Source organism: Echiichthys vipera (assembly GCF_963691815.1).
Source record: "Echiichthys vipera genome assembly, chromosome: 7".
Lineage (NCBI taxonomy): Eukaryota > Metazoa > Chordata > Actinopteri > Perciformes > Trachinidae > Echiichthys > Echiichthys vipera.
Genome location: NC_139832.1, coordinates 7200363 through 7344541, shown reverse-complemented (window position 1 = coordinate 7344541; position 144179 = coordinate 7200363). Strand labels below are relative to the sequence as shown.

The window sequence follows — 144179 nt, the reverse complement described above, 5'->3', positions numbered from 1 at the left end:
CCATCACCAAGGTTGAGAGCTGACAAAGGAGCTTGAAATACAGTGAAATATGTTTTCTGACACAGTGTATGCCATTCAATGTATTCATGTCCTTTACAAATAATCTCTCAAGTGTATGAATTCATACTTTGCTTTTAGTAGGAAAGTATGAACAAAGTAAAGGGTTGTGGACGCTACATTGTTTAATGAGGGTTCAAGGGATTCCAGTGGTACATTATGTGAGCTCTTCTGCAATCATCATGTACAGAAAGATACAAAAACTAACCATAATGCGTTTTTTTATTTGCTTTGAGTGCTAGAATATATCACCAATTGGTCCAATGACAGTCAACACTTTTGATCATTAATTAATCATCTATATTATTTCACAAGCAATCACCAAAACATTCACCTTTTCAGCTTCTCAAATATGAGGATTGTGTCACTTTTGTCTGTTTCATATCATTGTAAATCAAATATCCTTAGGTTGGATAAAATAACTAATTTGAGGACTGCACCTGGAGCTTTGGTAGATAATAATCTAACTTGTGTCTCTGGTCAAATATTTAAGGGAATAAACAAATGTCTGCCATGCACTCTCTGGTTACTACTGTGTATGGAGACTATTTACTGATTCAGTGATTCAGTGTTCACATTAAAAGTTACAAGGTGGAGATAAGGCAGGGAGACTCCTGGCACAGCAGGCTCGCACAGCTAGTGCTTCCAGACTAATCTCTAAAATTCAACTACCGGTAGCCACACTTCTGACCCATTGATGATCAACAAGTCTTTTTCTGATTTTTACACCACATTATATACTTCTGAATGCAACCCAATTACTGCAGCGACCCCCAACCCCTTAGACTATTAACGTACCCTCAGATTGATATAAATATTGCTAGGGAGCTTAGTAGACCCATCGCTCTGTTGGAGGTGCATGAAGCGATCAAGTCTATGTAGAACAGGAAATCTCCTGATGCCGACCGTTTTTCAGTCGAGTTCTTTAAGGCATACTCGACACTATTAGCTCCCATCCTTGTGAGAATGTTCAATGACTGAAGACAGACTGCCAGTGACCTTGTATGAGGCATTTATTCCATTGCTCCTGAAGGCCCTACTTCATGTGGCAGCTACAGACTGGTCTCATTTTTAAACATAGATTGTAAGATCCTTGCTAAGGTCCTCACCCTGCCTCCAAAGTGTGATGTCATCGATAATTTCACAAGACCAGACAGGCTTCATATTAGGGAGACATCCATTCTTCAACACCGGAAGGCTGCTCAACATCATATTATCCCATGGATCGGACACTCCTGAGGTCGTAGTGGTGCCAGATGCGGAGAAAGCCTTCGACCGGGTAGAGTGGGTCTTACTTTTTTATACTTTGGAAAAATTTGGCTTTGATTCTAATTTTATTTCTTGGGTTAAGCTTCTGTATGTAACCCCCTGTGCATCTGTAAACAGTAACGGCGTCCGTTCAGCATGTTTCCCTCTCAGGTGTGGGACCTGGCAGGGCTGTCCACGCTCACTCTTGTTGTTCAACATAGTCATCGAGCCGTTAGCCATCTAGCTTAGAAACCAGAATAAGTTTGAAGGCATCACTTGTTTTGGCCTGGTCCACAAACTCTCCTTGTATGCCAATGACCTTCTCTTATTTATTTCAAACCCCACAACCTTCCTCCCCCCAGTTTTATCAATCCTGAATCAGTTTGGACACCTATCAGGGTATAAATTGAATATTCAGAAAAGTGAGTTATCCTTTGTCAACAACTTGGCGAGATCACTCCTACAATCCATATTCCCCTTTAAAACAGGGGTTCAAGTATATGGGGGTGTTTATCACCAGCTCCTATAGGGACCTTTTTCAAAAGAACTTCCAGCCGCTATTGGATAAATGCAAGTCAGACTTGTCTAGATCGGAAGGCCTCCCCATGTGCCTTGCAGGACGGATTAATATTATTAAGATGGTCATTTTACCAAAGTTTCTGTACCTTTTTCAACACCTCCCAATTTGTCTTAACAAATCGTTCTTCACTAACCTAGACCAACAACTTAACGCCTTTATCTGGCAAAATAAACCAGCCCATATCAAAAAACATATTCCTCAACTCCCTAAACCTGAAGGGGGACTAGCACTCCCTAATTTCTGCGACTACTTCTGGGCTTGCAACATTAATAGGCTTTTATATTGGCTCCCCAGTGAAATTGCAGACGCCTGCCCGCCATGGGCCCATACGGAGATAACATCTTCCTCCTGCTCTTTGCACTCTACGATTTGCTCACAGCTCCCCATAACTGCCCACAAGGTCTCATCCAATCTGGTTGTTGTTAATGCCATTAAAATTTGGATCCAGTTCAGGAAGCAGTATGGCTTGCAAAGGGCTTCGGTCCTTGCCCCAGTTTGAATAACCATGCGTTTCTCCCTTCCTGCACTGACCCTGCATTCCACATATGGTCAGATAAGGGCCTTAAAACTCTTAAGGACCTGTATGACGAAGGGTTTTTTGCATCCTTTGCATCTATGTCGGACAAAAACAGCCTGCCTAATAGGCACTTGGTACCTTCACATGAGACATTTTATCCAAAAGATGGACCTATTCCTGTCTCTCAACGTACAACACAAACGACTGATATCTGTCATTTATGATTAGATTGCTCTTCTGAGCCCAGCCCCCACTGCCTCAACTAAAAATGCATGGGAAAAGGATTTGGGGGTAGACATTACTGATGCCCAGTGGAGGAACATTCTGAAACTTGCTATTAGTTTTAAGTGTGTTTTTCTTGTTTTTCTCCTTATCTTACATTGTCTACTTATGTTACATGTTATTCGGTTACTTGTTTTTTTTTTTTTATTGTGACCGTGTCTGACATGGGTTGTTGGGAGGGATGTTGGGGTTTTTCTGTTTTTGTCTGTGGTTTTATTCTTTTCTTTTTTATTTACCTCAAAGCAGACATATTGTACATGTGCTATACCTGTTTCTGTGTTATGTCTGCAAAGGCCAATAAAAAAACTTGAAAAAAAAAAAAAAAGTCCCAAGGTGGAACTGCAAAGTGGGCATCTATTGGTATGCATTTTTAGATGGAAAGATTTAGAATTTGGGAACAATGCAATTTCACTGCAGGTATAACAGGAGGAAAATCAACTGAATCATCATATTGGCCAGATTATGGAAAACAGCTTTCTTTTTCCCATTTTCACAATCCAGAGGAAAGCAAGTCAAATGGCATTTATTGAGCCTATGAGGCTAGACCACGGATAATGGAAAATTGCTCATGAAAGTGAAGAAAATGCCTTGAATAGAAGCAAAAAAAAATCAAGGCTGGATCCGGCTCTAAGCCATTACAATATAGAGGCAGAAAGAAGAGAAAGAATATATGGCGAGAAAATGAGTGGGCACAATTAAAGATTATGTGGGTCCTGAAATGGTCGATTTTAAGGGGGGCTGGTAGGGGGGTTAAAGATGATGTGCCATCTTGAAATTAACAACTCCATCTGATAGTCTATATTTGGCTCGTCACACACAGTAGGTGGAATTTAATCCCACATCTTCCGCTCGTGCAGCTACTAGCAGCACATGCCCAGTACTCCAACCTGCGTCCCTGGCAAACAAGGAAGCAACATCCCCTGCTGCCAGCTTCACGGCTGACTGACCCCCTCTCGCAGCTTCGTTTTGTAGCTTAATAAATAATGAAGGTTTGGTTTCTCAGAGGGGTGTCTGCACACTGTGCACCTGGACACCCTGCGTGTTTGCTGGCAGGCATTAAAAAGAGCCCGCCAACAAAACTCAAAGAACCGCAACCACTTCCTGCCACCCACTACATCTTGTTTGTATGAGAGAGGTATTTTGACTAAACTGACACTTTTTCTCTAGGGAATTTCATCATATTGCTGCAATGCTCAATTTCTTCATAGCTTGAATTCACAGTTGCCAACATACATTAAGAGCTGCTGCTCTCTCAACAGCTTTATAAACATGGTGTACCTGAGGTCAAAACTGTTTGCTACCGTAGGTGTAAATATGCATTTTAAGTTTCAGCAAATTGGCAATAACATGGGGGACAGTGATGAAGCTCTTTTTAAAGGATCTTTGGCTCTGTAAGTCTGGCTTTAACACCGCTTCTGAGAGCAATGTGAGTATCGTGTTATTTCCATGTTACTCTCTCCTGACCTTAAGAGTATATTAATCTAATAAGAAAACACCTGATATACACCGAATCTTTAATATGCTTCTCAGTCATCCATATGGAGACAATAGTGGTTTATTAAAGAGAGCCAGTGGGCAGTTCAAATGTGACTGTAAACCTGAGTGAAATTAATAAAGAATCTGAACAACAATGAGTTTACTTTTGGCTGAGGCAGGCTGAGCAGGAAACATCCACAATCAGGTACTCTTATTATTAAACACCACAGTCTGTGATGTTCATTGTATTCCAGGTGTTATTTCCTGAGGAAATGGTGTCATTTACTTTTTTGTTGCATGTGCTTTCCCTTTAACCTCGTCCACCTCAATAAGCAATTTCCCACATTGCCCAGAATGATTTGAAAATGCCCAGGGAACAGGAAATAATGTATTGAATTCAGCTGTGGGACATGCATGTACTTTAGGCGGAGAGAGCAAGACTGATAGCAATAGCATTAAAAAAGCAAGAGAACATGAGCTTTTGCACTCTGGTGAAAGTGGTGTGCCTCACACAAAATGGAACATGTCTTTTGGCTGCATTGCATTCTGGTCTACTGAGGATTCTGTCAGGGTAGAAATGCCCCTCCTCTATATAGTAGTTCACAGTCCATAAAGAAAGCTTTTCTCTCTGAGGTACGACAACAAAACATGGCATCCAGAATAACGTTTAGGTCTTCTTTTACAGAAACTCTTTGTAGAATTCTGAAATTAAACATGTTGCCAAACATAGAATAAGTAAATAAAAAAAAGATTAAAGCCTTTAATCAACAATTCAGAACATTTTCTTATTAATTTTCTTGCCAAGAGCTTAATGAGAAGATTGATACCATCGTTTTGTTTGTCATGTGAAGCTGCAACTAGGGCGCAGCGAGCTTAGCTTAGCACAAACACTGGAACAAGGGGCTAGCCTGGCTGTGTCCAGCTGCAGCCACGACTGCAAGAAGTTACAGAGAAATACATTAAATCCTCATTGAAAAAAAAAAAGTAAAGTGAGCAGAGCCAGGTAGCTGTTTTCCCCTGTGCCCATTCTTTGTGCTAAACTGATGTTAAGCTAACTATCTACTTGCTATAGACTAACACAGACAGATATGAAAGTGATATCAATTTAGTCATTCAACTCTTGACAAGAAAGCAAATAAGTGTATTTCCCAAAATATTTTCTTTCAAAAAAACACCCTACAAATGAACCCAGATGTAGGCTGACATTACCTTATAGCATTTGGAGAAAAAATAGTAAATACAAAGTCATAAAGTGTTTAAGGGGGTGTTTTTTTCTTTATTAACACTTCCAGTGGTAGAAAGTCTGGTGTAAAAATGGCCACATAAGACTCTATTTACAGCGTCTGGCTCCAGGGAAAATGGTAATCATTTTATGGTCATAAAACCAATTTGTATTTGATCTTGAATTTGAATTAATGTCATGAGTAAAACCGTTGCTGATAACCAGGTGAAATGCAAACTGGAGCAAGACAGCACAAAGGACTCTGCTTAGTGAGGTTGCAGGTGCAGTCCAGTCTGGCTATTTCTTCATTTTCCTGCTGACCAGGCATCAGTACTTTTTAATAAGATTCATTCATCTTCCCTTCATGCTCTCTTTGCTTACTTCTTTATTGGATCAGACTGCTGACGGCTATTATTCCCCATGGAATCTATTTACTCACCATTTAGGTAATATTACACTCACTTTGTATCAGTGTGAAGCAGGAAGGTAGTATATTAACTAGCAACATGTTTTTAATAGCTGGATAAAAGATAATAATGTTACTGGTGGGGATAGATTGGCCAGTATGTTCCTGGAGGCTAGATGAGGAATTATGCCGTAAAACACAAATATTATGGTTTCCGTTGCGGTAATTATTAATGCACTGGATTTTCATGTCTGTACTCTCTGGTTTAATTCAGGTGAAGTCGACAGCTGACATGTTTTGTTAGGGCATTATCATCCAATGCATTAGGTCCACCATGCTGAGCATCTGTATCGATATTTAAATACAAATAAGGGAGACATTTATTTCTTTCTGCACGGTAAGCTTTTTTCATACAGTATTTATCTTTCATTTCTTCAAATATCTGAACTAATACCTCTTGGTTTTTAATAATACTTCAGAGGATGATGATGCTTTATAGTGTTTCCCACACTCCTACTTTGTTCTCCACATTCTTTCACATTTCAGCCAAAAGACTCGGTGAGACTCAATATCCTGATTTAACCAGACTTCCACTGTTTGATTGATCTGATCTTGAAAATGCTGTCGTATCTCACCATTGTAGGCAACAGAAAACTGTCTGGTTTATATCCTATTGGTGTCAGCTGTAGCTGTAGGCAATGTGATGCATCAAAATAGCTCTGGGACTCATTACCATTTCTCCCTTCCAAAGAGGGATTAAATATTATTTATAGGGCAGGGGGTAGACTTAAGTTCACTTCAATTGCTGCTGCCTCTGTTGTCAATCTAAATGATACGCTTGCAGGCGTGAGGCCTTTATTGGAGAGCTCAATGTATTGGAGAGTTTAAATTTCCCATTTTGTAGCAGGAAGTCTGCGTGATGACCTGAAACCTAAATTATACTGAATGAACTGGGAACAAAAAAAATCTGTTGACTGACAACATCCAATTAATGAAAAATCCACATATATATTCTGTTCTGCAAGTAGTTATCTGAATGTGACTATTGGTTGCTTTCCATTTTAGTAAAATTTAGATTCAAATACAGGATAATAAAAGGTTTTGCAAATGAAAACACTCTAGTTTTTCTTAAACTCTCATCTCCAACTGAGAGTCGTAGAGCAGAGTTTTTGTCTTTCTTCTTTTTTTCCCCCCGTAGCACTAACCCACCTTAACCATTCATCTGAGGATATGGTGCACTAAAACACACTCCACTGCCTCCACTGACCCTGTCCAGCATCATAGATCTACATTACGGACTAGGTCCTGCATAGGCTGTCTGTATGACTGATTCTGCCATATGCCTCCTCCTCCTCTCTTTACAAGGGCAGAACTCTGAGTTCTTGTAAAGTTTTTGGAGGGTGGTAGTGCAGTTATGTCTTGCAGATAAGCCATAACTCACAACTTTTCATTTCCTTATGAAGACCCTTTTATTTGTCTGTAAAACTTCATCAATTAGGAAAATACTTTTTTGAGATGGCATCTTTTTAGAGATACATTCCCTAACATAACAGTCATTAATAAAACGCTGTGGTGCATGCCTTTGCTGTTGTATCTTAACATTCAAAGTTCTTTTGTGTCATCTTAACAGTCAAATTTGTGTTGCAGGGACTGAGCGATATGACTGCGATGTCCTTCAGCAGCACTGATCTTTTTAGATGTTTATTGTGTAATCTTCTAATCAGTAGAGCTCTGGCACCCATATTCATTTTGTCTGTCTGTTTGAATGCCGCACTGGCAAGCAGCAGCACAGAATTTAAAAGGCTTTCCTTTCATTAGTGATTCTGCTCATCACTTAGCTACCCGTCTCAGGATTTGTGCATCCGTCACCTGCGTTCTCGTTAAGGTCCAAATCCTTTGTCAGAGGAGCACGGCTTTATGAGCAGGTATCCAGCTCGGTTTTCAGATGTTGATTTAATGGCGTCAGGGGATATTGATGGGCTGTACCCAGAGTCTGTCAGAATTCATTTAAGTCATGGATCTTTTGAAGTCTCCTCCTGCCGACGAGGTGTAGAGTTATTACCTCCTCGTCACGGGCTGCCCCCCTCCCCCATCTTTACTCTGCCCCTCTGTCTCTCTATCTGTCTGTCCTTATCAATGTGTCTGCTGTCAGAGAGGGTTGGAACGGAGGGGGAGGAAAAACATCTCAATACAAAGTAGCCTTCAAAATCTCTGCTCTACTAAAAGCAATTCCACCATGACGGCAGCAAGGCTGAGCTGTACTGTATCAAAGGTGTCAGCTGAGTGCTTGACACAAGCCGTTGGATTTCTGATGGGGTTATTTTCCCAAAGACTTACTTGACAGCGCCTGTTTTGGCCATAACGTTTATAGCTGAACTGGCCCCAATCTCAGCTATTTTGGTAGGCAGATACATGTGAGGGCTATTTTATATGCCTTCTCTCTGAGTTACTTTTTTGGCATATTTCTCTTGAAAGATGTCAATGAGGAAAGCTGGTAAACACGGTTTCTGGCTATTTTCACGTAGTGCCGTATCCAGGCATTCTCTGTGAATTTGAAATATTTAACTGTCAGAAACCAAAACTCAAAAACAAAATCTATTCCCTCAATACAAAACATTTGTTTTCAATGTTTTTTGGGAATGAAAGCAAAAAGGACGAGGCATTATTTTGGATATACTTTATAACTGTATATCAGATCATGCCTTATGTAAGTAAAATGACAGAACCTACTGTATGTCCTGTGTTGTTCAGCCTAAACTTAATGAATGACCATTAAACTGCCTTTTGTACTAGGTCATAGTTTTCCATCATATTGGAGGGACAGAGAGAATGAAGGAAAATTGAATATCAAGGGGAGTGTTCAGGATGACTTGGCTGTCCTCGCCATGAAGGGACATTGATTAACTTAGATTAAGACGTAGACGCCTGGCCTCCAGTTTGCCACTATCATTTTGCTAAGGGTAGACAATGTCTTGTGATTACTCGACACTTTGAAACATATTGTTGTTTAAGCATTACAGTACTCAGTGTCCATGAAATATGACTACAGTACATTTCTGGGTATGACTTTGGAAACCAGTATAAGTTTGTATGTATATTTGTATGTGTACATATAGAACAATTGAAAATTTTCCTTTGAGTAGATATTTTAATAATGGGGATATTTTGCTTATAATATATTTGAGGTTTTCCCAGTTAAAGTTGTTCTAACTGAAACAAGGGTAAGATGGTAATGTAGGGGATCAGGCTGCCCTCATCAACTAGATTGTACATATAATTCTGAAAAGTAATGCACTGTAATTTGTGTGTAATCCACCTATTTATAACTGTAGAAATAACATCCACAGCAAAGAAGGGAATCAGGTGCTGTAATATAAGAAAACAAAACTCTGCAAAGGGAGGCAGGTTGGGTCCCAAAACACAGGACTTTCATCATGGGGCCCAGTGTTTGTGTCTCTGAAGTACGAAGCCAAACCACAACATTTTTCAAAACCTAACTGAGTCGTTTTGATGCCTAACCCTAACTGTCACCCTTTGTTGCCTAAGAGTTCACCTAAGGGTAATTTTCGTGCCTATATGCAACCGTCATTGTTCGTCATGGTTCACTTCCAGTGTTTGTTTGTGATATTTCGTAAGATATCATAAATCTTTGTGCGTAACTTTTCAGAATACCAACCCATTGATGAGAATGTGTGGAGAGAATAGAAGGTGTTGTACAATCCACTAATTGTAAATAACCTGTTATATTGTGTTCACTTGACAAATTAATTATATTTCCCTCCCAGAAATGCTGTTGGTCGGCACTGATGTGTGGCCATAATGAGATGCCATAGTGATGATGGTGCATTTAAAAGATAACACTTTCATTAAGCTTAAATAAATCAATTTAGGAAGGCAGAATTAAAATTACCCAGCTATGAACAATTTGAGGCAGTTGCGTATTAGCAATCTGTGATTAAAGTGAAATGTAAAACCAGTTAGTCATGGCTCATTAAAGGCAAGAAACCAGCTTGAAACTTTATTTCAAGGAGGGTTCAGAAGTTCAGTGCAGATACGAGTGTCTATATACTTAATATAATATCGGCATCGGAGAGGGCACAGCCAAGTTTTTAAGCACCAGTTTTTGATCAGGCTAAGTGAAGATGATTTGCTGTGATCTCGACGCAGACCTGGCCAAGCAGCTCCGTGATTTTCTTTCTGCAATAAAGCATGAAGCTGTGTTTAATTCCTTTAATGCTCTCTAGTAACCACATCTAATCCTGCACTCTTAATTTCACAAATTCTTGTTTCTCATGAATCACTGACTGCTTATCCCCCTAAGCCATTTCTTCATGATGAAATATTAAAAATGCTGTAAACAGAGTGGACCCCCGTCTGTCTTTTGGTCATACAGGAAATGAGAGACTCAGTGTGAGTGTTAGCATGAAAAGGGCATTTTGCTTATTTGTAATACCCAGGGCACTGCTCTGACCAACCATGCTGGAAGGGCGAGAGCAAGGCAATAAAACGCAAGGACATTGAGCCCTCCCCACCACCACTCACTCATCATCCTGCTCTCCTCTCCCCACTCACAATGAGCATTAAACACAGTGGAGCCACTCGTTCTTTAAAACAGCGCCATGAAGGAGAAGAGGTACTGCCGGTTAAAAAAAAAAAGGCGGAAATGACAAGTTGTTATTCACAGTTGTCAAACACTGTGCTTGTTGTTTTAGAGTTTATGATCCACACCTGGGCACAATGGTGTATTTGCCCACAAATCTCTCCACACAGCAAATGTAGACCAAAATCAACAGCTGAATAGCTGGTCAAAAATTCATCATCACTATAAAATGGATTTGAGGATGTTACTACTTTAGTGTCTATTTCATAATTCATGAAAATGGTCTTGGCAAGCATCCCCTTGACACACAGTTGTGAAATGCAGGTATACTGTAAGTAAGTTTAAGCTCGGTTTACAACACCATGTGGTGCTTTTAAAGGTTTCAACTCTGAAAACAAGTGATCGAAGCTTCCTAAAAAAAGCTCCTCACAATTGTAAAGGGACCTGGGAAATACAATGGTATCAAGTTACAATGTTTGCTACTGCAGTTAATCTTTTTTGCTCTGTGAACTCTCCATAAGGATCTTCAGAAGCACCAGGTAAATTGGAGAAATCTCCTTCACACAACACAAATATCCACAACACCCACAACGTAGAGGAAGCACAGTGGAAATAGAAGTGACTGAAGTGAAAATTGAATTGCTAAACCTTATTTGTCAGCAAAGAAAGAACAGAGGAGGTGAAAGAAGAAAAGAAGCGCAGCACCAGCCTTGCTGAAATTATTCTTCTCCTTGTCTTTTTTTAATTGCTTTCTGCTTCCTTTTATTTCTCCCACTGTCAGATAACATTCACTTCCCCCTTTTTGCACTATTTTGAAATCTGTATCTCTGTAAAAAAATGTCTGTTGCAGGGCAAAACTGTGTTGTCTATATATATCATTTAAACAGATTCTTGTGTATACGTGTGTAAAATGTGTAAAAAAAAAATGTTTTTTACTGTACCGAATTGATAGAATATCCGCTGTTGCTATATCACTGCTGTACCAGCATGTTTTTTTTAAATAATCAAGGCACTTCAACAAAAGCCTTTATTTTGTGAAAAAACAGTGAGCAAAATAAAAGAACACTAACCCTGACAGAAGAGAAGATTTAAAAAATGTTTTCTTAGGGCCATATGATTAAAACATGAATAGGAAGTGCAGAGGCCCTTGCTTTGAATGACTTTAGCACATCTGCGCCCACAGGACATCACTAGTTTCTCACACTGCTCTGGTTTGATCTTGGTCCATTCTTCTTGCAGTGTATTCCACAATTATGTAACTGTAGTGGGTTTCTTTCTTCTAGTATTTTCCAGAGATCCTCTATGGGGTTCAGATCGGGACTTTGGGCCATTTCCTTGTTTCAATATTCTTAACTCCAAAGAACTGTGTAACCCATTTTGCAGTGTGACAGAGGACATTGTATTGCATGAAAATTGCAGGTTGATTGGGAGACAATTGCAGTGAAGGTATTGCATGTTGCCAAGGGAGGTTCACATAAACATTTGTATTCACCTGCCATGTAGCTGTAAAAGAGGCCCAACTCCTGCTGCCAAAAGCATCCCCCAAACCCTGACATGACATTGCGAAAGTTCAATTTATTTTGGTCTGATGAGAAACATTATGTTCGGCGTCGGACTGGGGGAAGACTGAACCTAAAGTATTAAAAGAAGTCGGTTTAATTAAGAGGAGGAAGTGTCAGAGTCCAGATCTAAACCTCATAGAGGATCTCTGGAAAATCCTTGGCAACAAAGTAATGTCTAAGAAACCCACTACAGTTACTGAACTGTGGAAGAGACTGCAAGAAGAATGGACCAAGATCAAACCAGAGCAGTGTGAGAAACTATTGATAAATGCAGATGTGCAATTAAAGCAAAGGCCTCTACACTTCCTATTCATTTTTGAATCCTATAGCCCTAAGAAAACATTGTTTGAATCTCCTCTTCTGACACAATGGTTAGTATTATACCACAATATAAAGACTTTTGTTAAAGTGCCTGAGTTATTAAAAAAAAACAATATAATAATATATAAAAATAAAAAGAATTAAAGGGTTTATAAATTGTTCTCTAATTTTGATCTCCAGTATATTCTCATCAAAGTTATGTACAATATTTTGTATGATAGCTTAAGAAATATTCTATTTACCTCTGTGAAAAAACTTCTGCAGGGACAGAAACGCAGGCCCCCCCAAATGAAAGTGCTGTGTTTTAGGGTCCATCGACCCCCGGACACTTCACCCTATGCAGATCTTTGTGTTCTTATACTACATCACCTGATTTCCCTCTTTGCCTTAGTTGTTTATCTGAAAAAATGCATTCATTTTTATAGTAATATGTACAACCAGCGAGTGAGAACAGCCCACTGTGTAACACCATGGTACCACCATGAGTAGCTCGTCTCTCTAGTTCCAACTACTCCAGAGTAATACATCTTCTCTCTAGCAGATTGCATTAAATCAGTTTAATGAGTTGTACTGTCCTAGTACAACCATTTTTAATGTCATAGTAATAATTCAAGCTCATCAAGTTAATAGTTTTGAACCAGAAGCTTCAGTCACAAATATCTGTTCAGATTTGGTATCTACAGATAGTTAAGTTAGTTAGTTAAAACACTCGGATCAGGATCTGGACCAAAAAAATCCCAAACAGTAAATAAAAAATGATTTATTTGAGTGGATGTCTGGGGACATGGTGATGCAGCTATACAAGTATCCAACTGGACAGCAGGAAAAGGACTGACAAAAGACAATGAACCTGCTGCAACTAATGATTACTTTCATTGTTGATTTACCTTTTGATTGTCTTCTTGATTAATCAATTAGTTCTTTGATCTATAAAATCTCAGAAGATGATGATCAGTGTTTCAAAAAGACCAAGATGATGTCCTCAAATGTCTTGTTTTTACACAGAGATATTCAGTATACTGTCATAGAGAAGTCCAGAAACCAGTAATATTCACATTAAGAAGCTGAAATCAAATCTGTTTTTCTTACAAAATTCCCCAAGCCGATTAATTGATTAACAGTTGGTGGTTAATCTAATATTCGAATAATCTTTGCAGCTCTACACTCATCTCAGAAATGAGCTTAGTGATTAACATCGGACCATAAACAAATACATGGCAGGTTTGGGAAAATGAAATGTTGTATTCACCACACAAATTTCAGTTAAGATGTTTCTGACGAACAGTCCTTTAGTTTTTTTTATCCAGCCAACATCAGGTTGTCCTTTTCTTTTGCTGTTGAAAGCACAATGTGAATTTAGCAAGTGAAAAGCACTGTAAATATTCCTAATTGCCCTCAGGACAGAGTAAAAAAAGATCTGTGCAATTCTGTGTTCTGAGCCGTTTTGCCCAAGGGCCCACAAAGTCGTCATTCAGCTGTGAACAGACAGAGTTATTAAAATTTTGCTCAAACACACAAGGCCAGCTGATGAACCTGGTCATGGCTGAACGCCTGTGCAGAAAAACAGCACATTTAAAGTCTGTTTCCTACATTTGTGCATCCTCCATTTCAGTAGGTGTGACATTTAAGATGAACACAACATGGTGACAAGCTGCTTTCGCAAAAATGTCCAAAATTAATACAAATGTAAATGAGAACATGTGATGATAAAAATAAAAAATAAAAACATTGACTGCTGCATCCATACAAGAGAGGTACATGAAAGCTTGGGTGTTTGTTGTGCAGACAGCGATAGTGTCAGGGTCTATTGATTTAGCAGTCAGCTCCAGGCATAATCAAAGCCCATCCCAGAGGCAGCACCATCACTGCTCCACTGCACTCCAATCATATTTACGCTTGATCACATCCCAAAGAGCTTGTCACCTTAGTGTTTTGTGACACTTAAACCCAATATTTATACCCCAAACTTGTAAGATGGAAGTTGACCTTCTTCTCCTTCTCGGGTAAACTACAGGCTCCAGTGCCCTCCAAATGAGATGTTATTTCACCCTGCCACCATGAAGTGCTTGTTAATGCCATGCATTATCCCACTTACCCATGAAAGAAAGCATGGAACAAGCCTTACCTGATGTTTAGTAAAGGCTTGACACGACAGCTGGATTCTCACGATATCACACGAAAACCCAGCTTGCTTAAAGTTAATGAAGTGTGAGCCACCGTAGCTCATCTAATCAGCATCCTGTGAGGAGATACAGCTATAGGCCAGGTTTAGGTCTGTGTGAGGCATTCAAAACAACATTGGCGGCTCCTTAAGGAGTTTTGCTGCAATAGCACTAGTTCTATCAGATCTGGAGAGTATTTTCTTTCTTGAAAGCAAAGCAAAGCATGGTACTAAAGGTTTTTCTCCATGGATGCAAAGATGTTTTTCGCTCTTCTCCAGACTGGCTTTGGCAAGAGTTTGACTGACAGATGGTTCATCCAATAACTGCCAGGTTTTCTTGTTTTGTTTTTTTTAGAAAGTGCCTGCCCTTTTTTTAAACAGTTTCCAATTACTGCTTCTCAGATGGTTCTGAGTAACAAACCATCTGGCTCATAGGGTTATGGATAAGTCACCCTGAGGTTATCATTAGGCGGTTTTACTGACTTCACATGGATTTTCACACTATTTTATACAACATGCAAGAAAGGCAAAGTAATAAACAGCATATTTACAGGAATGCTGAACAGACACAACCCTGTTAAGCACCTGCAGTGATGGAAGAATGGAAGCAGGACTGTTTGCATTACAGTGTCATGAGGTGAGACAAGCCTGTAAATAAGCAGTGCCTTGGGGGATAATTTACCTTACAGTATAAACACAAAGACCTGAAGGATGTTGACAAAGATCATGAACATGAAATCATACGATAGCTCTACTTTAACCTTCACCCTCTAAAAATGATCTTGTAACCGCCCTGGTTAGTATGACCATCGTAAGAAAAATAGTGTATTTGTTGTAGTGTTCAGACACAGTACACAATGGGATGCAGCTTTGATGTGCAGTGAAGTTAACTCTGTCTAAACTATATTATCAATTATTAAAGAATGTTTTCTAGATGTTCTATCATATTAAAATGTTCAATTATGAATGTTTCCGATGCGTTATACTGTACACAGTAGGGCTTCACATGTAATATTCTCATGCCCTGGATGCATTTATTTCATTGCTCTGTTTGTCACACTGTAAACACATACATGTTATCTGGGGAGATGAAAGATTCACCTATATAGTGGAAGTTGAGAAAACTAGATTTGTCAAGAGTTAGCTCAAGCTGTCTGAAGTGTTCAGCATCAGTGAGCTCCAACCAATGGAAGCTCCTCAGAGACAAAGCAGTATCTCTTTCCTGTCCATCCAACTGCGCCAGAATGGCATTATTTAGCTTCTGGTCGTCTCAGTCTATCTTTTCTATCTCTTCACTCCCCCTTTTGTAATCCATTCTTTCACATTTCGGCTGCTCTGTCTCCAAATTCACAAGGTATGGACTTGAGAATAGACACAGTTTCAAAAGTTTCTCAAAGTTTTTCACCATCTTAAGCATATAATAGGTTTATTGCATTGTCTGGTAAGTATTGATTGTTAATTGTTTTCGGTTGCAAACTCCCATGTGACCTGTTGGACACTTGCGGTTTTTCTTCCTTGGGCAAATACAGCCTGTTGGCTCAGAAAATGTCAATGAAGCAGTGCCACAGCTCCGTAACATCACTGTGAAATGGAGCATGTCACATACAGGCTTGACCCTGAAAAGTAATTGATTGATAGATGGTTGGATGGATTAATGACGGACGGCATTCCACCAGAGACTGACTGGCAAAAAGACATCTCCTGTAAACTGTGTACGAATTGCCATTCTAGCCAACGTGCCCCTTCCTGTCCACTTGCATCTGGCTGGTGGAGCGAGTGATTGATGACAGCTGTCAGTCTGCTATCCGCTCCACCTCGTCGCCCTCGCCGGATGCGACTTCTGCCACAGTAAGAGTCCATCTCCCTCTCCTGGCAGGTTTGACAGAGTAGAGCCACACTGAAACTAGGTCTCCTCTACCCAGTCAACAACAGCTGCCCTGTCTTTCCCTTCAAAATCCCCTTGCCAGGAAACTAGATGTGGAGGCTCACAAGAATGATGTGGACATATTCTGATTGAAGTGATCAGTTTTCTAGGACAAGTACAACATTTGGACATTCAGAAATGCCGTAGCAGCTACCACACTGTATGGAGAAGCAAGTAACTAACTGAATGAATTGTGGTTTAGCTGCTGGAACTGAAGGAGAGAAAGTGAGACTGGAAGAAAAAGAGAGCAAAAGGCAATGTCAAGTGAAAACCAGAGCTACTGATCATTACACACCAAACATAGTTTGGTTGTAAGTAAACCTGCCAGGATGACGACTGAAAGGCTTTGAATGTCATTAATTAATCAGTCTAAGTAAGATCACAGGCCTGAACAGCTACATCAAAGAAAGTAGATTTACTTTCATTTTGCCAGCAGCGCAGGGGAGCTGTATGCAGAAGTGTGATGGGTTACGCTTTCTTGCTAGTGGGGTTAAAACTTACAAAGGGGAATTGCAGGAAAGACAGCAATCACAAATTGTGGCTCTGTATCAAGGCACAACGTTTTTGTATAGATTCCCAATGCACTGTAGTGCATATCTAATCAGGCACCAGAGGCTAGTGAAATCAACCCTGACCTGAAAGGTAAACATAAAAAAAGAAACACATCTGTTTGGGTGTTCAATGAGGATAGATTTGGTAAATTTATATGACTAGGGAGGTCTTTGCTTACTTAAAAAATCTTAATTTGTTCAGCATTGGAATTCCCACAAGGAAATGACATATGCCCTTTCTAATAACAATCTTTATCACATACCTTTAAAGTTTTGCAGTTATAAATCACGGTGCTTGGTTTACCATCTGTTTTGTACCTGCATCAACCTCATCAGCCACACAACTCCTTTGGCTGCCAGATGCCCATTGGCTTTGAGCCACAGATGCACTATTACAAGCCCGATATCTAACTGTATGACAACACACGTTGTACTGTATCATAGACACTATTCACCTGAATATACTGGTGCCATCTACAGGAACCTTCCTCAGAGCACTGATATGAAGGTATCAATGTAGTGTTTCTTAAAAGTGTCGTTGCTCATAACTGTAATGCTTCAATGAACATGATTCATGAAATTGTTGATTGATGATGACCCATAAAATATCTCCATATACTGACTGTTAGGAGGCCAGACTGCATCATTATTAATCTAGCAGTCTATCAATAACTCATCACCTTCCAACTGTGTGCAGACAAGTTTTATTATGCAGAGTTTTATATGTTCACATGACATAAAGCAAACCTAACATGATATCAATTTGTAATGCATGTCTTCTTGAATAGATTGAAAAAGGAAGTCCAACATGGCTTATTAATTCATTCACTATTGTATTGTATTGTACAATAGTTGAACAGAGGAATTGTGTATTGTACTTGCATGTTTGAATCCACTTTAAAGTTGCAGTCGGCAACATTTCTTTGATCATATTCACTGAAACCGACACTATGCTCCTGTAGAACAACATAAATCATCTGGTTTTAGAAAGAAAACGCGCCTCTATGTGTACCTAGAGCTTGTTGTTTGTTTGAGTCCTGTCCACTCGCGTATGTTACATATAATATCACATGCACACGCTTCAAGCTAGGCATATGCTAAATTATGCTAGCAATTGCTATCTATGAGTAAGTTAGCCAGCCTACCTCAGCGTGGCATGTTCTCCATGCCATTTATCGATAAGAGCAGAGACGGGCACCTTCACAGGAATCTGGTGCACGCGCACTGATGAGCACTCGATTGGAGGGAGCGGAATAGCTCGGTGGTAGTGGGGAGGGGCGTGAGAGTTGTAAACATTTAAAAATTTAACTGAGTCAACTCCATCTGCCAGACTTGCCGACTGCAGCTTTAACTACTTTACCTTCAATACCACAGCGTATCTTAGTATCTTATCATTACTGATTCAGACTAGTACATTTTGATAACTGCATCAATTAAATTCTCAGATTTACAATGTTGAGGTCAAAACTAAATTTCTTCATCAACATTTTTACCATTATCAGCAAATCATCAGACACAAAGCTTTGTATGTATGGTACAAGCTAAGTCCTGAGGAGGAAAATGATAGGCTTTCAATTTCCACGAGTGCTTATTCAAACAAAGTCTGTCAGTTTAAGTGCTGTGCAGTTTACAGTTAGAGATAGTGACGGTTATATTTCATGTGATGGGAAACTGCCATACACAGAGCAATCTAGAATTAACTGAGTATATCTGCCTTTCTTGAAGTCAAAACAAACTCATACAGCTATTTATCTCAAGGCCTCCAGTCATAATGCTCTATATATCTCAAGGTAAAATGATGTAGATTATCACTGTACTCGGTTGTTAGCAGCAGATATCACTGGTTATATGTACATGTTCCCTCTGGTGACTTTTCTCGCAGGGGATTAAAAACATAAATATGGTCGGGGAATCCAATAACCATGTGCAGTGAAGGGAGAATATGTATCATCTACACCTCACAAACACAAAATGTCAGCAAGCATATAGCTGCAGCTCTAACCTTGACAATGACAATAATGGCTATTAAAATGGAAACAATGACAGCTTTACTCTACGGGATTAAAATGTCTGAGTCGTCAGTGGCTGGAATCATAAACCCCATTACAATATGATTATAAAGCCACCAACTGCAACCTGAGATTGATTATCTCATAAACATAGTTTACAGAGTATGATATTCTGTTTCGACAAAGGCTTACAATGCTAACACAAGGTTCAGAGCAACATTAGAAAACTTATAACAGCCCCATGCATAGCAGGATTACCTTTTTTGGTGACCACGTGGATGCTGTATTAATTTTTTTATAACCTACATCCTTAGCTTTATCTATAATATTACAATAATGTGACTTAAAAGTTAGAACTTGAAACCAAATGACCAAAAAGAAGTCCAACGCTGTGTTTCAATAGTGGTTTAACACGCCATCGTTCACTTCCCCTCAGCACCTGCCCTTGTGTAAATCCCCACCGCCATCTTAAATGTCGATCCAAAAGTCTGGCGAGATCGAGCCTCGGAGGGCTGAGTGATCAAGTGGACAACAATGGTCACTCCAATATCACCCGCAATGTAATGCAGTTATGCATTTGGTGCAAGAGAATACATCCATGGGTAGATGGCAGTAATGGAGTTAAAACTGTGTAAAACTATGTGCCTATTTAGCACATAGTATCTTAAGACTTAATTTTTTTTACTAAAATATTATATAAACATATATATGTTGTTGTTGTGTCATATATATGTGTATAAACATGCACACACTTGACTTGTGTGATTTCTTCTCAATATTATCTGTAAACACATGGTCTAAAGGTATTTCTAATTATTTCTAAGTAGCAGTGCAGCGCTAAACCTACACCTGGTAGTTTGGGCTGAAGTGAACGAGGGTAGGTACGTTTCATTTCATCCCCCGTTCCTCCCCCCCGCACAATTTCCCTCGGCTCTCCAAGTTGCCTCTGGGTGATGTATGCAGTCACGTAATACCAAGGGCCGAGGGGAAGTAAAGGAGGCATGTTGAACAACTAATAAAAGACAGAACAAGTCAAATGAAAGTTGCTCAGCTCCCCTGGCAGTTGGCATTACCAATAACTTACATAATCATAACATCACATACTTAAATATTGTATACATACTGTATCTTCTGTCTTATTGCAGTGTCAGTTTTAACAGACAGATATTATTAAAACTAGCCAATGCAGCTAATACACATGGCAACAACAAACACCAGGTTAATGACAAAACACATTGCTAAAAGGTGTAGTCTGCAGATTTTTTTTTTCTGCAAATGAAAACGCCTTTTATTGCTGAAGCCTTTGATTTGCACAATCCAATTTGGCCTCAAGGTCTGCTCAACACTGACTAATAATTTTGGCACACCAGGTATGATAAATAAATGCAGAGTGAATATGGAACCCTTCTAGATATTATTCACATTTCATTAAACTCTTCACTGATACATTTGTTTCGGCTCACGCTACTTGTCCTGAGTTGGATTAGGCGAAATTCCTGCATCCGTTTATTCCATTTCCCAACGGCTGATCACTTAGAAGTGTACACTTAGCATGCAATGAAGCACCCAGTGTCCAAATATGGGTCTGTTGAGGAGAAGACTAAGAACGCATGCCAGGGTATACAGAGAGCTCTTGGCAGACTATCCGGTCAAATCAATACAAATGAAGATGTCTTTTTGAAATAGGGCAACGGGCCCCTGCTTTTTCCAGTTTTGGCTCCGCTTACGGATCAATTGGACGGGGTTGTGTGCAAGGCAGGTCAACAAACACAAGTCACTTAAGCATAAAAACTGACGCTGGTGTGTTCCATCCCAGAGATTTCCATCCCATATCATTGTGCCCTCCCTCACAGATCTTAGGTAATTGGATATAAAGCCTTCCCGCTTTATACCTTGTTATTTACACTCAGTAATGCCGTGTGTGTGTGTGTGTGTGTGTGTGTGTGTGTGTGTGTGTGTGTGTGTGTGTGTGTGTGTGTGTGTGTGTGTGTGTGTGTGTGTGTGTGTGTGTGTGTGTGTGTGTGTGTGTGTGTGTGTGTGTGTGTGTGTGTGTGTGTGTGTGCGTGTGCGTGCGTTCGTGTGCATGTGTGTTTGTTTGAAGGGATTTAAGTGTCAGTAGAACAAACAAAGACTGCATCCTACGCACGTTTAATTATGTGCAGTAGATATTAAAGCTTATCAGTCTGAATTTGGATTCGACTTATTATCACGAGAGTGTGCACTGCAGTAATCAATCGGAAAATCAGGGTTGGAGGTAATTACAACTTTGCAGAGCTAACAGTTCATTTATAGCATTTCATTGTCTCAGTTGTTCAATTACTATTTGAAGAAAGCCAATTGAAAGCAGGGAACACCTTTTCTTAAATGAACTAAGTTGTTGTTTCGATCTGACAGTCTGATCCGTATTTGTAGGCAAGAACAAACTTGTCCTTTTGTATCAGTTTACAGACTAAAACTCCTCCACAGACATCCTATTTTGAATACATAAGTGAAGGCAGTTCATTTGTTAGCTCTTTAGATTATATGTTGTGGTGTTTTGTTCTTGGCATGTGTGGGTGGTGTTATTTTAAGCTACTGTACGACACAGACTTTTCCCCGCAGGGAGGAATAAAGTAAATGTTTTCTTGACAACACGCATCATCAAATCCAGGTGAATTTTAACATGACTGTGTCTAAATCGAAATGAAATCAGAGTTTACTATAATAGGTGTTACAGGTCTCCAATCAAACTACAAAATGTACATTAATCTGTTGATGCCATCGTTTAAATCTGTTACTTCAGTTTTTTTGTCTCCTTGTTGCACAGAATTCAAATTGAGCATCTGTTCAAAATGCACTGAGCTTTCAACTCTTTACCCATCCACAGCATAATTAGAAACTCAGAGTAAGTGCTCCCAAATTAAGAGGGACACGTTAGTGTTAGAAGAAAGTCAGTGTGGTAGATAGGTCAGAAAGACAGGACTTTCTCCCAGGAGACCGCAGTTTGTATCCCATGCATCACAGCACTTACGTTATTTATTTTAATTTCATCATTTCCAATTTTGACTCATTAGTTTGGTTTCAGGCCCACAAATGGCACTGATTTGTGTCCGTTGTGACATGTTAGTAGGCAGTTGTTCAAATTCTGACAATATGACCACCATTGTTGTATTTTGTAACTAAATAGTCCTAAAAAGAAGCAGTTTACAATCCGAAATTTTTTTATTATTGTAGAGCTTATCTTCTAAAAGATGTGTTGTACAGGGAGGGTGCCACATAACAGCTAAGAAGGCAAGACAAGCCTTGTTCTTATATCTGGCTGTAAGAGGCTGCAGGAAATGTGTAAGAGCAACATACAAAGCTAAAAATCAGAATGATCCCCCTTTTAAGCCATTGTCAACTAGAGACAAGCAATACTCCATCAAGCTTCAGGGAATTGTAATACTCCCACACAGACTGTGCAGTATTGAATAACAGCCTGATTCAAGTGCCCATCACTGTCCTAATTGGTTTCCTCTGGCTCCGTGTCTACTCTGCTTTCTCAATCTCTCTCTAATGTCCTGACCATCTCTCTATCTGTCTTTCTCCTCAGGCATTAGACACATCTTTCCTGCTCTGCTCTCCCTTACAGTACTTTCCTGCCTGGTCTTATATCTTACTGGCTCTCCCTCCCTCCACAATGAATTTGATCAAAGTGAAGCCAGGTACCTCTCACATTGATCAGTCCTCATTCAGCCAAATCTTTTTTTATTATTATTATTTTTACCATGAACCATGTTTTATTTTGATGGCTACTTTAATCCCCTCAGTTGATATCCTGACCAGGTCCTGTTCTTGTTAAAAAACAGTGAACTTCATGTTCAAAACTGTTCTACCAACACAGAAAATGTGTTTGAAATATCAGTCTTTGTGCATGAATTCAATGCACATGCAGTTTCTCCTTTTCTGCGGTAATGCTGTATCCTTTTGATTTATGTCAGAGTTTACTTTTGTGTGGGTAGAAGTGGACACTGAACCACCTTGGACACATGGTTATATACAGTGGGTACGGAAAGTATTCAGACCCCCTTAAATTTTTTACTCTTTGTTAAATTGCAGCCATGTGCTAAAATCATTTAAGTTCATTTTTTTCCTCATTAATGTACACACAGCACCCCATATTGACAGAAAAACACAGAATTGTAGACATTTTTACAGATTTATTAAAAAAGAAAAACTGAAATATCACATGGACATAAGTATTCAGACCCTTTGCTCAGTATTGAGTGGAAGCACCCTTTTGAGCTAATACAGCCGTGAGTCTTCTTGGGAATGATGCAACTAGTTTTTCACACCTGGATTTGGGGATCCTCTGCCATTCCTCCTTGCAGATCCTCTCCAGTTCTGTCAGGTTGGATGGTGAACGTTGGTGGACAGCCATTTTGAGGTCTCTCCAGAGATGCTCAATTGGGTTCAAGTCAGGGCTCTGGCTGGGCCATTCAAGAACAGTCACAGAGTTGTTCCGAAGCCACTCCTTCGTCATTTTAGCTGTGTGCTTAGGGTCATTGTCTTGTTGGAAGGTGAACCGTCGGCCCAGTCTGAGGTCCATAGCACTCTGGAAAAGGTTTTCGTCCAGGATATCTCTGTACTTGGCCGCATTCATCTTTCCTTCAATTGCAACCAGTCGTCCTGTCCCTGCAGCTGCAAAACACCCCCACAGCATGATGCTCCCACCACCACACTTGACTGTAGGGATGGTGTTGGGCAGTGATGAGCGGTGCCTGGTTTTCTCCACACATACCGCTTAGAATTAAGGCCAAAAAGTTCTATCTTTGTCTCATCAGACCAGAGAATCTTATTTATCATAGTCTGGGAGTCCTTCATGTGTTTTTTGGCAAATTCTATGCGGGCTTTCATGTGTCTTACTCTGAGGAGAGGCTTCTGTCGGGCCACTCTGCCATAAAGCCCTGACTGGTGGAGGGCTGCAGTGATGGTTGACTTTCTTGAACTTTCTCCCATCTCCTCACTGCATCTCTGGAGTTCAGCCACGGTGATCTTTGGGTTCTTCTTTACCTCTCTCACCAAGGCTCTTCTCCCCCGATTGCTCAGTTTGGTTGGACGGCCAGCTCTTGGAAGAGTTCTTGTCATCCCATACGTCTTCCATTTAAGGATTATGGAGGCCACTGTGCTCTTGGGAACTTTAAGTGCAGCAGAATTTTTTTTGTATCCATGGCCAGATCTGTGCCTTGCCACAATTCTGTCTCTGAGCTCTTCAGGCAGTTCCTTCGACCTCATGATTCTCATCTGCTCTGACATGCACTGTGAGCTGTAAGGTCTTATATAGACAGGTGTGTGGCTTCCTTAATCAAGTCCAATCATTAGAATTAAACACAGCTGGACTCCAATGAAGGTGTAGAACCATCTCATGGATGATCAGAAGAAATGGACAGTACCTGAGGTAAATATACAAGTGTCACAGCAAAGGGTCTGAATACTTATGTCCATGTGATATTTCAGTTTTTCTTTTTTAATAAATCTGTAAAAATGTCTACAATTCTGTGTTTTTCTGTCAATATGGGGTGCTGTGTGTACATTAAAAGGAAAAAAAATGAACTTAAATGATTTTAGCACATGGCTGCAATTTAACAAAGAGTAAAAAATTTAAGGGGGTCTGAATACTTTCCGTACCCACTGTATATTTTTTAAAGTAAAGTACTGGTAGGTTGATCTGAATTGATTTCCCTGGGACTTACAGTACATGTACATTTACCGTATATGCTGTACAAGATGTTGTATGGCCTCTGAAATGAGAAACATATTTACCATGTGTGACAGCGACGCTAGTATTGTTTTCCCCTTGTGAGTCTGTCTGTGTGTGTCATCATGGCAAAATGAGATCCTGGGGAGACCTTCTGTAGAAGGAATAAACAACCAAAATACAGGGCACATGGACATGTGGGGTACAGCACAGGTTGTTTGTTTTTTTTTATCTGCCAGCTTGACTGTGCCATTGAGCTTTATTGCAGTTTGTTCTGCAGGTTTGGAAGCTGTGCTGCCTAAAATTGCCCTATGTACAAAGATGAAGGTATCTTAATAATTTTTAAACAGATTTTACTCGTTTTTACACAGTTCTTTTCCTGTTGGAGGGCCACGTAGCCAGTGTCCCAACTGTGCAATATTGAGTCATGAAACTTAACAGGTATGTAGTCCAAAAAGTGTTACGCCCCTTGCCCAAAAACCGTGCAAGACACAGATGATGCACCCACGAAAGCATTCTAGGTGTGTAGTAGAAATCAAAATGAAAGTCAAGTTAAAAATTGGGTTTGGTCAGAGCAAGGGTTCTGCCCTGTCCTCCCTTAGGCTCCTGGACTGATTTAGCGTCATGGCTGGTGTGGTCCAATCGCAGTATCGTCTCTACTTTACATATAAATATGACAGTACCTAAATTAAAGTATGATGGTGTGTGACATAAGTACATAGCAGGGGGCATGATGCAGGGCCACCAGGGCCTCACATGCAGTTCAAGAGGAAAACATCTGACTGACAATGGACAGTAGACACCTCTATGCCACGGCTATGTGTACTGAAGCAGCATAGCACACAGTGTGGAACAAGGAAATAAAGTTCACTGAAGCGTAAAAAAGAACCTCAAATAAACCTTCTGTGACCAAAAGATTTACCCTTCATCATCAGCGGAGCAGCTGTAGGCTTTGCAGAAATAACTACTAGTACAGCAGGCTAAGTCATATATAACCAGAGGTACATTGTAAATGTTAACACATACTGTATTTCTCAACTTTGACTTATACCTTCCTTAGTAGCTTCAGCACTTCTGTAGCTGGTGGCTCCACCCATGGCATTGTTTTTTCTCACTTAATGTGCATTTGCAATCCAATGTACTGTGGTTATGATCATTCTTTTCTGTGTGTCAGTATGTGATTGCTCCAGATGTATTGAAATATAGAAATTTATAAGACACTGATATATTTAAATTGAAGAGCTCCAACTAATGAGTATCTACGAAATTGAATAATCTGCTCAATTCTGACAGTAAAATGTCAGAAAAGATCAAAGTAAATAACTGTCCATCAGAATGTCCTTCCCATAAATATTCAATATTCTCACCATAGAGGACGTCATAGTGTGTATGTATATGTGTATATAGCTTATATTCACCTTGGAGAATTTGGGAATATAGGTCAGCCTTGCTTTGAAAGACGTAATATATTGCTTTATAATTGTTACTAAGACTATAGACCCATTTATCTCTGTTTTCAATGAATGCCAAATGCAATAAAAAATGTAATTTATTAACAATTCCCTATTTGTTTAAACTTCAAACCTCAAACTTTATGTTTTTAAACCTTATTTAAAATCAACCACTGCCCCAGAAAAGAAAACATGCACATTTTTAGTCCACATGCTTGAGACCTCCAGTTCTTCCTGTGGGTATCAGGTGATTGACAGGAAGTAGAGCGTAACATAATGCGTGCAATGATGTAAAAATGCTTGAGCACAATAAAACAGCACACACACGCAAACAACCACAAACCCAAAATTAGGCTCAGTGTTTGCTGTGATGGATTATTTCACTCCGTTGAAGTTGTTTTTGTTGCTGTTCATACTGTACACGTATGAATGGCAGAAAAATGGAGAAAAACAAGCTCTGCCACATCATGGATTTACACACAACAACAGAAAGAATCAGGACAATAGCTGCCTCTCACAAATGTAATGACATGCCGTGACATAGTAATTGTACTTGTAATGGAGGAATATGAAAAGGAAAGAATATACATGGATAAGATGTGCAAAATAAGAGCAATATCTATTTCTTTTAGGCTGTCCTCTTTTACTGTTCGTACATATACCTATCAAAGTAATGCAATGTAATCCATATGTAATCCACAAATGTATTACTGAATGACATGCTTAAATTTCACTTAGGGAGGAGGGCTGGGGTGGTGAATGGGTCAATAACACAGGACTTTCACCAAGGGAACCAGTGCTCATCTACCAGTACAAAGCCAAATCACAACCTTTTTTCTCATCTCAACCAAGCCCTTTTGTTGCCTAAATTTTAAAAACAACTATGTATATCCAGGGGCAGACTTGGACATGAATTAAGCACCACATACGGTACACCGCAGGAAAACTACATGGTCCCTGACAGCCTTTTTATAATAGCTACTTTTCTTCATAACAAAATATGCATTTAAAGACAGGCAATTGAGGATGTAGTGGAGTAGAATTATTAACCTAAAATGGTAATACACTGTGTCAAGAATGGTCATAGTATTAAGACCACTGAGCCCTAAAAGAGGACAATAACCTACAGTCCTGGGATGTAATGGGGTGTTTTATAGCAACATTTAGAGTTATAATATGATTGTAACCTGCTTTGTTAAGTAGTGGTAAACTGGTAAAGTAAAACTACTTCACATGTGTACTTCAGTAAATTTACATTCCACAACTGGCTAAATGGGATACCACAGCCCATTATCAGATCATAAAGAACCGCATGGTCCTTGCCAGATTATTATTATTTATATTACTACGCTACATTGTTACTATAAAGCTACAATCACAAATCATGACAAGCAATAATGCAGTATGTGACATTGGGGAATTCTCAGCAGGCCCTGTCCATGTGTGTGCATTTGGAGAGCATACAATGACAAATTTGAGTAACCTTAGCCCTGACTATAATACAACACAATCAGCCACATTCAGGCAAATCAAGCACATTATATTTTACAGACAGAGATAGAGAGGGGGTGGGGAGGAATTGGGCTCACTTGGCAGCAGTCATCCATGGTGGAAAGGATTCTCAAAATCTTGTCACATTTCCCATGGTCCATGGTCTTCCACCAAGGACAATTATGTCCTGTCCACAGTTGTCCCACCTCCATCATTTCATTCTTTCAGGGCTCTGGTCCATTTTTGAGTTTCTATTCCCAGTTAGTAATTTTGAGCCTTCTGTAGCCACTCGCAACACAGTCTCACAAACACAGGGTAGCTGATATCATTAGTAAAACTGGAAAACTTGCAATCTCTCTCTCTGTTTCTTTCAAATTACATCACTAACGGTCTGTGTTTTTGTTGTAGTAAAGCCCCAGTGGCTCCCTGACCAATTTTCCTTTCTCCAGTCTCTTGTTTCATAGCGGCATGAAGCCACTAATCAAGAGATATCCACCTTACCTGGTCTCACTTCAGTGGGCCTGACATGTAGCTGGTCTTACGGATACCAATGCCGGTCTGTTGGTTAGTCGGTCTGTCCACCTACAAGACCATCCAACAAGGTAGTTATTAAAGGTATTGGTCTGGAGCCACAGTTTTCTACATATTCTGCCGCTTTATGTGTTTGTTGAATTTTTTGTATTTATTTTCTACAATTGATTGATCATATCAAAAATGAATGTCTGGTTTGCCATTTAAGGTGCCCTAGGTATTCATATTGCCAAAAAATTGTAGTGACCTCAAGGTTTTTCTTCGAGTGCAACCCTCCAAACAACTTTTACATTTTTGCCCCACAACACAAATCCTTCCAAGACCTGTTATGCAAATTTTCCAGTTCACACTTATATATATATATATTTTTTTTTTACTAGGCCATGTTTACATGTTTACATGCTTTAATGTTCAAAAAACATTTTATTTTCTCATAGAATACTGTCTGTGCTGGAAGACGTGTATTCAGCCTTTGTCTGAAACACATTTTAGCTCCTGTCTCTTTAAAAACACTGTTTCTTAATCTATATGGTGTTTATTTCTCTGTGAATTGAGCATTTTGATATTTGCACAGTGTTTATATAGCACCTAGACCTGCTATATCATAAAAAGAAGACAGGGAAATATCACCTTTAACACCTTTAAGAATAGCAAAATGATCCATTTGTTTGCTTTTCTATTGCTAAGATGTAAATATTTTAGAGGCTCTAGGGGCTGCTGTTTTAATATTAAGGATAAAGTTCTTACATACTTATCCTTAAAGTATATGTATTTTGTACATTTTATTTGAATGGAGTATAGGATGCACAGGTATGGCAGGATTACATAGCCTGCTATAAAGCATTAGTGCTAGGGCAAATAACATGAGATAGATAGTGTCTGAGAAATCCAATATTATTAATTACTAAAAAAAAACACTCAATCAAATATTATGCATACTGAATTCATAAACTGTTCCTTTTAAAGGAAAACATGTTTACAGTGCAGTCATTATAACCCTCCAGGTCAGCCAGGGTAAAGTGCATCAGTAAAAAAAATGATGTTTAGTCTCAATACCTCTGCTGAATACAGTACATTAAAAAATGCCCTAGACTCATAATGGATGCAAAACCGAACAGATCTCCACACTCGCATCGAGCAGCAAAAGATGCAAGATGAGTGGAGGTTGTAATCTGCGTTGAACAATGAATGTAGACATTCAGCAAAAGAATTCACAAAGCAGGATTTTACAACCATTTCCCCCTGTGTAAAGGCGCTTAAATGGCAGCTTTCATACATGATGTCGATGTTTCCACCAGTGCTGTCAGCCATGAGTATGACTATATATTCTGTAGCAGCCAAAACACATCTTTATATTTAAATGCTGCATATAAAATGGGATTACACATGATTGCATTCACATTATGGTCAATTAAGTCACATACTCCTCAACTCTGTATGAGGACATCCTGCTGGCTTTAACATCTACATCTACTTATCTAGTATTGGGCCTTTATGTCAGTTTTCATAAATGTTGGCAAAATACTGTATAGAGAACATTAATCTCTCTTCTATCTTCACCTATCTTTTTGGTATCATTCATTCTATTAAATCACATTTAGTCAAAAAGGCATAATAGCCCTCCTCAATATTCAATTCAATTCAATTCAATTCAAAAAACTTTATTTGTCCCCGGGGGGCAATTCAGGGCACACAGAGCAGCAAATAACGACAGTGCAACTATACAAAAACATTTTAACCTAACAATAAGAATAAAGTGTAAGAGAAGAATAAGTGTCAGGATGTTAGTGTGCATATACATGTTTAAGGTAAAAAAAAGTAGCATTAAAGGATGAATCTGGTTTATTTGGAAGACCACTTGCTATAGTTTTTATAGCAAACAGTTTTTCTCTGCTATAAATGATTATTTTTGACATTTTGGATGTGCTCACTTAAAGTTTTACCTCCAAATAATTGTGCCGCTGCTCGTGCTTTGGACTTTGTTGTAGCATTGCTACAATCACAGGAGCACAGCACAACTCTAGAACAATAGAAAAAAAATTCTACCATTGGAGATCTGTCTGTAACAGTAAAATTGCTTCTAAAAGTTTTTTGATGTAGGGCCAGCATTAGACAACCTCTATTGGTGTGAAAATCTCCAACTTTCTGTTGGCAATCGACATTAATTATGATATGACAATTTTATGACAAAAATAAAGCTGTCTCATTAAAGCAGAAATTCTACACGATAATCTATTGTGGGATAGGCTGTATATTACAATGTAAATTACTATGTTAATACTTGTCATATGTCTAAGAAAGCGTTTGGCGTACATTATCCAACCTCAGCAGAAATACTATCATTACTTTGTTACCCAGACATTAAAATCTTTATTGCTCAACATTATTGCACTTCAATGCATTTATTCATTTACGCATGTTACCCAAGTAAGGTTCTGGGGCTTTTAAACACTTTTACTTCCTATTATGGAGAAGTAAAATGATGGAAATGTGTGTCAAATGACTTCTGTTTTCGGCAGAGCTGAATATGGAGATGCAGCATGTTATTGTTGTTCACACAGTCGTTTTCTGACTAGAATCATTCTCTGACTCAGAAGGACAATCTCCTTGAGACCAAAAGACAGCAGCTTAATTTTTCCGGTCTCTTTAAGCTCTGAAATAAAAGAGCAATCTGTTTCAGTGATTAACGGCTGACTCACAACGGACTGCCAACACTGAAGTCCTGCTGGTTTCTTACCTTCTTTTTACTGGAGCCTTTTCTGCAAAATGTTTTGTGGCATCTATAAATGAAGAAAAAGAAGCACTTCTGAGTCAGCCCTGGGCTGTTTTGTGACAGGACGTTTTGTTTATTATGGTACATAGAGATAGACATGTAATACTCAAATAATCTTTCCCTCACGAAACACCTTTATGATGTTTACATGAGCTGCAGGGATGAGAAGAAATCCCTGTGAAACCACCTGTCATGTAAATTAAATGGCAAATGTGTGGCTTCATTCCCATGTGCATGAGAAACTCTTATGTGAATGTATAATTAAATTCAATTCCATGGGTTTTGGCAGCCTCCTGTTCAAACATCATGCTGACGTCTTACAGTGTGACTCATTGAGCTTCTTAGAAAATAATTTCAACAATTGAACCAAGTACACTTTCTAAACCAACAAAACCCAGAATAATGACCAGGTTTAATGTGTTACACCATGAATATTTAAATTTAGGGAAACAGCTGTACTCACTGTAGCATCTCATCTGAGAAAGTCCCAGGTCTGTGTAGGAAAACTTGTTATGCTTTGGGAGCAGATATTTAATTCAGCTGAGTGGATGAGAAGCTTGAAAATTTGTCATTTACATATTCATTTGCATGTCACAGCAGATCTGTTTCAGTGTGATTTGGTGTCTCAGCTAAATGTGTTAAATGTGAAAGTCACTGCCTGTTGAAAAAAAGGACCTTAGCAAACTGTGGTCCATCATTGACTCACATCAGTAGCAATTCCAATCTCTGAACCCATCGGCGACTGGTCTGACGACAATATCGCATCTGGGGGCGATGACTCATCAAAACACTATTTTATAAATAAATGATTAATTATTATTATAAGGTGGGTTGCGGACATCGCTGCAGACCCCTGGCGCACTGATCCTGGTTCACAGTTTCTCCGGGAGCCCCTGCCCTCCACGCGGAGCCCGAGAGCACAGTTAGAACATATCCGACCCTCGGAAGCTGTGAGGTCGGATAGCAGTGTCAGGTATTCTACCTTTGAGATGTTATTGTCAGGTGGCTTTCTCTTTTTTTTAGACAGAATCTCTTCGGACCTCTTCTACCCCTACCTGTGGGGAGCTCCATGCGCTGCGTCCAAAGAAATCAGCAAGGTTCAGCTCATGGCTTGATTTGCCAGCCACCTCAATCCTGGCCCGCGCCTTCACGAGCCAAACAAGAGGGGCACCGCCACGAAACCCTGGATTGAATCCCCCAGGCAGACTATGCGGATATTTATTCATTGTCATTCCCATCATTGTCATTGTTACCATCTGATTAGCAACTTGAGATGAGAGAATGGAGTTGGAATTGAGAGACGGGGTGTGTATAAACAGATATCTGCATATGAATGCAAATAAATAACAAAAAATTAATGAAATGCTAAATTGTCATCAGTTGATAGATGGGTTTCATGACTTTTTGAGCCAATGTATTCTGCCTTTTTACTTACTAACTGCTTTAATGGGCCCTATTTCTGGCAGAAGCAGGCGGATGTTTTTGACAACCAAGTTCTGTAGGCAAAAGAAGCTCATGGAGAAATTCAAACATTCAACAAGCACAAGGCCCAAAAATGTATCTTTGGAGTTGGTAGAAAGAAACATATAGCTAAGAAGCCATTGAGTATTGTCCTTATGTGTGTCAGCACCCGCCCACCCCCCAAATGTGGTTAGCAGTGGCGTGTAACAGGTGGCATGGTGGTCCGTCCTCAGCACCAGACAATAAATCCTGCACACCACACCACCAAGCCACAGCACGCCCTCTGCTGCTCACAAACTTCAAGATCCCGTAAAATACCCTCCAGAGCAGATGATTATGTATGAGAAAAGGGCTTTTTAGGACCATGTTGCCATTCTGTCTGCGCCCTATGCTGAAATGCCAACAAAATTCTTGGGGGCTTGTCCTACATCTAGAGATTAATTTTATTTTATGCAATGAGATATATATTTCTCTGAAAGTTTAGAAAATGTCACAGTTGTCAAATGATGAACATTCCTTAAAGCAACAATGTTTTAAAATGCCATGAGGTCTTTGGAGGATGTGGACCTCGGGCTGTACATTGACTTCATTATAACGGCACGGCCAAACCTTTTCATAATACTAAAAATAATTTTAGAAAAACTGGAATGGCTTGGCTGAATGCCTGTCTTTTTTTATTATCATGCAAATGATAACTAGTGGAAACAGTGAGCCCTGGGTATTAAAACAATTACTGTTATTGTGAGAGACGGTTATAAATGAAATTGGCAAGCCTGCAGCTTTGAAGAGGTGACAGAGACAGTGAAAAAGGAGGCCAAAGTGGAGCTGTTAAGCTATCTCCATCAGGTTAAGTGCTTAAACTCCTAACAGTTTCATTTCAAATGAGGTCTGTGAGCTCCCATGAGCTGAGGTGTGACAAGCTGTCTCCCTGCAGACCAACACTGGCTACACTGCTGCCTGGTGATCTGCTGATCATGAGGTACTATGTAGGTATGTTGAGCTTTAAGCAACAGCTCCCCCTTTAGAGAATGGTCAGCTCTGAAATTTGTGTCCCAAAGAATGTAGAAGGAAGCATGGCCAATTAGTGTTTCCTCTATTGAACTTGTTCAGATGTGCCCTAAGGGAGAATATGGACTGTCTGCACTTTCTTCTCTCCCTCCTGAAACAGAGCAGACAGCCGTGGAGATCTGAATGCATACATCTACTGACCGCACTGGGAGACAGTTGGGAGGCTGGGTCTGAGCGCAGACTCTGTGTCTGAGGTCTTCTTATTGTGTGTAACTGTAGTTTTGTAAATCTTCTGAACACCCGCGAGTCACATGTCATTACCAAGTGCAGAGTTTAATTACGTTTTTCTTGGAAGAAAGTTGCATTTTTATAAAAAAAAAAACCAAGAAAAATCATGAAGAAATTAATATTTTTACTATGTTTACTTTGTATATTTTCATTATTTTCCCCTGTATTATTTCAAGTTCTTATTTGAAATAAATGTTATTGGTCCTGTAATCTGGCACGTTTCGTAGCCAAATTTTCAACTTTTTCAATTTTCTGAAAATATAAGAAGTTGTTCAGTTTAATGTTGTATTTCTATTACATGAGAACTACAGGTGTTGTTTTTGATATTCCAGGAAATGAAACTTTCCCTGTCTTAGCTCAAATATCTGTTTGATGATGTGTCGTGTATCTTATGTCGAGAATATCTGAAAGAAAATCACTTTAACATCACAGTACAATAAAAAAGACTGTGTTTTTAACGTTTACTATTCACTAACACTAATTTATCCTTAATGGGCCAATGTAGACCCAGACTGATTTTTATAACCCACTAGCGGTACATATGAAACCACCATTTCAGTTCCTAATATCAGAGCAGTTCAGACACATGAGCTGCTCCTCCTGAGATACTTGTTACACTTCAGTCTGCCAGTGCTGCCTGCCCTCATATGTCCTCTTATTCCCTGTCTCTTTATGTCTCTTTTCCTCTCTCTCTCTCTCTCTCTCTCTCCCTCCAGCTTAAAGCTGAGAATGTCGTGTATCTCTTTAACATAATTCTCTCGAACATCTCTGTGAGTTTGGTGTTTCGTTTCTCATATGAGATTGAAACGTAGATACCTTGGCTCTGAATATCAGAATCTCATTCAAAGTGTCACAAGGTCCTTATGGGGGATTGGTATTCATCCACTCCTGCCCCACCGTAACACAAATGTATTTATCTGTCAGTGCTGTCTATTCTATAGGAATGCTACCTAGGAAAAATGTACCCTCACTGCACCTCTTGCATGAATAACAAGCTGCTGATGCAATACCTGCAGGTCAGCTCAGGTGCTGCTATTACCGTGATGCACTGCAGAAGGGTCGTACCACAAGGCTATAATGAGGGCAAAGGAGGGGTGGAGGTTAAGATGACGGTGATGTGTTTGTGTTTGTGTGTGGGTGTGCATGTGCCTGCATGAATGAGCGTCAGAAAAGCAGGCAGTGGTGGAGAAAGCATTCCCATCTTTTTTTAGAAATATAAAGGGCCCTGGTATTGTGCATGCAGGCTCACCCGCATGACTTCATGAGGCACTTAACGGGAGCCATTGTTAACAGAATGTGTTACATCTGTGCTTTTTCTGCTTTGTTAAGTCAAATTGTCTGGGTTAAGATTTGAAAAAAGGTTGTGGTTTGCAACTTATTGGATTTGATGGGTAAGACAAAGGCCATTGTTCTATAACATTGTGGATTGTCTATTTTATTAAAAAGTCACAAATTATTGTCCCACAGTTTGTTTTGCTGCGCTAAAATAAAAGAGTTGCTCTTCTTCTGTTGCCTTTCTAGAGCAGCTGTTCAAGGTGTGTCTGCTGTCCCTGGTTGTCAACACATGTAACAACAAACCTGATTAGGTATTATATTTTAATGTTATAGCCAATTACTATGGAGCTAATACTAACAATATTAGTAGTAGTTCAGAAGTAATAATAATGCATCATATTGTAAACATTTCTCAAAGGTTTTGCGCGTAAAACAATCTGCAAATGACTACACCAATCAAATAAATGTAACAGATTAAAAAATATGATAGTGGCATAAAAGTGTAAAGAAATATAGAATACATACTCAAGCAAGTATAAGAGCCTAAAATTGTACTTAAAGGGAAACTTCTGTATTTGTCAGCCTGGACCCTATTTTCCCATGTTTTTTTGTCCCTAAGTGACTAATGGGGACAACAATTTTTGAAATTGGTCCAGTATTGAGCGTTGAGTGTTGCAGTCGGGAAACATGCTGCGATGTCATCCTAAGGGGCAACATCCCACCCTCAATGTACCTACACTAAAAGTGCTTGTTGCCACCAACGGGCTCAGATTGTTATTGTATCTGACAAAATTATGGAAAGAACCCTACAGAGAATTCAAATGTTTTTCTTTAACTTCCAATTGATCCATTCTGTTTCTTACTGTGTCTAACCAAGTCTCGCTCACAGCGTGTTCTGAAGTGGTGACAGTGAGTGACAGTTGTAGAGAGGCGTGCCAGGACGACTTTGTTGTGTCGGAGTACAGAGAGCATGAAAGATTATCAATGTCATGGCTAAATAATTAGCTGATTTCAACAATGTGGATGAGTCACGTCAAGTCTCGCAAACAATGATAGAATTAATGATTTAGAATGATACTTCTCCATGAGCCAGACTTGGTTAGACACAATAATGAACAGATTGGATCAAATGAAAGATAGAGAAAAAAAAGAATTCTTTGAAAGGTCCTTTCTATAATGTTGTCACACACATTGACAGTGGCAAAAACAAGCAGTGGACGCACATTGATGGTGCTTAATTTCCCCTGAAGCATTACATTGCAGCCTGTATCAAGGCTGCTGGACTTCAAGACTCTCGGTCAATACTGGCCCAATTTTGAACATTGTTGACTCATTAGTCACTAAGACACAAAAACATGGGAAAATATGGTCCAGGTTGAAAAATACAGACGTTTCCCTTTAAGTACAGAACTTTCCACCACTAGAAAACAAGAAATCTCACCAGTCTTTGCCCACATATTTAAATGACTAATCCCTATCCTCAAAGCCCAGTGGACAGTGCTATAGTATCTGTCTTCTAAATTGATTATTTTCCCACATTGTGCTCTGATGATACAGGCAGTTGCAAGCTTCTGACTCTTCCATTATATTACAGTACACACTTGAGGGAACAAAGTTCTGAACCTGCATCACTGAGCGCACAACTCTCGTTCAGCAAAACCAAGTTGAAATGTGGCCTTCTCTTTACCCAGCAGAAGTGAACTTCTCAACAGTGTTTCACTCATAGATATTTGATGAGTTGACTTCGAAAGAGCATTTGCTTTTGTTTGACCTTGTTTTTTGTTTGCGTTAGATTTGGAGAAGCTGAGGTGTTTGGTTTGGGGACGGTGAGAAACTGTAGTCCGGATTAGGTTCTGAAATTGTAAGACATACAATCCACCTGGTGTAAGCTCATTTCTATAGTCCCATTTACAACAAGATATTATCAGTAACTGTATTGAGGTATTAACAGGTGTTTGAGCTGATAGTCTGCAGGCTTCAACAGGACGTACAGTAGAGAAAACAAGTTAACCAATACAAAAATGTACAGGGTCGAAGGGTTATTATACAGTAGGCTAGGCAAATCTAAGTCTGTTGACATACAGTAATATGCTCCTTCTACTATATCTACCAATATTTCAATCAGGAAAGGCTTCATTTAGAATGAGCAAATAATCAAAACTCTATGATGCACAATAAGTTAGAACGATGAAGCTATTAGAACCTTTTGAGAAGTTTTATATTCAGGGGGAAGAGATGCCATGTTTAGAATAGCAGGAATATTTCTAGATACCGGTGGTGGTGGTGGTGGTGAAGAGAGTTGGCTTAAGATCTGGATGATGGGATATGGAGCAAGACGGCACCGAATGTGATTAAAACTGAAGGAGAATGGGGTGGCGGAAGGTTGCATCAGTTTGTATTGAAATGACAACTGACAGCAGAAGAGAGCCGCACAGTTTTAAAGTTTGACCCCATGATCTGATTGGCTTAGGGAGATTGTGGTAAAAATAATGTGTGAATGAATGAGAGCGTAAAATAGACTTTCTTACTGAACTTCCTTCGAACCCCAGCTGTGGCCCTTCTGTATTGAGTTTGCATGATCTCCCCGTGTCTGTGTGGGTTTTCTCCGGGTTTTCCGGTTTCCTCCCACAGTCCAAAGACGTGTTAGGTTAATTGATGCAATTGCCCGTAGGTGTGAATGGTTGTCTGTCTTTGTTTGTCTCTATGTGCCCTGCAATAGAGTGGCATCCTGTCCAGGGTGCATCCCGCCTCACGCCCAATGTCAGCTGGTATTGGCTCCAGTCCCCCGTGACCCGACAGGGACAAGCGGTTGAAGATGAATGAATGAATGAACTGAACTTCCTCTGAGATTCATTTGAGTCATTTTACTGCAAGCCACCAAGGCTTAAATTGAATGTGCCAGGACACACTATGAGAATGAGAATGGTGCAGAAATACTACACCATCACCATTTCCAACAAGATCTGATTTTGAGGGATGGCTAAATAATGTGGCAGTAGTTAGAAAAACTAAGCAATCAATACTACTTTGCGGTCATTACGTGTAAAACAAGTTCTCCACAGGCATAGTTTCCAGATAGGTATTAGAAGAGCTGTGTAGGGCTTTGATGTTTAAACAGTACAGTAAAAAGCAAAATGCCAGAAAAATCACGATTAAAATAAAAGAATAACAAAAAACAACTAGTGCAGTTTCTTTCACTCCGTTCTGGGGAGAGAAATAACGATCCACCTCTTTTCCTCTCCACCTCCTCTTAATTGTCTTTCAAGTCCTTCTTTAGAGATCTCAAAGCAAGGAGAACGGATTAACAGAGGAATTATTGACTAGTTTTACTTTGAGGAGAAACCATGGAGCCATCCATTTGTCTCTGGCTTGGTTTTATCAAGTGCAAAAGTCCAGCAATTACTTTTCCTCTGACCTTAGGGAGATCTGGAAAGTAGGCTCCTGTAATCCTCGCTATTGTGCAGTGGAAGTGGTCTTGTTATATTCAAACCAGCTTACATTAAAAATTCACTGCTCATTTTTTTATGTAGGCCAGTAAGATCAATCCATTCTGAAATCCTCAGTAGGGAGAATCTCTGTCGCTGTATCAGTGTTGTTTAGCCATCATGGGCTAACTTTTCTACTGGCAGTATGTCTGTTCCTGAGAGTCTGAAGGGTTTCGCATCTGGTAATCAGTAGTGCTTCTGATCGTCTTCAAGAACAACATTGTCATTAGTATCCATTTATGTTTTATTATTCCGCTATATTAAATTACACCTCTTTGTATTGAACTGGTTATTTCAAGCTTGTAATCTTGACTCCAGAAGGCTCTATTTAAGCATTTTCAACTGTGCTCAAGATGCAGATGATTTTTCTGTCATATTGTGAGGCTAGAAGGACAGCATAATAATGAGGGGGCAATGGCTGTTTGAGGGGTTCTACGATAATGTAATCAATGGCGTTAATGAAATCTGATTTCCATAAAAAGCTTATGTTGGTCGGCCTTTGCCACTAATTTACATGGAGAAGGCTGTGGCCTCAAAAACACTGCAGAAAGCCATCTGGAACTGCAGCCCAATGGCAGCCGCCTGCATATGCCATTAGCAATAAGTACGGCTACTGTACCTAAGCCAATCAACCTCACATAAGGAGCCCACCGTGTGGAGGCGGTTGGCAGTGGCTTGATTCCAATCTTGGTTCCTCCATCTCCTCCTCTGTCATATCTTTATTTGTACTTGACTTTGACCCTATTGTTTACAGACAATAAGCTTCCAAGGGGGAAATAGACTGGAGCACACTGATTGATTTGCCACATTTCATTGAAGTCCCGAAGAAGTCAACATAATGTGACAGAGGCTCAATTGATATTCTTTGGACAGGCCATAGAAACGGGACATATAGGGCCGTGCGTCTTTGCCCATTTTGACTCTGATGAAGACACAGCTGGGTCGAAACAGTCTGTTTGTGCAATTAAAGGCAGCAAACCAGTGCTCTCCAGTCCCTTCTTTTGCCTTGGAGGTTTTCTCTTCTTTTTCAGTCGACATCAAGGGACGTGTTGTTTGCAAAAAGACAATCAAATAATTCCCATTTGCATATAGCAGTAATGGTCACCATTATTTATCATTTGTGGATAGTGTCTCTCAACTAAACAGCTGTAATAAGACCCCAAAAGCGCCAGACTTTGACATGCATCCCACACTATCCTTCCCCGCCCACACGCATTGAGACAAGTCTTATGTTGTCCTCCTGCAGCCGCTAGCAAACATACCCTGAGGGAAAAAAACACTGCTAATGTCAGTTTGGAAGTTAGATAGCTAATTAGCTACACATTTAACAGCTTGAAATTACCTGAAAATGTCAATCGGTTGTTTGAAATACTAAATGGTGTGGTTCTCATTCTTCTGCCCCGCTTGTTTGCAGTGTAACATGAGGGCACTATGGAGTAGATACCTTTCTTAAGCAGCACTTCACAACAGCAACATTTCCTATTCCTGACTCACAGTCATGACAGTGTTTTTGGCTTGCACACCCTCGTGCCAGGGACACTAAGGTAATAAACCTAGCTTATTAAAGAGGAGCGCCATGGCAGCATTTTGAAAAACAATCAAGATGGCAGTTGATGCGGAACTTTCTGTTGAAGTACTAGTTTTGAATTTTGATGGAAAAAGACAACTGCATTTGTTACGGAGATATTGATGCAACGCCATCACAGCTCCTCTCTTCACACTGTAGTCTTTTGACATTAATCCATCACTCCTATTTGGTCTGGTGATGTCAATAGCATTATTCATGTACATCATTTGATCTTTCTGCCAATTGTTTTGTTATCTGACCACTCCCCTGCAAGGTGAACAGCCTCTGGCACGTTGGTTCAAGGTAGAAACACTTCTTTACACATTATTTTGGCCAACATACTGCATCTCTTTAAAAAAACAAAACAAAAAAACACATTATTTTAATTATTCTTGTATTTTTTTTCTTCCAAATCCAAACTTGTTCCCACCGTCTTGCTGTCTTTATTGGGTTTAGGATTTGTTTCATTTTTTCTGCATTTGGCTGCCTTTCTGATTCAACCTATTGGCACTCAGCTGAGAGTGCTGAGTGAGTAATAACATGCTTGTGAAGAGGGATACACGGAGCATATGGATCTTTTCCTGGAGCCATTTAGCTGCTGCAAAGCTGCTTTTGGTTTCTGGTTATGTGATGTATATGGCCATAGATGTGTCAATATGTACATGTAAGTGCAATGGTGTCAGTATGTGGGCGAAAGTCTTAGCTTAGTCTGCTCAAGGTTTTAATTAATCTATATTTTTGTTTATGTTTTTTGTTCCTCATACAGCTGCAAACTGTGAGATAAACTGAATGATAACAGATCCCTAATATTCATTAAGCAAAATTTATTTTATTGTATTTTATTTTGATAATATCACCCATTTTCGTGGCACATTTTATGTAAATAATAAACATTCAACATTGCTGTCGGCTATTGGGAACACTCCTAAAATTCCATCCTTTTAGTCTCTTAGGTACCACAACACTACTAAAGGTTAGAAAAAAGGCAATAAACCATAGGGGGCAAAATGTGGCAATGCACAGCATCTACAATGAAGCAGTGCCGAGCTTTACTGCAGTGTTTTCTTTTGGCAGTGTGTGAGGCCTTATTATTGCAACAGAAGCCAGGAATCCTTAATCCACAGGGGTCTCAGTGGGAAGGAAAAGCTTCTTGAACAATCCCCGTTCTTGGAGCCTGTGGTGAAATCCAGCGATCAGTCAACCCTGAGCCCCTGAGCCTCCTGAGGGCTTGGGACTCAGGCCAGTGTTTTACAATGGCCCCGGTGCACTGAAGAGAAAGAGAGAGGGAGAGGGAGACAGGCAGAGATAGAAAGAAAAGAGACAGAGATGTAGCGATGGGGAGAGAGAGACAACCAAGGTCTGCTGGGAAAAAAACACCATAACTCACAAACATAAAAAATTGGCTCAACATTGGTGTATTCATAGAGCTGAGTTACAAGGCTGGCGGGACACAGGAGTGGGTGTTGATTTTGCACGACGCCTACACACATATATGCGTCACCACATACACTGTTCACTGAGCTGACTTAGAAAATTTAAGGCAACTGATTACTTTAGAGAAATAAATAAAATAAGACAGAAAGTCACAATTTAAGTTCAATACATTAAAAGCCAAATTATTTGTTCTTAAAGTCTGCGGTAAAATCTATTCTTTGTCCAACAATTCAACTTAGCATTTCCGCTTATGATGACTAGATTTTCAGTTTTACTATTGTTCATTTAAGTCAAATATTCATGAAAAACGAAATGTTCATTGTTTACTAATAAATACATTATGCACATGGGCATTTATTAAAATGGTATAATGGCATACAATCACAGCAATAAAGCATGCATTGTTTGTTGTTGATGTATGCAAATGAAACAGCCCACGTATTTCCATCCTTTACAATATTTTATATTATCTGTCAGGGCAGGCCAGCCCTACATTTGGTGGCTCATTTTTTTTAGAATTTAAAGTTTGAGTGTCAGTTCACCTCTCCACATGTATTAAGCCTTACCTGTTAAGTAAAGTTAAAATATATTTGATCCACTTTGGGGACTCCAGGTGCAAGTTACAAACTGGGCCAGCCTGAGGTGGGTTCTTCAGTTCATCTATGACCACATTGCCTTCCAAGATGTTCCCAACTTTTCATGGGCTTAGGTGAGGAGAGGCCGCTTTTGGGGCCAAATCTTTCCCATCAATATCCTTACTGACTTTGAGAGACAAGAAAGAAAGGTTATCATTATGTCCAATCGGCAATGCATTTGTAAAGCATCTGTGTCATGCTGATGCATTTGTATCTGATAGAAGTCATTGCATGGGGACCATTTTTGTGAACAAAACCGCCTTTCAAACTTCACCGTCATTATCATTCAAGGCATCAGAGTCTGACAAATGCCCACAGGAGGTCATCTTGTCTATTTTAAAATAGTAATTTAGAGCCCATTCATGGTGCACACTGAATAATCTTGCTGTGGTACTGACCAGAACCTCCTCTATCACTCTGGGATGTTGTATTGTTGAAATGTGAACGGACTGCAACATGGTTTTATACAGCTCATGAAATAAGAAATGAAGCTTTTGAAAAATGGGACACCTTTTGCAGATTGATAACTGTCATGGACAACACACGCTCACTCACATGCAGCCGTTTGGTCGGGGCCCCTTAACGTCATCAGCACAGCAGCTGCATTCTCGCGATAAAATGAGATCACGCGAGAATCGTAGGTTCAGGTCACGCGAAATTCCATCTTGTCCGGCTTCAAGAAATGCATTTGTGTTGAGATCAAACAGAAGGCTTTTCTCAAGGTAAAATATGTTTTCTCTCTTTTCCTGATTGATTTTAGTGAGAGTTTGTAAAAAAAAAAAAAGTTCAATCACCTGCCAGGTATGTTCTGCCCTTCCGCCTGCCCTTTTAACCTGACAGATGGAAACAAACCATCTGTCAGGTTAGAAATTATGATTTGAGTTAAAATAAGAACATTTGAACAACTTGGTTAGGTTTAGGCAACAAAACTATTGGTTAAGTTTTAAAATATTGTGGTTGTGTTAAAATAAGTTATTTTGTTACGTAGCTTACGTATGTTACTTAATCAAAATTTGTCAATGTTGACTTTTGGTTTTACACAAGACAGGAACAGTGAAGTCCTTGGGACACTGACCAAATTGCCATATTTGAGGTGTCATGAAAATATAATACACCATTAAATGTCACTGAGGTTTTAAGCTGCGATGAAATTTGTATTAATAAAAGAACAGGATTTTAAAGGTGGATACAACTGCCCTTTGCTAAAAGTGAGAAATCAACATCAGCTAAAATTATTTGATTTAGCACGGGTACATGCATTTTCATACACGTAGTCGCACTGCTCATGTCAGACAAGATCATTTCCTCTGATTCATTCGGGTGCCCTTCAGTGATGACAACCTTCTACAGCAGCTCACTAATGTCATTACATTCACATGAATTAATTTTACAAACATCCTGCACTGTTTTGTTCCCAGGGACGCAGAGATTGACCTTGCATTTCTAACCATCTTAGTCATGTGGTATGTGAAACACCGGATATGACTGTTTATTCACCACAGTGTTTGTTGACATGGTTGATTCATTCCATGAGTGGTCAGATGTAATTCAACAACAACACTGAAAGTATCTACTCAGTGAAGCATAAGCATTTAATATGAATTTTCTTCCCACAGAGTAGATTCTGGTGAGTCATAGATAAGACTCTTTTAGAGGAAAAAAAAAACATTGTATGTATTACAATAAGCGCAATTTCACATTCAATTGATTGCAGGGGAAGAGGTCTTTTGGGTGGTCATCAAAGCTCGTTTGGTCCTCCACCAGAGGGCAGTGCTAAGTGCTCTCTTGACCTAAGAGCTCTGCTTGACTCCCGGGTGGTGCAGCGCCGACATCTCATCTCACCTAGTACTGTGCCTCAGAGCTGTGGTTGTTTGTACTCAGCACACTTTTCATTACAGGATCAAGTAAAAACAACAGCCACTAATTGCTGCACAAGCTAATACTGTCCAATAGATTTAATGGATTTTCTGTATTCCTGCAATGTACAGTACTAGTAGGCATGGTGCAGCTGTGTGTGATGACAGTTCTTTTTCCTTGACTCTACAAACCCTCATTCCTTGTTCATAAAGTATAGATGGGAGGTGCTTTGGATGTGTGCCAGCACCTCTCAAAAAATACAAGAACAGTGGATGCACAGAATCATTGAGAGCGTTGAAACTGAGCTTTTTTAATAATCACCCCGTCGCACTGTGGTGAGCTTTGTATCTGAGTGTTTCTTTTGTGTCTGAACAAGACACAGGCACAAACACAAAAAGGCAGTCAGACATTTTTAGGCTCCCAGCAGGTTTCTTTAAGTATTTAAAAGAAAATTAATGATACTGGGTCTCCACATGGCATCCTCAATCAAGGTTACAGAATAGAAGGTAATTAAGTAGTTTAAGTCCCCTATGAGCACCATGAAGCTCATTTCTGCTTTTGACAAGAAAGCCTGGAAATATGACAAGCTGAAGAAATGAAGGGTCTGCTTTTGTAAAGTATTAGAGTTACTATTAAAATATATATACTGTATATATGAGCCCATTCCCCTTGACCTCCGGCCTCTTCTATTTTCCTATTGTTTGTCTTATTATTCAAATCAGCATCTGTCAATAGCACTCCACCCATTAGTACAACACAACATAGGTGTGCAAGCTACTGCTGACAATGACCCTGAAGAAGAGCTTAGTCAGTCACAATGTGTTGGTCACTTTAAATGCATATTATCATATAAAATACAGGCATTTTAATTCCCACAAACCCTACGGTGTGTGTCTTGGATTGGTTTTGAAGCAGACTTGCATTTTATATATTTTTGAGCCAATATTCCAGCCATGCAATGAGCACTACGCAAGAGGGAATAAGTAACATTTGTCAATAGTTTATTTTTGAATTGTATAACTGCAAGCCAAGTATCTTTTCTGCTGGTGTATTCGCCGGTATGGCCGAGACAGTGCACTGACCTTGACTGTCTCTCCACCCACATCTTGGCATTCAAACTGCTCCATCACTTCACATTCTATTATATAAATGTAGGTTTCTAATTCAGGAATTAATAAAATGCAACTCTGTGATGTGACGTCTAGACGTTATGTTTTGCAAGGATGAGAAGATAACAATGAGAGTATAAGGAGGTCAAATATGTCCAGTCAGGTGTAGAATGGTGTCTTGCAGAGAGCAATAATGTGTTAATCAACAGAGTTTCGATCATAGAAATGAACTCAACAAAATATGAAGAGAGAAAACATCACACGTCAGACTGCCAGTCAAAATTAAGGTTAGATTAGGTTTCATAGCCAACATGAATACCCATTAGCAGTGTACGTTGGGAATCTTTAATTGCATTTTTTATATCATATGTTGTTCATATCTTTGTGCCTTTTTATAAATAAAGACGAGATCGATACCACTCCCATGTCTGTAAGGTAAATACAAAACTTTTGAAGTGTGACTAGACAGCAGGCTTGTGTTTCCCCCATTCTAAGTCTTTGTGCTAAGCTAACTGGTTGCTGGCTGTAGCTTGAGGACAGAAGAGTAAGACCAAAAAACTTGTAAAATAAATTAGTAAATTAATTTCAGTATCTTACAAATCACGTTGAATCACTTTTATACAGCAGAAACAAGTGTTTTATGCTCAGCTTGCAGCCCTCTCCTGTCTGTGATGTTTCAGGAATATGCTACATTACTTATTGATTTAAAGTGAAAAATCAAGGGATGTTTTCCTTCACTTCAAACCCCCACCCCCCCAAAGACTCATGTGCCTTGACTGTTCATTTCTGAATGTTTCAAAAACTGCTTGGCTTTCTCTCCCAAGAAAAAGAGCTGCTTCATACGCTCTGTCTTCTTCATGCTGTATGTTTGGGGCTTTAAAGCACTGTGATATCCAGAGCACAGCAGGGGGACCCAGTGTTACAGTAACAATGTTTACCACCCTTCCATCCTGTTTTCCATTTAGCAAGTTCACATACGAACAGCTTGAACGGCTGACATTCCTCTCTTTGTCAAGGGAAACGGTGCGTGAAATTTTGAATTTAGTTTTGTGTGCATGCTGACTGGCACATAAGTGATTGTTAGAAAGATTTCTGTCCCACTCTGTCACACCGATGATCTGTGGCTTTGATGGAGGGAAAATCCAGTTTCAGATGATCAGCTGTGATGTTATGCCTCACGGTAATATGTCTCAAGAAATGAGATGGGAAAAGTTTTTTTCGGTACCAAAACCATGCATATGTCATAATTTAACCTTGAAATTCTAACAAATTGTAAGGGTTTAGTAAATAGATGGATAGTTAGTGAGGCTAGTCAGCTGTTACTGTACCAGTTTGTTGTGCTATCTTTGACAGTCTGTTTTCATTAACACTTTTGCTTGGTTATTTATCTTTCATTTTCCCCGCATCTTTGTGTTTAATTCATGTATTAGTCCTCTCCCCAACGACTCCATAAGTTGTTGGTAGTAGCACCTTAAGATCCATATTTATATTGTAGAGGTGGCGGCCTATAGTGGCCATAGTGATCATGATGGGAGCAAAGGAGGAAGTCAAGTGATATATGGGCCTACTGAGCGACAAAGAAACACACTCAAGACCTTCACCCAGGAGACTGGGTCATGTGAAACCAAATGTAAATGGTGGCATAGGCTTCTTAACGTGGTCACGTAACTATGTCACTTTGTCATAAGTAAAGTTGCAGAATAAACATACTTATTTTTAACCCAGACCACAATATTCTCCTCAACCTAACCATGTAGGTTAGGTATGAGTCCTGTGGGTCGTATTTCAGGGTAGGGACACATAACCTATGTAGTCATATGGTTTGGTGAACATGTTTTTTGGGGGGGACAGAAGCATCATTAAATACCTGGATCCAGATGTATCTGCAGACAATTTGTGCATTGCAATAGGGACTGAGATTCAAAATCACAAAGCTATCAGGGAAAAGATAAACAAACTTGATGTAATGAGGATTTAGCCAGGGAGCCCTGTGCCTTGTGACTACATGCTAATCAAGATAAAGACCTAGATATGATGTTTACAGCAAGTACAAAAACACAATAAAGGCTCCAACCCCTTTTTATCAAGTTGCATTGCTTTAAAATTGCCCTGGAATTATTTAATTGGCAAGCTAATCCTCTTCTCTCCTTGAGCAAACATTTTTAAATAAGTGATTATTGAACTTGTAAAAAACAACTGATGGTGACATAAATATTTTCATTGGAATTAGCATCATTAATAAATATGGGAGACACAGCATTACGTGTGTATCCATCGCTAATGAGTCATTTTTCAGTAGTGTTGTGCATTAGCTGAGGTGAGAAAAGCAAAGTTGACACTACCGATGGTTGTCAAAGAAGGGCTGTAATCTGCTTACAGCCGGAAGAAAGTAACTCTGACAGCTAGCATCTGCTAATGTTGTGGCACAAATAGAGGCCTGAAAAATTTGATTTGCCTTGCTTTTTTCATCCATCCATCCATCTTCAACCGCTTGTCCCTATCGGGGTCGCTGGAGCCGATGCCAGCTGACACCGGGGGTTACGCGGGGTACACCCTGGACAGGACGCCAGTCTATCACAGGGCACATAGAGACAAACAGAGACAGACACAAATTCACACTCACATTCACACTTACGGGCAATTCAGAGTCATCAATGAACCTTACACGTGCATGTCTTTGGACTATGGGAGGAAACCTGAGAACCAGGAGAAAACCCACACAGACACGGTGAGGCGACAGTGCTAACCACCACACCACCATGCCACCCCACTTTCTTTTTTATCATCCACCTATGCCGTTGGTCATTAGGAATCCTTTGAAAGTTGAAGATGTGTCCTGTGGGTGAACTGTCTTCATCAATTACTGTCAATAAGGGTAGAACATCACTGTGGGTACAGAAGTGCAACCTGGAACATTTATTTATTAAAAGCCCTGCATAGTTATTCCAAAAACATTATGTGATCTTCATTTATTCTGCCTGACACAAACACCAGGCTACAACCTCAAAATCTGAGTTCAATCAACACCTTTGTGACAGTGTTAGGCCCGTTAATCACACAGTAACACCTCTGGGGGCTGGGCAGATATAGATTCTCACACCTTCAAATAGATTTATTTGTAGTAATATTCCACCAAAAAGGTATCCGTATAAGCCTGTTAACATACAGGCTTATATTACATACACAACAGTGTAGGATGTATTTTTGCTATTTGGCATCAAGCCCACATACAGAATACACAGACGCTGGAACGCTAGTCTTATCTTAATACTGTATGTGAAAAATTCCTGTCTGGACTCCAGAGCTCGTTCCTGGACAGAAACACTTAAAATTCATAAAATCTCTGCCATGCATCAGCTCACAAGTAGCTTTCGTACAACATATGGATGTAGATGCTGGGATTACATGATTTCAAAGTTATTGATTGTGATTTCATTATTGATTCATCTGCTGATTATTTTCTTGAATATTCAATTAATCGTTTAGTGCATCAAACATCAGAAACTAGTCAAAAATGTCCTTCACAATGTCCAAGGCGACATTAAATGTCATGGTTTGTCTAACTAACAGTCAAAATCCAAATGACTCAACACAATGGGGAAGCTGGAGCCATTACATTTTTTGCCATTTTAGTTGATAAATGATTGGTTCTGCCCCCGGAAAGTCAAATATTCACACTGAGATTCTTCAGGTCGAGCATTTTGTCTGTTTGTCCGCCTGTCTCTTTGTTTGGTTGTTGGTTTGTGTGTTTGTTTGTTTTTGTCAGTCAGTGTGCAGTGTACTTCTGGGAACAATTCAGCCCCGAGAAGTTGCTGCACAGTGAGACTATTACAGAACAGACAGCTGTGGAACCAGACCCAGGGTATGTCTGGGAAACGAAGGCAGCTGCCTGGAGGAAAAGGGAGCTTGTCTGGTCAGACTCTGTGATAATGTTATCTTCTGACGTCTCAAAGCAACTTAATAGGATATGTTCTCTGGCTTTTGTTTTATATCTAGTGTGGGCAATACATGTTGTTACACATTTCCCATCAGTCGTTAGTGTAGTTAGCACAAAATAGGCACAGAGGGATACCTTGGCTTGTTTTACTATATGACATGAATGTCACTGTCATCGTTGACACCTGCTGAACCCCGTTCAAGAATATCCCAGTTCAATAAAGCCTTACTTGAAAACAAGAAAGGAATGAAAAGTTAAATGTTTGTATTGAATAGCCAAATTTGATTCGACTGACAAAATTCAAAGTCTGGTACAGCCCTATGAATGACTTAAATGGTTATTCGAGTAATAGATGAATAATCAAAAAAATAGTAAGTGGTGAATAATCTGCTGATCAACTAATCTTATCTCTAATGTTACAAACTTGCAGATACCAATAGAAACCTCAATGTGTAATGAAAAACTAGTTTTCCCCTTTCACCGTTTCATTTGTCAAGGCTATTCCACAATAATCAGTGATCTATCCCAGATTACATTTTGAAAATAACCTTCTTTGCCCTGTATAGAATAATGTCACTGTGAACTTTGACTCTCGTTGTGCTGCTTTTTCTCACAGCTACTCATCAAAGTGTTTACCTTTGCTGTTAAATGACAGGGGCAGGAACCTGCAACCTCCTCTAAAGACTTTTCCACTCATAAAATCCTGTCCAGTTACCATCCTTTGGGCATATACCGCACGGGGAATGTTGATGTTATGCAGGTGGTTATAGTTTCTTCTCAATTAAAGTTGTCGTGGAAGAAAACAAAACATACTGACCAGTGATCGATTCATATTATGAATTTAGTCAAATAATGGAGCTACTCTAATGGAAAGTAAGCCATTGTGCTGTACTTAAGAGACAAAAACACAAGTGGGCTCACATTAGTTGAAAAGGCATAGAAAAGTGATGCCTCCTGGTCAAAATTATCTATTATAATTGAATAGCTATTATCTTTACAGTAGGGTACAAGTTACTACCAATGCCAGTATTACAAAAGCAGTATATCATGGTGATCAAAACAGACCGCTGTGATTATCCGGCATTTGGCTCAAGTTCTTATCCTGACAGTGGAAAAAAAAATGTTTAGAATAACATTGACATACTTGCTGCGGTTTAATCAAGTCTGAAGCTTTGAGAGCATAGCAGTGGTCTGGCCAGACGACTGCAGCAACATGCGAAGGTGATATTTGAGACTATGTGGTGAAAGCTGAGCTTCTTCGCTATGCCCAAGATAATTTGAGAAGTGATATTTCGACAAAATGACCAGAGTTACTGCTCTGTGTGAAGATAACATCAACTGGGAGGGAAATGAAATCTGATAAGAATTCCTCCAGCCTCAGCAGGGTTACTATAACTGTGAGGTAACATGGTGAAAAATCACATAGTGTGAACTGTTGCAAAAGTGCACAAATATTTCAAGTTAAAGGATAGGTTTAGATTTTCTTTTGTGAAAAAAGTTGAGGGATGGGGGGGCAGTCTTAGTCTAATCAAGTGGGGATCCTAATATACAGTATTTTTTAGTACTAAATTTCTGCTTTGTGTTTTCCTGATCATTGTTTCTTTGCTGAGAAACAAGAGAGCGATAGAAACACAAAGAGGGAGTTTCATACTGAAAAGATATATACTGAAATTTTGGAAGCTACCACGTTGATGTGTCTAAGGGCTCTTTCACACCAACCTCATTTGTACCAAACTTTCAGACTTTTCAGTTTGATCTCAACCAAATCAAAATCAAGTCAATTTTGTCAAATCATAACAGAACTTATCTCAATGCACTTTTAACATAGAGCAGGTCTAGACCATACTTAAATGGTACCCAAAATCCCCCCATGAGCAATGGGGGCAAGGGAAAATATCCCCTTTAATTAGAGGTGTTAATTACAGGTCCTAGGGTCCAAACCAAACAACTGAACCTTGGTCTGACGAAAAGAAGTGGTCTCGGTCTTTATCAAACTGAACCATGGTCTGGTTTTTGGATTATTTGGACTTTTGGACCAAATACAGGAAATACAGGGAACTGGCATATTATTAGAGTTGTTTAGCTCCTTTAAGGAATACCTCAGTGGCGTAGTGTGGGCGTAGCGATTGTGTCGTCGAGCAAGAGAGTGAGAGTGTTGGTGGATGCACCCAGAGCAGACAGGTGGCGGTGATGGGAGCAGAGACGAAATTTGTAGTTTTAGTAAGATCCTATGAAAGTTCATGTGTCTTACTTATAAGGCAGGTATAACATCTACAGCGCAGAACCAGATGTCAGGCCACTCCCGCTATCTTTGTTATCTGTTTTCTAACGGCGCCATTTCTGCATTTGGGGCTTAGCTCCATCCAAGAGGATTGTGACTGGTTTAAAGTAATGTAAACAGCCCAGAACATTTCTTTTTCCTCCTATACCATAGTGATAAATCAGGCAGTTAGACTTGGAGTATGGGGTATTCATTTCCAGGCATAACAGATAAACTGATAAACTGACTGTTCACTACCTGCCCAGCACCAAATGATAAACAAACAAAGTAAGCAACTAGCTGAATATTGGAGCATTTAACTGTGCCCTATCAATGGTGTTTGTCCTTCATGGAGTTTTTGACCAACACTGTTTTTGTAGTGTAATGTTTCTGTAAGTGGGTCTACACATTGTTTTTATTTGGTGTTCCACCAAAACAAGGACAACTTGAGCAGGGGGTAACTTGGTACAAAGTTCACAGAAAAATGTAGCAAGGCAGCTATGAAAGACGATAGCAAGAGAAAGAAGATAATAACAATACAAGTTGAAAAAAAAAATCCAAAAGGTTTTCAGATGTTTTATGAGTGGGAAATGCATTCAACATGTCTCTTAGCCTTAGGATACACATAATAATATTTTGGTGGGCATAGCTGAATGCAAACAAAAACCCTGTTTGTTCACAATAAAGCCTCCACAGGACACCTTTAATCAAAGTGTGTCCGTGCATTATTAAGCCCAAAGACATTCTCATGAATTGCATCAACCTCCTTTGATAAAGACTCAGGTTCACACACGTCTACTTGCATCATCTGAAGTGCTTGTGCTAAGGGGGGGCCCTGGTGTTTTGGATTACATAAGACAGCCTGTGCTCTCACATACTGCAGGCCCACTCATATCAGTGGGTGACATCCCTCCAGGGCAATATATGCATCCCCGGGGAGGCGAGAGTATGTCATCAGTGCAAACGGTTGGCTTAGGCTCACAGGGAGCATTTTAATTGTAGCTCATGTCATGCTGAAATAATCAGGGAGGCTGTGGTGTCAGAAAAGGTTGTCTGCAATAAACAGTGTTGTGTTACAGTCGCCATGTGTTATTTTACAGGTTTTCTCACAGCTACAAACACGCATACCCTTTTGCAGAGATGTCCACCTCATCTTCACTGTGTTTCAGTGTGGAGCTGTTAAGTTATTTGCCACTGGAGGTGCTGTTGTTCCAAAGAAAAGATATTCAGATTTTGTTTGAGAAAGAACTTCTTTTCTGCACAGATCAGAGGAATCAGATGAAAGCCATACTCCTGTGTGTATATCAGTTTCAGTCACAAATGAGAAAAAGTATTAAAATTTTATATTTCCTTTGCAAGTTTCTATGTAAAATGCCCTTCTCATTCTACGTGCTCATGTTTTTGAATGGTTTATCAGATTTTAGACACAGTTAATTTCTGAGGACTTGTTAATTCAGTTGAAAAGAATAAGTCTAATTGAGCTGCATAGGCTCTGCTCAACAGTGTGTTATTCCACACCTGAGAGGAAGTGTTTAAAAAATTCTAATTGTATTCCCATTTCCGCTGTCAGAGAGAATGTGAAATAATTTGCCAACCAGTTAACTGTGAGACAGGTGAAATTGAACGTTCAAGCTTTGGGAGTGAATTTGAGGTTTAATCTTAGCATCCAACCAGAAAATACTAAACTAAAGGAGTTTGTGCATGTTCATTACCCAAAAAATGAAAGTAAAAGCTAAGTGGAGAGGAAGCAGCGACAGCACTCACCATGATTAAAGTCTCTCTCTAAATGCATTAGATAACTTGAGGAGCAAAACTTTTCCTTTGTCACCGCCCTATCAATAGAGGAGAGATAGTGAATGCAAATCCAACACAACCCACCTCCACTCCACGCTAAGTGTGAGTTTAATTAGCTTTGGGAGCAGGTTTGTTGAACAAAAACATAAAGAATGAGACATTGATCAAGGGAAAGGCTACTAAGATAAAGGAGCAAGAGAGTTGGGCAACCTGATTTGTCTTTAATTAAAAGGAAAAGGTTTATCCTTGCAGAAGGCAGCCACGGGTCTCCAAAGGCCACTCCAATTACTGAATGAGACAGAAGGAGGGAGTTCTATGAATTCACACTGTTGCTATGGGGTAGTTTGATCTGAAGGGTGGTACAGAAAGAACTGATACATGTGAATGTGTATATGTGTGTGAATGTTTAAGTGCATTGTTAGCTGGAGAGGCAGGATATGAGTTTTCAATCTTGGAAGATTTTTTTTATGATCTTCCTGCTTTTGGGAAAACATGCAGACTTCTGGGTCTAGCACTTCGGACCAAATCAAAGATGTCTTTTACCTTCAAAAGAGGTGTGTGTGTGTGTGTGTGTGTGTGTGTGTGTGTGTGTGTGTGTGTGTGTGTGTGTGTGTGTGTGTGTGTGTGTGTGTGTGTGTGTGTGTGTGTGTGTGTGTGTGTGTGTGTGTGTGTGTGTGTGTGTGTGTGTGTGTGTGTGTGCTGGAAAGAGGGGTTGGTTTGAAAGAGGGCGTCCCTCTTATGGTCCCTCCCCAGCCCTGCCCCTTCACATGGAGGAGTATCCTGTAGCAGGTCCCAAAACTGGAAACTCATTCAGTCCCTTCTGAATGGAGTGTCTTTAACGTGAGAGTGGAGGACTTAACTGACAGCACGAAAATATGAGAGCCATGCATTCGATCCTGGTTGGTGCCTTCCTGACCCTGCTGCTCAGCCTCCCCAGCCCCGGTCATGGAGGTAAGTGCTGCAGCAAATCACTCTGTCCTGCCCCCCCACTTTCTTCTAGGCTCTGTGAGAAATGCACGGGAGGGGATCAGATCACTGTCCCTGTCTCAGGCTTCCCCAATGCATAAATCAAAGTATGACAAGCTGATGAGTTAAATCCTTGAACTTAAACTAAAGAAACTTTAACCTGCACCAACATTGCAATGGGCAAAAAAGTTTGAGTAAACTCTACATCAGGACTTTTTTCATTTTTTGTTGTTGTCAACTCTCATAGTCCTTTTGCCACTCATTCCTCAGCAGTGAAATCTTCCTTTTCTTGGATGAAACTCAATACATGAGGGATAAGATGTGCCAAGGGTCTGACCCTGGTCCAAGGTCTGAGACAACATCTGTCGGCTTCTCATCTAAAGCATTTTTTTTCCCCTTTGACTTTAATTCTGTGCCTGGCCGAGTGTGTGAGAGCATTTACCTTGAAAATGTTTGCATTGAAAGAGTGTTGCTAGAAGGCAGGAGGTAGTGAAGCTGAAGCCTTCTGTGGACAGGAGGTGAGCTAAGGTCCCTCAGCCAGCAGCAATGAATGGCTCTTTCAGGGAAGTGCGCAGGCAGAGCTGCTCCTCTTCCACCCAGAGAGGTGAGATGAAAGTGTGGGAGAGAGCGGGGGCTAGTGAGGAAGTAAGAGAGGCAGTGTGCGTGTTAGGGAGGGGGATGCTGGGAGGCCAAAGACCATACAATGGCCCCATAGTTTATGAGTAAAGTCAGCTACAGATATATGATGTCATAATTTCTCAGTATGATACCATATAGGAGTTCTTATTATTATTCCCCCTGAGTGTGAGTACAGTTAGAATGATATATACAGTGTTTGGGTGAGGCAAATCCAGTATGTGGATGGGAAATTGAAACATTGCCACCAAACAGCTTAACCAACTCACCTCAGTGCAAGACTGTACATATGGCGAGTTGGCAGGATCCGCCTTGGATTGAGCAGCTGTTGAGCCCATTGTCTTCCGCCGACTGTCAGAACTTAAAACTCTCACTGCAAATTCCACTCCAATTAAGTCTGGGCAAACCTCTCTATGAGTGTCGCTGGCAGCTAAAGGGAAAAAGTGTCTCTTGATCTAAACGGGGGAGTGTCGCTTTGTTTCAGGGGTATAGAATCAAAGCTCAGCTGGAGAGAATTGAGATCGTCTTCACTGTGATCTGTTCACCACCAGCATGAAAAGAGTCATCTGCCCTTTTGTATGCTCATTTATAGATGAACCCCACTGACTGGCATGATGGCGACACCTCCGCGAAAGAATTAGCTGTACAGAGACATTAGAGTGTGGTCACATTGCATTTGCATATGATTCACATGGACTTTTTCATAGCCTTGTGCAGTATTTTTATGCAGATAAACATACAGTAGTCAGCATTATAGTGAGTGTTGACTGGTTAAATGGTGCAGCGAATGTAATTGTCCACATATCTAAAACCAAATGCTTCTCTAATCAAAAGTGATGGCAGAATGAAACAGGAGAACTGTATGAAGGAACAATTTCCCCTCATCTAATTATCTTCTGGCACTATCCTCGCTGCCTCAGTGTGAACAGTACTCACCCACTGACCCTGGGAAACTAATAACTGATGTTGACCAGATGTATAGAGTCACTGATTAGATTTTTGCCCCTCTTCACTCTACAAAATGCCTGCCACAAGTTGTCGGGGGACTCTGTAGAGGGTTTGCAGCAGCCTGGTATTAGCGCATATCAATAACACGTCTATGTGTGAAGCCATGTTGTGTGTTATCACAATCAATTTTTTGCTTTTCGCATGATATTTCACGCCACTTATTCATGTCATAAAATGCGCTGACATGACATGTGAAATGTCCCTAAAACTGTTTTATTTATACATCTTTCCATAAGATCACGTTGCTTGCAGGGGGTATTATTTGCGTCCTGTGTTCACATCTTCAAATGTCAGGGGCCATGCCTCACATGACATCCAGATGCGTTCTTAATGTCATTCACACCTTACTTTACAGCGGCGCTGTGCAGGGGGGAGGGGCTTGTGCATTTGCCACCCTCACCCCCTCTAATATTGCACTAAATTAGAGTGAAAATAATGCCAAAAAGACTGAATTATGGTCTGTCAACTACAGAAGTCTTACAGTGAGTTAGAAAAAATATATATTTTAAATGAGATTGTGAGAATTAAGTCATAATAAAATAGGTTGAGACTTTTTTTTTTTAATTTACAATGGTCACCTGTGGTTCTCTTACATAAATAAAGACATTTCCATCATAAACTGGTGCATGAAAATCCACCCGAATGGAGGAAGTGGAGGCGTGTTTTACGCTCAACGTTTTCCTGGGGGCAGGACCCACAGACCACCCCCCCGCCCCCCACTACGTGTTCAGCCCCTATGTTGAAAGGAAATCTTCACCCTTGCAGCCATCAGGAAAGTCTTGCTTGATAGCTGAAATTATTTGAGTCAAATCATGAAGCCAGTGAGCCTTCCTCTATAATAACATTTTCAAGGTTTTCTTCAGTCATGCAACCTACCACTCTCCCATGCTCTTCCACCATCATGTTTCTTCCGCCCACATAACAGCCTCAAGAACAATAATGCAGTATGTGCATACGCAGGAGCTTACCAGATCAATTATGTAATTATCTCTGCATGTAGAAAATTTGGAGAAAATGTAAAAAAGCTAAGATGTGCGATTAAGTGTTGCATATGTCAGAGGACCTGTCTGTTTAGCCTTCTGGTGATGTCATGGCCCTGTAATTGATGACACATGGTATCTTTCACCTACGCCAGCTTACGGATTTCCTGCCTACCTCGATTCTGTATGTCAGTGAATATCATTTCACCATAGAATTTAAAAGGGGCAGATGTTTTTTGGCATTGAAAATTGACAAGCCTGGTTCTGTAAGCAGTGGCAATGTGAGAGCTCTTTTTCCTCAAAACAAGGGATGCTCGCTTTATCGTGGCTCTATCTGAAAGTGGACTTGACATGTTCCTGTTCAGAGTCTTTAAAAGTGCCCGCAGCTCTGTATCTGTTCAGAAGCCATTAGGACTGCCCTTTAAACGCCACTTTATCGAGGTTTGGAAAAATTGGGGCGTTAGTTATTTTCAGACCATAAATTGCTCTCCAGTGCTTCTATGTTGTTTGGTTGGCCTGGTAATAGAAGTTTTTTCCTTGTTTTGTCATCTGTTGATAGGCACACAAAGTTTGAGGTTGTTACGTAAATCTGCTTGGAAGTTGTGTGCCCCTGAGGAAGCCATGGCCGCCACCACTCCTCTCTGTGGGCCAAACAGCGTGAAAAGTTAATAACTTCTTTCTTTCCCCATTACCAACCTTTCTACAAAGTCCTATTTGTTCTTTTGTTTTATCTGCTGTTGTTTTTCTGGAAATCCATTTATAAAATATTGACGTTTTCTAAAATACAAATATGACCCGACAGTTGAAGAGACAGACAAACAGATGAAATGGAAAGAAAACAAAACCGCTTTCCAACTCTGTTGGCAGAACTAATTATGTATGATGTGAAAAAGCAACTAGATAACACCATAAGAGCATCCATTGAATTGTGGCTGCTTGTCTTAAATTGCTCAAATAACATATAATAAGACAACAACATCTACTACAAACATTGTCTAATGGTTTATGCATATTTGTGAGTGTTCTAAAGATGTCTTTCTCCTGAATGTGTTTGCATTTTCAATTGCAAAGCTTAACGAGGGGATTTGCATCCCAAGACTGCATATGAGCCCACTATCTCCCCTAGAGTATAATGTCACTATGGTAACAAGGGAAAAATAAATATGAAATTTGCCTGGGCTTTGTGAAGTGTCTGCATACAAGGCCTCCATGTGTTCCTCGAGAGTTGGCAGGAAGAATGGTGTGACTACAAGTGTCTGTGTCGAAGATTAATATGTTCAATATTTGCATTGGGAAATTGATGAGATTAGTGTTCTGCTGGTTGTGCTGGTCCCACAGACACACTTTGTGACCCTCCCCTCACCTCTTAGTTTAAACACAGCGCAATGTTAGGACAGAATAAAAATGGGGCATTTGGAGAAAATCCAAACAAGAAAATCAGAGTGTTTATAAATCCAGAGCAGAATGCACACTCTGTTGCCTGCTATCTGTCTATGAAAATTGTGACTGAATGTCCAAAAAAATACCCCTTCGGCTTTGTGAAGAAGGGCGTTTACAAATTATTTTCAATCATGTTAATTTCCACTGCCAAAATTTTTTTTTACATTAAATATAAAATGTAACAAAATACAGTAATACACATTCAGTGATTGAAAAGGAGCAGGAACAAGGAAACCCTTGTTAAAAAAGTTTTAATAAACTTGTACAGAATATGCACAAAAATAACATATGGTGTTGATTTAATTAAAAAAAAAAGAAAGAATATACTCCAGTTGCTCTGCTGCAGAACAAGTGTGTTTCTTCTATAACTTCTGTGCGGTGCATGAGTCATTCTTGTTGTCTCGAGGACATCCTGCTCATTGACAAGTTTGTCCTTTTGGCTTCATGAAACAAGACCCTCACAACTTCTCTGAGCATGGAAGACGATCAATATTGATAACGCTTCTAATATGATATAACCTCCCTCACTTCTGCCTGCCTGATGTTTTATCCTGGTACTTTCAGAGAGAAAGTTTCAGTGAGTCATGGTTTATTAACTGTTTTTTTGGGATTCTGGCCTGAGGCAAACATCATCGCAAGAATCTAAAGTTAGCTGTATGGGCAACTTGCCTCACTCGCTTCTTTCCTCTCTAACTTCATCTTGTTACTACAGCTAGAATTTTATATCTGACCTGCAGCAACAGGGTGGGCAGCATGTCTGCCCAGTGATTACACTGTCGGTCCCATAATAGAAATGTGAGAGGGTTGACTCCTGTAACCACAATAACTCCTGTCAAGATGTCCTTGAGCAAGACACTGGATCATTACTTTTTTTCACAGGGAGCTACTGTAGTCAGATAATCATGTCAGCAAGACATCAGAAATATAAAAGGCAGAATGAGAAGTGCCAGAGTTGATGACTATCTTATCATTTATTGCACAAAACTACGGCTAGTTAAAGGATCGTTCTGGTTTATTATAACGCAGGTCTTATTGTCATGGTTTTTGCCATCATTCATATCAGCTATCATAACGTACTGAAGCTGCTGAGATCTTGAACTACAGTGACATGCCTACAAAAAAGTCAGACAGGGCAAGAAATATTCAGTAGTGTAGGGAGACAGGGAGAATAATATACTAATATTAGAGCCCCTATCATCTAAATAACTTTATTAGGAGGTAAAACCAAAAGTTAACAAACCCATAATGGGCATTATTGCGACTATGGTGTGAAGTTGAACTAGAAAATGGGTCTGTAAACTGTGATGGATGTTTACGACTGACAGCTTGGGGATCAGTTGACTTTTTCGTCTTTGGTTTCTCTTCCAAATAAATTTGGCTAACCTTGGGGCAAGGCTAGATAACTGACTAGGCAACTGCCCCGGGGCCCCAGTCCTGCTTGTGTTTGTATTGTAGATCTATAAAATCATCACAATATCAATACAGAATAAAGTAAAATGTATGCTGGATTAAATCCCCACAAACTAACTGTTTGAAAAAAAAAACTGAATTCATACACAGTAAAAATGAAAAGATGTGCACTGGCATATTTTTACTCCAAGGACCCATAGTTAGTTAATCCTACCCTGCCTACGGGTTTCTTAAAAGCCAGTCTGATCATTTGACTCTGCTCATCTTTTTTTTCCCTTTTGAAGCCTGCCAGATATCAACTATTAACTTGAATAGCCCTATGGTATAATTACCGACAGGGCCAAAACTACGGAAATAAGATCCAAGTTGCAGTAAATCAGAAGAATCCTGAAGAAGCAGCAGAGGCATGTGATGAAGCTGTCAAGTTGTCCTTCACAGTTGTGCCAGATGCACACCCTTTCCAAAATGAGAGAGAACTGTGGCCTTCCTTCTGGATGTATCACTGGCATTGTTGTCACACTTAAAGCTCAGTGACTTCAAAAGCACATGTCGTATCTGAGTTTATTCTCATTGTGATGCACGAACAGTGAAAAAAAAAAACATGTCCCCCGCCTTGAGGACTTTATAGTCCCCTGGCAGATTATTTTTTCTCTCATTGCTCTCTTTGAGTTTGCTGGCTGTCAACGGCAGGCTGCTCGGATTATATTTTAGGGCCATGATCTGCTTAGAGCGGGCAGACGGCCCACACACAGACCTCATTTAGCCCTGGGTGTGTACACAAAAGAGTTTCTGTACATAAACATTCTCTCCCTAGGTGGAAGGTCAAAGGTCATCTCATGGTGTGCTACTGTGTTGTTTTAACCTTTTCCACATCCATCAGATAAGTCAGTGGAAAGGGGGTTTCGCTGCAATTTATGGACGAATGGTCTCCACCCAGATTTCAGGTCTGTAAGTGGCAATTTGGGATTTCAAATTGTTAAACAGTGATTGCCTTGTCGCCATGCAATTTTAAGCAATTCTAAGGACACAGCCTATACCTACAGCAGTGCTGTTAAGAGCTGAAGGAGGAAAATGGTCAGCATTTACACCAAGGCGCTGCACTGTAAAAAAGATAATTCTCTTCCCATTTGATAATACTAAAAGTTTTACAGTTAGAGGATTTGGTTCATCCAGATGTTTTCTTTATCTTTTTTTTCAGTGTTGGCCTACTAAACAGGACAATAAAGTTTAACAGCTGTATTTCCCATTGATTACAGACCGTGGACAGCGGAAGTGTGGAAATGTTACTGAAGTATCTATGCTCATCATACTCCTCACAAAGATACTTCAGTACTGCAGTGCTATTTTCTAATCAGCACAGCTGAGGCTGATGGGAATTTCCTTCGTTATACACATATTTGTTCAAATGTAGCCATAAGCAATGGACAGATAATTCTTTTTTGACCTGAAATGAAGGTGTTTGACAAGTCAGAGAAAAGGACCAAGGATGTTTGTGCAAATTTTCATGGCGATCCATCCAATAGTTGTTCAGATATTTCAGTCAGTTGTGGGAAAACCAATATTACCAGCAAAGGACAAATCACACAGTGGACACAGCAAAAGTGCTCATGACAGAGTCTTATTACATTTATGTCCTTGGCCAAAAGCCTGACTAGAACATATGGAAAGTAGATTAGATTTGGTTCCTGATGTTTTTGAGGATATTGGGTCTTTGCTGCAGCAGACAACAGGATATGGATACAAAAATGAGATGAATGTCAATTACTGAACAAGATAAAAAGAAAAAAACTGTAAAATGTAAGAAAATAACCATAAAACAAACCAACAGTGCTGCCAAAAAAAGATCAAAATACAAACATAACCTACCCAGATGCACCACCATACACATAGGATACCTGTAGGGCAACAGTGGGGCCAAGACCTGAAATGGAACATTTGAAATCAAAGTGTTTATTATGACCCTGATAATCGCAGGCTTATATTCTTCCCCCACTGCACCAACTGAACTCTGCATGTTTATTTTTGATAAGAGCTGTTGGGGAGTTTAGTGCCCAAAATGAAAACTCCAGAGAAAATTCTCATCATCACAGAACTGCCAAGTGTTCAATAGGCAGGAATTATGCATGACCAGATGTCTTGATACGAGTCGCCTCTATGGGATTTTTCCATTTTGCATTTTTTTTAGAGAATGGTGTCTTATCATTTTTTGGTTAAAAAGAGAGGAGTCGTTTTATTCTGACTGCCATTGTTTGTCTTATCTACTGAAAATAAATTAAAAGGAACAAAATGTCTCCTCACCCCAAACTGTTGTGGAATCACTCAGTCAATTTACCCCCCAAGATCCGCTTCCGATCTCAAGATCTTCCCTTCCTGTTTATCATGAATGTTATCAACTTGTGATATTATCATCGTATGATATAAATTAATGCCTGAATCACATTTAAGAACAATGCTTTCTTTGTTGAACATTCTGCATCGCATGTAACTCACATGCCCTGATGAGTGGAATCAGACCAATGCGGTAACAAAAGGCTGCTCAGGCACTGGAAAAGTGACGTGAATCATGGGAAATGTTTCCAGTGTTGGGGCTGACTCATCTGAGACGTGTTAGGAAAAGCCAGAGGTTTCCACTCCAACATCTGGAGACGGCTTTGGTCAGTTAGTAGAAAGCCAAAGCTGGAGGCTTTAATCAGATTGTCCCTCCACTTTTCTTACCTAATATAGACAAAACAACTGCGGTGAAAGAAGTCCACCGAGTACACCGCAATTAGCCAAGTTCTGAAGAATGCTCAGTGTTAGATCTGAAATAGTTTTTCAAACAGGCACTAAGAGACCAGCATTTTATGTTTGTTCGCACAGCACCCCTCAAACGACTTTGTCTTTATTCAGTAATGAAAATGAAGAAAAAGAGCTTAATTTTAAAACATCTTTAATATTGATGTTTTGTATATTGCATTTCACGTTTCATTCTACATCGCACTATCCCTCAGAAACCATAGTCCGATATTTTTACAGCTACTGCGGGGACAGTAGCTCGCAAATGAATATGACTAACAATTTAAAATATACATGTTGAGATATCTGCTGTGAGTGCGGGGACTCCCTCCAGCCCAGAGGGTGCATGACTCATAAGCACAAGGCCACTGTGGTTAATCATGAGACATCTGATTCCAAACTAATAGTTTTTTGTGCTTCTAATTAGACTGAGAGATGTTATTACCCTTTGCTCTAAGACTAGAAGATTTACCTTTAGTCTCGGTAGGCTATGATGTGCTTATTTCCAAAGAGAAATGAAATATACCTACTTTGTAGTCAAAGTAGTTTCAACACTAACAACGTTTAGAGATACTGTCAAACACCTGACACCTGATGGCTAACTTCACCAAGAATGTGAATTAATTGTCTTCATTCCACATGAGGATGATTTGGAGCTATGTAAAAATGAATATGAAAATCCCCTTTTTTTCATCCAAACACCTAGTTTTCTTCTCTATCATTCCCACAACAGCGGGAGGCTGCTGTTAGCAGCGCCACTTTTCACAGCATGCTGACACGAAGGCAAATCAGCGGCAACTTCCATCCTGTTGAAAGTCTTCGTCAGCACCACCTAGGGACCATGAAGTGTTTGGAGTAATTTGACGCCAGACGTTCTCATTACAGGCTGGATTCAGACAGAATCAAGGGGCTGGGGGTAGCACCAGGCCTGGGATCGGGTCGATGACGGTCTGGAATAGCTTTGCTCCAGATAAATATAGCTTGACGAGAGAACCAACAAAAGAGCATGTTGCTTCACATGGGGTTGACGAAAGAGTGAAGGGGGAGGAAAGGCAATCCAGGGTGGGGCTTTTGTGTGTGTTCATGAGTGTGTTTGTGTGCGTGTGGGTGTGTATTCAATGCTGCTGTGGTTCACACAGATCCCAGTGTTAAGGAGTCTGTGCAAATGTCGTCATCCCGCTGGTTATGAAGGCTTAAAATAACCGGAGGAAATGATGTGTCCCATGAAGATTGGTTTGACTGACTGTACGGCCGCCTGCAGTAGCCTGAAGCTTAGAACAGCTGCACAGTGGAGCTGCACACGTCACTGGTCTGCCAGACCAGACAAGCAAGCCTCTTTGTGCAATCATGTGTTGAATCTTTCACACACTTGTGGCAAAACAGATGCTCAAAAAGTTCCGCGTAGATTCAGAGATTTAGAGTATGTGTTGTCGGCGTCAACTATATGATTAATAAATTCTTTCATCACTTATTAGATTCTGTTATCTGCTGTTTGTCACATAGGAAATTAAATTCATGAAAACGTTGTAGAGTAGGCAGTAGTTTTGGTTGAGGCATTTAAAGTTATTAACAAAGAATAAACATTGGGTTGCACAAGTAGATATTAAAAGAATGGTTAGACATTTTGGGAAAATGCTTATTGCTGACTCTCATGTCTGTATGATATGTGTGATGCTAAAGCTAATGTAGCAGCCAGTTAGCTGAGCACAAATGCAGGAAAGCACCCAAAAGTAACAAAATTTGGATACCCGCACCTCTAGAACCCACTATATATAATTTACATCCATATATATTAACAAAGTGTACTGCTAGGCTAGCTGTTTCCAGTCTGTGTTAAACTAATGTAAGCGCAGCGGATGCTGGCTTTAGCTTTTATATTTTGCCTTCTGTGCAGATGACAGTGGTATCAATCTTCTCATCTACGTCTCTACGCAAAAAAAACACATAAGCACATTTCCCAAATTGTCAAAATTCTTTAAAAGAAAGGAGGAGAAAACAGCACACTCATAACTCTGATGCAATTCATTCATTTTCTATGGATTAATGTTTCAGCTCTGTCGGTTCTTAGAAGGGGGGCCGTTGATGTTTTAAGCTTTTCTTGGCTTTAAATTACCTCTCTATAGACTGTTCATGTTGATTGCACTTTGAACACAATGATAAGAAACTCCAGTTGTACACAATTTGCCAAACAATTACTGGCTTTTATCCTGAAGGAGACACGATGTGCTGAAACATTCATACATCCATAGAAATAAAAATAAAACGACTGGATCAAATTGATTAGTTCACCACTCTCTTCTTAACAATCATGGTGTCTCATCATCAAACTTACCTGAATGTATGAAAGAGACTAAAACAAAATTGTTCCTCGCCTCCAGGCACTTATTTGCATATCCAAAATTATTACATACTTGATTAAACAAACAGAGAATATGAAAGAAGAGGAAGATTGTGAGGAATGAGAAAGAAAATTAGAATCTTTCATCAACTGACAACAGAAGCTGGAGTCAACAAATGATTGGCCAAACCAGAAGAAATGCAGATGACAGGAGAGACTTGTGCGCAAAGAGAACAACCAGTATTTTTGTGGCCAACAATGCAATCTGATGTACCACTTTGTGCCAGACTGGACTATGGGAATAGGCCCTGAGGACCGTAAAGATACAGAGTAGGGAAGCTGACCACACATGACCCCAGAGCATTCTGTCACCTTACAGCCAAATATGCATTCCCAAGCTTCTCTTTTAGCAAATCTCTATTGTATAAGTGGCCGCTGAGGATACACTCTAGATGTTTTCAGAATCATCAGAATCAGAATCAGAATACTTTATTGATCCCCGGGGGGAAATTCTTTTGTTCGAATGCTCCGTGCACAGTAGAAACAAGCCATAAAGATGAATAAAGTAGAAATAAAATAAAGTAAAGACTCAAATAAAATACAATTAAAATAAATCTAAGTAGCTAATAAATAGCCAATAAAATACAGAACAAATAAATAATAAACAATCAAGTAAACAATCTGAAGTGGGTGTGAAAAATTTAAACATTGTTGATTCTAGATTTGGTGAGATAATTACAATGCCCACAAACCTTTATGGTTTAGTAGATTCAAGGGTACCATATTGTAAAAAGCTCCATTGTCTTTTTGATAATAAAGCAGGTTGAGGTGCTGTATGGATACTATTAAGTATCACAGTAACACTCAATGTTTTCACCACTTTACCTTGCCATCAGACAGCCCTCTCCTTTGGCGCTATATTTTCTCAAAGTACTCTTATGGATAAGCGCTACTGTGTCACACACTGTATTACGTCGTGGATACGCTGTTCGAGTCAGACTTTGGGCCGTATGTAATACAAGAAAAATACAAGTGAATGATTATAACAGCAATGACGAAATTCCGTTCAGTGTGGAAACAAGAGGAACCATTTATGAGCCAGAATACAGAGAAGTACTTCTGCAGAGGGAGACTGAACGGCCAAAAGAGAGAGAGGAGAAACTCCTGTGGAAACCGATGACTGCAAGGTAAAGTGGCAAAAATATTATGAGTAAAGCATTCATTTTAACTGAGATTAATTTTAGGTGTACCTTATGATTGATTACATTTAGAGTGCTGCCCCGTTCACAGCAGCTCCATGTCAGTGCTCCTGCCCTCTTCTCCAGACTGGCAGCGTAGACATCAAAACTATCCCTTAGCACTAAAATATAGCATTTCTGAAGAGGGTGAATACAGATATATTCAGTCAGACGGTATGAGAAAATAGTTGTGTAATGGTTTTTTGAACATTAAAACATGCAAACAGGTTCTACCAAAATAATGAGTTTGAACCTGATAATGTAAATAGACATCCCCTTTAAACACCACAACAAGTACACCTTTATTTCTGTTCAGGAGTTCCAGTCCAACAGAAATGTTGTTCAACCCTTGTTTAATAACCTCAAGAGGCTGTATAGCTAATTCACAGTGTGAGAGAGCATTTTGCTAAACATAGGGGTGCCAATATCTCCTGGATGGCTGATTAGTTTAAGGCTAGCCTAAGGGGGAAATATTGAACTTTATTTTTCTGGCTGCCTGGTTCTCTAATACACATTAATTTATTAAATAAATGAACATGCTGCCGGTGTTTCTTTTCCTCTTTCCATTAAATGCATAAACTAATCTTACAGATGTGTGGAAAGGAAAAATGGTCCAAAAAACTAAATGTGACCCGGATGGCCATTTAAAAGTCCTAAATACTTGAAAATGGTATGAATTCCTGAGGTGAAACTCACTGGTTTCCGTGTGTGAAAGTCCATATACTTTTAATTTTAAGATCATGTGCTTTTTTCACATCAGCCAGTGAATCCAGGTGAAAGCTATGATCCTGAGTCGGCTAATTAGTTCAGTGTCAAATGGGAGATGTAAGTGAAAAGGATGAGACATGTTTAATCAGATTTAAGTTATGACTCAATTGAGACATGATGAAGCAAATTTAAGGAGGGTGGATGGGGCTGAAGCTTTACACACACAGGCTTCTACTCTACTTTAGCAAACATTGAAAGAGAGGTCAGCAGTTTAAAACGGAAATATCTGATCCTAGGAAAGTGTGGGCGAAACTCTAAAATAGGAATATCTTCCCATGATTAGATTTCTTTCTCATCTAAAAAACAATTTTACAGTCTCAACAAACTTTCTCTGAGCAAAATGTTTTCCACTTTGCAACCAGGCATCATCAAACCAGATAGCAGATACGTTTGTTGAGGGGTGGTGGGTAAGGAAAACCAATATGAATCAATCAATCATAGTAGCAGTACGGGGTTGTGGAGGCGGCAATATCTCAGTCCATAGGTGACTCGGCTGGGAACCGAAGGGTGACCGGTTCGAGTCCCTGTGTGGACCATGAATGGAGTGCCGACTAGTGGCTGGAGAGGTGTTGAGCAAGGCACCGAACGCCCAACTGCTCGGGGCGCTGGTTCATTGGCAGCCCCCTCGCTCTGACATCTCTCCATTAATTGTGTGTGTGTGTGTGTGTGTGTGTGTGTGTGTGTGTGTGTGTGTGTGTGTGTGTGTGTGTGTGTGTGTGTGTGTGTGTGTGTGTGTGTGTGTGTGTGTGTGTGTGTGTGTGTGTGTGTGTGTGTGTGTGTGTAATTATAATAATAGGGTGTCAAAATCAAATTTCCCGTTGCAGGATTAATTAAGTAATACTTCTTTTATCTCCGCACAAGTAAAGATCTGCCTACAGTCATTTTTCATATTGTGTATCTTGGTTGAAGTCTTAACACTAACTCGCTGAGCAGCTGTTCTTGTAGAGAAATCCTAGTGTCATCCAACATACAGTACTTGAGCACAACTATTTTCCTTGCATCTCAAAGTGGAATAAACTGGGTTCACTGCCTTGCCAAATTGTGAATTTCATTTCCAGACATAACTGAACATGGTTGTCAAAGGCAGAGGAGACAATCATGTTTAATCATGTTTATCCTTAAAGGTTGCATGTGTTTGTGCTTTCCCAATACATTTACATGACAAGTAAATGGTAGGGATTGTAATTATCCTGGTAATTGAAAGTAAATAGTAAAATGAATCAACTTGATAACAGTGAGTGGCATTGCACAAAATCAGGAATAGGCCTGAATAATGAATCATTAAATAAGTTTAATCATGAACATCCATCTAGAAGCTGCACAATCTAAACAAACAGGTCAACTTCAGGCAACCGCTTCTGCCTCTAACAAATTACAGTATGTGCGTGTTGGCATCTCTGTAACCTTCCCTTCTCTCTAATGGGAAACTTCAGTCTCTCTCATAACTGACTGAGTTTTTGAACATACTGTACTCTGCTGAGCAGCCAACTCAACCTTGCCAGAAATGTCGTTGCAATGCTTTACTGGGAAGGCTTGCTTCCAGATAGCGCTGCGGGAGAGGCTCTTTTCAACAAGACACCTCTGGTGCTGTGCTGAAAGGTTGAATCCAGTGTACATTGACTCACAAAAAATGATTTGGTTGTTCCTGGCACTTTTGAATAGTGCATTACTGCCAGGGAATGTTCAGACATTCATCTTACATCCATCTTTGTGCATGCAGGCTTACATTCCTGATCTTGTTGTTAAGCTGAGGGGATACAGTTTGGAAGCTGATGCAGGGAATTAGCAATACTTTCAAGTGAAAATGAAATGTAGAACAGCTGCATAATGATGTGTCAGTGATTTGGATCCGGCTAAAGAGGTTTTTTATTATTATTATTACCCAAAAGACAAAACCATTAAAGGATATATAACCTCAAAACAGTACTTCCATACCCATAATAACACTGAAGCAAAGACTTAGACTCATTGGCTGCTGTAGATTTTCTTCTGGCCATGCTGAAAGAAATAATATGATTCCATTATAAGAAATATGAGAAGTATCCACAGCCCTTGTTCCATGCAAAAAAAAAAAATGATCTTGAAGTTACAGAATAAATAAATAAGTGGCTGTAAATAAATTCTATATCATTAATGTTTCTGCCCCACTAGAGGGGCCAAAAATGTAACCGCACGTTCAGTTCAGTCCGTCCAATACTAGGCTAGACCGCAGAGTAGGGTTGGGCGATACTAAAATACCCTTATTGACAATATTGCTTTCAGAAAAACGACGATATACAATATTCTTCGGACATAGATTATTAGCGCTATGTTACAGGAGGGCATGCAAGATTAATCAACTATCACTAATCTCTATTGATGTATTGAAGGTCTACATTTTGTCCACAACCTACAAGTTTAGTGAGTTGGTGAATTTACTGTTTTTCATACCACAGCTGGCGAACGTATTCCGCTGCTACTACTTCTTAACCAGTGCATGATAGCACTAAGTGGCATCATGCTTAAACCACTGCCAGTGGGCTACTATGCTAATGCTAAGAGGATGTGGTGTTACTTTAATCGCAAAAGTCCCCTGAGGGTGTTTCTGCAGTACCTACATTTAGTCAATTATTCCATTTGAGCTCCTTAAATACTGATCTAATACACCGTGACACTGCGATTATCAGACAACGTTTTTCCAAAGCACATGGTTTTCAGACGTGTGCTACGTGAAATCTCAGTATGATTCATCCACAGACTAAACTGCTTTACCTTGACCAGAATAGTCCTTCTCAGACCTCCTTTAAATTAAAGTCATAAAATATTGATGGTGGTCTCCATGTGAACTCACTGCTGAGTCCTGAATTGCTCCGCAGTGAGGTCATATGGAAACAAACTTAGTGGCCCCGAAAAAGACTGTCTGTGGAGTGAAATAGGGGAGTTGGATGATATGCACTGTAACACTGTTGAAGTGAATTTATGAATGAGGTTTTAACTGTGAGCAGATGTGTTGTATTACAGACATAATGTACTACCTCCCTGTTATGAAATACAATAGTATATTGTTTATAGAATAGAATATAATTAGTTTATTGTCATTGCAACAAAATTAAGTAGCAATCCTGATGGTGCAGAAATAGAGAAAAAAAAGGATGAAACAGGAATATACAAATAAATACAAAGGTGCATTTGGAATAATTGCATATGGTAGTCATTGCAAACAGAGTAAACCAAAAGGGTCTTTCGAAACAATATTGTGGAATAAAAGAGCCACATTGCATATTTGAGTGAAACAAAGATAAATACTGTTAAAGCACTGAAACCCAAGCATACCATAGTCTCATATGGACACATGGCATGATTTAATGAATCACTGTGAAGACATGGGGCACACACATGTGGTGGATGCTGTGGTGGTGCAGAGCTTGACATTTTATTGCCAAGTCCAACAGGAGCAGCCCTGCACTTCCCCGCTCCACCCTGCCTCGCCCTTATGTGTCAGCTCTCCTCTGCCTCCTCCTCCTCCTCACACACCAAATAAAATCAATATAGACACGGAATATATAAATGCAGTGACATAAAAGTTTATCTCAGGACTATGCATTAGCAAATAAAACCTTCTCATTTCTTTAGGAAATGACCCGATTATATTTTGGACACAGTTCCTGTAAAACACATTGTTATGGAGTTATTGTTGTTGACAACAGCATGTCTGTTTTTTGTCCTCTTATTTTTTCAGCTTTGATTATTTTGGTTTCAGTGCAACTTTCCAGACAACATGACTTTTTTTATAAAAGCAGTCCAGCTAATTTGGTCTCATATGATTTACTGTATGAAGAAACTGTGAATTAGCATCCCTTAATTGATGTTCTATTAATGGTTAACTAATCATAAGAAGGCATAGTCACTGGCTCATTTGTTAATGGTGAACAACAGGAAATCATCACGTCATGCATTAGCTAAGCATTACTTAAGTATATTATTTGTACCCTTCTGCCTATGTCCCAGAAGTGTTTGCATAACTAACGTAATGATACTCGTATGAATAACTTTCTCAGTGTACAGCAGCACATCCTTATATAATTGTACCAGAGCATATGTATGTTTTCAGATAGAATACTTTAAAATATGGTTTTAGTATATATGTGGTATTATGGTTCTGTAATTTCTGCTACAGTATACACAGTAGACAACAGAGATAATTACGGGGAAGACATCGGTCACCTCATTTGACTTCATGGGTGCAGAGCATGAACCGCAGCATTCCTGCAGAACCAAGACACTCGAGTACAAATGGACTATTGTATTGCTACAGTGTCCCTAATATCCAAACTGTTGGCTTGAAAGTTTATGAAAATGCATCTTTCACGCATACCATTCTGTGCAGTGTAGCGTTCTGGATGCGTTTATTTCCATGGGCCTTACTGTCGGTGAAGCACATCTGTAGAACATCTGAATGCCAGCTGGATGGCATTGGGTGCCTTTGGCAGGATTATCAAGAAAAAGTGCAATTCGAAACGGCATTCATTAGTAGTCAGAAATATATGGGCTGCTTCATTTAGCCTGTGGAATTCAATTCCTCAACCTCATTTAAATTCTAATAAACAACTGTGAATATATTCGTAACTAAAGGCCAGAACTCATTTACATCGGATTCACAGGACCAGTGTTATGAATTTTGAAAAGCTTCCTCATATGCTGTGTTACATACATGTTTCAAACCCATTATAATATCCAGGATCACAGAAGCATATCAAACAGAGGCAGTAAATGTTGGATTTCACAAGCATGTACAGAAGAAATGTGATATATTTGAACGTACTGTATTACAAAGTCAGTGTTATTTATTGTCAAATAGATGTATGTATTTTGGGATTGCAGCCGATCTTTATCTTTATTCTTGCTCCGTATTTTTAGTTGGAAGGACGGCTTATTGTGACAGCTCTGAGAACATGGCATGTTGTTAAGTGCTCAGAGCACCAAAGGCTTGAAGTAACACATATATAATGATGTTGAAATGGCTCAAATGCTTCAAATGTTTTTTTTTTCTGTAGTTGCATAGCAACGGCTGAGAGCATCAATGTCCCTTAGCAGTTGTTCAACACTGCAGCTAAAAGAGAGGTGATCGGTGTACTCGGTGTTGTTCCCCATGGACAAACAGTACAGCACTTTTTGTTCAGTTGTCTTCTAAAATACATCCACACTATATCCATAGTTTGTATGTGCCTAACTACAGCTTCTCATTGAACATGACTGTTGCAGTTAGTGCTGCCACATCAGATAACTGACGCAGTTAAATATATAACACATTATTAAGGTCTTATGAAGCTGCTGTCGCACAGAAAGTGATGCTATTGGAAACAAGACCAACGCCCTGACACTACGCCAAGGCCTTCTGGTTAAACAGCGGATCAGAAACCTCCAGAAGGAGCCCTTTTGCCCAAAATACATCTTTTGCTGCTCACCAGAAAATCCCCTCCTCCCACTGGGTATACTGCGTACTTTCTATTTGACTCTTTCTTTCCATTTGTACTTTCCTTTGCTGCACTTAGTCAAGTGTTGTTGGAGCAGATTTTTGAGGACACAAAGACTGCTTTTACAGTAGCCATCTGAAAAATAACTCCCGTTGCCATTTGTTTAGTTTGCTTTTTTGGAGGGGAGGCGGTTTTCTCCACAGCCTGGGTTGGATGGCTCCCCCCGTTTGCAACAGAGTCGCCTTGCAGCTTTAAAATGTTTAAAAAAAGAGCTTTAGTCTTCTAGATCCAAAACCACCTCAAAGCTTGGCAGAGCTAAAGGACAAACGCAGTAAACGTAGCAAACACATTCCATGTCATCAGCTACGCAAAACAGTACTGGTTGTGCTTGCAAGGCTGTGTTTTTGTGAACTAAACCCATGTGTGCAATTCAGTTTTTCCAAATGGTAAGATAACTTATTGCACGTCTCTCACTCACCACACCCCATATGTTCACAGTATGTTTGTTTATCATGTGGCAGAACCATTAATGGTGATATATTCTCCATATGGCAGGTGTGGAGGGTGATGAGCACTTCAGAGATAAGGAATTTTTCAACACTTAGCGACACACGGCTTCACATTCATGTCATTAGGTACATTCACAATGGGGCATATCTTGCTCAAAGGCACCTCATTGGACCTTTTCAGTGGGAGGAAACGGCATTACTCAACCCCCAGCTCATTCGGGGATTCAAACTGACATCCCTGCAGTCATAAACCCTCCTCTATAACCTTCATGCCACCAGCACATGCATATGCTTTTGCTTAATTAGGAGGTCCTTTATCTGCATCAAAGGCTGTGTGTTTGCGTCGGTTTTTGCCTGAGTGGATTGAATTGAGCATGTCTGTGGCTTACTGATCGGATTCTGTATGTGTGAGTTTTCATGTGTGTGGCCATCTGAAGCATAAAGACAGATGGATGAGTCGTACATTTTAAGCTTCTCACGTATGTCTATGCAAATACATTCAGTCCTGTTGTTTTATTTTTATCCATATTTATGTCCTTTGTTGTTCTGTGAAAAACTTTTCAATAAAAATGCCAAACATATGGTTTAGAAATTAATTTAAATGTCTCCCAATAATGACGATCATGTAGTTTACCAGTTGATCTGTGCAATGACAGCCAAACATCATTCTGCATTAACAAATATGTAGAGCAAGACTATCATTATTGCAAATTATTGAAGGGGTTTAATTTTTATAATGACCTGCTCACTCACTTGCTTATTACATGGCTACTTACCATAGAAATCAACAATTTTTTAACAAAATATTGATTAAAAAATGATTTTATTACATGCTTTTATCTGGTCCTCCAGAGTCTATGATCAGAATTTGCATCCAAATGGTCTGTTAGTTCTGATTATTCATCATGGCTGTGTAATAAATTCAAATAAAGAACTTACTGAGAATAACCTGTGCTGGATGCACCACACCCTTCATATGACTCAAAGAGGAAGGAAAAAAAATGCCTTGCTGCTTTTAAAACAAACTGCTGACCATACTGCCTTAAGTACTCAGCCTCATTTGTCTGAGAGCAACAGCCACACACAAAGCCAACTATTTGTAGTGATGGCTTGTTCACCATTAATTACGTTGCCATCGCCGAACACTTGCACATTAGTCAATTAACTGGAATGTTAACTAATCTCTGCAGGTGGGCTGCCAATATTCTGAAAAGGGTGGCTCTTTATTTTTAGCGGTTTCATTTTAAAGGCACAAAGCAGAAATGAATTGCCTGGAAATGCTACATCAGAGAGGCGAGAATGGGAGGTGTTCTTTATTTTGTGGAGCCAGGTTTTCTTAGACTGAGACTGCTGATCTTGAATTTCCAACCTTCTCCTACCTCCTGACATCAACATATGTGTTGCTTTGGATGTTATTTGCCCAAAAAAGCAACGTTTGTGGATGTGTCAGAATTTGTCAGAAAACTTACCATCTCATGATCCCCTCAAATTCTGTTAAAATTGAACTATTTGAACATTTTCACCATCAAACCAGCCAAAAGAGGCTCTCCGCCTTTTTTTTGTTGTGAGACTTTTTCTTGTTATTAAGTTTGGTTTAAGTTTGGGTGCAAGCGCTCAGCGGTCTTAAAATTGGTTCAAAGGGACTGAGTCACTGAAATCAAAGGAAGAAGACTGCACACACCAAAGGAGATAGAGATGATATCATCACCCACACACATGATGGGAAAAAGTGCGTGATAATGAGTCTTTCTGAATGTCTGACCCTAATAAGAGTATAATCGCATTGGGAGCTATGAAATCATGTGTTCACCCATTAGCAAAAGGAACACACTTCTCAGTCTCTCCGATTAGTCCAAGAAGCTCCCAAAAGGGCCGTTAGCATGCACACTCGAGAACGTATTTAAATCCAGAGGAATTTTAATTACAGAGATAGCTTTCAACTGGGTTAGCTTGTGTTGTTTGGATGGTTAATTAATGGTTTTGTAAGCTGTTTTTATTTCATCTGCAAACTCAAACCGGAATAAACAAGCAGACAAGAACATCACAGGTGATGTTGGTGCATCTTTTTTATAATAAAAACCCACTTAAACATATTTACCATATTATACTAGCCAGTCATAGAGCTTTAAGTGCTTGAATCCAGTCTCCATTTCACACGCATTGATGGTGTTTTCAGAGACAAGGCTGTTGAATGTCTGCCACTGTTAAAGATCAGTTGATTGACTGATCGGTCGACTGATTTAAACACTTCACAGTATGTGAAAAAAATTGGACTTTGTAATTTGTTTATCTCATGTTTGAGGCTGTGACAGACCCAAGACGTTTTACAGGAAGCGTGTAGCCAGCTTGACAGATCATCCAAATCTGTGAAATACTCAAAAAACTAATCCTCGTATTTATGATTATCATATCCGCTGGCATCGAACTTGATCTCCCTGTGAGGTATGGGATGTGAAATATGCATGTTCAGACCATGTGGTGCATCAGTTCTCACACATATTGACATTCTGCGACATTTGCTTACTTAGCGGGTAAGCACCAGTGAACACATCTGCAGATGGTTTATGTTTGGCTTTGCGACTGTCGGAGGCCTCCTGTCCTGTGTTTCCCCATGTTTTACAGGTGAAAGTAGATCATTTTTACTTTAATGAGGCGAAAAAAACAGAACAGAAAAGTTTAATCTTCACAAATTTTTCCTCTTCCCACACGAGCCAGATGATACATGAAGTATGATAATTCCCTTTTTGGGAAAAGTTCAGGGAGTTTTATAGGGCCAACATTCAGGCAACAACTAATGAATCACAATGAACTTCCCTGATACAGGTGTGGAAGAGGGATTTCTGCAGGAGGTCAAAAGAGGTGTAACAGAGAAAGTCTGTCTGAAGCCCTGTAAACCCAAAAAATCTTACCTTAAAAAGGGGATTATCACCATTCTCCTCAATTTTGGATGTTAGGCTCCATGATTGAGAGCAAGGTTTTTTGACACAGATTGAAGTGCTTCTGTCTACTGTGAGAAGGAATATAAAGGCACTTGAGTTTATTCTAACCATGATTAACTCTGTAATAGCCCTTAACACACTCACTGGGATTGTGAATGAGCTGAGAAAGTAACAAAGTCATCCACCAATAGACATTGATACGAGTGAATCACTGTGAAATCTCTGTACTGTTTAATGTTACATTAGACTAGTTGTTACTGAACATGCACATATCAATGTCTTATTCAACTAATGTGACTAAAGTGGGACTTAAACAGAGAGGGATATCAGTAAATGCAGAAGTGAAATTGTGATGTTGGGTTTATGGAACTTTTCTGGGCCGTTTTTCTGATGTACTGTGATGCCACTCCCTTTTTAAACACTCACTTCAACTCTGTGCATATTTTAGACTCATAAGATTTATATTTTAAGGAATTTTGGTGAAGCTCAACCTTTTGTTATAACTACTACAGTTCTTTGTTGTATCCTGGAAGACCTGTCCATCTAGTCAAGACAACCTACATAGCCTCTCTGCACATCCTGATATCTTAATGAAAAAAGCAACTGTCGAGATTGTTATCTTGTTACACTAGTCTCGAAGGCATGGAATAAGAAACTGAGGACATCACTTCTTGTGGAAAAACATGCACTGACTAAAGAGGAGGCATTGTTAATTTCCTGTGTCCTTAAGATACTGTAAAATTCAGCTCTGGGGATAGAAACTTAAGAGCAAAATCCAAACATTCTTAATAAACAGCAGTCTGTCCAGAAAAAGTTCTCTTTTGCCGCACGTATCATTTTTTACATCCTTTGATATTAAGCGATGACAGAACAGCTGGTGCAGCTTACTGACTTCTGAATACCAAAGTTAGTAGTGGTACCGGTCAGCACTCAAAGTCTATATAGCCTTAAATATAAAATAGAAATGATACATCAGAGGCGAACCAGTACACGTACTGTACAGTACTGTTTAATTGACCTTTAAGTCTGTTATACCAGACATGTGGTCAAGGGGCCATTGTCTGTGCCAAATGGCAGCATGTTAAGCACATGTCCATAAAACATTAGGAGGGAAATGGAGAAGAAAGAAGGTGAAGGACATAACATTAGCTCCAGAAGGACAATTATGTGTAATAGCACCATCATGACATCCAGAGCTCTCCTCCATAATGAGTAGGAGCAGAGAACTATTTGATGAAGTTAATGTACATATTATAAACAAGTATGACTTTATGTGCATGTATCAAACTGAAAAAAATGCCATAAAACATTAGGAGGGAAATGGAGAAGAAAGAAGGTGAAGGACATAACATTAGCTCCAGAAGGACAATTAGTGTAATAGCACCATCATGACATCCAGAGCTCTCCTCCAGAATGAGTAGGAGCAGAGAACTATTTGATGAAGTTAATGTACATATTATAAACAAGTATGACTTCATGTGCATGTATCAAACTGAAAAGGTCCCACATTTGATTGTATACTGAAATTACACACATAAATTTAACACATTGTTGTCCCTTCCAAGTGTTTTTCTATCATTAGTTCAGCATCTAAACAGGGATTATATTTCAACAAAATAACAATCTCATTTTACGTTTTCCTTATAAAACTCTACTATAGAGTACTTCTCTACTGCTTTCTTTTTTCAGCCTAGGACTAGCTTTTAGCATAACCGAAGAAAATATGCATATTTGTAACATGGTTCTTATCTTAAACAAGATTTGAAATCTGCTAGCAACAGTTGCCATCACATCTGACAAAACACACGGTACCAGCTAGAAATGAGAATCCTTCTTTTGTCTATTTTTGTCTCAAATCGGGGACACATTGTTTACATGTTTGCCAGGAATTTCGAGGAGATGAATCTGCCACCATAATTATAAACTGCCTTTATGCAGCTCTACAATGGAAAGCTTTACAGGCATAGCAACAGTAACTACAGGCCACATTGATTAGCCAAATGTCAATTGATAGGATCTCTGCGTTAACTGTCAGCCTGCTCACCACAAAAAAATAATGTTGGCATTGTACGTTTTAGCAGACTACAGAAAAGTTGCTATTTAACATTTTTGGCACTCTTTGATGTCTGTATGTGATGTACCGGGCTTTCAGCTGACTCCAATGAAAAATTATAGACGTTACTGTATATGTCACATACAGGGAGGAGTTCCCTTCCATTTGAGGGTGAAACTTAATAACATAACAGACAGAATAATTATTATAACCACAGCTACGATCTTTTCCTAAACCTATCCATGTAGTTCTGATGCCTAAACTTAAGTAATGTTCATAGTTTTAGTTTGAATTCACCACGCTATGTGGCACCGAACAACCCACGTTACATATACTTTCTTATAAAGCGAGTCACATCTTCATATAGGGATAGGCTATAATGAAGTAGAAAGCAGATTATTGCTAAATTTGGTCTCATATGTATTCAGGCTGTCCTCATTCACTGTTCTTACATATACCAACAAAAATTGATGTATTTTCCAGTAGAACCGGTAACGGTTTACATCATATTTCATAAGATATCATACAAATTGTTGTGCATATGTTTTCATAAGATTCATAAATATGATATGAGGTGCTCATTCTAAGCTAACAGTTTCAGGTGATTATACTGTACACTTAAGAAAACATAATATAACTATCATATTTCATTTTTGCCAATAGACCCCCTTCATCCTACACACTGCTTCTTCAAAACATTAAAAAAACATTCAAACAATCAATATCTGGATGCATGAAATATACTTTTGAACCTCTGGGGTTTGTGTTTACCATGGTTTCCTCTATCAGGTTCTGTTCTGTTTTCAGCTACAGTCATCATTGATTTTAGTCATTTGTTTTAGTCTTCAGTCAAGACAGTGACTCTGTCTCAATGGAGCTTTTGTCTCTAGCAGCGAATAAAACCCACACTGCTAACTTCTCCTTTCACCAGTGCTCAGTTGATGATCTCTGTTTTTCTCCCATTCGCTCTCATTGAAACTGTGTTTCAACATTGCGCTTCTCCAACCTCAAAATTCATCAAAGTCTGGCAACCATGTCAATACTCTCCATACAAAGCTGGCAAAAAGCCATCTAGCGTCTCGATGTGATGAACAAATGGGTTCATAAATCTAAATATAGTAGAGGTGCTGTCAGCGTTGTATGTAATACTATGTGTAGCCATTTGGGTATGATGCTCAAAGTCTGTGCAAGCCATCTGTGCCTATGGCATGTCTTATATGATCAAATTACTCACCCATGTGTGGCACTTTCATCAGTACAGGTAATTGTGCCGTGGCAAGATTAAAGATTTGTCTAAAGATGATGGATGAAAGTCTCACAGGATGCACACAGTTTGGATTAGCAGTTACATTCGAACACAGTATACAAGTTTAAAGAACATGTGCCCCAAAACTTAAACCAGGTAAATATTAATGGATGTTATGATAGTTTATTGATGAAGCAGCCTTGAGACACCAAAGCCTGAAGACAGTTGATAAATGTCAGCAGAATGGCCTAGTCGCCTGAATGCAGATGTGGAGAGCATAAGTTCCATCAAAGGTAGTTTATGTGAGTTGCACTTTGCTGCACAGTCTTGTTGAGGCTCCAAAATGCAAAAAAATGTTGTTTCTTTTGTTTGTTTATTTTCTCGTTGTTTTTTTTAACATTTTAGAATATCCTCCAAACCCCTAAGGGAAAGGGACACCTCACATTCTCGTCTTCTTTTAAGCCATAAGTTAGATGGATATCTTATTACGTATTGAGCAGTAAACACTATTACACTAGCCCAATACCGACTATAATGAAGCTTTTCAATTTATACTATAATTTATAACACTAATATTACATATAATGTATGCATATCTGTTTATGCTTGTTCTGTGCCCTGCGTGGAGGTGGCTACCACGACATTTCATTGTCCAATACTTACATACCTATACGTATAATGACAAAAATAAATCCTTGAATCCATGATAAAGACAAAACATGGTTATATTGTTAGCACTTGACAGCAGCACTTTTCCAAGGTTTCAATAGCCTACCTATGGATAAGATGCATATATGTTCTTGTCGAATGCTAACAAAGTATTTGTCCATTTAGGATATCTTTGTTAAAAGAGAGCAATTGTGAGCAAAACCCTGCACCACAGTAGCTGAATGCATGTGATTAACCGGAAAGGAGTTGATTTGAATTTGAAATTTTTTATCTTTTATCTTTATTGTACTCTTTTTTTTCTACAAACCACATTGGGTAGCTTCAGTTACAGAATTTTGGTGATTGGATATTTCTTACCAAAATGTTCCTTGGGAGTCATTCTCCTTATGTTTTTATGTACACTGACTTGTACAGTACCATCCAAGTCTCTGAAGTGTTCCAACTGCTGATCACATAACATCAGGGCCTCTACATCGTGAAATCATGACCCCCTGAAATATCTAGTTTGAACAAAAGTAGTGTTCCTAACTTCTGATTCTTCTAACCGAACCTTGTAATCTTGGATTTATGCGTCATAGTTTCTGAACATATCTGAAGGCTACACTCAGCTGTCACAGACAATTAATCCCTGTATCCAGTGTTCAGGCAATTTAGACAGATCTTTGACTGCAGTACAGTAGCTTCACTTCCAGGACACACCTCCATAAATCAGTCCTGTAGTTGAGAAGCAGTCAACTCTAAAAAAAAAAAAAAAAAAGCTGCACTGATACGCTGTCATCCTCCAAATGGGTGGTGCAGTACGGGAGGGAATATTATTTCTCCTCAGTCATCTGTAATACATGATCGTTTCAAACAAAATGATGAGCATTTAGTTGAATCAGCCATGCACATTGTAGGGTTACACAAAAGAAGATTAAGAGCAACTTCTCTAAGATAAAATGAAGAAATAACACTTTAATCAGTCGGAGGCAAAGAGGTGCATTGATCGTAATTACATCTGTTGGATAGATGGAGAAGTAGCTGGAACAACAGCCCATTCAAACTCATGGCTCTTGTTATCGTCTAAATGGAAATTGGATGTAATAAGGGCCTTGTCTGTCTATCTACGGAAGTTCTGTGCCAACTTACAGGAGCAGCAAAAAGAAAATCAGATGTACACTCTTTGTACTACTTATATATTCATTTTCAGCCTCCCAGAAGCACGCTTCCCATTTTCTCTCAGTCTTTTTCATCATTTCTTTCTTTCTGAACATGTTGTCTGTCTAATTTTTTCTGACGTATATTTTTCTGCTTTCTGTCTTCGAGCCATCCCCGAGGTTCAGCAAGCTATGATGCACATGAACTCGTGGCAGTGACTCATGACCCTTGTCACAAGTTACTGTTTCTCTTAGGACTTTCACACATAAAACCAAAGAGACTGTCTTTGCCAGAAAGAAGGACAGCATTGGTTGTTTGTTCAAATGCTTATGACGATCTCTGTTCACGTTTTCCTGATGAATGACCTTTTAGGAGGTCATGCAAATAATGACTATCCTGCCAGTAGCAAAGGTAGACGTAGAGTCACTTTGTATTCAACCACAAAACCTTGTATCTGCGCTTTACTGTCTTAAATTATACCTTTGGATTCTAGGGAGAATGCAGCCAGAGTAGAACTTTCCCACCCTACTTTTATCCTGGATTGTAGTGGCCGAGATGGATGGTTCTGTCTCAAATGTTGAAATTTGGAAGTGAATAAAGGGCTTCCAGGTGAAACAATGACTGCCAGCCATATTGGCTGTATTTAAACCTTGAGTAAAGGTGTCTGTGAGCAGCTATAAATGCAGAACTTGTCGATCTAAACAGAATTCAGTAGGCATGGGGAATTTTATGTATTTTTTGACAGGAAACAAATATCTGCTGAATTTGTTATCAGCAACTGCAAAGCCTTTGTTTTGAGAACCATGACAGATGGCTGTAAATAAAAAGAATTTCATTTTTTTTAACCGCAAGGTGAAGGTTGGTGCTGCCATCATAGATTACACTGTTGGACTTCTGTGGCTACATCTGTACACAGTGCAGCTGCCAAAGGGCGTGAGTTATGTACAGTAAACAGTGGCTTGTGTTAGAGGATGCATGTTGCCACGACGTCCCTCCAGGCTCACTGTGGTGTGCAGAGTGGCTGCTGTCAGTGAATGATTTGGCAGGGACGCAGAGTTCGTTTCCCCGGGGGAAATTTTGCGGCCACATGTTTAGGCCATTATCACAGATGTGGCATGAGTGTTTAGCTTCCAGCATGACCAGTGTTTACGTTAAATGTGTATTCTATGTTGAGGCCTCATATGCCATGTGTAGGCTGGAATGACTTCCCAAGGCAGATGGCACAATTACGTTTTGGACTGAGAAAATTGAGATGTGAAAAAATAGCTGGCTTGTGACCAGAACTTTGACGGTTTGATCCCCAGACCAGCTGAATTAATCTGAAAGGGAGAAGGCAACGAGCAGTGCTTGTTCCCCCATCATTAAAAAAAACAAGAAACGCACCTCCTATTGCATTGTTAGCTTCCAGGTGTGTGTATGTAACTGTGGGGAGCAGGGCGTTTCTGGAAAAAGTCATTCAAACCCAGTGAATCTACTCTGTTTAAAGAAAGGTTAAATAAACCAAGTGCAAGTATTCACATTGGAACAAATACCCACTGGTGTCATTTAAAACCTTTTCAAATAATCATTACTGTTTTCATCACACGTTTTTCTGTATTTCTCTACAATTTTTATTGTTTTCTTATGGATGCTTTTTCTATATTTGCTATCCACTTTGCTGCTGTAATAAGGAAATTTCTCCTTTGTGGCACTAATAAAGGAATACATTATCTTATCTTGTCACCGCTGTAAAAAAAATTATAATATGAAGCTACTTAGATTAAGGGTCCTCACTCCAGCTCAGAAATACATTTGTCTGTGGTATAGAGGAGAGAATGAAGCCTGTTTCAAATTCAAATCCCTAAAGTGGGTTCACCCCATGTACTGACTACCGCTATTTTCCACTGAAACCAGAGCGATCTATCTTCAAGTCTTCAATAATAAAACCAAACCATGCAAATTGTGGAAAAATTAAACGTCTATACAAGTTGCAGCTGGAACATTAGAGTACTGTTTATGTTGATTTGCAGTGTTCCCAGGGTCTCCGTATTATAGGCTGTTTATTTAAGGGTTGAAAACGGAGAGTAAAGGAAGAATTAGACTAGGACAGAAGGAGCGGAAAGAGAGGTGGAGGGGTGTCAACACTGCTCCTAACTTTTCCCAAATGAGAGTTTGGCTGTTGTAGGATAAAAGTGGCTGGATGGGCTGGGTGGAGTTGGGCGGGCCTCCTTCAACGGTAGCCTGGTGGAAAACAGTTATGTGAATGGCGGGAGACGGTGGGCTGACTCAGCCAGCAGGACATGGAGGAGTAACTGCCAGGTTGTGAGACGTCTAACTCATAGTGGAGAGAGTGACAGAGTGTGTGTGTGTGTGTGTGTGTGTGTGTGTGTGTGTGTGTGTGTGTGTGTGTGTGTGTGTGTGTGTGTGTGTGTGTGTGTGTGAGTGTGTGTGTCTGTGTGTGTGTGTGTGTGTGTGTGTGTGTGTGTGTGTGTGTGTGTGTGTGTGTGTGTGTGCTCATGGCCACTAGTGTGTGCATGGGTGAGTGTTTATGTTTGAACCATGTACTTCTGTCTTTGGGTGTGTGCACTGGAATAGTTTAGAGTAACCCCGGCTGATGGAAGCATTTGAGAGCAAGCATCTGGATAAAGCATTTCTCTGGGCCTAAATTCAGCAGAGTTAAGCGCGAGAGAGAGAGAGAGAGGTGTCTCCAGGGTTTGAGAGGAAGGGGTGAGACTGTGAGGTGATGTGGGGAGGGGAGGGGGGTTCAGTCTGAGCTGGAGAGGGTCAGTCTGGTTGTGTGTGCCTTCAGCTGGTTCTCATTATGGGGCTAATGTGACGCTCTGATCTCAAACACACACTGACTTTGCAGACCCAGGTTAAAGCCGGATATGGGTTTTGGGAGGCCCCTTCACTGCAGCTTCTGTATCACAGTTTCCCTCCTTGGAGCACAGCAAGACTGAAGGCCTCATTTATAGAAAGGCCTCACTATCAAATTCAGTCGTGGAAAAGTGTGTAGCTATGACATTGGAAACTGGTGTGAAAGAGCCTCTAGACGTGAAAAGAGTGTGAGGTTTACATGAGGTGAGAAATAGGAGAAGTTTATGATGTTTTGTTTTTGTTTTTTATTGTTTTGCATGCTTTAAAACTGAACTCAACATAAAACAAAACTAGTACTTTTGTGAGACCACATAAAATATCAGAGGTACCGAAACTTGGTATGCTCAGTGACATTCAAACACTTCTTTACTTATTGTTTGCCCAAACACTTATTACGCACTTGAACTCGAAATCAAAGTTAAGTCAATTCTGGGGGCTTTTTTGGTCAATAGACTGCATTTATATAACACTTTGATACCTTAGCAAACAAAGCACTTCACAAATTGCCTCTCATTCACACACACACACACACACACACACACACACACACACACACACACACACACACACACACACACACACACACACACACACACACACACACACACACACACACACACACACACACATACACATACACGCACACATACACTCACACACACACACATACTCACACACACACACTCACTCACACACTCACTCACTCACTCACCCACACACACAAACAGAGACACACACACCAAACACACAGGCACACACACTCACTCACTCACTCACACACACACACATATAAAGAACTTGGGGTTAGGGTCTTTCTCAAAGACACTTTTACAGGTTTTGTTGTAAAACATATTAATTCTTCTCAAAATAAAGTCACCAAAAAGTATTGTTGTAGTATCTGTACCAAAACTTTGGTATTGTGTCAGTAAAGGCATCAAAGTCTACATAAAATCTTCCAACATTTTTTAATAAATGAGACCCCGATGAGAGATAAATACAAAAATAGAAAAAGACAAGAAAAACAGAAAGAGAGTCTGTGAATTTACGAGATCTGTCTGGGAAATATTTGGAACCCTTTCAGCATCCAAACTTAAACCCCATTTCTATCAAGTGTTCCCCTGCATCGGTTCGGACCCCAGCTGAGCAAGGTTTTTAGGGGTCCAGGGTCTTAAATCTCTTTCCCCGTGCTGACGTTTAACAGAATGATTTATGACAGTGAGCAGCTACTCGGCAAAGCCTTTTCCAGCCCACTGAAAAGCCAATGTCATGCTGATAATTAGCGGTGGAGTGACTGATGCCTACACTCGTTCTCATAACTGCAGCCATAAGGACACTGAATGGAGCTATTGATATGTCCAAAATGACTGTTAACGGTGAATGAGGCAGACCTAGAAAGAATTAGGATGAGAGCAAACATGCAGACATACCTTTTCAACACTCACAAAAAAAGTGTCATGTTGGAAACTTACGAGACCAAACCCTAGTGCTCTTGCTCTCTGTTCATTCATACTTAAAATAAGGACAGAGGCCTCAGGCGCTCTCAGTAGTGTGCAGCAGCATACCGTTCATATGATGGAAACATTCAAACCCACACAAAAACCTCAAGAGCGTAGTTTTCCGACATTAAGTGAAGTACCAGGAATTGTAGAGGTGCATTTGAGTCAAAACACTGGTACACAGGCTACATAAATAATGTGTTACTGCTCTACTAAAGCTGGGGAAAAAACTAATTCAGAACTAAAGGAATACTTCACTTCACTGATAATATATGTACCTTCAAATATTTGTGCTCTCTTCAGTGCTCTGAACCAAAAAGTTTGACATTTGGCGAAATACACTCATTGTTTTTCTTGCCAAGAGTTGAAAAGTCAGAACATCAGTAGCACTCTCATGCCTGTATGGAGCTGGAGCCTTCAGCCTTACTCTGCCTAGCCAACTCATCAAATAAGGCAGCATGGTCCGTGGCCCTCAGCATTCGATTCCAATGCTAAAGGCACCCTTCAGATTTTCTTTCAACTTACTCCAAAGTAAACCCATTTCCTGCGATAATAACAAAGCCAAGGGCAGAGGTCGTGGTGGATGTATAGGGCAAGTAAACACAGGACTTTCACCTGAGAAACTGTTGTTCGTGTGACAAACAAAAAGTTAAAGTTGACCTATTTTAACTAACGTAACATTCGTAAGTTAAGAAGCATACCTATTTTAACTCAAGCCATAAACCTATTCCTAAACCCAACCAAGCAGTTTTGTTTGAATTCACAGTGTTAATCAAGTGAAGTCGTTCGGACTACCCTGCATGTTGACAATTGATGCCAAGAGGTCCTGACGATGCAGACGTTGGGAGTGAGAATGTGTTGGCCTAGCTCAGTGGTACCCAAACCTTTTCTGCATTGGTGCTTCGTCATATTTTCTTGTCTTTGTTTTGGTAGTTGTGAAGACCCATCGTCTGCTTTACCTGTCAGTCCTTTCACAAATGGCAGTCCTTTTCTCACTTATGTTTAGCATTTTATAGTTTTATAACACAAACCGTTTAGTTTAGTTTAGTCATTTGACATGTGAGTGAAAGAACCCCAGGTCACACAAAATGTTAAAGATAACACATTTAAGTCCTAGACATATCAGACGTTAATATGTCATCCTTAACATTTTATAGCTTGGATAGTTAATTACTTTTAAGTTAATCTAGTTACAATGGATTCCAATTGGAACCCCAAGTCACACAAAAACACATCAAAATGCCTTTGAGACCCTTTAAATAATGCCTTCAGTATAATCTGCATCGATATTCACATTCATTATGTTCCCAGCATTCATTGCTTTACCAATAAATTGCTGGATATGCTGCTTTCAGTGGAGCTTTAGAGTTATGAGGCATAGATAGACTCACATAAGGAAGAAGTGTTTTTAGCTTTTGTTTGTTATGGAGAAACAAATAAGTGTTGCTATGACTGAAGTAGCAAGCTACAGTTATAAAAGCTTCATCTACCAATTTGCAAGCAAGACACTGTAGAAATTATGGAAGCTGATACAATTTAGGGGGACAGAGTGTACAAGTCTTGAAAATCTCTTAAACTGAGTTGAATTATATCATAGGAAAATGAGGGTTTCAAACCGGTGGCCTAAAATAACCAATATTATACATCATTACAACAATGGGACACAGTCCCACTTTGCTCTCCCATTTAATGTTGACATTGTAAATTTTAGAAATGTAAGTGGTTGTACTTAAGTGCTGTCTAATTTCCTGCTGCAATTCCCTTGGACCATCGATGCCGTGGAACAGGGCAGTTGTGCGTTACATGCAGTGCTCTCACTTCTGTAGAAGTAATTTAGGATCATGAAAATCCTTTATTAATCTTTAATTAGATTTATAAGGATAAGTCAGGTATAAGGGTGCAAAAGTACAGCAGCCTTTGTATTATGCCGGATGAGAAATGTATCATTGTAAAAGTCTTAGTCGCTGTTTTGAACTAGTTATTTCCTTCCTGTCCTCTCCCTCGACACACTTTTCACATGGTGCGATTTTACACAGGAATTCATTACTGGTGTGTTAAAATGTCCTTCCACTCAGTCTATAAACAGGCTTGTTCTAGCTGAGGGGAAACAGAGAAAGGCAAAGTTAACGTATAAACAATCACTTGTTAGAACGTTTCTTGCAGTACATGCAAAAGAAAGTGTGTGTGTGTGTGTGTGTGTGTGTGTGTGTGTGTGTGTGTGTGTGTGTGTGTGTGTGTGTGTGTGTGTGTGTGTGTGTGTGTGTGTGTGTGTGTGTGTGTGTGTGTGTGTGTGTGTGTGTGTGTGTGTGTGTGTGTGTGTGTGTGGAGGGAATCCGTTGCTGTGAGGAGGGACATACTGTAGGTTGAAATAGCATAAAGAGGAGGGTCAATCCTCTGATGTCACGGGGGGATTATTTTAACAGGACCCACCCACTGGGACCTTGGCGGTTGATGGCTTCCGTAGCTCGGCTGGGCTGACAGAGGCGCGCTTTGTATTAGCCGGTCATAAACTACAGCAGAGCCCTGAGTCACTACAATGCTTCTGTTCACTGCTGTGTTTGTCTTACAATGTTGTTAGGTAAGTGAGATCATCAGTCTCAAGTCATTATGACCAACAAGTCTTTTAGTTGAGTGTGATGAGCCAATGAATTCGTCACACGCCTTATTCGGTTGGAATATTCGGTTTGTGGAACGATTTAAACTTGTAGCTGAAGCCCAACTTGAAAATGTGAGAATGTCCCATTGTGAAGTTTTGTGAAGTAGGACAACATTTCTTTGTTAGCTGTTCACCTTGAAATACAGTATAGCAAAGTTAACATGAAACTGGAACACAGCCAACATTGGTTGGAAATGTTTTCTCTGGCAGCTGTGCAAGAGAGTGTACAGACCACAAAGAAAGAGTTCTTGGTCAGTTTCCCTAGTATAAAACCGTTATTTTCAAGGATTTGATTGGATGCTGTGTGGTCTTCAGCTACTCCTCTACAACCTTCCACCGCTCTGATTTCCTGTTTTCCATCTCATCTCAATCCAGTGATAAAGGAAAAAGCAGATACCGTGTCCCTCCTAAAAAAAGAAGTTTGCTGTAGAGAAAAAGGCCCTTTCCTTTTCCCTGTATCGTTCTTAAGAAAGTGGGCTTTTCTCACTCATTTTGTATAGAAACCTGGCATTTCAGACCTCACTCTCTCGCACAAACCTAGACAACACGGAGTCTTTCACATCCTTTCCCTCCCTTTTCTCAAAGGTCCATTTTCCTAAACTGAAATTAAATTACACTGCCATTCTCCTTTCACTAGAAAAGGTCATAATTTTTCGTTGCTGCCGCCACCCCTTGTCTGTTGTGTAGGTGCGAGTTTTACAGAGAGGGACACTGAAAAGTTTTAATTATTGCCAGGGAGCAGGCCACCCGCTGAGGCTCCACAAGCCTGTTTTTTTTATGTATTGTACCTCTTCACTCTGGCCAGCGCTGGAGTGTCTCAGAGGGATGCAGACGGTAGGTGGGGATTTGAAAGAGGACTAAAATCATGTTGTGTTTGCTTTCACACTGACATAGTCTGGCCTGAGAAATGGCTCTGTAAAGCTTGTAAAAGTGTGTCCCTGGTGACTGCTGAAAAGTCAGCGGGAAAGGGGAGGGGGGTCCTTATAAAGCAGCGCTGTCAAGGTATGTAGAGTTGTGGCTCTGCTCTCTGTTGTTTAACAGTGCTGGAGTGAGCCGTATTTTTTATACAGACTGCTGTATTCAGAGTCAGGTCTGTAAACACATTGCACCAACATGATCGCCTCCTTTTAAGAGCAGCGAGTGTGCTGTGATCAGTGTGGGAACATAATTTGTTGTTTTCTTTCTGGTTATCCAGCGTCCATAGTGGGAGCATTGTATTTTGCATTCATCTGGATCAACACACAGCTGATTACCAAACAAATACTGAAGTGGCAAATGTTTATCACTGGCGGTTTTCCGATTATCATGAACGTTTTGACACGGTAACATGCCACTGTCCACAGGAATGCTTTGGCAACTTTGTGACCTAGATATACACTATTTATTTGATTTGTCTAATTATGTACCTGCTGCAAGAATTAGGTTCAATGGCAGCATTTTTTTCAGGTTTTCTTAAAGCATGCACTCAGGCCCTGTTTAAAAGGAGACAATCTGGACAGGGAATGCAGAAGTGCCTTTGCATTCTCACTTTTTATTCTCGGTTTAGGCAAGCGTCTTTGGGAGAAAATCTGCGTGCATACGGTGACGCAAAAGTGTTGGAAATTCGATGTCGTGAAGCACTGCCACACAACACCACCAAGAGCTCGAGCATGCATAGTAACTTTCTTCTACTTCTCTCCCAAGTAGCTGAGAGCCATACAGTGTGACAGGGATCTGCAGCCTCCATGGACGTATAAGGCAGCCTCCCACTCAGGCAACTTGAATATCCGGCTGATGGAAATAGTCCGACATGTTAGTTGTTGTTTGCTTGTACTGCAAATGGATGTAACGTAAACACATATAAGCGGCAATCGCCAGCGTGAGCAGATCAGAGCACACTTCTGCGCTTTTATCCCTTGCATTTTTACCCCTTTCTTTTTTAACCGCGAGCATTTTGGTGTAAACATGGCCTCAGAAGGAGGTGGTTGTGATGGTGGGAGTACAAAACAAAAGGCCTTGTGAGTCCTGGATGTTTATGAGGACACACAACAGTGCTTTGGTTAAATTTGAGAAAAAAAAATTATGTTTTATGTCCAATGTTAATGCACAGCAGGTTCTGTCACGCATAACCATAAAAGACATTATTGTCTGTGGAGTTTGCATGTTCTCCTTGTGTCAACATTGGTTTTCTCTGGGTTATCCGGCTTCCTCCCACAGTGTTTGAGGAGGTTAGGTTAAGTGGTGATTCTTTATTCCCTGTAGGTGTGAATGTGAGTGTGAATGGTTGAGTCTCTGTGTTTCTGCCATATGATAGTCTGGCAACCTGTCCAGGGTGTTTTCTTTTCTGGGGCCACCTTTTGTACAGGGCAGCACGATTTCTAAGGCATATCTATTATTGTAGATTAAAGATATGCATCAAATGATTACTTTCATCATTGATTCATCTGTGGAACAGTATATTTTTATAGTATATTTTTGGAACAGTCCTAAATCCAAAGGCATTGGATTTACAGTGGTATTTAGAGCAGAAAGGTAACACATTCTCATATTTGAGAAACTGAAGTAAGCAAATGTTTGGCATTGTTGCTAAATAGATGACAACAGCATATCAAACTTGTTGATCCGTTTTCTGAATTAATCGGGCATATTTATCTCTATTAAATGTCTGATGTACAACTGTTCATAAATATTATAATCCATGTTCCAATAGTCCACTGGGTCATTATCTGTAGACATAACCGGAAAACTAATGTTTATCACAAGCACAAGTGTCATTGACCCCTGTGAGTGATGTAATTGCCCATTCTGGTAATGACCGTGTTGCCATATGGTAAATGCTATTACATCCTTAAAAGCTCTCCAGTTCTATCTATGAACTATGGTTAACAACACCCTATCCTTCACATAATTATATCCAGAAGCCACTATGCCCTGTTGTAACAGACACAGCCCAGCAAAGGAAACAAATGACCAACATAACCACTATTTATAGTAAAGCTAACCACGGTCTAACCATTGGTTACGCAAGTAGGTAGTTTGTTTGGATCTCAGGCAGTGTTACCATGGCAAAATTGTCTTCTGCATAACATTTCGAAAAGTAAATCATATTATCTGAAAGAAATGTGGACCATCATTTTGATAAATAAAACCTTCAGACTGGATGTTTTGCTTGTGATTTAGATATTTTCTTTGATGATAATACAAGCACCAAGAAAGCATCCCAAATCCTCAAATCTTGTCTGTACATCTTCACAATCAATTAGGAAATGCCTGAAGTGACTCTGACTCAACGGCGCAGTCAAGTCACGGGACACAAAGTCGCCTGAATGTCTCTGATCTTCCTGCGCTTGTGGTCAGCATGTCTCTCTTCCCCATAGCTTTTCCGGACATGTGTCGCTAGATTGAGACCAAAAGAGGATGGAGAAGAGGAGGAGGAAAGGGAAAAGAAAGACAACAGGGTAGTTCATTCAGTCACTTGTGAAAGAGAGGAAGACTCAGTTTCCTCAGAGCATTATAAATACAAGCACAGTCAGTCATCAAATTATAGCCATCTGCATTGGCCTGAGACCAGGTTTCTTCTTGATGCACAATAAAGTAGTGTGAGGAGGGGAGTGGCAGCTAAAGGGGATCAGTGACTGTCCTCTCCGGTGGCTAAACCTCCACACAGACTGACTAAGTGTGACAGAAGCTTCACAGCTCCAGCTTACACTCTTAAGGAGCAGGGGTGATCCTTTACAGATAATGATGCTTTGTCAGCAACATCACCTCAGCTAGATCCCATCTCCGCCCATCCCCAAGTCCCTGGAAGATTGATAATGTAGCTGAGTGTTATGTTGCAGTCGTGTGATGCACATTCTCATGCTCATGGTTATGTTTTCCTTTCATCCTGTAGGTGCGAGTAACTTTTCAGGGCATTTGTACAGATAGCATATTTATAATGTGCTTTTCCTACATGAAGCCTATTCTACACAGAGCTTTACATGGCTTAGCTGGGGAACTAATGAATTCTAGGTCCAGGTACAGTGCAGAGAGTAAATCCATTGTGTGTATCATTAGAAAATGTGCTCCTTTTCCTGAAGGCAACAGAAGCAAGCTGAATTTGAACCAGAAAATCCCCGGGCTGAATTGTCTTGGCATCGCTCTCTCCTTCAGGTTTTTATCCCCATGCTCAGTGAACAATCCAACAAAAGCTCGGGTTTAAGATCCATGGAGCTCATTGCGATTTTCTTTGTTAATGCAATTGCCTGTAAGAAAAGATTCTGTTCCCCCATTTTTCACTTTCTGCCTGAAGGCTGCGAACAATTAGCACTTGTCTTTCATTTGGAATACCTTAGCATTACCACAAACTCTCCGAACTGTCCCATGATAGTCCCCTAGCGCAGTCAGTAACAGCTAATGACAATAGCCTCTGACAAGTGACATTTGAAAATGAATAATGTGTAACTGTGATGACTTCATTCAGTTCGGTAACACAAATGCATGTTCAGCTCCATCCTAGTTTTGAAACATCAGGAAGGATCTCATTGTTTTAGTTGGGATAGTTTTCTTTAATTTCTTACCGTTCATTTGTAAGAATTCACACAGTAAAGATGACAAAGTGCACCATGTGATATATGTGATATTTATTTTTGAGCGCTACCACCATAGTGTCTCTTTGGCAACAGGAGACCGGTGCAGTGCAGCAGTGTATAATCGAATGTCTCTGTGTATTTCGCCCTGTGTTGAAACCGTTCATCACTGACTTTGTTTATGACAGAGAAGCCTTGGAACCAATAGCAAACGCCTCTTAGTGATTTTACAAAAGCATGGGCACAATGATAAAAGCTTTCCTTTCATCCTCGCTGACATTAAAACGATTGCCTTTGTTCACATTCCCAGTGTTTGTTGCAGATCTGGGGCTGTAGGGGTTCATTTACAGGATGCAAAAACCAAAGGACAAATGTGCCCTCAAGTCTTTTGAAGTTGGCAGTGCGGCATTAATATAGATGCGATAGAGACACAAGATGCCCTTTAAAGGCACACATACACACACACAGACACCTCTAAACAGAGTCTTGAGAAAAAGCTTTTTCCATTTATAGCTATGAATGGGAATGTTTGGTGTCTTATTTTCTCTGACTCAGTCACGTCTGAGGAGTTATCCTGTAAGACTGGCTCGTGGCATCAAGCCCACCACCCAGCTAGGCTACTGGATGCTACTGTTGATTTTGAAGGAATTTTTTGGCCCTCATGATCGCATAGGAATGTTCTAACTTTGAGACAGCAATGTCTCTCTCTCTCTGCTTCACTATTCCAAATACTCCAAGGCATTAGCATTGTGTTATGAGAAGACTGCCTTTTTCACTGTGTGCCAATCAGTTTCTGTGTCTTCTCCCTTGTGAGGGTGAGTGGGTGGCTAATGGAAAGCCCCGTTTCTATATCTATTGGCTAAGGCCGTGGAAAACCCATGCTGAGGAAACAGGGTCTTGGAGGTGGTCCAGTTTAATTTCAGAGCATGTGCACTGGGAAATAATTGACTTCCTCCGCGGTTTACATTCTGTCGAGGGCCTCGCAGTGCACAGTCGGAGGCAGGTGGCTGAATTTGCATATCATTGGAAACGAGACAGCTCAAGCCTGGGCAATCCTGCACCCCAAGACTCTATATGCCCGGAAAACCTCCGCAGGCATAATGACTGATGTCTCAGTGAGAGAATCCCTTTGAGGCCACAAGAGCTCTTCTTCAGTCAGAAGCAGCTGGGGGACACCTGATAATATAGAAATCAGACCTGAGCTAGTTGTACTGTAACGTGAGATTCAGAAAAATGCTTGTATACGATAATTGGTTTCTCCAAACTTTAACATCAGAATTCAAAAAGTTGCCATCAGGCATTTGTAGGATGAGTTTATAGCTTCATGTGCAGATGTATCTTTGAGTTATACCAGTATAATAATACATGTTATGTTGCCACAGTATAGATAATTCTAATTGTAAGCTCAGGCTATTTTATGTCAAAATGGCAAGTGGACAAAAGTGAAATGTGTGTCTTGTGTACTAAAGTGCACAGTCAAATAGAATGTGTGTAGGGTGACAGGGAAAATCACTGTTTGTTGCAGTTATGCAGTTTGCCTTTGACTTCTAAGCTAACATGATGCCTATTTCTTATCTTTATATACTGTACAATGTCCTATTTTCTATCTTCACAGAATCCTACTTTGGGGACAGCTACTGCAGTTTACAAGCCTTCCAAGATGTCTCTACCTTCCAGCTGTCACTCGTCATCAAGACAAGTCGGCGAAGCGGGCTGCTTTTATTGGCTGCAGGAATGGAGGACTACCTGTTTCTTGAGCTCCAAAACGGGAAAATACAGGTAAATGGTTTGAAAATAGATTGGGAAAAAAATATATAATATTATAATATTATAAATCTGTAAATTTGAGACTGAGGAGGTAAGACAACAATGGCGACAGATTGGGATAAAAAAATGACTCCTTCCAAGTTTGAAAGAATGGCCTAAAATACACAAACAGATTCAGTGTTCATTTTAGGAAAAAAAATGAATCCCATTGCTGCTTATTTTTCTCCCCAGGGAAGGCAAGTATGAGGAAAAACATTTTTAGCAGTTAACTTAAATTATTGGTTAGAAAAATCCCATGCAGATATAGCTGGAGTTTATGTTAACTCAATTACAAACCAAACATCTCCATTATTATTAACTCACTTACCAATGCAGTAGGTGTTTGGCATTTTGTATTCTGTATTGTTTTGATAATATAAAACAGAGAAAATGTTCAATACATGAGATGGCACCAATGTTATTATTTCTGTTAGAAAATAACCAATCGATTCTTTTGCTAGTATAATCCCCAAGACAGCATATATTGAATTATTTATTTTTGGGCATCTCAGCTGAAAACATTTTGAAGGTATTCCAAAACTTTATAATAGTAGTGAAGAGTGTGACTTTACAGGTAAATGTTGCCATTCAGCTTCAATCCATGTATATGACACATTTCCTTGGTGCCATTCTGAAAGATAAGAAAAAAACTGATTTGAATGTTCTGTTGTCTTGTTTGTACCACTGGAATGAACTGTGCCATTTCACCTATAAATATTCATTTGACTGCATTAAAAAGCAGCAGAACCAGCATCAGGTGTGCTATCAGAGAGATTCATATAGATTTTACCCAGAAAAGCACAATATCTCTGCATTTTCAATGAGGTGAGAACTCAAGGGATGTGTAAGCAAATGATATATTACCTGTCTTAGTCTCTTATATTCTGTTCCTCCGAGGGATATGAGATGCACTGAGCAAACAGACTCAAGGCCTTGTAAAAAATGCAATAACCTTATATGTCATGCATGTGTGAGAATGATGTTGTTTAACTTTATTTTATTTTTTAAAAAATGCATTTCTTTAATGTTGACAGCGAAGTTTCTTAGAAAAAGTTTTTTAAAGTATGGCTCAGTTAACACAACATCTGAGGAATTTTCTGAGGCTCTAGATACACTGCCTAGGTCACAAATATTAATATTACAGTAAAATGAATCTGTATGAATCAATGGCCATGTCCATTATAAGGATATTTGGGTTGTTATAGTGCATTCAAGACATAGTTTCTTCACAAATTATTTATGCATATATTATGTAATGCAATAAATGCAATACACAAGAATAAATATCCCATATGCCACAATATACATGAACATACAGTATACAGTATATATGTATACTGTATGGTACAATAACATTTTTTTGTTTTCCTTTAGGCACGGATGAACTTAGGGGCTGGCGAGGTGAGACTGTCCTCATCCCAAGGAGTGCAGCTGAACAACCTTCTGGAGCACAAAGTCTCACTCACGCTGCAAGATGGCAAACTCACCATGACAATTGATGAGCTCTTCCCGACATATGTTCCTGTGGATGACAATGGCGAACAGCTCAATATTGACCTAGGCATTTGGCTTGGAGGCACAGGAGATCTGGAGGCTCCCTACCTCAGCAATGCTATCCCCCCTTTCCGCGGCTGCATGACTCAGGTCATATTTGAGTCCCATCAGTTTGATATTCTCAGCACAGCATTCAAACAGTGCCACGACACGAAGGACTCCTGCAGCAGTGAGTTTGAGGCTGGTGATGGGGAGGCAACTAGTTTCACCACTCCCGATTCTTTTGTGTCCTTTCCCACCTGGAGCGGGGCTAGTGGTGCTCCAAGGGTCTTAGAAGTCCTAATGAAAACCACCATTGAAGATACGTTACTTGTTTTCCACCCTGGCTTACAGTCGGACTTTATTGCTATTGGTGTTGTGAAAGGCTATCTCAAAGGTATGCTGGACCTCGGCAGTGGCTTGCATGTACTGGAAAATACCCAGGTGCAGCTGGATGATGATCAGTGGCATAGAGTTAAGGTTCAAGTCAGTCAAGATTCTTTTGTCATTAATGTAGACAGCCAGTCTTCCTCTCTCCCACTTGACCCGTCACAAAAATTGGACCTAGTTGGAAACTTGTATTTAGGAGGCATCCAGGGGAAAATGAAGGATGTCTTTCGTGAGAGTGGGTCCTTAAGTCGTGTAGAGGAGGAAATTACAGCTGAATCCTTCATTGGTTGTTTGGGGGAAATCAAAGTAAATCAGAAAGACAGAAGCCTGCAGGATGCTTTGGTGACCAAAGATGTTCATGTTAAATGTGAAGGAGAGGACTATGACTACTCAACTTACGAGGACACAGACGAAACTACAACTTCTCCACCTGTTCGTATCCGATATGTTGATATGGACAACAACGATCAGCATTGCTACCCAACAGATGACACACCAGAGATTTTCAAAAATGTAACCAAACTTCTTGACGTCACCTCATTGCTTGTGCCTGAAGGTGGAGAAGCTTCACTTGATATGAACAACCTAAGTCCTACATTTGACCTTGTTGCTGCAGGAATGCGTCAGTCTCAGATCATCTTTACTCTCCAGAGTGATCCCTGGTATGGCTTGGTTGATATAAACACAAACACAAGACGCACACAAAAGTTCACTCTTCTCGATGTTATTAACAAGAAAATTAAGTACATGCATGATGGAAATGAAAGGCATACAGATCAAATCCAGCTACACGTGGTTGCTGAAAGTAACGGCTACCTTCCAGAGTGTTTAAAAACTCCTCAAGAGTATGTCCTCCCAATTGAAATCCTTCCCGTCAATGATATACCACAACTTGATGGAGGAGAAATTACCATCACAGAATACGGCAGAACACGTTTGAGTCCCAGCCTTATCAAAATCATGGATTCTGACACACGCTGTGATGAATTAGTGGTAACTGTAACTTCAGAGCCTTCCATGGAAGTTGGTTATTTAGAAAATGGTCAGCAACCAGGAAAAAGCATCTCAGAGTTCACTTGCAGGGAATTAAAAGATGGAAATATATATTTCGTACACAGAGGGGGGAATGCTGCTACAATTACCTTGGAGGTGTCTGATGGACAGTCAATAAGCCATTCCTCTACTTTTAAATTATCTGTGACACAGCCACATATAACTATTGTCACCAACACTGGCCTTCTCTTGTCTCAAGGAAGCAACGCATCCATCAGTGTTCAGAATCTGGCTGTCATTGCTCATCCTCGTAATGGAGATATTATTTATAACATTACACAACCTTTGGTATTTGGAGAACTACAGATAATGACAAGTGATAGAATGTACAAGCAGACTACAACTTTCCATCAATCTGATCTGGATCAAGGCCACCTAAGATATGTCAGTACAGACTCAAGCAACCAGGAAGATATTGTGAGTGAGCGTATTCAGTTTGATGTCCACCTGGGGCAGTTCTCCCGCTGGAACAACACCTTCTTGGTCAAGATCATCCCTGCACAAGTGAAAGTTTCTAACTTGGTTCCACTGGAGATGGAGGCTGATGAAGAGCAAACAATTGGACTCACAGAGCTTCAAGCAGAAGTAATAGGGAAAAACCCTGATCCACAAACTGTAAAATACATCCTTGTCAAGCCTCCAACACTCGGTAGTCTCCTGTTGTCAGACAGAGAATTGACTGAGGGAGACATCTTCACACAAAAGGACATTTTAGAAAGTACTGTTAGCTACAGGGTACGTGTACAAAGAGCTGTGGATAGTATAGACCAATTCCAGTTCAGAGTCCATGCTAATGATCAGTACTCGCCTCTATATACCTTCCCAATTAACATCCTCGCCAATGCAGATGCTCCTGTTTTGACCAATGAGATGCTGGTTGTTTTGCAAGGTGGTGAGCATACCCTGAACAAAAACTATCTTTGGATGCATTCTCCAAGTTCTACAGATTTTGTGTACCGGGTCACACAGGGGCCAAAGTATGGGCGACTGATAAGGGACTCCCCACCCGGGCAGCCGAGATTTGAGGGAGCAATACGAGTATTCAGCAATGAAGACCTCCAGTTTGAAAGGCTTATTTACAAGCATGATGGTTCCAAGGCAAGCAGTGATGAGTTCCATTTTTCCGTAGTTGATCAAAGTGCGGATAGTTCATACAATGAAGAAGCACTAAATGATGTTTTCAGAATATCTATCCAATCCAAGAACGAGCATGCTCCTGTGAGGATTGTGGACAAAATATTCAATATAGTCCGCCACGGTCAACGTCTGCTAACAACTGATGTCATTCAGTATAAAGATGACGACTCAGGTTTCAATGACACCCAAATTGTTTTTGCTCGTGAGGGAATCCTCTCAGGCAACATTGTCTCAAAATCGAATCCCTCACAGCCCCTTTTCCGTTTCACACAAGCTGACCTGCGAGATAAGAACATCCTCTTCATTCACCACGGAGCAGACCGGGAGCGCTTCTCACTGCAGGTGTCAGATGGCTTCCATAAGACCACGGCGCTGCTTGAGATCCAGGCAGGGGAGCCCTACCTGCAAGTAGTAAACAACACAATCATTGTCATTGACCATGGGAGCACAAAGACCCTTAACACCACTCTGTTGAGTGCTGACTCCAACATGGACATCAGAGATGATAGTGAGATCAAGTTCCAGGTCACATCACCACCCAGCGACGGCAGGATTATAGTTAGTGGGATTGAGGCCTCAGAGTTCACCCAGGAGGACCTGAAAAAAGGTGTCATCTCGTACGAGCATAATTATGAGAGCCTGAGGTCAAAGGACTCCTTCAACTTCATTGTTCAAGCAAGAGGGCATTCTGAAGAAGGAACATTCAGGATTAAAATATTCAAGCAAGGTTACCTCTCTGAGCCTGAGGTGATAACCAATGAGGTCATCATTTCCTATGAGGGAGAACACACCATAATCAACCAGGATAATCTCAAGGTAAAGTTTACTGATTCATACAGTATGTTTATTCTATTATTAATCTGCTTTGCTGAGAATCTATAAAGCATGCATTTGCTTTTATTGATCAAGACAGCATTTAACATTTATACAACTTGACAGTAATAATTTGAAGGAAATTTTATTTTGTCTTATAAAGTTGTTTTTCTCTTTGTGAAATAGATCTTTCACATGACTCATTCAAACCCTGTCTCTAATCTTAACCACATGAAAGCGAGGCTAAAAATGACTGTGCAGTTGCTGCTTTTAATCTAGTTTATGTACTAAATTACAGTCTATTAAGTGTGGAAAACAGAGCATTAAGTATCCCCTGAGGAGCTTCCTGCAGCCCACTGTAATTTATAAGATGAGACTGCCTGCACTTCTTCTTGAATGCAATTAATGAGGTTTAAACTGTCAGTCCATTCATAACACAGAATGTGTTATGAATGTTTATCTTGACATTTCTGAAAGAAAAATGTTCTTTATTTTAAACTTTATTTTTACCATAGTGCGTACATTTCAAATCAGCAGCATTGACTGGAGGAGAACTTAGACACCTAGTAAACATAATACTGAAATATGCATTGAACAACACCTTGACAGTATGGCCTTTAATAATAATAACAATAATGATATTTGTATTGCACTTCACATTCAACAATTTCGAAGCGCTACAACACTTAACATATTGACATGGCTACTGGGAACATGTCCAGTCTGTGTCCGTACTGTGAAATGGAAAGTAGTATGATATTATGAAATATTGTCAAATGAAAGTATGACTGCTAAACACTTCACGGGTTCAGGCTCCAGAGAGTTTATTAAATCATCTCTGTGGGATGACCATAAATCTGCCTGTGTGTGATTCTGCAGCAATGCTTTTAATGTTACCAAAAGTCACAAATGTCTTTTTAAAGTTTATGTTCACGATACAATTAGATATCGTATGATATACAGATACCATTGGGTATAAACTAAACTAAAGTTGACAGTGCCCTATTCTGGAATTTAATATACATAATGTACTGACATTAACTTAATACTGTTCCTAAACAAAAAAGGTATTGAGAAAAGTCATCCGACTCCAGATACCTAATATAACTCCAACTTTCTAAAACTTCTGCCAATTTAAAATGTTTTCCAAAGTTGTGTCAGTTTATTTGATTTGTTTTGCCAACTGTCACTGGGCAGTTGCTCAACCTTCTGCTATATTTGTCAGCTGTGAGTAGTTCCTCTATCTCCATGGTGTATTGTTTTGGGAAAACAACCACATCTATCATCACCACACTTCCAAGGTTAAACAATTGTATTATGTGAGCTGCACTTTGAGGTATATCTAATTAATCAGAAAGCTGAGTAGTTTCACACACACCTAACACATGTAGATGATCATTCGACAAACAAAGAGATGATATAGAAATAAAGTGAAAATAATAAATTAACAGTGTGTACCTTTGCCTTTTAGGTGGATCAAGCTGATATTCTTTCTACAGAAATGGTGTTCACCATTAAAGAGCCTCCTCGTCTCGGCCATGTGGTCAAGCTGACAAACAGCTCGGACAGCACAGCCTCACCTGTCCTCGACTACATTCACTCCTTCACTCAAGAGGACATTGATCAGGGGCGCATTCTCTATGTGTCGGCATCTATTCAGGTTTATTGTCATTTCATTCGTTCTGTCATTGCAAATCAGATTTGGCAGCTTGTTCCCTTTAATATTAGCACTGAGAGTAAAAACAAACAAAAGATGAACATCTCTCTCTGATAAGTCCAAGCTATAAGGTATATTTTTAGTATATCAATAACTTATTTGAACATCCATCTCTTTCAGGGCGACGACGCCTTCACAGTTGATGTCAGTAATGGTTTTACTACAGTGGAGGACCTGCGCATCTCTGTGAACATTGTGCCCCGGCTCATCCCCATCCAGACCTTGAACTTTACGGTGAAAGAAGGCCTCAGCAGGGTAGTTAACGCGGAGATTGTTAACATCTCACATCCATTCTACAGCTCAGCAAACATTGACTTTGTTGTGGAAGAGCCACCGCAGCACGGGGACCTCCGTTACCAGGATGGAGACGAAGTTACCTACTTTACATGGGAAGAGGTTTGTGAAAGACATATAGCATTCCAACAAAAAACATCACTGAAAATCTCTTAACAATCACACCTCCCTGCTGTGAATCCTCATTCAAATAACACTGCCATTTTCTCTTGTATATCACCGTAGATTTAAACCTTTGAAAATGATCTCTTCCCTCACTATTCCCTCACTATACTATAAGTTCTACTCTGACGTGTGATTTGGTTATTGGCAGGAAGATGCCTTGTTAATAAAACTTGTCTCTATTTATATACCAAGAATAGTATATGTGAACCAAATGTATTGCCAAAAGATTCATTTATTTTTGTCGGTCTGGGACCAAAAACTTCCCAAAAATCCAAATTTTATCCGTCTTTATAACTACAGGGAGTATACAGTAACATCTTCCCCTAATTTCTGGAGCATGGTGCAGGTGGATTACCACAGCAAAGCATGAAACCATGAAACTTTCCCTAGTTCCTGTTCAGTGCTGTTATGGATTTGTTGTGTTGTACCAGATCGAGAAGGGAAAAAGAATCTTGGAGTTGCTGCGGCACAGTTATCTGCACTCTCTCCGTGTGGTTCAGAGGCCCCAGCTTTAGGAAAATATTAAAAATGCATGAGTAGTTACCGGTGAAAAAAAACCTTCATGCATTCTGAATGGACCACATAGCTACTGGAGCTGGTTAGACACATATCTTAGAGCTCCTATATCTAGCCCTGGTCTGCCTCTACTCCTCTCCAATTTGCTGAAGCATTGTGGAAAAACTGACGATGCCTTTGGACCGCCTGAAGCCAAAATAAACTGGCTCGGTATATTCCTATAATAATGTGTGAGTGCACACAAGCGTCCCCTGCTTTGCTACTGCCAGACTCACTCATACTGTCTCTCAAAGATCCCAATAAGCAACTCGCACAGGTCTAGTAGCAAGGGGAAAGCAAAAATGAACAAAGATATCATCATCTGCCACTACGGAAATATCACAGAGAAAAAAATCTTTTCTTTGAACTGCCTTTTTTATGTGCGCTCTCTGTGTTCTCTGTTCTGTTTTTTTTTTTTTTACTATTATGCTCAGACAATGAAACAGTCAGTTCTCCCAAATGAGTACCACATTGAAGGATGAATGTCCAAGCCTCAGTCGGCGCAGCATTTAAACCAGACTGTAATTGTTGCAAAATTAAAGTCGGATGTGTGTGTAGTTCTCTGTATTGTAGGGTTTTTTTCCCCCCTTAACTTTAATGCTGTTTCAAGCTGTACTGGGGGCGATTCACTGGGGTTATGTAAGTGTAACATCAGAGGATGTTAAAGAGAGCCTACATGACCATCAACCACAATAATGTAAAGTTACTCCACTATGTGCCCTGTGGTCCCCAAGTGGGTCACATAAGCATGGAATCTGTGTCAGATAACGTAAGGATTTTTGCTGAAACATCAACCTCATCAACTATAAATTACTCTGGCTTTGAACAATAAAGTCAACACAGTAAAATATGTAATGTTGAGTAGTTGAGTCCAACTTGAGGAAATATAGGAAATCTGAACCACTTTGCTCCGATACACCTTGGCTTTAATCAGGTTCAGCTCTCCATCAGGTCTCAATTAGGTCTCCCATCTGTGGAAACATATTAAAGTCCACACAGCCAAATTTATTTTTTCACAAAGTACAACATGTTTTTCGGAACAAAGCGTCAAAGCTCCTAAAGTTTATATTCCGCATTTTCCAAAATACAGTAGGCACACAGAGATTTTACATTAATCAAAAATAGAAACAAAACAAATATTGAGCCCTGCGTCCATCTTTCTCTAAGTAAATCTGACCCACGTGTCCAACAACCACCCACTGTTTATTGTCCCAGCGAGCAGACTGTCTCGCTGACTTTCCCTGATCAGTAATGATGATGGGGGTTGTTATTCCAGAAGGATGCCCGTCATATGGGATCCATTTGGCACTTCCTGCTCTCTGAAGCGGGTCCTCTCTGCAGAGCAGCTTGCTGGCTTTTGTCAAGACAAAGTTCCAGTTGTCCTCTTTGCACAGAAGGCTGTCAATTTGTCAGAAAGAAAGTTAGATAGGTTAATTATTTGATCCAGATAGGTCTACAGGACTGAGAAACAAGAACACGGGTTGCTGCTAGCTGAAATTCTTCTTCTGTATGCAGAAAGCCAACAGAGATGGCTTGGCCCAGCCACAGGTGCTGTTTCCCTGATTCCTTTGTGCATCTGGCTTCCCTCAAGGTTTCAGCCCACAAGGGGGATTCTCCTTGTTCATGTGCTGCTGGCAGACATTAAACCCTGATTACAGCCTTTATCACGAAGCTTTGCAAACATGTATTATCTGTTTAGGACAATTTCAGATATACTGTGCAGAAAAAAATACGTCTATACGACTGAAAATATAGACCATTAAAAGGGTTGTTTCAGAAAAACAATTATTTTCTTAATTGCCTAAAGCCAAGTTCCCATTTCAAGACTTTAAAAGTCATCAGTTTGCTGTATTATTCGCACTACATAAAATGTTTTCACACTATCTAACTGAGCAGCGACAGATGATTACACACTACTAGATCAGAGACTGCTGTCACAGCGTAAAGGAATGCACATTGCTATTGCCAGATGGCTTCGTTCCCACCTTCAACCTGTAGTCAGAGCTCTGGCGGAAGTCGGATGGCTGCTCACCCGGCAGGCTTGCGGCTTCTCCTCAAGCCATTACTAGAACTTTACCTTGCTGCTCCACTAGTGCTCCACTTTTGTTCCCCCTTAGCCCGTGTCTTAAGCTCTCAATGACTCCTGGACTCCCTGACAGCTCCAGATATTTACCCTGCAAGATATCTGTAATGTGTCTGCTAGATATCTGGAATGTGTCTGCCGCTACTCTGCTCGCACTTTTGAGCAGTCCAGACATTACGCTCAAGCGTCCATACGTGAGCGCCAAGCAGACAGCGATTTGCCTTCTTTGTCAGGGAGTGGAAAATTTAGTAGCTCTGAAGTGAATACTAGCCATATCTGTCCATTTACTACCAAAACAACTTGACTGTTCTATTTCATGTTGCAATTTTAAACGTGGGCGCCTGTGCTTCCACCATAATTATTACAGCTACTTGCCGAGACGACCTATAGTGCCGTTTTTTGGTGAGGACAGTCTGGACTAGTAATAAGTACATTTATTGAAGTTCCAAGTACCATGAACAGTACAGCTATGAGAAGAACGTATTTAAGCGACAAAATATTTCAGTAAAATTAATTTGTTTCCATCTAAATTTGGAGATTGAGATGGTTTCTTAAGCTTCTCACTGGTGAGTGTCCAGGTTAACCGGGAAATGATGGTTTTGTAGGTTTTTTTTTCAAAAGCACTGTTTTTTGGATATTTTGGCGTTTAGAGACACAGTCACACTATAAAATATGATTCCACCTTAAGGCTCAACCAGCCTCTGCCTATTTTACCACGTGTCCTACCATTCAGGTCTGATTTAAAATTGAGTGATAACTGGATGCTTTTTGTCTCCTCCAGATAAAACTTGGACACATCTACTACATGCATGACAGCACCGAGAGCACAGAAGACAGTTTTACACTCTCTGCCTCGGCTTATGAGATCGAGCGCCGGAGCCTCCCCGTCACCGTTTCGGTGACTGTCATACCAGTCAATGATGAGCCGCCAAAATTGACACGTAACACAGGACTGGAGGTAATATTTCTCTCTTTGAATGTGCATTTGCTGTTTCTTTGAGCTTTCCTCCAACATACACACTGGTAAACGTTGGTGCTGTTGAAAATCTTTTCTATCTATAAAAAGTAAACTTGTAGTTAGTTGGCTACTTTTTTCCTTTCGCACATTTCAACTGATGAGAATTCAAGCTGACCACAAGCACCACTTTGTGTGAAGGAGGGAAAGAACACAGTTTTATTGCGACCTTTCAAAACAAGGGAGTGTTTTATATTAAGAAACAGAAACTGTGGAGAAAATAACTTGCCTCCCTACAGGTTTATGTCAGTTTCAGTGCACATTTTGTTCCATGTTACCTTTGTGTGTGTATATTTGCTTTCTCTCCTGCAAACTGCTGGAAATAAGGACTGGTCTAACTAGTGCATTGACAGGCTGTAGGTGATGATTGGTCTGACGTGGAAGCAGCACAACATAGGAGATCCTGATATGTTGAAAAGGAGTTCTTTTATAATGAACGACCTCATAGTACCTCAAGCTTTACTGCTTTATGTTTCATCTTGATTTAATTTGACTCTCTAAAGAATTGTGTGTGAATTTCGTGTTTATCTGAGAAACACAAACACTCAAAAGGCCTTGTGTTGTCAGGATTGTTTTCCATTGGAGGTTCAAGGTTAAAAACTCTTAGTTTTAAGAATTAATGAACTCTGAACTCTGAATAAACTTTCAGACATCTATACTGTATATCTTCAGCCGCAGTCACTGTCCGCCGGCATGAATCCTGTATGAAGTAAGAATTAAATTCATGCTGCAAGTACAATAAATGCACTGAATTTTTACTTTGACACTAAAAGGATACTGACCTCAAAGGCAGATGACTCATGTTGCATCAGTGCAGCAGTGGCCTCCACCGCATATTTGTTTTCATAAAGAGCCACAAAATAGAAGTGAATTAGCATATTCTCAGCTTGACTGCTCCAAAATGTTGCAAATTAATCATGTAAGCCATGTTAGTAAAAGAGAGCAATGATTCACTACTGTATGCACTGTGCAGTGTCGAGTTTAATTTTACTGTGTACTGTATACACAATACAGTAATAAAGTATCTATATGCATTTTAAAGCATTCTCAAATGTGCTGAAGTAACAGTTTGCAGTATATAAACTTTATCTCAACCATATCTGTTATTGCATTATATGCTAAATTCCATACTGAATAATGAACTTTCATAAAATGAGATTTTAAAAGATATAAATTTGGAATCAATTTTAGGCTATACGGTGGTGTAGTGGTTAGCACTGTCACCTCACAGCAAGTCTGTCTCTGTTCGTCTCTATGTGCCCTGCAATAAACTGGTGTCCTGTCCAGGGTGTACCCCGCCTCACGCCCGATGTCAGCTGGGATCGGCTCCAGCCCCGACAGGGACAAGCAGTTGAAGATGAATGAATGGATGAATGATAAATTTGGTTTCAGATTTCAGTCTGTAATTGACATTGGTTAATAATTTCCAATTTATCTTTGTCTTGCGTATCACTCTAACTTTAGAGTATTATTTAAGGATTAACATGTAAAACACATTTGTGCATTTAAACTCCATTCACATTATGTGTCTGGATTGTATGCCATCAGACTAATGAAGGCTAGTTTGGGATCGGGTTACGAGTAAAGTGTTTTACACTCACTTGAGTTTTGCCTTTGTCGAAAAAGAATTGGTGTACTAAATGGAAAATGAAAATGCCGTTAGCAAATGAGTTCTGACCTGGCGACACATGACTTGGTGTCACATGGCGTGGAGTCTAACATGGCGTGCAGTCTCACTTAACACGGCATCTCCGCGGCTATTGTCTTCATCTCTTGACAGCATGACGCATCGCCAGTATGAGCTGACATGAAAGGACAATTAAAACTTGCCCAAGTGAATCAAATTCCTGAACAAATTTCACTCCATTTTTCTCATGTAGATAAGATAGATGCGACTCGTTTACGGTTTGCAACTTCTTCTGCTCTGTGTACTGTTGGATTACAGCCATACGTAGCCTATAGCGGCAACTTCTGACGAAACTACGCTGTAGCCTAGTTTATTCACTCCAAACCAGTTGATGGAAGCTTGTGCAATTTGCATTTCTTTTTTGCAACATTTCAAGTTTGCTTAAAATCTGCTTGACAATCAAATGAAAACACAGCTTGTGTCCCACGGCACTGTTACATTCCTGTGGATAGATCTCACTTGTATTTCCTCTCTAACTAATTACGCTCTATCGCTAAATTAATCACAGTACTTATTACTGTTTGTTGTCAGAAAGAAAGGTGTTTATTCAATTGAATCTTCATGCAGTTGAATCTACAGTAGTTTCAGAGGGAGCTTGGGACACACTTTCTAACTTTACATCAGCCGTGAAAGAAAAGTTCTGAAGGATCATTTAAGTAGATTCTACTGTAAGAGCAGACAGGCAGTTGGAAAAAGCCAGCAGTAATCAGCTCACAGAACTGGAAACCAACTGTGTCATTCAGCCCTCCCTGCTCTGCCTGTGGCTCCACGTCTCCCTGGCAACACGTATTTTTGGAAAACCAAGATGGTCGACGAGACCGCGACTTTCTGGCAGAGTGAAGACGGCATCCAATCCCTGCGCCTCCTCTGCTGCAGCTGCAGAATGTAATATAATGATATGTGGATGTCTCCTCACACAGAGCCAGGGCTGGCTTAGCTGCAGCACTTGGATTGATTTAAAGCAGGAAGTATGTGTTTGTATGTGTGTGTGTGTGTGTGTGTGTGTGTGTGTGTGTGTGTGTGTGTGTGTGTGTGTGTGTGTGTGTGTGTGTGTGTGTGTGTGTGTGTGTGTGTGTGTGTGTGTGTGTGTGTGTGTGTGTGTGTGTGTGTGTGTTGTGTGTATGGTGACCTCTGCAGCAAACGATCATACATGATGACTAATATGGCCGTGATCAGGCTCTGCTCAACCTCACCATCGATCCCAGTTGGCCCAGTCTGTAAAAAAACAGCTGGTCTCGATTAGGGTTTACACTCTCTGTCTGGTTTAACTTGACTTTGTTGTAACTCAAAATATTTGTCAGTCTATCTATCTTTCGATGCAGAATTATATCCAAACAATTTTGCTTTAAATGGCAGACTAACACACACACCTCCACCCCCCCACCCCCCTGCCATCAGTACACATGACCAGTGAGTGATAAAATGAAAATGAAGTTTAGTATTTTTGTTTTATCCCTCATCAAAACACAGAGCAGGAGATGTCACACCAGGTAATTTGGTAGTTGTCTCTGTATCTGTATCTCAGGGAGAAATACCACAGATGAGGAGCAGAAATCAAAATAAAAACTTATAAAAAATAAAAAAGAACTACAGTTTGTGGGCACTGACATTTAACTATCGCCTGTCAGGTTTCTTACTTTACTTACCTCTAAAGAGTAAATTAACCAATACTTACAGGCAGGATACAGCTTCAGAGACCTGCACCCTTAGAGTCTAAAAAATGGAGAAAAAGGGTTGTATCCTGTTGAGTCATGAGCCATACTAAGTCATTCGCCTATGGCAGCTCCTTCATTACTGCCTCCAAATGAAATATCAGCCATTGTGTCCAATCAAATTGAATTTGCAGCCCATCCTTTTAGGTGCTTAATGCATTGATTGTTATATAAACCATCAATTTGCAGGGCCATTTTCAGATTACCTGCCCTAGATTGCCTGGTGCGTCGCTGGGATGTAGAATAGGTTAATAGGGCCATCTAGTGTCAGGGAGTGGGTCTTGCGCTGTAAAGAAAAAAATGAAGTAGTACTGACAATACCTTGAACCTAGTGGTGTGACCTCATTTTAAATATTGACACCTTCTTTATCATTTAAGGAGTATTTTTTCGGTGTAAATTCTGTTTTCTGTTTGGTGACTATTTTTATATTTCTTTCAGTGAAAGTCTAGTGTACAAATCTGCATTTCAGCTAAATAAGTCACAGTGTTGCATACATGGTGATTATTATCCCCCTCCTTATTGGCATCACCAGTCAATATAATCATGTGTATCAAAAAGAACTGTGAAAAAGCACTGTCTCACATCAGCTGTGTAGACACATCACATTTAGATATTTAAAAAATAAAATGAACAGGGAAAGGCGTTTATAGCAACAAGCTACATCAGAGCTTATACCTTCTGGGTGGGTGTTAAGACAGATAATTAGCACTGTTTTATATATTTCTTTGCCTTTAACTTGTTTGCAAATTAGTTTTTGTACAACAGTATTTCACAAATAGAAATACATGTAATTGCCACATGCTCTAAACAGACGATTCTAAAAAATATATTTATACAGTATATGTCTCCCTGATTTAAGCTATCGTGCAGTCATGAGCAAATTCAAACTTGTGGAAGACCCAGGACTAGGTGGAGAGATTATATCTCCACACTGGCCTGGGAAAGCCTCGGGATCCCCCAGTTAGAGCTGGTAAATGTGGCCCGGGAAAGGGAACTTTGGGGTCCCCTGCTAAAGCTGCTGCCCCCACGACCCGACTCCGGATAAGCGGTTGAAGATGAGATGAGATGAGATTGAAAATTCCTGTGGTAGACAAACCCCTCTGTATAAAGAAAGTACCAGTACTAATTATTGGTCTATTTTTCTTAGAATGAGAAAGAATTAAAGCTTCTCTCGAACTATTTCTAATTCACATATGGAGAGTTCCTTGTGTACTACACTGCTTATTAGCGCTGACCTAGGAACTGCTGCCTTTTTGATTTTGTGCTCTATATATCTGGAACAAATTGCAGCATTTCCCTGAAGATTAAAGAGTAATTTACTGTAACACCCCCTGAAAATCTTTGTTTTTGCTGCCCTCCAGTGGTTCAAGTGTTCTCCAAGACTGCACGGTAACATTGTTGGAAGTAGTTACAGGGGCTACAGAGCACACTTCTGACCACACCCAACTACTCCCTTCAGGGATGCTGCATGGGGTCAAATGTGAAACAGGCTTGAAACTTTTCAATTAGGGGCCGGTTTTACAAAGATATCTTAAGTCTAAAATGTCTGGACTGATCTAGCAGAAACATTTTTGCAAGACTGGTCTAACACAAAAGACCAGCCTTGCAAAAATGTTTCTGCTAGCAGTCCAGACATTTTAGACTATTTGAAACCTTAAAAGTGAATCCCCCTGCCCCTAGGCTAACTGGGGACTAAGAGTTGTGGTCATCAGCTGAATTTAGACGTCTATCTAAAGTCTGACTAGCAGTTAGACCTAAGCCAAAGTCAGAGTCTATTTTTGTCAAACCAGCCCAAGATAAAACAGCAACAAACTGCTTTTCAGTATTGTTTTAAGTTCCTCTCCTCCAGGAATCTGACTAAGTTTGTGAGTCTTTTAAAAGTGCTCCAGTTGGCATTGAATGGTGATCAATTTTGATACTGTAAACAAATTAAACTTGGGTTAAGATGACTAGAAGCTTTTGTCTCAAGGCTGTGGTATTGTTAGAGCAAATGCTTTTCCAAATTAAGACCATATTTTATGTTGCCTCATAGAAGGAGATTATTCCCACGCTCTTTGAAAAAAAATCTTCGTCAGCATCATTTCTGTTCGTAGTGTTGGGTGAATGGTGGTATAAGGTATTGTAACATTAATATTGGCCTGCAACTATGCGTCTTTATGCTGAGAAATTATCAACTAAGTCATTTTTTGCATATCATATCAGCATTTCATGTATCTCTCAATAAGGAGAGGGATAAAACAGAGGGAAGGGAAAGCCTAGTGCTTGTTTGAGGAGCATGGTGCAGTAGTGGGTGTCCTATCTTAAGGCAAACAGATCCACTTCCACACTCCCTAATTGAGTACCGACTGGCTCCAAATGTTTGGGTCTCCATTACCAGCGGTGTGCTCCCGGATAAACTATGAAGCTCTGCTTTCTGCAGCGATGAGATGTAAACTACCCTGAGGAGGTAGAGATTCTCCGAGGCCTGTTCATCACAGATTCTCTGCAGACTTCAGCGGCAGAATGGATAAAATGCTGCCATTTGTTGACGTAGGCTCGTATGATGCTGCTGTCAGTTCTACCCAAAAATCATTTCCAGTAGGATGATGGGATTTTCTTCCCCTTAGTGTGACACACACACACACACACACACACACACACACACACACACACACACACAAATCACCTACTGAGCTCATCCAGGCAGGTTATCCCCATTCTGTCATGAAGGTGTCTGACACATGAAAGGTTATTGTCCCCAGAGATGACAAGTCTCTACAGGCATCTCTTGTGCCGCACTTCCAGTGGAACCATGGGCTGAACTGCTGACTTCTCGGATCAATCCATGTTTCACAAATTCTCTTGAAATAATCTTTACCTGAGGGGTTGTCTGCAAATGCACACAGCAGGCCGCAATAGCCTCCATGCTGGCGGTCCAGGAATTATCCCAAATTTAGCAACCTGTTTATTTCCAAACATCAGCACCCTTTGCTCTCCACACCCTGGCACCTGAGGGAGCCCAGTGAGGATTTAAATTACTATATTCAGTTAAAAAACAGGGCTAAAGACACATTTGAATAGAGTCATTTCAATTCTGATGAAACAAAAGTGACTCTAAAATGTTTACCTCCACCTATGTGGTTAACTAGGATGTCTAGACATAATTTAGCTTTAAATCATCTTTAAGTCAGCACACGCACATGCAATTCAAAGTCAGAACTTTCATCCAGAATATGAAAGCCTACTTTTAATTAGCTCTGCTGTCACTAAACAAGACAAGCAGAGATTGCATGGTGAACATGAACAGTGCTGTTGATTCCACTTCAACCCTATTTATCTGCGAAGTCATCACCAGTTATGAAAAGCAATGTCATTTGAGAGGAACAAAACACAATCTACCAGCAAAGATGGCATAAAGTGTGTTGTGGTGGATTATGGCTTTGAGCCTTTGGGTCTCACAGATCTTTGATGGAGTGTCAAACTGAATGGGATGTTAAGTGGACTGCAAGGCAACTAAATTATAGGCCTAAACTTCACAACACATTTGTTGGCATGGCACAGAGGACTGAAAGAGACAAGCGATTGTGTTGGTTTCACAACAACTCCAGAAAATAAAGAATAAATTCTCAGAGGATTGAACTCACTTTGAAAGTGTGTCAACAATATCCCCTGACTTTTCCTGTGTCATCATGAGATTAACATTTTTTTGATAGATATCTAAACAAATATTTGCTGAACTGCCATGAAATTAAGTATGTCCCCTTGAGAACGTCTTCCATCATCTGGTCAAAATTATATTTTCTTTTATGTCCAAATACCTGCAAAACTAATGACATTCCCATCATCCTCAGCTTTCTGCAAATTTGCATGCTAACACACTAAACTAAGGTGGACATGAAACAATAACAATAAACATTATACCTGCTTAAACATGCTAAACATCAGCTTGTTAGCATTGTCATTATAAGCATGTTAGTATGCTGCCATTAGCATTTAGCCCAAACACAACTATGCAAAAGTACACCCTGACAGAGCCACTTTGCACAGCTGGAGCCTCTCTGTCTTTGTCTGATTCATGGTTTGTATTGTATTGAGTGATTCGATGGTATCTATACTTGGATTACATGGCCTACAATGTGAACTTAAATACTTAATTCTGTATTTTTGCTGCTATCACAGTAAATTAAAAAAGAAAGTGCTCCCCAAAAGCACTTAATCACCGTAGAAAACAGCTGTAGTTAATGTACCAAATGCCTTTTCTGACTCGCTTGTATTATTTGGGAGTGCATTTCTAAATATGTAGACATTGTGACATCCTCAGTAAAAAAAATAGCAGCAAACCTTTTTCCAATTTAAAGTAACAGCCTAACTCTTGCAGCAGCATTGATCTGTAGAGAAATCCTACCCAGATGAGGCTGAGGTGTTTCTTTTTTCTCAATGGGTCCTCAGTAGACCAAAATGCAACATGGCTGTCAAATAGGTGTGGTTTTAAATTAAAACCTCTTGCTTTCATGCTTTATCTGTTGTTTCTTTCTCTCTTTACACATGCAAACCACAAATGAACTTCACATGGTCACTCTCAATGTCTTTGAAAGTCATTAAAGTACAACTCTTGATGTTTTATATGCCGATGATATGTGCTTATACAACCCACATAGCATAAATTTACTTCTAAATATAACTGACACCTTTAGCTTTAATATCCACAGCTGAGGCTTCTCCTCTTCCTCTCTGTCCTACTGGAAGGCTTCTTGCTTATCATCCTGTGTCTTGAGAAAGGGGGGGTTAGGGAGGTATCAGAGGGCGAATGGCTTTTGAGATCGATACGTGCCTCTTACTGCAGAGCACCCTCAGCTCACTCTCCGGACTGATTCAAGCTATTTAAGAATGTCTTCCTGGGGATCTGGCCCATTTCTTTCAATTAATGCTCCTTTCAGCCAGCCAACCATTAGAAGTCTATTAAATCCCCGTCCACCCAGGCAGAGTCATTCAGCCTGTGCTGCTGTCCTCCATCTTCTGATAACAGGAGCATCTAGACTGCCACAGAAAAAGAATTAACCTTCTAAATTCTTTCTGTGGAGGTGGCTGTTTGTAGGACAGCATTGTACTTATTTCCATTTTTATTTCTTCATTTGTTGATTTCTTTTGTTCCTTTTGATTGGTTTATTAGTTTCTGTTTCTTTGGGAACTGCTTTGTTACTCAGCACCTCATTGTCTTTTTATAGAGCAATCTCTATTTTCAAATAAACTCCTGACCCCTTGAGTTTCCTCCTGCAAACATAACTTAGACTCGGTAATCCTTGGTTTCTTTTCATCTCTTTTCATCTCTCTCTCTCTCTGTCTTTGATATTTCACAGGTTCTTTCTGGAGAGGAAGCTGATATCACCTCCAGCATGCTGAACACTGACGACGCCGACACCCATGCAGAGGAACTGGTTTACCACGTCGAGGTGCCGACCAATGGGATGGTGGCGTTGAAAGAGGCGCCCGAGGAGGGCATCCTAAATTTCACACAGGCTCACGTAAACAAAGGAGAAGTCATCTTCATTCACGAGGGTGAGGCCATCTATGACCACTATTATCCTCTTTCTTTGACTGCTGGTAATATGACGGCATTTTTTAAACGTATCTACACCTATCTAGTGTCTGTATCGAAGCAGAAATCTGAATACCTGGCAAAGTAATCAGTATGTCAATGGTATTGACGACCCTATTAGCCCCCTAGAGAGATTTTGTGTCATAACCGATACATTCATTCTCACTCTCAACCCGTCAAATCAGGAGCTTGGTCAGGACCCCTTAGCATCACATTTTTAAAACTCTGGGAACCCCTTTGGAGTATTTTTCAACGTACAGGATATGTTTAGGTTTAGGCAACAAAATTACTTGGTTAGATTGAGGAACAGATCGTGGTGTGAGTTATAATAAACACGTTCTTTACATAACTTACGTATGTGATGTTAGTTGGTGAATACCATGTGTATCATTGACATGTCCATCCACCCCGACCTGGTGGCTGCGGAACACAATCTGTTCTACGCATGTAGATGGTTGAAGTTAGGCATTGAATAGTTAGGGGACAAGTTAAAACGGATTGAGTTTCTGATTCAGATTTGGTAGTGACACTCCTCCCTACTAAGACTTTCATCATCTGACAGTGCCGCGGTCAAGACCCGATGTGTCTCATATTGACCACGCTGCTGTATTTGATTAATTGATTAGGAGTGAGAGGAGGCAGTCATGAGACGGTATAAATAGTACTTTAAGTAATCTTTAGTTGTCCCTGTGTTGAGCCAAATAAAAGTGTAATTTTCATCAAGGCTACAAATATATAGCATGTTTTAAATTATATTGTATTTTAAGAGGAAAGACCAGTATGACCAGTAAGCCACATGTAAACTCTTCTATTCTTCCAGGGGAGGAGTCTGGTGGTTTCAGTTTCACAGTGACAGATGGAGAGCACACATCTCCTCTCTACCAATTTGTTGTCACAGCAAGGCCTCTCACCATCACCATGGTAACCCAGGAGGAACTTATGGTATTTCCAGGTAAGATGTGAAATCCTTTAGATTTCAAGCTCTGAAAACAGCAGTAATGGAAGGATTACCACACTGATGAGTATCAGTGTGCTCATGCTTTCAACACAGTCATTGCAGCAGTATAGTGACTGTTATTTTTTAAACTGTTGTATTTTTCTTTTTTGTATCTTTGTCAGACATACAAAACATGGTCGACAAAGGAAATTAGAGATGATGTACAGCTTTTCCAATGTTTGTTTTGTTTTTTTTTAAATGCGGCAATTGAATATTTGGTGTGCAGATGACAGTATTTTACTTTTTGTTAATAGGAATCGCTTACTATTAATAACTGAATCAACACTATCACACCATAATCATCATTAAAACATCAGTCGTGACAAAGTTACAGTTCTGTGCTTAGATGTTCATAAAGTCTCATAACATTTAATAATGCCCAATTGCAGTTAGTTACCAGTCCATCGAAAGATGAGGTTGCGTTGTGGTTGCTCTCAGACAAGTGTGTCAGAAAATCGCCTTTAAACACAGGAAAAAACCAGGCCACTCATAAGCCTGTGAATATTCTCATTTGTCCACTATAAGCTACTTGCCATAATGGACCAAGGAAGCTTGTGGCTGCAAAACCCCTGAGTGGATTGAATTCAACAAGGGTGTATTTTAATTATGACATGTGATCAACACGTTTGTAGGATATCGGCATAATAATGAAAACGAAGAGTGACGCACAAAAATGAGTATGATATCTTACGAAATAGGACATTTTATTTAATGCTGGAAACAGTGATCAGAAGTGGATCATCGTGGTTAAGTTTTGTTAAAAAAGGATTTTAGGAGAGAAAACTGACCTTCCATGACAAAAGATGACAGTTAGGCATTACCTCATTTTAATACATGAAATATACACGAAATAAGTGTGTGGAATACACAGTGCATTCAATTCTAGTTATAAATATGTACAATACACACAAAATAAATACGTTGAATACACAAACATTTTTGTGCCATATCATACGAACTGTGAATGAGAACAGCCTGTTTCATTTCATTCTCAAGATCTTTTTGTATCCTACAAAAGTAACATCTCTTCTTTAAGCTTACTCTTCATTTCCTGCCTACACTTGAGAGGAAGGGAAGTTGTTGTGTTTGAAACTATTTCATGAGCATCAGGTACCGACAATAACCTTGGCTTCATTCATAATAAACTTTACCGTTATGACAGAGGAAGACATGTCACATTTTGCAGTGAAACTCGACAAGGCAATGCCAGAGTCTTCTTAATTTTACAAGCTCAACTGCACTTTCAAGTGGCCGTTTTCCACAGCACTCAGAGGACTGTGTGTGTGTGTGTGTGTGTGTGTGTGTGTGTGTGTGTGTGTGTGTGTGTGTGTGTGTGTGTGTGTGTGTGTGTGTGTGTGTGTGTGTGTGTGTGTGTGTGTGTGTGTGTGTGTGTGTGTGTGTGTGTGTGTGTGTGTGTGTGTGTGTGTGTGTGTGTGTGTGTGTTTTCACAGGAACAAGACAGTCTATAACGAGTGCCAATCTGGGGGCTGTAACCAATGAGGATGGGAATGAGATAAGCTACTCTCTTATCCGCCCACCTCGTTTGGGAAGACTCATCCTGGCCAATGACAGAAATCAGTATGAGGAAATTACCCGCTTCTCACAGACACAGGTAATAACTTTTCCTGTGTATGACTCTAAATGTGTGTATTTCTTGGATGTATTTCTCTTAGGAGACATTTATCTAACATTGCCTCCCTTCTTAAAATGAATGCTCAACATTTTCCCTTTTATGATGATAATAAAATTATGAGTAACAGTAAAAATTATAAGAATAAAACACATTAAAGGGAGAAATATAAAACTTTTAATGATCACTTGCATTAAGGGGGCACTATTAGTCATTTTCTTCTTTTCAAATAAAACCAGATTTAACATCCCTATTAACAGGTTTGTGTGCAGTCGTAGCTGTTAAAGGCACTCCAGTCGTCTGCTGCATAGACCCTCAGACAGACATATAAGAAGACATTATGCCACTTTCATGCATAAAAACACCGCTAATGCTCCTTTTAACACAAATGGTTGCTTCTACATATATCATCGCTCTCCCAGAGGTGGATATCAAGTCATTTAAATACTCGCCTGAAGAGTTTTTAAAAGTCTGTGTAACAATGATACTGTTATTTTGTATATTTTACCCAGAATTAATAAACTTTATAGTCTCTAGTCCAAAATCAGCCATAAGATAGTGTTTGTTCTATAATGTCCTCACCTTCTTCAATCTCACGTAAATCACATACTAAACAAAGTGTTTTCCCTTTTCAGAGATCACTAAAAATGTATTTCTATCTACAATAAAGAAATAAGCAAGCAAATAAATGAATGAATGAAGAAATGTATAAATAAATACATTAAAAATAATAAATAAAATAAATCAATCCATGCAGAAGTATCAGACTGTATACGTATATTTATTTGCAACATTTATTTATTCCAGTCTTCATTTATCCTTTGAATATTTTTTCTTATTTATGCATTCATTTATTTCCGCATTTCTATATTTATTTTTGTATTGACATGAATTGTATTTATTTATTTATTCCTATAACTGCAGTCCATTTTGTACATTTGTGTAATATGGAGCAGCATCATGTTCTTCTCCAGCAGGGGGCCTCATTGAATCTGACTTTGTGCTATTGTGATGTTTGGGTCACCATTAGCATGAGCATTCATGCTAATAAGTTAATACGTTTTTGAGTTTTTAATTGTATGTTAACACTGTGTCACTGCACTCTTGCATTTGATTGTGTCATTTTTATATAAATGTCTCTGCCAAAGCTCCTCTGTATAGTAGACAGAGTTGGGCAGGAGTTAAATAGACTTAGTTCTGCTGAACAAATGAGGAGATTTCAAGGTCATTTATAGGGATTTAATTGTCGGTAGCCTAAAGCAGACAGGCATGTTTTAAAAAAAGATGTATTTATCAGAACATTACTGATGATAACAGTTACTGGATTTAGCTTTGAATTATGAGGCACACACAACTTTATTTATGTAGTACCACCGCACATAGACCCAGTGTTTGTCTGCCATGGTGGCAGTCTGTTCTCACCCTCATCTCGGTTTGATTTCCATTCCTGACATTTGACCGCGCTTGGATGAGCATGAGAGCAAATCATTTCTTTGCAAACTGCTCTGTTTAGAGTGTGACAGAAAACCTAACACCACGTCGAGCCGAAAACACGATTTGATTATTTGAGGTATTTAGCATATATTTGTGTTTGTGTGTCTGTGTGTGGAGTATGCATGGATACACTCTTGCTTGCTTGTATGTGTATGTGTGTGTAAGAGAAGAGTTGAGTTCAGGACACAGTGACCTCAGTGAGAGCGAACACAGGCCATCACATTCCAGTTCCCAAACCCGGATCCCAGTACGGCTGAGCCAAACCACTGCTGCAGCCATTTGAGCTCTCATTTCACTGTGGTGCTTACAAAGCTCAGAAGGAAAAAGAGCCTTAAAGTATTTTAGCAAACTGAAATGTCTTTGTCTTCAAAATCCCTCGAGTTACTGTAAAAGAAAGGTCAAAACTTAAGCTCATATTCAGACACACATGCCAGGATATAATTAACTTAACGGTCTCCATATAGATCGTCTTATTCAAGACCGTTTTCAGTGCAAATTGCTTAAATTAAAGTTTTGAACAGCTCATCACCTTCTGATTTTCTTCTATCTGACACAGCTGGAGTCAGGAGTGGTCTACTATGAGCACCAGATACCCGAGGAGCCTTTTTGGGTGGTGAGGGACTCCATAGATCTTACTCTGTCATCTCAACCAGCCCCGGACGTCCGTCACATCCTGCCCATCACCATCTCTTACTATGCTGCTCACAGCAACATCTCCTCACAGCTCTGGAAGAACAAAGGTATAATCTAATGACCACTCTATCACTAATTTAGCACAACAGTAGTTACAGTATGAAGATTTCTGCAGATGTTGAGATGCAGTGATGAGTGGCTAAGCCTGTAAAGCCCCATTTGAGGACTCCACCTAAAATAATAGCACTAGATTTACAATGGGCTGGAATTGTTTTCACCAGCTGCAGCCGTGGTTTATTTAAATAGTCAGATGTGTGTTTATTTATTTATTTAACTTTTATTCATACAGTTTAGACTGGCTAAGCACATGCCCTCTTTTGCATCAACACCCTGTTACCCTGATAAAATACAACTTGGGTGGAGTATCACTTTAGATTTGTGTAGTTGTATGTATTTTAACCCTAAAAAGTTTGTTTGGGGCCTTCATCCAAGTGGGAAACACTGATTGACTGGCTCGACTACACATTGATCAACTATAACAATATACTTTAATTCAATACGTATGTTTTTAATGAAAATTACAAATACAAATTTTAAGTAAGTGTATTTTTCTTGGTTTCATTGTTTTCAAGAGATTTAACTTTGTTAAATATTGTTTTCCTTAAGGCATGTGTAACATTATCAAAAAAGATTTAAAAACAAATCCGCTCTCAAAAAATTTCAATGGAAACTTGATTTGATTTTAAAGTTTGTTGACATTGAAAAAGGAAAGACTACTGGGGCTTTACACCTACAGTAGCAGTCACAATGCAGTGACTTATTATAATAATACTAAAATTGTCTGAAATGTCATTCCATGGTAAAACATGTCTATTCTTGTCAAATTCACATCAATGTACAATTCTGATTAATTTGCCGTTATGTTGGGAAAATGCATCTTTAATTCATTTTTTAAAAAGTTTTAGAACAACTTTGGTATTATGACATATATTTTTATGCCTGAATAGCCCAAAATCTTAAATTGATTTATCACCTCTGCTTCTATTGCCAAAACAACAAGCTGCTCTGTCTTTCCTCATGTTCATACAAATGCACTGTGGGGCATAGTTAATTATTAACAGGAGACAGCCAAAACTGGATAGAAAGTATTTGATAACCTACACAATTTCTGTTTTTATTGTTTCCGCTCAGGTTTGGAAATCGTGCAAGGCCAGAGGAAAGCCATTGACAACTCCATTCTTGACGCCTCCAACCTTCTGGCTATTCTACCTGAAGGCGATGGAGATGTGATATTCGAGATTAAGCGTTTCCCTGACTATGGTCGTATCACCCTGGGTGGTCAGGACCTGCCCCGTAATGCCCCATCCTTCATGCAGGAAGATGTAGCTCAAGGAAAGCTGGAGTATCTCCATGATGACTCAGGGGCTTCATTTGACAGCTTCTCTTTTAGAGCTCGTCTTAAGTCTGAAGGTCAGGCTGTGGCTTCACCTGCTGAATCCGTGGTCCTGGAGGAGATATTTAACATCTCAATCAAACGGCGTGGCTCTGACTCTCCTGAACTAGTCACAATAGACATTCTCTTGGAGGTCCTTCAAGGCTCCATGATCATTTTGACCCAGAAGCATCTTAACACTCAAGATGAGGACAGTCCACCAGATGAGGTGAACTTCAAAGTGACCAAAGCCCCAAGCAATGGTCGACTAGTTGACTCACTCACAATGGACCCCATCTCTGAGTTCACACAGGAGATGGTCAACCGCGGGCAGGTGGGCTTCTTCAGCGATGGCAGCCTTGCCGGTGGCTTTATGGAATTCATCGTTTCAGATGGAGAACACCAAACAGAGCCACACACGCTCCACATTGGCGTCCTAGCTCGCACCCTGTTTCTTGACAAAGCCCCTGAGATCAAGGTGAAGCAAGGGGATGATGAGACCCTGGTGACTGAGGAGATGTTGAAGGCAACAACAGGGGGCCCTGTTGAGGAGGACATCCTTTACAAGCTCACAAGTGCTCCTAAGTATGCAGCTGTAATGGTAGACCGGCAGCCCACATCCGCCTTCACCCAGAAACAGATCAAAGAAGGCAGAGTCAGTGTCCGTTTTATTAAGTCCACTTCACCTCGAGACAGTGTTGCCTTTGTAGCTCGTAGCAGGGCTGCTAATGTCTCCTCTGTCCTAAACATCACTGTCCAGCCTTTGGCCAACATCGCTCAGGATCCTCTCTTACCCCAAGGTGCCCTTGTCCAATTGGATAGGAAGCTTCTGGATGCAACTCCCCTGGCAAATAAGACCAGAACCTCTCCCACGTTCACTGTCATCCAGCAGCCCCGGGGGGCTCGATTTGTGAGGTCTGGAGGTCCTGGTGCAGGTCAACCAGTGGACACATTCAGCCAGAAGGAGCTGGATGAGGGTCGTGTAGCTATGGAAATCCTAAATAGCGCTTCCGGATCACAAGGTAGTGTCAGTCAGGATGAGGCCCGTTTCCTGCTCAAAGCACATGGAGTTCCTCCTGCAGAATGTGTGCTTTCCTTCCAGACGGGCCCCTACAATGCCACTGGGGTCTACCCTGCCACTCTGTTGAGGATTCCATCAGAAGCCCCATCGAAGGACAATAATGACCTCCCTGGTGTGGCTGGGGCCCCTCGTTCCACTCCAGTTAGTCCCCGCTGGAGGGGCAACGGGGACTGGACTATCAACGATGCCACCACCACAGCATCTTCTGGCTCTAATTCCCACGGGAAACCACATGTTTCCCGGCGCAGCAACTTCTGGTCTATTCTCATCCCGATCCTGGTTATCCTTCTCCTCTTGTTGATGGCAGCCATCTTGGCCTACTACCTGATCCGTAAAAACAAGACAGGCAAGCATGATGTCCAGACAGCAGCGTCCAAGCCTAAAAACGGAGAGGTGGCCAGCGCAGAAACCTTTCGCAAAACTGATCCCGCCAATAACATCCCCATGTCCAACATGGACTCCAAAGATGCAGACCCAGAGTTGTTGCAGCACTGTCGGACAACGGACCCGGCCTTAAAAAAGAACCAGTACTGGGTCTGAGACACTTTTGCGATAAGACACAGAAGGAGGTGGATCCTCAAGTGTTTGGAAGTCTCCAAAAATCATTCCTCTCAGTATTAAAGACCTCTTGCCACACCAGTTTAAATGAAAACATATTTTTGACACCATTGGTTATTTACTTAGCTCAACATAACTGTGGAAAAATTCTCAGGCAATGAAACACTGAATACTTATTGGCAAAGAATGAGGCAGTTTCTTAAGGAGGCTCATGCCGTGTCTATTTATTTTAGTTTTATCATTCCTCTTTGTCAAAGGGCACAAATGAAGACATAAACATGCCATGTGTTTGCAACGAAGTATCTTGGGTGTGCTCTGTCATTGTATTCCATATGATATCATTGGCCAATATTATTAATTTGAGTGGATAGGTGATTTAAATTCTTTGTGATGGTTTGATTTTAGTTTTTGGTTCATCAGGATAATTGATAAGCCTTGTACATAGATGATGAGGTAAATATATGCTCTATTATCGAGAAGATGAACAACTGCCTTTTTGTGTTTCCTCTTTATTTCTCGTTGTTTTTTAAGGTACCATTATACTGTGTTTCTCAGGGCTAAATTCAGTTTAAAAGAATAGCACAACGTTTTGGAAAATATGTGAATTCACTGTTTTTTCTCTGAGAGTTAGATGAGAAGATTGATACCTCTCTAACATATGTTTAAGGGTATATATCAAAAAAGGCTTTTTCTATAGTGCTTGTACACAAACATTTGGGTCTCTGGTGTGTCTTCCAACCCACAAACTGTGAAATAAGGCAACCAAGTCTGTTTTTCATGGGCTGCTAGATCAGAAAACCTGACATTCAACAAGCCATTAAGATTTGGCTCCCCTTCCTATGTCACATGGAGGCTCAGTAGAATATATTGCCCCACATCTGAGTATTTCTACCCACGACTTGACATGACTTTCTTTCAGAGCAGTCTGGCCTTTTCAAGAGGGGGGCTTAAAGAGACAGGCGCTAAAACGGTTTTAACGTTAAAAATGTAAAAATAGTAGAAATTTATATACAAGTTATGAACCTGATAATGAGCATAATAGCCACCCATCCATCCATCCATCATTAACCGCTTGTCCCTATCCGGGTCGTGGGGATGAGGGGGCTGCAGCCGATCCCAGTTGACATCAGGCATGAGGCTGGGTTCACCCTGGACAGGACGACAGTCTATCGCAGGGCACATAGAGACAAACAGATACAGACAACCATTCACACTCACAGTCACACCTACGGGCAATTTAGAGTCATCAATTAACCTAACACGTGCATGTCTTTGGACTGTGGGAGGAAGCCAGAGAACCTGGAGGGAGCCCACGCAGACACAAGGAGGAAATGCAAACTCCCCACAGAAGGGCCCTAGCCCAGATTCAAACCAGGAACCCTCTTGCTGTGAGGCGACAGTGCTAACCACCACAACGCCGTGCCACCCTGAGCATAATATGTCCCCTTTGAAAAGGGTACAGCTAGAAGATGTTAGCTTAGCTAAACCTAATAAGAAAGGAAAGAGCCAAGCCTGTCTCCAGTCTTTATGCTATGCTAAGCTAATTGTCTCCTGGCTGTGGCTTCATATAAAACAGACGGATACAGTTTTAAAGTGGTATCTATCTTCACATCTAACTCTCAGTAAGAGAGCCAATAAGCTTGGTTCCCAAAATGTCTAAGTATTACTTTAATGTCATCACATGATAACATTTCAGTAGTTTTTACTTTTGTGTTATGAAAGAAGAAAACTGTTTAAAATGACGAACTTGTTGCGACAACTTGCACAGGTTTGATTGAATTTAGCTCAGAGTAGTGTCATCATCTGTCACATGTTATTATTTCTGCATGCTTCTAAAGTGCTTGTAAATATTCACTGGACTGGCACAGCACTGACCGCAAAACTATATAGTACACAGTTTGTAGACCACAGGCAGGAGGTTATTTTGGTAGCATTGGTCTTAAACACATCCGCACTGGCTGACAGGCGGGGATGAGGTCATCCCAAACTGGGATGTTTTTCAAGTCTGCAATTAAGAATTCATAAAAAAACGGTTGGTGCTGGGATGGAGAAAATTAATAAAAATACTCAACTTTTAAGGTAACATTGATGAAGAAAATGCAGACATTGACAGAGTGTGTTTTTAAGTCTTTACAGCTATTTTTGGTATTAAGCATTCTATATGTAAGCTAAATATACAGACTGTCATATAATTTACTCTTTAGACTTGTTTTGTGTGTTTAAAGTAAGAAGAGCGTTACTGTTAAACACCTACTCTTTAGATGTCTGTATTGTCACTCGGTTATCTTGTTTAATGTTGAATTGAATTAAGTAATTTAAGTGAAGTCAGATCAGAAATTTAGATAAGTTTTAATGATCCACTAAAAGAAAGACTCAACTACTTTTTTTTTTTTTAAAGTGTTTGACTATTTGCTGTACATTTCTTTTTTCAATCTGTATACCGATGACACCTTATTCTTTGTTAGTCATATACTGAATATACAATAGTTTCTTTTTATTATTCATCATCTATTGACCTTATATTTTTGTAGTGTTTTGAGTGCAGGAAATTTAGGCAGCGATTTTACAGACAGCGCAGAGCTCAGGAAGTGATGTGTTTCAAGAGACTTTGTATTTCCAGTGACATCTCTTACAGATAGCTCCAATAAAAGTATTGGTTTCTCCTTCAGGATATCACAACCACATCGTACCAGTTTTATGTGTAAATATTCGGTTTTTGAAGTAAGATTTTTGGGCTTGATTAACGTCTTGAAATATATATATATCATGTTTTGCGTTAAAGGTATATGTACATGTAACTACATTTCATTAGATCGATCAACTACAAAGTATCCCTGTGTGTGTGTGTGTGTGTGTGTGTGTGTGTGTGTGTGTGTGTGTGTGTGTGTGTGTGTGTGTGTGTGTGTGTGTGTGTGTGTGTGTGTGTGTGTGTGTGTGTGTGTGTGTGTGTGTGTGTGTGTGTGTGTGTGTCTGTGTGTCTGTGCAGGTGTCACAGGTGCCCATCTCTATCACTCTTCTGTTTTTTTGCTTTATGAATTCTGAGTTCATTAAAGTTCATCACCACCCCTCATATTTCATTATTTATTATTTCTCTCACTCCCCACACATCAAATCAAGTACTCAAGTTATGTGCTTTGTCATAGATTGAACTGTAATCTGTAAACTGCAGGTGCCTTAAAAATAATGATAATACAAAGTTATGTTTAAATGTTTAAATTGTGGAACAAGATGTCAATTGCTGTAGGGAATGCCTCTCAGTTTGTTTCCCAGCACAAAAGGAAATAAAAACATTCATGCAACAAAACACCGCATTAATTGTTTTCAGTTAGTGGCTTTATTATAGTGATTGCGTAGTTTACATGATATTTCTTAATATTGTCCAATTAAGCAATGTTAAAAACATCACACATGTTATCACTCATTGTTGTGCCCTCATGCCTAGATTTCTGTAATTCAAGATACTTTGGAGATAATTCAAACTGCAGGAGCTTGTCTTCTAACACAGACACAAAGTACAGGGAGCAAAGTGTTGGCTTATCTGCAATGCATCAAAGTGAAGTTTAAAACAAAACATGAAAACGTAGTTAATACTAAAAACAGCAAGGTATTAATACATTTTTCTGCCCTTTTAAAATCACTTATGTTGGTTAACCAGCCTCACACGATGTTTCCAGAGTTTGAAAGATGAAGAATGAGAGGGAGCATTTGCTGTATTTGCCAAAAAAGTTTGAAATTGTTCACTACAATACATTGTTAGATCTTCCAAATCATTTCCTTTTGGGTTTATTGCTGAAAATGTGTTGCTGCTATTCTTGGCCAAGAAGAGATGTATTACAATACAGGATAAAAGAGAAAGACACAGCATTGCATTTTCTGTCAACATTTCATTGTCTTCTTTTTATAGATGCTCTATGTGCTTTTGACCACCAGGTGGTGTTAAAAAATCAGGCACATGCACAAGCACAGGCCCTTGAAGAAACCATCAGTTATTGAAGTAATTCCTCAGCATTTAACAAGGTCCTCTCCATCCGTCATTATTTCCAATGAATGGCCTTTGCTTTCAGTGGGTTTTTTACAGCTTTTTTTTCATTTTCCTGCTCTCTTGTCTTCCTGGTGACACTGGCCTGCTGCTGGTCTGCCTTTGCTCTTCTCCGAGCCGCTCATCGTGCAGGTTTCATAAGCTGCTTGGCACAGCTGTTCCTCCGCATGTGTCTGCTTATGTCATGGTCTCTGAGCAGTCACTGTGCTGTGGATGTCAAGTTGTTAAACTAAACTTAAATTTAAAATAAACTAAATAAAGAAAAAATAAAATGTATATCATCTCTAAAACTAGTGATCTGAATATACAACACAGATGTTCTGTAGATTTAAGTTCAGCGTCATAGAACAAGCAGTATCAAAAAGGAAATGGCACTCTATGTTGTTATCATGCCTTGTAAAAGTATTAAGAGGAGTTAAAAACATATTGGAAAAGGACGTAATGTTCTGACACTGATGTGTTTGTGATCTTGTAAATCTGTGTAGAGACGCAGAATAAATGTTTGAGGAAGAGATGATTTCCTTCTCCTGATACTGAATGGACACCTCCCACTGTCCACTCCCACAGATGTGCTTTTATATCTGAGTTGGATGTTCCTTTCTATCCACAGACCTCTCAGTGGATCTGCTTCAGATTCTTCTTTTGGATCAACATGTGTTTCTTAACGCACGACTACTCTTTTATGTGTTTTGCATGGTTAGAAAAAAAAAATGAGCGTCTGATTGGCGGATGTTTGGGACTCCTCTTTACTCCCTTAAGATCAACAGGAATGAAAACATGCAAGGCGTGGAGGTGGAACCATTCCTAAGATGCCATTAAGAAAAATGCTTAAACTTTTTAACTGTGAAAATCAAGGATTAGACCTTTGATGACGTTGGCCTTTCCTTAAACTGCTTTTAAAGTCTGCTGTAGTTCTCAACATGTCAGAGAAGAACATTATTATTGTCCAGTTGTGTTTGAGGATTGCATATTTCTGGTTGAGAATGTATGAGCCAGCAATTGGTGTCAGAATTGCAAAAGGTTATATCATTGTTTGGCAATCCATTTGGAATAACCCCCCCCCCCCCCCCCCCCCAAAAAAAAAAAAGATACCAACTCTGACAGATGTTTCACCTCATCTGTCACTAACTTACCGCCGTAGACCCACACCACAGTGTTCTAGAAAACCCAACCTACTTTACAAGCAAGGCATCAAGCAATTAAGTCAGCATTATTTCCAGCCTCTTCAGGATATTAGTTTGCTTGTTAACCTTCAATATAAGTCTGAGCTGGGTTGTGTTGACATTGGCTTTACCTTTTACAGGTCAGCCTCAGTGGAAGAAAAATGCCTGTTTGCTTTGGCGATTACTCTGCTACATTATCTACGGACTCCATCAGCTCTCCACATGCAGTAAGTGCCATTCAAAAAGGACAAACCTCCAATGCCTGGATGTGTTTTGGTGCATGCTGTTCCCATCTTCCCCTCTCATCTCTTACATCAGTGCAAAAGTCACAACCTGAAAATAAAACCTCTCCCTCCGATTGGTGCTGTCAAATGTAATCCTCCGCACAATCAACATTTCTCTTGATGTGGTTATCCACAAGTTCCCGTTTGTTCTCATTTTTGTAACATGGTTGGTATGAATCTGCCTTGTGGCCAAGCTGCAATTCTCACCGATCACTTGTTATTGGGAAAAGTGTGGGTTGTAACTGTGATATGTGTTATTATTTAGATTTTTCACTGGATGAATTTGTATGGTTGGCATTCATAAATTTATTACAATAAAAAAGCTGTTTCTGCTGTAAAACAAGTCACTTTGGGCCAGAAGATTTTTTACCCGGAGCTGCAAATGTAAAAGCCTTCACGAAGGCACGAACTGGTGACATCAACTTGTGTGATGTCACCAGTAAAATGTTTGCATGTGATTGTACCCAGTAAGACAACAGATTGGGATGTTTTTGCTACCGTTACTTACTAACTAAAAGCAGGTTACTCCATTAGTTGGTAAAAAAAACTATCCCCTGAGATTTATATCGACCACGTGTAACATTCAGGCTGTGGTCACATGCAGCTGTCAGAGAAGGTTGGAGGTGGGTCCCCGGGGCCATATGTTGGGGTCAGGAGAGCAGTGTAATGAGCTGGGCTGGGGCCGGGGTGAGAGTCACACACAGGCCTGTCACTGCTGTCGGCCCTGGAGAAAGAAAGGCCTTTCAGTCGGAATGACACACACAGACAGCTGGAAGAGGGGTACATGCTTTTGGTGGCTGTGTGAGGCAACCTGTTGCCCACTGTACAGTGTGTGTGTGTGTGTGTGTGCGTGTGTGTGTGTGTGTCTATGTGTGTGTGTGTGTGTGTGTGTGTGTGTGTGTGTGTGTGTGTGTGTGTGTGTGTGTGTGTGTGTGTGTGTGTGTGTGTGTGTGTGTGTGTGTGTACATTTAAACTGTGATAAATGCTTTCAACAGACAGTTTGGATAATTATTTTAGCACTCGTCTTTGTTTTCTCTACCAAAAAAGTTTTGCAGCTCATATTTCTTCCTCTAAATTACGTTTTAGTGAGTTCCCAGATCTTGGCAAAGAACTTGGGGAGTACTGTGTGACATCCATACCTCAAGTCGAGGTTACCCTATGCCCCTTTCACACATGCACTACAACCCCGAAATGTTCTAGTCATTGCACAACTGAGCTGTATATGAAAACACAAATATCCGAATCAGTTGGACCAGACATTATACTTTACTCTGCCAGCTCTCTAGCACAATGTCTGTGTTACCTCCGATTGAGCCCATGTGTATTTCAAGGTGAGGGAATGGGTGTGTTGATGGCGTTTTTATCATGTGGCTTGCACGAAAAAGATAAGAAGAAGCATAATTTAAATAAGGACAACAAAGAATATGTCTGATTCGTGAACTATACCGAAATCATCAGACAAATCCAAGGAACACAACGAGACTCTGTTGTTTATGACCATATTATAAAAAACAGCTACGTGACTGCGGTGTAATCCACGTCATGCCCTGCATCCTGCGTGCTCTACACAGGCTCCACTCCTCCCCTAAACCAAACGGAGAATTTCCAGTAAGTGAGAACACATTCGACACAGACAATCTCCTGTTGTGTGCTGTGTATGAAAGGGCAACTTCAGGTCTAGACATTGTCTGGAGTTCATATGAGAAGACGGCTCCGGTTTGCTCCAGTCCCTCTTCTTTTGGGAAGGTTTCTAGCAGTTGATATTAGAGCAAGATTATGGAACTATGATATACAGTTTCTCTGTCTTCTCCCATTGAGACCCAACGCTACAGCTACTAATGAGCTCTACCGAATGAGAGGTAATAAGAACAATTCATTCCTCAGCTTGCCACAGACCCCCACTAGCAAGCCACCTCCCCCGATGGCAGCCTAGACGCCAGCTTGCCTCTGAAGTCATCACCCAGCTTATTTAGTTTTGTGGTCTGACCAGCGGAGCAGATGATTCCTCAGGTCCAGCACTGAGTGAGAGACCTTCACCCTCTCCTCTTCTGTGAGAAAAAGCAATGTGGTCACCCTGCTTTGTTACTCCCTCTGGTTGGAACACTATTGTCATGGAAATCTCTGTGTTGCGTGTGTGTGTGTGTGTGTGTGTGTGTGTGTGTGTGTGTGTGTGTGTGTGTGTGTGTGTGTGTGTGTGTGTGTGTGTGTGTGTGTGTGTGTGTGTGTGTGTGTGTATGTGTGTGTGTGTACCCAGTAGGGTGGGACAGACTACAGAGAGAGCCAAGAAAAACACTGCGCTGGTCTAATATTGCCTCCCGCCCTCCTTTCATCCCTCCCTCCATTGCACCTCCTCATCCTCCTCCACCCACCCTCCATCACCATCCCCTCATCTGTCCTCCGGCCCTCCAACAATCCCGAAGAGAGGCCAAGAGTCTGGACTGTGCAGGAAATCACCAGGGTGGACCCCTGTGTCACCCCTCCCTGGAAGCTGGGGGGAAGTCATGCCCTCAGATCTGGATTGTGTTGTTGCTCCATCCAGCTGATCGGGCGGAGCTTTATTAGATTAGTTTCTGTCTTTTACAAAACAAAATCCTCCACACAGTGGTGATGTTCTCCAACTTTGCTGACAGTTGTTTTTTACAATTTGCCAAAGTTTCACTCCTTGTTATTTTTCAAAGGCGGGTTTGTGATTAAGGCGGAAAGTTGTGCAAGTTCTCCCTGTTGGTTTTGGCTGAATGAAGGCACCAAACTGTAACACGACCAGAGGAAGCATGGTCCTGAGGTGGTCCTGAAGGTGTATGAGCAGGATGAGGTGGTGGTCAGGTTGGGGCAGGCCGGGGTTCAGCACACACAGAGACATGGTATGCAGGACCTGCTTGCCTGGGAAGTTATTTTAAGAAAGAGCCCTTCTGGAAATTCACTCAGCGCTGTCTGCCTCCACTGCTTTTCATCACTGACGGTGCTATACAGGCCACAATTTCAAGTCGGAGAGGATGGGAAAAAAACATGTTCCTCCAAAAAATATTGAACTCCACAATATGTACATCAATTTACCAAATAGAATAAGTGAATTTGCAATACTTTAAAGTAAAACTCAACTACTTTTACTTGTCAAAGTCAGTTAACTAGTCATGGCGAGTGTTACGCAGCCTGTGAAAACAGTTGGATTATTTCTTTCTGTGGCTCTGGAGGAGCTCTGCGGTCACTTGAGTAGTCTTGGCTTGAGCTTGGAAACTACATTCTGACGCAACTGGCATGGATTAGAGATAATCTTCTACGTTTTTACGCATGATGTACGTAACTGATTTCTGGCTAATTAGTGGCAGCAAAAGCTGTAACGACAACGCTGACATATCACCTTAAACACATGTTATTGCAAGCTTGTAAGCAAACACAAAAGCAAGAAAACGTTATTAGCTTAACTGAAAGTTGAAGTATGTAAAAAGGTGGGTGGACAACATGAGACACAAATGTATACACTAGTCTCATCAAGCTTTAAACAAATTAATGAGCATTATCACTGAATCAAGGCCACTAACTTCTATAGTTTAACTGTGACTTTAAAACAGCCTTTCTGATATTCACAAGAATATTTCTTGACTCTTCTGCTGTCATCTTGCAGCTCTGTGGTCATTACAAACACCGGCAATGTGACTTGTTTACAAAGTGGGTGGATATTTGCTCTTCTGGCACGGAAGAGTCACTGAGATCTCTCTAATTGCTGGTAATATCTGTTCACAGTTTAGTCTCAAACCATCCAGGAATGCTTAAACCCACAGTCGCGGGGAGTGTGGGGAAGAAAAAATCACAGAGCCGCAGACTGGAAGGGAAAAATGTTGGCATGCCTCCAGAGCTGAACAACCAGAGCAGAACGGTTTTTTTTTTTTGTCCTTATCTTCTTTCCCCTTGCTCTGTGAGCTCTGACATTTACACAGGGCGTGATGTGAGCTGATTAACTACGTCAGCCCGTAACACTTATGCATTGTATGTCATGTTCTTATTCGTGCACTGCTTGATTATGCTATCTGGGACTTGTATTTCCAGAGTATAAATTTCCCCTTTGAAGTGACTCCTGAAATGATAAAGAGGTAGTGGAACATTCTGCTGAGTCGGTGCTTTTTCTGTCCCCAGGACTTTACATGTATTAATATGCATGAAATATCTGTATAGTACATTATATATTATTAAGCAAAGTGCCCTGTACTTTATTGCAATTTGAAGATTCATCATGTAGACCCTTAGGGGACATATCATGCTCCTTTTAAGGTTTAGACTTGTATTTTGATTTTCTAGAACATGTTTATGAGCTTTAATATTCAAAAAACACATTCTTCTTCTCCTGCTGTCCTCTATTCAAACTCTGGCTGTGCACATTTCTCTGTGGATTGAGCATTTTGACACTTTCTCAGTATCTATATAGCGCCTTAACCATAAACTTGAATCAAGAAAAAATAGGACTTTAACCCATCCTCGCTCAACACTGCACTTCACCATGAAATATAATGATTACAATCCTGTATTATTATTATTTCCTAATATTTCTTGTTGTGACTTTATTTCCAATATAGACATACAATACATTTTCTCTTTGGAAAATTCATTACATTAAATTACATATTTTAGGTTTTCACTCAGTTCTGTTACCCTGACACATCCCTGTCTTTAAAGAATTGGGATATTCCACATGTCACATGATAAACAGGAAGTAGCAGTGTCCTGAAGGCCATGGGAAGACCAAAAGTAAGTTCTTTCACTTTATTTCCTCTATTTTTTATCATATAAATATGTCTGAGGATGTCCGTCTCACCGTACAGTCCTTTACCAAAATTATTCCTTGCATGTTATTATGGGTTGTTTCTAAAAAATAGTTTTGGTAAACATCTTGAAGTGTTTTAATGCTTTTTCGCAAAGATGCCATGTGGCTACACTTTATGTATTATCTGATGCTGTGCTATAAACTGCTATTTTCAGTCCTGTTACTCATCTGAATCCTCTTCCCACTTTATAAAAAGGAAAAAACATCTGCGTTACGTGGCATCTTTCTTGACTTTTTTTTTTTGTTATTTTTTGGCTTCCTTTTCATCAAGCAGTGTTTTCAAAATCAGTGCATGGGTGTAACTCCTATCTGGTGAAGTAATGACATCTTGCTAATGGAATATTTGATGTATCTTTTAAGAAGATGACCTCAAAGTGAGTGCTTTGCCTGAAATGAATTCAGATGCTAACAATCAGGGCTCTGCATTTGTCTCTTTCATCATCAATTTAAAAAAAAAAAATCAAAACATCTCATGCAATACGCATGCTTTAGTACTTCTTCTCGCATGCATTTTGACCAACTAGCTGCCTGAAGGAAGCTGACTTCAGCAGATCTTCCTTCCAACATAAGAGAGGCACAATTTTAAAACTGAGTCACACTCTTACCAAAACAATGAGGGCAATGAAAGTGAATCTGTAATTATGAGTTAACTGGAAATATGAAGTGATACAAACTGAACATCAGGGAGCATTGAATCACTGCGCGCTGTGTTATTGGAATAAAACCTTTTAATCACGCTTGGCTGTATAACTTCTACAGTCTGAGGTTCTGTTGCTCTGTCCATTTCACGGGCAGATTAGACCGTCCCAGGGGAGATGAGAGGTGGGGGCGGTCTGGTATGAGCCTAACTAAACCATGTGTGTGATTGCTGGCAGTCTTTCCCTTGTCTGTTTAATGAGCATTTCTCCTCTTAAATTGAAAGTGAATGTAATATTTTTTATTGGCCTGTGCCTATGTGTTGATCGATATCAGATACCGGATGGTTTCCTTTGGCAAGTTTCTTAGATTTTGGGATTTCAAAACTCAATTTCTGTACTGTTTACAAGCAAAACATTCTTCCCACGTAGTACTTGAAGTTGCAGAACACAATGTAACGAGCAGGCAAATTCAGTTAAGAAAAGGCAAAAGCTGCTGCGTTTCCTGGCCATTTCCTGTCATTTCTAAACTTGTCATTCGCTGCCTGTCCAGCATTAGTAGTAGTAGTTCAACCAGTTCAATCATCGTCATTTGTGAAGAGTCTGAGGAATGGGACGGTACTTTGTGAATCATATAATCTAGTGCAGGGGTGCCCAATTCCGGTCCTGGAGGGCCACTGACCTGCATGTTTTAAGTTTCTCCCTGCTCCAACACACCTGATTTTAACGATGTGCTCGTTATCGAGCAGCTGAAGCTTGTCACAGGTTTGAAAAAACGTTAGAATCAGGTGTGTAAGAGCAGGGAGAAACTTAAAACATGCAGGTCAGTGGCCCTCCAGGACCGGAATTGGGCACCCCTGATCTAGACGGAAACATTTCTGTGCAGCATTAAAGTATGTCTTGATACAGTCCTGCCAACATAATCACAAACAAATACATGCACCAACTGTAGGAACTACTGGTCTGCAATGTGTGTTTATAATTAATAGCATGGAAAAACAGAGTCTGCACATTAGACAATGCTCCCATGAAACACATTTATTGAATTGTCACCAAGGTGACGTTTCGAGCGTCATGCTTGGTGATAATTAAATACAAATGTTTCATGGGAGCATTAGCCTGCAGACTTTATTTCTCAGACTTTTACATGTTCGTACACCTAATATTAAGCATCTGGTTAGCAGTGCTTTTGTAAACTATTTGAATTAAGAGGATGTCGTCGAGAAGACTCATGCATGTTTTGTTTCTTTTTTACAATGTGCAATCCCACTGTCATTTACAGTTTAACTTCATAACACTAGGCATTGTTGGTTTTTCATTTAAGACAGAAAGTGCACATGAAGGGCTCAAAAAGTCAAGCAGAGAGCCTTCAAACACTTTGCAGATTTCACAGTGGGACCTGAACCTTCACATGTTTAGCTGAGGCATGCATTCAACTCTGAGTGACTAAAGGGACACATTTGAACCCTAGCCTCTCTAGCTCCATTGTATTTTACTCGCAGATCAGTCTGGTAACGTGCTGAGGAGATTATTTGGAGAAGTTTGGCAAGCGACCGAACCAGCGTTGGTTTTGAGGCGGGTCAAAGTGTGACGCAATGAAAAGCGATTGTTCAGCGTAAACAACATGGCAACTTCCGCAGATAAGATGAGCGCAGCTTTCGAGCAAGCTAACACTTTATCTCTTGGATCCTGCTGTTGGAATATGGACCGGACACCTGTAATTCTGCCTTTTATCCGTAAATTTACATAAAACACAAACCGCAAATATCCTTTACCTATGTGTTGTTTACTTTCTAAGCTTTGCCACAATGCTGTTAGCACTTCATACGCTTCAATGATCTGATTGGTTTGTTTTGCCCTATGTTGGTGATAGACAGATGGTTTATCCAATCAGCAACCAGTATTTTCGCCCCTTCCCGAAAGATCTCCAAACGAGAGTTCCCAGATGGATTGATTCTCATTTTCGCAGCATATCCATATCCAATACTGGCATAGTCAGGTTACATGAACTGAGCCCGTCAGTCAATTCCCACCAAGACATTTTTACAGCACAGATGTTCAGTGATTAATAACATTTATGATGACTGTATTCCATTTTGATGTGCAGGTTTCAGAGCCCTGGTATTGTGCATGCTGGCACCTCCGGGGATGAGAAATGAAGTTACACCTGTGCTTGTCCTGCTCTGACATGTCAAAATGTCTGATGTGTCAAAGGTCAACTGATCCTCACCTGTCAGCACACCTGCGTCTCATTCCTTCTAACCTGCCATTTACCACAAATACCTGCCCACAAACACTAGTTCTCTTCCAGATTATCTGTTTTTGTTTGCCTGCTTGCTAGTTAATGACTCCTTCCTTTATTCCTTCCTGCTGTCTTTTGAAATGTATTTTCTTAGCTAGAAATACATCGTCGCTAGAGATACATCCTGACGGAGGAAGCAAATGTGTCAACCACTGCAGCTGGTGAACTGTAAGGCTACATGTCAGCTGCATTAAGATGGAAAAAGAAGCCTTCAGGATTAACATAAATGTTTTCTCTAAAGTTGAGCAATTTGAAACTTTTGTGCTGCTTTGAGCCAGTTTGTATCTGTTCACACTAACTCACGTCTTTCTTCTGACCTATGTAGCCATTGCGTCTCAAAAAATTCACTTTGTTCAGTGTCCACACACACCTTAAGGTTGTGGTTTCACTTTCCATTTTACCATGCTAGATAATTAATACCAAACATGAGAAGATGGTTTGTGTCTGCAAATTGTAATTGCTCAACAACAGCTTTCAACAGAGGTAATGAGTAAAATCTCCTGATCAAAGGACACACCGCATAAGATATAAGAATGACAAATGCAGGAATTTACCCTTTAAGCTTCTCTGTTATGACATCCGAGGGTTTAGAGTTTTGCTTTGTCAAAAACAAAGAGGATGACAAAGGTTGTCTACAGTCAAGCTCAGTCATTGTCATGAGGCTGGCCTGACGAGAGAGAGAGAGAGAGAGAGAGAGAGAGAGAGAGAGAGAGAGAGAGAGAGAGAGAGAGAGAGAGAGAGAGAGAGAGAGAGAGAGAGAGAGAGAGAGAGGAGAGAGAGAGAGAGAGAGATGAGAGAGAGAGAGAGAGAGAGAGGAGAGAGAGAGAGAGAGAGATGAGAGAGAGAGAGAGAGAGAGTGAGAGAGAGAGAGAGAGAGAGAGAGAGAGAGAGATGAGAGAGAGAGAGAGAGAGAGAGAGAGAGAGTCACTCATGAGTGTAAGAGTGAAGTGGCAGATAGGAGGCTTTTTCGGCCAAACAGTGAGATAACGTTTTTTGTGGCTTTGTTTCCCAATGCAGGAATGTTGTTTACAGGGACTGGGCAGTGTCTCAGGAATGCAGACTGTGTTCTGAGGAAACGGTTATTGTCTCCAGAGGGAACTTCAACAGCCTAGCTTCAAACCCTTAGAGAGGGGAGAGGTTTAACTGCCCCTTTTCAATGTGATAATATAGAATACAAGCTCAGTTTTCATTATGATAGGTTATCTGATTGACTTAGCAAGCTAATGTAGCCAACAAGCTGTAACTAGCTACAGCTACCCAGCTACACTGCATGGATCTGCCATTGCTTGCTTCATAACGGTAAGTGATGAGGTAATTTGCAAACTGGCCAAACAGAACAACAGGAGCCTGGATGAATTAGCTGACGTTAATCCACTCAAGGTAGTATTTTGCTACGTCACCTAGCTAGCAGTGGCAGTGTACCTATGTTCCTCTGATGTTCCCCGCTTTTCCCAAAAAAGGTCCTATGTTCCCCGCTTTGTATGTGACCTGGGAACATAGGACCCTTTTTAAAAAAATGAGAGGCAAGGGTCTCACTTTCTTTGAAGAAAAAACGCCCTGAATCCTTTACATAGAAGTCAGTCAACAAGCTGTGACAGGCAACCAAGAAAGTTGCGTGCGAGTTAAGTTACGTAAGAACCCCCTTGCCCATTGGCAATAAAAAACGATTGATACATGTAGTAGTTACACACAGGATGTTTATTTATTTATTTATTAACCTTTATTTAACCAGGAGTCATGGCCAAGACATCATTGAACGTACAAGTTTCACATTAGAAAACAAAAACAACACACAACTCAACATGATAAAATAACATTAAAAATAAATAAATAAACAGATCTGTGCTCAGAAACACTATATGTGTCCTAGAAAGTTACTTTTAAAGCAACTTATAAAATGAGCAAAATGAGGCTGCAGCTTTCCAGCCTAACTCTTGTCTTGGATTTATTGAGAAACTGATTTTGGTGGAAGGTTTAGAACAATTTCCAGCCACAAGTTTTTACAGCTTGAAAACTGGCAGCACGGCCCAATGACAACCCAGGAATTGTGTGGTCATCCAGTTAAGTGAAGGAGAGGTTTGTGTAGAAAACTGTCAATCGTGCTGTTGTTCAGCCTCCCTGAAATTGCGTCAGAACCCTCCGTGCTTGAGAAGTGCTTTACCGGCCTCTGTGATGGAAACAAGTGGTTCTCGTTTCAACCGTGCTTAACCTCCTCCTTTCAAAGCAGTTGCTGGAGGGATGAGATCTCTGCTGCTTTACCTTCATATAATTCCTGTGGCTCGTAGAGGGTGGTTAGCAAATTTTTGTTAATGAGCAGTTAATGACTTCAGTGACCACGCACTGCTCATCTGAATCCTCTGTAACTCAGCGTGTCTAGACGTACTAACACAGCCCAAAACACAAAACACTTTATGGCTTGGTGCCTTTTATATAGGTCTTTTTTAAACAGGGTGCTTTAATTTCTTCCAGATTTAATGTTTGGTGGGTTTATTGTGCTTTTTTGTATCTCAGTTGCCACCAAACATACTGAAAAGATATTTTCAGCACTGTGATTTTTTACATCTTGATATTATTTGGTGAGCTGCACACTAACACATATTCATTAGATGTAATTTAATATCCACTTGGCTCACAAACAATGAAATTACCCCTTATCTCCAGGCAAAATATAGTAACTCCCTCCTGTCTATTTCTTTGCAAGAGGCAACTTGCATCATTTGCTATCTCATATTTTCCTCCTGTAGTCACTGTACTTTGCTCTTTACGAAACACTGTCTTTCATGTTTGCCCAATCATTTCTTTCACACACGATCAACCAGGGGTCACAGTTTGTACAGCCACCTTTTTAAGCCTACAGGAAGTGACTATTTTTTAACCAAATTTTGGATGGAATATCGTTTAAAAATCAGGTTGGCAATGATATTGGATCCTTAAACACTTAATCGCTTCAACACCTCATTAGATGAGCAATCTCTGGCAGCTCTAGAAGCCTTCAGGTTGCAGGATGTGACCTGACATTTCCACAAGTTCATTTTTTTCCCCTGTTGCCATGCAGTCACAAAAATGTTAGAACAACGTGTCTCGCTCTCAGTTGCTGAAACCATTTAGAACGCTAACCATCTCAACTCAACATGAATGTCCTCCTGTATACTTGCACGAAATGTAGTACTCCTCAGGGGAAGATGATGGCACATGATTTAGCATTTAGCAGGGCTGTCATGACCACTTAAGTCAAGTCCGAGGCTCAATATTAGTCCAACTCGGGCTCAAGACCAAGTCAACGACAAGGATAAAGAAACAAAACGAGCCTGTTTAATGTTCTTCATAGTTGTTGTGTTACTGTTGTTCTTAGTGATAGTCAACTGTAATAATGTGCAGACCTTAGTTTAAAAAAAAATGATATTAGAAACAAGTATTCTTAAAACAACTAAACTATGAAAGTATAATATCTTTCCACTCATTTGTGTAGAAAACTATATGTCAGAAAAGTGGACATTTGGTTGTTAAACGGCAGACTGGAAAATAGGTAAAAATGGTGTGATTCGTCTGGGTAGGTGTGAACACAGTGCTCCGGTGCTCACCAAAACAACTTCTTAGAGCGGTTCGTTGGTGGTAAGAACGCGATCCGACCTTGATTCAACCCATCTACCAGGTGTACGCACTGATGGCAGAGGTCATCTACATACTATCTAATCTAATCCAACCATTCACACCACATTCACACACCCACACGCAGCACAGGGAGCAATTTGAGGTTCAGTGTCTTGCCCAAGGACAGTTTGACATGCAGACCGGGGGAGCTGGGGGTCGAACCACCGATGGAGGACGACCTGCTCTGCCACATTGTTGTCTTTATTTTCAAATACAGCAAACACATGTGTCCATAATTGCAATGTACTTTTAAAAAACAAAGACGGGGGACATTGATGAAAGCTTTATTAAGATACGGAAGTGCTCAAATTAGAAACGCCACCACTGCAGTTTCCAGGTGATGACACAGCAGTATTTTTGTCTTACTCAAATAGAAACTGAGGTCTGGATGTAACAGCAGCATTTTGTGTCCTGGTGTAATAGTTAACAGGCCTTATATTTGTCTGATCTGAGCCAGAGTTGTTTCCACAGCTACCTCTTGTCTGACGTGCTTGGTATGTTAAGCTCTTTGGATTTCACAATCTCTTCACTTCCACAGAAACAAGACTTTGTCGTGTGCCATCTTGAAAATGCTCAGCAGAGAAACTATTCAGGCACAACAAATAACGTGCCCGGGCCTGTGGCGAGGAAAAGATTGAATCACCTTAAAGCTAAACACACACATGTGTACCTTCAGAGCACAATCAGACATCTGTGAAGTACCCGGATGAATGTGTTTTCCTCCCAGCTGCAAATTGTGTAAGAGCAAACAAAAGCACGGGTTACAGTGTGTGTAAAGTATGTCCTCAGCACTTGAAATGCACTCTAATGTGACAGCACTGAGGCACATGACATGATGAGTATTTATTGTCTTTCTTACTCAAAAACCAGTCTGAGGAGTTTGTCACAACCGGTATTCTGATGTCACCAGTAATGAAAAAAAACTTTTACTAATGTAAAAGTAATACCGCCCAACAGTAAGACTAGTACAAGTCAAAATACTGCTTTCAAAACTTAAGTTTACAAGTACAAGTTTACAAGTACAAATGTATTAGCATCAATATATACCGATAGTATCGAAAGTATTCATTATACAGAATGAATAAAGTCTCATCCTAACCTGTAATAATACTTCATCCTTGTTTATTTGTTGGTGATATTATTCATCTGAGTCTGCAATGTAACTCAAATTATGTAAAATGTGCAGTATTTCAGAATTGTAGGGGAGTAGCAGCATGCATAAAGTAGCAGAAAATGGAAATACTGAAGTAAAGTACCTCAAAATCGTACTCAAGTGTAGTATTTGAGTAAATATGCTTTGGTGCTTCCCGCCATTGGATGTCACATTCACAAACAGGGAGTTGAAATTCAAGTAAAATATAATGCTGGCCCATCCCTTTGGCTGGTAAGTCCATAAAATCAGTTCCTTATTTGTCTGTTTAGCCGCTCCAAGCTGTACATCAGTCTGACTTCTTGGCTTTGAGCTTTTTCATTTTGCCAAAGAATTGTTCTTGTCGATTACTGCTGAGTGGACTAAACAAATGAATGAGTCAGTGTTTTAAATGTTTTTATCGTGCGGCAGAGTGAATAGAAAATAGATTTTTCATGGTGTTCTGTGGACAACCATGTTGAGGTGGTTGTGGCCGGAGTAACTCGTTGGGAAACCTAGCAACTTAAAAAAAAAAATTTAAAAATCCACGAGTAAAACTTTTTATTGGGACTTTCCAGAAGAATGTGGATGCATTTTGAATCCAACCCAGTGGATTGTTTCCACACGGGCCGGTAAATGTTAGAGACCAGCCTAGCTTTGGATCTTTAGGCCTTTATGTTGTGTTTTTGGCATTTGTACGAGATGTGTGACACGAAATGAAGTGTTAAAATGAACCTTAAATTGATTCTTTTATCCTCCTGCATCATCAGAACCAGCATTAGTTGTACCAGTGGAGCCAGTGGAGGCTGTGACCTTTAACTTAGACTGTTGGCACCTTTGATCTACACACAAATGCATCCTGGGTTGGAGTGTGTGTGTGTGTGTGTGTGTTTAGTGGAGTTTTAATTACACAAAGTCAAACGTTCAAACTTTGTGCAGCTAAATGGAACACTGCCAAGGTGGAGACTCCCATATCTAATGCCTTCACAGAGCCATTTATAAAACTCCAATCTGGATTTCCTACTACATATAAGATGCATTTTTCTGATGGGTCTGGACAGACAGATGCATCTGGAACCAGTCAGTCTGAAGTCTGGGTCAACCCTCCCCCTCAACAATGTGTGAGTGGAGGGCAACGAGACAGGGAGGAGAAAGAGACAGAATCCAATACAAAGACAGAGATAAAAGAAAAGTGTACATAAAGTCATACACTTAGACTTGTAACCATTTGTTACAATGGCAGCTTCATTAATACATTTATCGGCTCTCCTTTTTTGATAATAAAACATTTTGTACGTAAGAGTCAGTGTCATTTTTAGCCAGGGCAGCCATGCATCCCTTGACTTTCAATATCCTCTGCTGCCAACATAAGTTTGACATTTAAGATTGTGTGTATTTCTCAACAACTATGGGTTGCTATGAAGTTTGGTACAAAACTGTTATTTCAGAGACTGAATCTCACTATGAATTGTTTCATCTACCACCCTCGTCAGAATTAGCTGAGCCGGGCCATGGAAATGCAGCATAAAACACACACTGGAACATCTGCAGCATGCTGAAGTTTGCATTTAGCTCAAAGCACAGCCGTGCAAAAGCATGTGTGGTTCCTTGTCTTGTTTCATGCTTTTTACTGTTTCAACTCATTCTTTCCAGTTATTTAAGTGGAACTTGGTTAGTTAACTCTTGGGCCAACAAATGACATTGAGGGTAAAGCATATGAGTAACTGGTAATGACTCTCAATGCTCTGAGTGTTTAAAACATGCATTTCCATATGTTGTACCTCAGCTCTACAGTGGTCATGTTTTAATAAATATCAATCACTTTTGCTTCTGTACCACTGTTGTTATCTATTAATTAACCTACTAGCTGACATGTCAAACACTGGATTTAGACAACACAACTTCTGCTGACTACATCTGGATACTGCGTACTGTTAATTCTCTAAGGGCTTTATTCAGGATGAAGAATGAATGTTAACAAGTTAATAAGAAACATGACTTGTCATTTGCTGAGACATGTACTTCCCAACACGTGTGTTCGTTTATAACCATTTGTAAATAAATATTTAAGTTTACTGGAGCAGTTTAAAATTTGCTTCACAAAGGGTTAGCATTTTAGCATTTAGAGCTTCCTATTTCAAAGAAATCCACATTTGGAAAGATAGGAAAGAGGGAGCAAATGCAGCTTCTTCTGTTGCATGAAATCATGTTTTTTTCCTCACCTTTTATCTCATTTCTATAATTAATTTTTTCTTCTTGTGAAATATTTTCACCTCTTTAGGCCTTCTTCTTTGATTGAACAGTTCCCAACTCAACTTGTCGTTGCTATCACTTTCATGGATGACCAAACAGGATTATTGTCTCACTTCTGGGTTGACTTGAAGTGTCACTTGACCCCACTAAAAGACCACATAAACTTGGTTCACAAGTTTAATATGGGCTTACAGGCCGAATAATCCCATGTATTTCTGTATAAAACTGGGGGGGGAAAATACATTATATAAAAAATACATTACAATAATTTAGCTGACGCTTTTATTTAGAGCGACTTACAATAAACCATGAAGATATTACCCAAAAAGGTGCATTAAAATGGATCAAATAAACAAAACAGCTTTATTTTAGGATTTAATTTTTACTTTTTATGTGTTTTACGATTCATGGACCAAGGTGCAGCCTGAACAGCTGAGTTTTCAGTCTGCGATGTAGGGTTTCTGCTGTCCTGATGCTCAATTCGGCAATTCGGTGAATGGACAATAATTACCTCCATAGACTGGCAGTGCCAAGATTCCTCTTCCAGAAAAAAAAACCCTCACAAATCTTGTCTGCTTGTTGGCTTTTGGCCCTGCTGTGAAGTTGGTCCCAGCAGCAAGTTGCAGGAGCAGGAGGAGGAGGGATTACCAAACCCACCATGTGTGTTGATTCAACCATCTGTTGCCTGTGTTTCCTTCACATGCTGGAGGAGGAGGAACGCTGTAATCCTCTGCACAGTTTAGGTCAAATCCATGTCAATCCAGGAGTGAGACAACAATCCTGTCTGGCGATCCATGAAAGTGATAGCAACCAATTCTTAACTCAAGTGTCCCTTTTACAGTAGTCCACATTCTTCAGGGGAAGCTACTTACAAACAGCTGGGAAATCAGAGGTTTAAAACCTGGACTCTTGACATATTTGAAAAAGTCTCATGTGATTCATGTATGCAGTCAAACAGTTGATACAGGCGGCTGTACTGCTGCTGTGCTCAGCTCAGACTGATTTTTCATTAAGGGAAACAAACGAGTAGACTGGGTACGTCGTGTCCTCTGAGGTATCCTGTCGAGGGGCTGGAGGCACACTTTCCTCCCCAGGTTATCCAGACATGAAACTGCTCCTTTCCTTCGCTCAGCATCTTGGGGTTTTTTTTTTCTTTTATAGACATCTGCTGGCACTTTGGACCATAACGCTTTTACCACGTGCCCCTGCAGCAGCACTGCAGACCTGAAAAAGAAATCCATGCTTCTCCCATTAGACAAGTCAGGTGAGTTGCTATGGAAATTTCGAGCAGTGAGAGAAGTTATGAATGTGCCAAGTAATGTTAATGTGACTTGCAACATGATGCCCAAGCATGACCAGACCGGTAGCAACAGGACATTTTTGGCGGTTTGGCTCCACGCTGGAGCCGTTTCAACAACTGTTCCCCTCTCCTGGAAAAGAGGTAGTTAGCTCATCCTGGTTTCAGCAGTGTCTGATGGAAAAAGCCTAAAAAGAGGCAAAAGCTGACCAGTTTTCATCTCCCCCCACTTCCTCACACAAATTAGGTTGATGTGGAGAAGTGCACTGTTAGCATTACTTTGGCAATACCTCAGGTTTTTGAACCTTTTTCCAAGGTGTCATTTTACTGCCATTTAGGCATTTTTGCTTCACTAATGCGCTGTGGTGTACATCACAGAAGTGTGTGGCGAACAAATTGAAAATACCGTTTAAATCTGCTTTCACCACTCTAATGAATGTTGTGATTTATGCTTCAAATTTAGATTTTCACTCCTCTGCGTCAGTCTCGGGTTTCTAAGTGAACCCGATGATGTCTCCTCCTGGCACACATCGCGAAGGTGACGTCACCCAGCCGCTCCAGTTGCATAAACCTGAGAGCGCCTAAAGCATTACCATCAGATCCAGGCATTGGGTTCAAATAGAAACATCTGGATACTTTTCTCTTTTTTCTAAAGTTGAAAAGATTGAAGGTCATCAAGTGCATCTGTAACGTACTGATAGTTTGTTCTTGATGAACCCTGGAGCAACTTTGATCCTTCAGCATCACTATAAGTTAACAAAACAGAGAGGAACTGTCACTATAAATCTATCATTAAGACGTTTGGGTAGAAGAGGGAGCTCAATATTATTAAGATCTATTCCATCACCTCATTCACTTTAACAACAGAGCTGTTGGTCTGAGCTGTCCAAATTAAATGTTTGCTTCCGAAACATCTGGAACTCATTAAAGGGAAAAGCTGGGGTTTCACGTTAACATATTGTGCTAGGCATACAGTTTGGCATCCATCAGCTGTCTCCAAGAATGAACCAAGCAGGAGAGCCTCAGTCATAGGCGGAAACTTCCAATAAAATGTTCCTAGACTAACAGTGAATATCAGAATGGGTGTCAACTGTTTATTAGAGGCTTTTACTCCAGATCCAAACAGATAGAGAACATTATG

General features: G+C 40.1%; 1 protein-coding gene across 1 annotated transcript; it reads left to right on the top strand.

Annotated features, from left to right (window-relative positions):
• Nucleotides 1-53814: 53814 nt before the first annotated feature.
• cspg4 (chondroitin sulfate proteoglycan 4) lies at nt 53815-124759 on the top strand. Its single transcript, XM_083916906.1, has 11 exons — nt 53815-53939; nt 93724-93887; nt 95289-98843; nt 100312-100500; nt 100678-100953; nt 104436-104612; nt 113406-113604; nt 114465-114596; nt 116093-116253; nt 118322-118505; nt 119590-124759. Exons 1-11 carry the CDS (start codon nt 53864-53866, stop codon nt 121449-121451), a joined length of 6975 nt encoding a protein of 2324 aa, XP_083773032.1. The 5' UTR covers nt 53815-53863; the 3' UTR covers nt 121452-124759.
• The last annotated feature ends 19420 nt before the right edge of the window (nt 124760-144179 follow it).

Bases quoted from the DNA above. Each gene is read 5' to 3' on its own strand.
- cspg4 (XM_083916906.1), top strand. From the start codon at position 53,864: ATGAGAGCCATGCATTCGATCCTGGTTGGTGCCTTCCTGACCCTGCTG. The intron at 53,940-93,723 runs GTAAGTGCTGCA...CTATCTTCACAG, and splicing joins CCCCAGCCCCGGTCATGGAG to AATCCTACTTTGGGGACAGC. The intron at 114,597-116,092 runs GTAAGATGTGAA...GTGTTTTCACAG, and splicing joins GGAACTTATGGTATTTCCAG to GAACAAGACAGTCTATAACG.